Source organism: Astatotilapia calliptera, chromosome 9 (assembly GCF_900246225.1).
Source record: "Astatotilapia calliptera chromosome 9, fAstCal1.2, whole genome shotgun sequence".
In the NCBI taxonomy this organism is placed as follows: domain Eukaryota; kingdom Metazoa; phylum Chordata; class Actinopteri; order Cichliformes; family Cichlidae; genus Astatotilapia; species Astatotilapia calliptera.
Window position 1 is genome coordinate 17,930,984 of NC_039310.1, and position 135,627 is coordinate 18,066,610.

At 41.7% G+C, this 135,627-nt stretch overlaps 4 protein-coding genes across 11 annotated transcripts; 3 read left to right on the plus strand and 1 right to left on the minus strand.

The window, feature by feature from the left end:
• Nucleotides 1-1,274: 1,274 nt before the first annotated feature.
• On the plus strand, nucleotides 1,275-51,256 carry vipr1b (vasoactive intestinal peptide receptor 1b). Of its 2 annotated transcripts, XM_026179607.1 has the most exons (13): nucleotides 1,275-1,743; nucleotides 11,508-11,598; nucleotides 13,935-14,045; nucleotides 32,709-32,809; nucleotides 35,107-35,204; nucleotides 37,287-37,419; nucleotides 40,379-40,532; nucleotides 40,665-40,725; nucleotides 40,876-40,948; nucleotides 44,607-44,698; nucleotides 45,328-45,457; nucleotides 47,318-47,359; nucleotides 49,223-51,256. In XM_026179607.1, the coding sequence occupies exons 1-13, from the start codon at nucleotides 1,693-1,695 to the stop codon at nucleotides 49,412-49,414; spliced, it is 1,329 nt and encodes a 442-aa protein (XP_026035392.1). In that variant the 5' UTR covers nucleotides 1,275-1,692; the 3' UTR covers nucleotides 49,415-51,256. The 2 variants fall into 2 exon arrangements, with proteins under 2 accessions (XP_026035392.1, XP_026035393.1); XM_026179608.1 differs by lacking the exons at nucleotides 1,275-1,743; nucleotides 11,508-11,598; nucleotides 13,935-14,045 and adding an exon at nucleotides 23,388-23,472.
• A 30,734-nt stretch (nucleotides 51,257-81,990) lies between these two features.
• sec22c (SEC22 homolog C, vesicle trafficking protein) lies at nucleotides 81,991-88,282 on the minus strand. 2 transcript variants are annotated; one of them, XM_026179615.1, is made up of 7 exons: nucleotides 88,071-88,282; nucleotides 86,629-86,840; nucleotides 86,239-86,402; nucleotides 85,903-86,082; nucleotides 85,629-85,747; nucleotides 85,188-85,253; nucleotides 81,991-85,087 (listed from the first exon to the last, which is right to left on the minus strand). In XM_026179615.1, the coding sequence occupies exons 2-7, from the start codon at nucleotides 86,808-86,810 to the stop codon at nucleotides 84,887-84,889; spliced, it is 912 nt and encodes a 303-aa protein (XP_026035400.1). In that variant the 5' UTR covers nucleotides 86,811-86,840; nucleotides 88,071-88,282; the 3' UTR covers nucleotides 81,991-84,886. The 2 variants fall into 2 exon arrangements, with proteins under 2 accessions (XP_026035400.1, XP_026035401.1); XM_026179616.1 differs by lacking the exon at nucleotides 88,071-88,282 and adding an exon at nucleotides 87,393-87,518.
• Nucleotides 88,283-88,407: 125 nt separating this feature from the next.
• On the plus strand, nucleotides 88,408-105,241 carry nktr (natural killer cell triggering receptor). Of its 6 annotated transcripts, none has more exons than XM_026179609.1 (17): nucleotides 88,408-88,481; nucleotides 89,873-89,951; nucleotides 90,501-90,575; nucleotides 92,879-92,986; nucleotides 93,491-93,535; nucleotides 94,908-94,995; nucleotides 95,807-95,836; nucleotides 96,489-96,634; nucleotides 97,356-97,575; nucleotides 97,759-97,926; nucleotides 98,047-98,134; nucleotides 98,326-98,474; nucleotides 98,555-101,236; nucleotides 101,936-102,019; nucleotides 102,222-102,281; nucleotides 104,176-104,277; nucleotides 104,516-105,241. In XM_026179609.1, exons 2-17 carry the CDS (start codon nucleotides 89,894-89,896, stop codon nucleotides 104,583-104,585), a joined length of 4,173 nt encoding a protein of 1,390 aa, XP_026035394.1. In that variant the 5' UTR covers nucleotides 88,408-88,481; nucleotides 89,873-89,893; the 3' UTR covers nucleotides 104,586-105,241. The 6 variants fall into 6 exon arrangements, with proteins under 6 accessions (XP_026035394.1, XP_026035395.1, XP_026035397.1 ...); XM_026179610.1 differs by having other exon boundaries at nucleotides 98,579-101,236; XM_026179612.1 differs by lacking the exons at nucleotides 88,408-88,481; nucleotides 89,873-89,951; nucleotides 90,501-90,575; nucleotides 92,879-92,986; nucleotides 93,491-93,535 and adding an exon at nucleotides 93,546-93,837.
• Nucleotides 105,242-107,886: 2,645 nt separating this feature from the next.
• zbtb47b (zinc finger and BTB domain containing 47b) lies at nucleotides 107,887-134,834 on the plus strand. The gene is made up of 6 exons (XM_026179617.1): nucleotides 107,887-108,146; nucleotides 126,667-128,049; nucleotides 131,927-132,074; nucleotides 132,522-132,637; nucleotides 133,459-133,603; nucleotides 134,217-134,834. The coding sequence occupies exons 1-6, from the start codon at nucleotides 108,144-108,146 to the stop codon at nucleotides 134,663-134,665; spliced, it is 2,244 nt and encodes a 747-aa protein (XP_026035402.1). The 5' UTR covers nucleotides 107,887-108,143; the 3' UTR covers nucleotides 134,666-134,834.
• The last annotated feature ends 793 nt before the right edge of the window (nucleotides 134,835-135,627 follow it).

Sequence of the window (135,627 nt, forward strand, 5' to 3'; positions counted from 1 at the left end):
TTGTCTGAAAGCTTTACTTATTTATATCTTCTGTCTTTCCCCAGGCTGTCGGACTACTTTACTACGCCCCCTTACTTCGATCACTACTCGATTAATGTGTTACAATAAGGCACTTACCTATACAGGCTATAATAGCTTTGCACACTGGACTGAATATAAGCATTTTGCACATCATGATCCACCTACATATTGCATTTGCTCCCTTCTTGCTCATAACATTTACATATTTTTCAAATTCTGATTTGTATCCTAATAATATCTGTAGGCAGTTGGTATATATTCCTATTGTGTGCACTTATACTAATATTTATATGGCTATGTATGTATTGCATATACTATTCTATATTTTATTTCTGTGTCACTATTTTATTACACTGTGACACCGAAACAAATTCCTCCTGGTTTACATTTAAGCGCAGTATCCCGTAATTTTAGCAAAAGTTAGAAAAAGAACTAACAAGATGTGACCATTTTATGTTTCTCATAAAGTGAAGGACAAATTGATGCTCTTAATATTTCTTTACTGAGTTATAAAATAATTTCATAACTACCATGACAGGGACAGCAAACCATTCACACCAACAGACAGTTAATAGACAAGTAAGCACATGTTATTTCTATATTTAAAAGCTAAATGCTAATTACCTTAAAAATCAAACTCACAAACTTACCCAACATGCATAGCGGTTCCAGCCCAGGACCTTATTGCTGTAAATCAACAGTGCTAGCTACACAAAGTGAAAGTCTAGCAATATTTTATTTAAAAGTTAGCAGAGTTAGCAGGTGTTGTCTGAATGCTACAGCAATACAGATGGATGGGCTCTGATAACCAAGCTAGCTTTTCTTAGCTTATAACTCAACACTTCACTGCTCCTGTCCAAACATCCAGCTGCAAAAGATGAAAGTGCTTAAACCAGGCGTCAGAACCTCTAATCTACAAACCAATGGATGTCTTCGCAGTGACTTTCTCTGTGTCGTACTGTATACAAGCATCCATCCATCCATGCTTCCTTGCAGTTAGTTTCACAGCCCCCTCTTGATATACATTTGATGGTAGTGAAATGCAAAGTAGTGACGCACTCGAAGAAGAAAACACTAAGCACGAAAACAATACGCACGACAAATATTTAGTGAGTCAGCTTGGTAAATATTTCATGTTTCTGGGAGAAACATATAAAATTGTATGTCATGTTTATTTCGGATTGTAATATTCTCAGTCTCTCCATAATCAATGTTTTGACTCTTTGAATAATGCAATCATCTATGGTTCTAACACATGCAACACAATACTTCAGAAAATCTGCAGGAAAACACCAACCCACACTTGCAGGGTTTATTCCCCAGTGTGTGTTGCCACTAGCCCCGCTGTGGAGAATCGGCGTGTTTGTCTACAAAAGCATGCATTGTGTTCACAATTAACCAGCCTGACAGACTTGTCAGCAGTCTTCAGGGACGTGACAGGCGGCGTGGAGTTGTGAATGGGAGAGGGGGCGGGTACAGGGAAGCAGACGCAGCTCTCCTGCCGGAGGAGCGCACACAGAAAAGCGCAATCCGATGGAGCGTAGGCGGTTTACCTCACACACCTAAACACGCGTAAACATACGCACTCACTTCTCCTCAAACACCTAAACCAGTCTCCAAAGGAGGTTGTTTTTTTTACCCAAAGAGAATAAAAAAAAATCTAAGGACAGGATGGATTCTGCACAGCTGCTCCTTCTGGTGTTGTGCGGATACCTGCCAAAAGTAAGTCTCTGTCTCTCTTCATACTGAAACCATTAATTTATACTTTTACTACAGGCATATTAGATTAAATCCGCTGTTGGACTCTTAAAAAACATTTTCGAGTGTGTTTAATGTAATAAAACAAAAACCCTTTTACTTCTATTTTACTTTTCCTGCTCTATGATATTTCCTGTTCATCTCCTCGTAAGACATCTGGCTTTAGAAAGATAAACTAGGCTGCTTTCACCCAGCAATATATGTGTGGTTGGGTAATTTCAGTAGCTGGCAACGTGAACAGTTGGCTTTTTAAAAAAAACAAAAAACCGTGAGTGTAGTAAAATAAAAAGTCCTCTAAATTCTTAAAGATCGCACATGATAGTGGTTCAGATCAGAAACCTTTGTGTGTGAAATCCACCAGCCTGGCTGCTTTTTACTTTGTTCCTCCGCCTGTTTGATTTATTGTATACAAGTGGACACCTCATACAGGGCTCCCCACTATTTTCATCCATTCTCCCAGGTGGATGAGTGGAGTAATTTACCTAGGCTCTATTTTTACTACTCTAGTAAATAGTTGTAGTCTCTCTAGGTTTATATAATTACATAGAAAGCCTTTGAGCATTGCCACCTGGCAATAAGTCACCTTTTAGTGGCACTCAGTGTTTCTGCAGGGAGTTTTTCTAAGCCTGCACTGTGAGTGATGGATGCATAGGCTTTCCCGCATCTCCTTAAAATTACACTCACTGTAGACGTAAGCAGGAGTGAGGCATGAGTCTCTGCTGGTCTGCTCGGTTGTACCTTTCGGTCCTTTTGTGAGCAACAAACCGAAGCGCCGTCAGGTTTTGCCTCATTTTTCAGAAATGTTATGTCAATTTCACTTCAGTTTTATTTTTTTTACTACACAATAGCACCGGTTCACAACAGTCAATATTTGAGAATATTTGGAATGTGAAGAGGGCTCTCACTGCATTTCAGTAACTGAGGGCAGAGGTTTGCTCGTTATTCATCTAATCTCTGTCAGGAACCTGTAGTTTCAGCGAACTGAAGAGGCTTTTTGTTACAATTTTCAGACATGTGGGAGAGAAAAGAAATAGACAAATATCTACTAATAGTTATAATTTTGTGCTGATCTGAGTCATCTGTCCCTGAAGCACGGCTTCCTCAATGCTTTCCACAGAAGCTCTTATCAGGCAGACTACACTGTGAACATCTACTGTATTTGCCTGTGTGAGAATTTCTCCCCGCTCACCTCTCATGACTCTTTGATATCAGGCTCAGCCTGACGTTTTAGCTTAGCCAGATGTGTGATTAGTTGACATACTTTATTGGCTCATATGCCGTATATTTGTCTCTTTTTTTCCCCCTAAGTCCTTAGATGGCTGCTTTATAATAACACACCGTGACATGTTTCATCAATATGAATATGTCCAATAAGGAGTTGTGGTGCTGAGTGAAGTGAAGAAAGTGGTTAAAAAGGGTATGTTAGTGGCTGGATGTTGCTGTTATTGATTTAACCGAATGCAGATGGGAGAAGGAGAAGAGCAGGGACAGGGATGAGAGGTGGTGGTGGGAGGTGAGGATGGGGGCAATAATGATTTCTCTTCCTCGTCTCTCTCTGAATATGAAACCAGTCGAGAAAAACCTTAAGGAACTTTTCTTCCAAATAATCACAGAAACCCATTTACGCTGTGGGGTGGTGTGGGAGGTGCAGCACAAACGTATTTTATTTCTTCAAACAGTTTCCGTTCCGATGCGTGAAAATGACTTTTCTGTTTTGGTTCAAGTGTGTAAAAAAAAAGCAAATATATTCTCTGCCTTAATATCCTTATGTGTCTGTACCAGTGGCTGAATGTAACTAAGTACATTTACTCAGGTGCTGTTTTGAATTTTATGATAATTTAAATCTCTACTCCATCTCAGAGACAAATATTAATATTATGTATTTGTCCATAAGCTTTAGTGGCATATTAAAACTATCATATTCCTCCTCTCACGTCGAGGCAAACCGCAAATCGCCAAATTTGGAGATTTTAAAATTAAATCAGGCTGAAGGATATAGTGTTCCTTTGTTGGCTGACAATTCTTTTTAAATATTAGCAGGTTATAAATGTAAAATAAAGCTAGAAAATGCAGAAAACAGGACTTTGAGATGCATAGTTCTCACAGGGCTCTGATCCTACAAACACATGGTGCAGATTAAACCGTCCAACAGTTTATGAAGTTCAAAATAGCTCAACCTTAAATTTCTGCAGCAGTAAAATTCAGCAAACGCATTAATGAATCAGTTATATTACCCCTAAAACATCATGGAAGATAGTAAAACACTTTTACTCGTGGAGTATTTCAACAGTAGTATCATATTGCTTCTTAAAGTAAGCAAGTGAAGGCACTGAATACTTCTTCCACCACGGGCTCTTAAAGTTTAGAGGTGTTTCCACTCTCTCTGCAGTCACACAGTAAGTCAGCATTTCCAAACTTTGACTGCGTAAAAATAGAAATGAAAATATCTGTAGCATTATAGGATTACTTTCAAAGGATAAGCATAAAGAATGCTTCAGAAATAACGGTGTGCAAACAAAAACAGTTGTCTAAGGAAGCAGAAGGCCACAAGAATGCAGTTCAAAGCAGGCCTATATTTCTAAACGTGCATGTAATATGATCTTTTTTAAATACTAGCACGTGCAGATATTACGGTATTGTTTGGTCTCTTCATGCTGTTGGCAAACTGTAATACTTAATCACATTGAAAAAACAGGGGTTGTAAATCTTATTTATATAAATAAGTAAAAGATAAATATGAGGCCTATTGTATAAAAATTAATCCCTGCAACACTCAAAGCCTGCTCTATTATATAAATCTGGCTGTAGTCTACTATTGTGTTGTCCATTATGTAGCCTCTTATGGCAACACAGTGGCATCATAATATGTCATGTCATAGTTTTGTGCATATAAATTAGATGTTGCTGTGCTGGATGTAAAATAAAACAATGATTTTTCGGGATGTTATAGGTGCACGGACATTAAAAGTTATTCATTTGAGCCCATTGGTAGGTGGTTGCTAGGCAACAGGATTACATCATATATGTAATATTGATAAGAACCTTCTGTGGCCGGAGAGGTACCTGTGTGTCAAGTTTGGTTGTTCAGCTCCTGATTGTGTTGGAGGAGTTTGTGGACCAACAAACAAACAAACAGACAAACAGACGTTTGGCCCATTAGGATGTACATGGAGAAAACTGCGCTGTGAAAGACTGATGTGAAATATTCCAAAATTTTAGCTTTATTTATCAAAGATTGTATTTCACAAATACCGCACAATTGATGAAAGCTCACTCTGAACTGATCATAGAGCAACAAGTTGTGTTAAAGCAGAGCTGCTTTGGGTTATTGGTTACAGATATGTGGCAGCAGCTACTCCGTCAGCTAATTTTGGCACTTGTACTGGCAACTGGAAACGGCACTGCATAATTGGAACCACATAAATCCACAGCCTGATGTTTGATCATTCAGAAACAACATGATAATCACTCAAGCTCTTTGAAGACCATGCATAAGCACATTGTTCTCAGTAACTGAGAGCAATTCAAAATACTGCTCAAGTCGTGTCAGACGTGTCCTGTGCTTTTGTTTGTTTGGCTTGCACGGTGTTCAAGCCTTCGTTTTTTGTCAGATTTTTAACAACAGGCAACCATTATGTAGATGCTGCTCGTTTTTGTTTTGTTCAGTGAAGTGTAGAATTGGGAAAAACATATTAGTCCACAATGTCAGACACGAGTTTCACCTTTCATTCTTCTGTCAGCTCTTCCTCCTTTTTAGAATTTGATTGTTATCTCAAACAATGCCAGACTGGGAGCCACTTTGAATAACAACAATCACTAAATACTTCCTTGCACTGCTCACGATGAGGTCTACGCAACCAAAACTTTAAATCCTGCAGGTATTTATTCAACGTTTTCCACCCTGAGACAACGTGCATACGTGTTCTGTGTGTATATGTGCTTGTAGCTAAGTCTTTGATGAGGTCCACTTATCATCTGTACAATTTTGCGTAGTTTGGCGCTGACATTTTGATTCATTCCTCAATACAGTCATCTCCATAGGTGGCTGTCTAAGTGCTTGGTATTAGTAGGTTTCCAGTATCTCAAGCGGCAAGCACTTAGTTTTTGTCTCCTCCTTTTTGAGCCCAGTTATAGATCACTGTCGCATCTCCTCCCCTCCTGTATCACTCCAGCTGTATGAATCCCTTGCTGTGAACTCTGATGACTGTTTTATCATTGGTCTACCTCTTTGTGTGCTCTGGCTCTATTCACAATATACAGGATTATGTGAACTAATAAACTACCTCCATGCAATAGAGAAAGCTTGATCCCAGCAGCCTACAGTAGAAAGCCATGCTCACATTCCACTGCTATGTCTGTTTTCTTCCCTGATGAGGGACTTTGTTTCAGTTTTTCTTCTGTTTATGCAGCATTAGTGGCTTTTGGGAAACGTCACATTCAAAATGAGTTACATTTTGCAAAAGCTGCAAGACACGAAGCAACTTTAATTATCATTGACATTTTTAAAATTGTTGGCTGTTACCCAGATCTTTTTATTATTATTATTATTGTTTTTAGAAAATGCAATTTATTCAAATAAACATAAAAAAAAGAATTTAAATGCAGATTTGTCATTGTAAAGATAATGAGAGTGTTAATGAGATTCAGGATGGCCCTGTTATACTGTGGGGAGTCAGCATGCATAATCCCTAGAGTTGAAAACACAAACAGATAAAGTTTAATTATTTAAACTTATTGAGTCTCTTGCTTTAAGTCCTTTGGTTAAACCCTGCCAGTAGGGGGCAGCAGAACAAACGTGAAATACAAAATATAAGTACATTAATCTCTATAAGCAAATATTTGCATGTTAATAGAGTCTGTATGAAAGGGACACAATTTATTGTCCTGTTTTTTACATTTTATTTCGTAGTCTGATTTCTATTGACCAATCACAGTTGACAGACATCGACCCGAAGTCCTGAAACAGTGGCCATACAAAAGACACCAGACGCCAAGTAATCAGAAAACACCTGACAGTAGATTACAAGTCAAAGAAATTTAGATTTTCACACATAGTTAATTACTCGGAGGGATTTTTCTAAGACATTAGGACATAAAACTGCTTTTTGCTCTCTATTTTTGGTCCCCACGATGAAGTACCTGATAGGACAGCTGGGACTCCGGAGGTAGAGCTGGTCACTTTCTATACAGAAGGTTGGTGGCTTGATCTTCAGGTCCTCCAAAATTTCAAAGTGCCCTTGGGCAAGACACTGAATTTCACTTGACTCTTGATGGATCCATTAGACAGTGTGAGATCCATGTGACTGAAGTGCTTAAAGGCATAGAATACAGTGCTGTATGAATGGGTGAATGAATCTTTTGGTAAAAACATCTTCTGCAGACTCAGAGTAGAAAGGCACTCTATAAGTACCAGACAATTTACTATTTGTTTCGCTGCTAAATTCTGCAGTAGGTTAGCTGCTTAACACACTAAATAACCAATCACAAGGCAGCAACTCAAACCATTTAGGCTTGTAGGGATGCTCAGAATGACCTGCTGAGGTTCAAGCTGAGTATCAGAATGTGCAAGAAAGGTGATTTAAGTCACTTTGGCATGGTTGTTGGTGTCGGTCTGAGTATTGCAGAAACTGCTGATCTACTCGAATTCTCTCACACAACCATCTCTAGGGTTTACAGAGATCTGTACAACTATCAAACATCAAACACCCAGTTCTATGGGTGAAAATGCCAAGTTGAGGAGAATTTGAGCTGATAGGAAGGCAACAGTAACTTAAATTATCACATGTTAAAACTAAGGTATGCAGAAGAGCATATCTGAATGCACAACATGGTAAACCTTGAAGCAGATGGGCTCTGGGAACAGAAGACCACACCAAGGTCTACTCCTGTCAGCTACAAACTCAAAACAGTGGCTCAAACGGTTAGCTCGTGGTGCTAAAATTGCTCAAATCTGCAGCAACTGCATGACACTATCATGTCACTGTGAACCTAATCTCTGATGTTTCTGTCACATAGTTCAGTCAGCCATGAAGTAGCCCAACACAATACAAGTAAGGTATAACTAAAGTGGCCAGTGAGTGAATATTTGACGCTGGGTAATCAGACTGCTGTGGGGTTGTCCAACATTTGGCGACTACAGATGCAAATCAGCTTTAATCTGCATCTGCCAAAGTAAATATAATGTTTTTATCAGTACATTTAGTGCATTGGTGAACCCTATTACAGTGATATCATTACTACACCATTTTGCACACATTTAATAACACTATACTGATAGCAAACAAATATTCTCAATGGTGTAATGATTTTTTTTAAAGGAGCTTTTAGTGACTAATGTAACCGTCACTGTACTTGACATTATAATTGCAGTGGAGATGTTAAATCACTCGTGCACATAATAAAACTTTCTGTCACGGACTGGAGGAACTTGTAGTCTGCAATGTAAACTCACTATGAGGATAGCATTTTCCACTCAGAGAGGTTTCTGGACCCAGATCATCTCTAAAGTGCTTCATTTTTACATTGTCTTACAATCAACATCATTCTAATGAAAAACAGGGTTACTGAAAGGTCTGCCCAACATGAGAGTTAGCAGTTTTCTTTCTTTTCAAGCAGTGCTGCTACCATTTCCTGAGGATATGTTGGACTTTCTGCTGTAATCAGTCACAGGCAAAGACTCTCATCCCAAAGCTGTGTGGATTATGAGAGTGTCAGGATGACCTTCAAGAGAGCAAGCGAGGCAATGAGTAACACTCAGGGAAGGCAGTGCAGTGTAGACAGGCAAATTACAGCGAGATTTTACATGGTTCGTACCGTGCACTGAACTTCATCATTAAAATTGTTTATTTTGCTAACTTTTTAAAGGAAAGCCATCTTATTATACTTTACAATGTTTGAATTATCAATATCCAAGAAGGAAGGACTCAGTCTGGAACCATAGCCCTGGCAGAACAAAAAGCAATCCCAAGTAATTTTTTAAATGTCATTCTTCTGATTGCCGACCGTTAAACAGTTTGATCTTGGGGAATGACTGAAAGGGTAACTGGTGTACAAACTACCATGTCAAACAAAATCAAACCCACTGTGGTGATTCCACAGCATATGGGAGCAACCAGAAGTAGCTTCTTCTGACAGCTTTTCTTGTGTTTGATCAATCATTGTTTGCAGGTCAGTCACTGGGGGCATCTTTTAATTATCTTTATGTTAGGTTAGCAAAGCTGTGACAACAAAGGTGGGTTCTTAGATTCACAGACATCCTCATCAGTTATATATAGTTTTCATCAAAGTGTCAAAGGTGGGGCCGAAGGGAGGCCCCTGGAACAAAATGCAACAATGGGTGGAAGCTACACAGGGGATAAAGAGGTCTCGCTAGTCCTACCACTCTGTTAAAATTTAATATATTTACTGTTGAAAACAGATTATTTCTTATCCGGTTAAATCGCTGTTAGATCTTGTGCATCAGGGCACCTGCTATTAATTACTGCTCTCCTAATGTATGGAGGCAGGAGGTCTGTGCTCGTTACCATCATTGTAACTCAGCGAATGGCCAGCTGGTCAACATCTGGTAGAAACAACCCCCCACCCCCTTACTCATTGCTGGATCCCCCTGTGCCACCCGAATCTAAAAAAAAAAATCCTGTAAGTGCTCCTGTAAGCGTTATTTATGCATGAATAAAAACAGAGTTGTGAAGTAAAGCACTCCAGCCTTCCTGATCTCATTCAAGAATAATTTACTGCTCTTCATAATATTTTAATCTAAGTCTAATATAATGAGTGGGGAGTTGTTTTTGAACTAACTCTGTTGCTGCCAGAAGCATTGAGGCTGCACTAATTTGTTGTTCCCAAAGCTGGATCCCACTTGGATTCTACTATTTGAACTTTAACTAAAAGTAAAAGTAGGTGTCGCTTAAACGTTAAACTTGAATAGATTTTTACTACTAAAAAAGGCTGATGGGGTATTGTTGTTACCCTGTCGGGCAGCTGGACAACTCGATTTCATAGATATACCTGCTAAAAATCTCAGCCGAACTCGAATCTCAGTGACCTCGACCTCAAGGTCAAGGTGAGAGTGTCAGGTTTTCTGAACATTTTGTGAATGCAATAACTGTAGGCGTGTCTACTAGGACACAGGGGTAGCACTGGGGGGCTCCCTGTTGATGTTATGGTCCTGAGTGCATGTGATACTGCTTGTTTTTGATACTGCTTACTGAGTAACCTCAGTTTTAAACAGGAATATAACACTGGCAACCAGTTAGGTCAAGTCTCCTATCGCAAAGAAACATGTTGCAGACAAGTTGCACTGATCACAGCAGACACACTCAGACTGATTGTAATGTCATAGAAATCTATGTTTATAAATTAGATGGCAATTGTTTGCAAAGCTTCACTAATGAAGAGTGATTGCAGTCAGTCCAAGTCAGACGATGATTGTTTGGAGACAGGTTGCTTCCCACCAGGTGTCTTGAGCAATCACCTTGACATCGAAAGTGATCATCTAGAGGTTGAGGGTATTGCATGCTTAACCTATGAGCGACCAGTTAATCACCCCATCTCCTTGTAGTTCAATTAGGTCACTGGAAAGCCGTCAATTTTCACTAATCACGCGGGTTAGTGTTCTATTTTTAATCTAGTGTGACTGTGCTTTTGTGCTTCTGTTTTTGTTTTGTGTCTCCCACCTGCCTCTGTGTTCTGCTTGTAGGTCCTCTCATCACTGTTTTATGACAGCTGATAAAGCGGGACATTAATAGCATGTGTAAATGTCACCTCATTTGGTGTTTGACCTGTGGCAGTTAAGACGAATATTGGGCTCATATCAGCGTATGATAATGTAACACTGATATATCAGTGTTCGTGCTGCGAGAGGATCCCTTGTTTAACAGATGAACCTCTGACTATCCCATGCCTCATTAAACTACTAACATGAGACGTGTCCTTTTTCATTTGTGATGGTTTGAGGTGTTTCTCTCGCCCGGGGTGCGCATTGCATCGCTGACTGCTGTTTACAGCAGCGTAATATCATTTGGGAACTCAACCCTGCACTAAGTAGGACATTTCTGGATGATTGATGAGGATCATTTGATGTTTGACAGCTCAAAGGTGGCCGGGACTCATGAAGAACCACTTATAGAGAGGATGAGTCGAACAAGCGTAAATGCATCTTTGTGCTTTAGCCCTCCTCACTGTGACCTTTGCTGCTTTGAGCGTTGCCGCTTGGTTAGCAAGGTGCACACTGAAGCTCTTCACTAGGAGTTCATGAATACGCTCTGCTTCACGCCGACTTTTCTCTCCTCATCTCCAGTGACCTTCTCAAGCTCCTCACTGCTCGTCTTACACATTTTCATTGACCCACCGGCTCTCCACTAGCAGCCGTCATCCTGCATTTTTCAGCGTGTGTTGACACAGATGAACAGTCACAGCAGATTACTCAGTGGCTCCCTTCTCCTCTCCCTAATTTATTTGCACAAGAAAATCTATTTCCCTGGAAAAAAGGCTCAGTTTGAGAACATTTCTTTCTACTTAGCGTATTATTAGTCATTAGTTCAGTCTAATAAAATATAGCATGAAAAGCTGGTGACGGTGACGAGAAAATGTTTACTAATATAACTGCAAACTCATATTTTCTGGTGTTCTTGTGTGCGCCTTGCTAAATAGAAGTTCTTTCTGTCGCAGGACAATAGAGGCATTTTTTCACTCCTGAAACTTAAATGTGCTTTCTGTTTCATCCGTAGGTGCTGTCAGTGCAGATGTGCGACGTGGTGAACGAGATCCAGCTGGAGAAAGAGCGCTGTGAAAATAGCACCTCTGGGAACGTCACTTCAGGTCATTATGGAAAACATATGTAGTCTCTCCAGCTCTTTAGGGTGTGCAAAAGGCTACTTAAAGAAAAAGGGAGGCATAGTTGGTAAATATATAGTAAGGTGAGGTCAGACAGTGTGTGAATGTATATTTCAGAAATACATTTCTTCAGGACATAACAGCAAAATTCAGACACGAGAGGGAAAATAACTTTCAAAATAAAACAGGAAGAGACTGAAATAGAAACATGTAACACAATGACAGACAAACAGCAGGAGACACAAACAAGGAGGCACAGCAGTAAGCCACATGCATAACAGTAGTACACTTTTATCCTGTTAAAGTAGCTAAAACTACACCAATGCCTTTTAACTCAGACACCAATTTAGATTCAAAATGTAATGTATGCTTCTCTTTTTGGCCCACTGAGATATCTGCTTGGCCGTCCTTCCTGTGACTTTAGGAACGCAGTGAAATATTGATGTTAAACGTTGTTGGCACTATCTCCATTTCCTTTCATTTTAATAAAAAATCACTACACGTGCTGTACATACGGCATGCTGCGTTAAGGTAACAGTGGAAACAGCGTTCTTTATTGCTGTAATGGCCCTTATTTTTCTACTTTCTTATCTACTTCCTCAACCAGAACATAGTTGAAGTGGCAGTCAGGGGTCACATCCTGAGTAACTGAGTTAACATGAGTGTTTGTGGGGAACCATAAGCTTACAGACTATGGCGGTGCAACATAATACATCAAGGGATCCTTCAGCAGTTCCTTGGTTTTCTTATAATATTTTGGACATTAAAACATTTTGATCGAAAGTAGATTTTAGCTTGTAGCATTAATCAAGTATAAACATTTTATTAAAGGACAATATGGTGATTGCACAATATGTCATAATGAAGCTGTTTGTTTGCTTTGCATTGCTCACGTCATCATTTCCTGGGGTTAACTCGGGTGTTGTCAAGTAAGTCATGTATTTGAAAGGTGCAGCTGAATAACACTTTCAGACTGCTAGGTTTTCACTTTTGTTTTTCAAAATTATTATTTAGAAATATGTATTTTTTATTAGATTTTATTAGATTAATAAAAAAATAATAACTAATTATAAATAAAATAATAAAAATGAATTAAGAATTTAAAATACTTAAAATAAAAACAATTAAAAATATGTTCAAAATAATAATAGATCAAAGAAAAACAATGGTGTGCTTGGTTTCAACGTAACTTTATTCTTTCATGAGTTATTTACAAGTTTCTGACCACTTATAAAATGTGTTCAATGTGCTGCCCATTGTGTTGGATTGTCAATGCAACCCTCTTCTCTCACTCTTCACACACTGACAGCAACACCGCAGGAGAAATGCCAGCACAGGCATCCAGTATCCGTAGTTTCAGGTGCTGCACATCTCGTATCTTCACATCATAGACAATTGCCTTCAGATGACCCCAAAGATAAAAGTCTAAGGGGGTCACCATTGTTTTTCTTGTGACATTACCAATAAGTTTGGTGTGTCACATGGCCCTCTTCCTATTGAAAAAACAAAAGTTGTATCCAAGATGGCCGACTTCTAAATGGCCACCATGGTCACCACCCATCTTGAGGAGTTTGCCCCCTCACATATACTAATGTGCCACAAACAGGACTTTAATATCACCAACCATTCCCATTTTATTGCGGTGTATCCATATAAATGGCCCACCCTGTAGAGTCAGAATTTGATGTAAACAACATGAAAGCATGGGTCCATTTTACCACGTATCACCATCTCACAAAGCTCGAATCATCTTAAACTCAGTATCATTTCTTATATATGACAGTGAGTTCACTGGACTCAAACGGCATCCACAGTCACCAGATCTCAGCAAACCTGCAGCAACTGTGGATGAAAATCTCCATCTTTCCCCCCAAAATTGTTTCATCTGTAGAATAATTATTATTAAGGTAGGGGCCTAACTCCATATTAGTGTCTCTGATAAACTTTCCACTGAGACTCTCAGGCAGTCCATTATCTCAGATAAATGTCAAGCTGATTAAATATTGATTGTGACAAATCAATATGTTTAAAAATAAAAATTCATCTGTTGCTTGAAGACTGGAGGCATAGAAGATGAAACCACCATGAATGAGTTTTTCTTTAACCCATATTATGACATTTACAAAACTCTAAACCTGTAACTAAGTCCCTAAAGTGAAACTGAGTGATAACACGCAGCTGCTGCTTGCCATTAATTACTTATTCAATTTGGCTTTAGTGTTGGACATGATTTCATTTTGTCATCGTGGTGTTGGTGCTTGCACGTGTGTCTCTTACAATATGAGCGATGCCATGTTGATGTTATTATGTTCACCTGGCAGGGTGCCAAGGCATGTGGGACATCATCGCCTGCTGGCCTTCAGCTCGGGTCGGAGAGGTGGTTACAATAACCTGCCCGCCTTATTTCAGCTACTTCAGTGACCATCAGAAAGGTAAATCGATTACATTCAGTGCAAGTGCACAAAAGAAGGAATAACAGATGTTCTCTATGTGCTCTTCCGTAAAATAACAAGCTCAAGAAGAAGAAAACTAACCGTCATTTAAATGTATGTAATTTTCTTTATGAAGGAAATAACTGCTTTGTGGCCAAAAAGCCTAAAGATGCCATAGCAGGACTTCGCTCAGCAGTGCTGTCACGGGCTAACACATTTATTCATTCTTTTATAACTGTGAGTATTTTCATATTTAAAAGGTTATTTGCATACAGTTGAGCCTTTGGGTAGACACTGAAGATAAAATTTTCTCCTTGCATACAAATGGACTTTTAAAATATCAAGGACAGTCACTGGATGCCCAACAGAAAGCCTGCAGCAAACATCTCAGGGGAGATTGGATTGGATATTGATTCATGAGGCCCATAAAAAGCTTCATTTCATCATTTTTGACACGACAAATCCATAAAATATCAAAAGGTTTTGCATGTATCCATTTTATTAAAATGCAAAAAGAATTTAACCGTGTCAGCCTAAAATCAACCAAAGCACATGATTATCAACTTTAATGTTAAAACAGTCCTATTTATGTAATAGTGGAGCGGGGAACACAGACAGGATAGTGGGGAGAGAGAGAGAGAGAACGGGAGGACATGCAGGTTGAATCAAAGCCAGGCCTCTAGACATGCGGCATACTGTCGTCTGCTCACCCACTGAGCTAAACTGATGCCCACTAGCACAGATTTTAAAAGTTGACTACTGTTAGTGAAGCTTACCGATTAGCTGTAGAGGTTTGGTGCTTGGAAGTGTTCAGCTGACTCAAGCCTCTGATAAGCGGAATAAAACCATAAATATCAAACATCTCAGGGGCAAGCCGATGCAAGCAATTACAAGGGTTTTAAAATGAATCCTAAGCTGTACAGGTAGCCAGTTTAACGATACCAAGGTAAGTTTAATAGGTTCATCTTTTCATTTACGAGTATCAGCATTTTGGACTAACTGCAATCGTCATAAACGTGCCTGGCACGCTCTGGCATATAAAGAACTGCAGTAATCGAGTGTGGCTGTGGTAAAATCACGGATCACATTCTGAAAGTTATTAAAAAAATAAAAGGTCTCATTTTGGCTTTCACTGAGAAAAGCTTAAAAAAAATCTAATCTGCAAATCTCATTTCAGACTCTGTTCAAATTTGTCTTTTTCTACCACATTTTCCCTGATTCCTGATCACGTGCTGTGACGGTTTTCTGAAGGAATCGATTTTGCAACTTATTAAGTTGTGCTTAATACCTCAAAGGAAGTTGTGGAGTGAAGTTTTACTGTACAGAATTTACCTGCATTCAGTTGGTTATGCAGATGTATAAATGCATAAATTCTTTTACATTTGATTGTAATTTACCACCAAGTCTATTTTATGCTGCTGGAACTGCAGGTAAAAGAGTAAAGATGAGAAAACTAAATTAAAGAATAATTAAATTTAACTTGGATGTGACCACAAATTACATTGCTTTCAACATCTCTCTCTCTCACGAGGATATGCACTCATGTATAAATATAAATATGTTGTCAGAACTATAAGGCAGCAGCTGTCAAAGAGTGACGGTTAAGAAATAAATGTCAAGCACACGAGGGTTAAAATAAATATATTACATCTCTAAATATATTACCTCTCTTGACTCATTTGCAGGATCTGTGTTGCCTTTTGCGATTATATTTTCACATCCCATTCTTTATCTGTCCCTATCACCGGTTTTTCTGATAGTGTCTTTGACAAAAATAGGCAGCCTTCAATTGGTCCATTTTGTGCAGAAGGAGAGCCAAATGACACCTTTTATGTGAGCGTGCACACAGCCTGAAGCAGAGAGAGCTGATAAGCACTGTCATAATACCCGTCATGTCTGATTGAGGTTTTAAGCTGATGTGTTGTCAACCTAATGCACAGAAAGCCTATAGCTATGCTGAGCTTGCTGCACAGTGAACTGCACTGTTAAACAACTACGTCATCGTGCTGTGTGGAAGGACATTGTTCTGATTGAAGTGTCTCCACATAATACTAGTGTTCTGTGTTGAACCTGCAATGTGTATGTATGGTGCATATAGAATTTGAAAAAGCGCTTGATGTTAACGTTAAAACTTCACTGAGGTTACTGTAGATGTAATGAATGGACAAAGCCGAGGACTAGATGTAAAGTCTGGACAGACTCGATCACAGTCTGGAAGAAAACTGCTCAGACCCCTGCTTAACCTTTATTCTGGACGACGTACAGACACAAAGTGTTATGTGACAGCTGTGTGCAGACTCCGGAGACAGAAAGTAACTCAAAACAGCTTTAATGCTGAACTCAAAAGGGTAACAAAAACTAAGAATACAAACTACACCTACACAGACTAAACACACAGCAAGATAAAGGCAGATCGCAACAATGACAAACTGAAACACAGGGCTTAAATACACAGAGGGAGCAATCAGGGAATGGACAACAGGAGGGAAACACAGCTGGGGCAAATCAGGACTAACGAGACAAAGACGCGTAATCTGAACACACTGAGATAAGACAGAGACCTTCAAAGTAAAACAGGAAACACATAACACAGACTGAACAAAAGACACACACTCACATGCAGGCAGAGGGAACAGAGACGTGTGACCAGGGCAGACACAGACACTGACTGGACACGGGGATATAGCGGACAGGGGAGACAGCAACTAAGGATTTCACAGAGACAAACCATAAGACATGACTCTAACAAAAACCCAAAGACTAGAAATGATAAATAATATAATAAACTCAAAAACCCAGGCATCCTAACACAAAGGAGAGGAAGGGGCTGCTGCTGTTTCAATGAACTAAGACAAGAAAAATAAGCAATAAAACTTTTTTAATATCATCTACAAAGTCCAAAAAGGTTATATATAAATCACACTTTTGCAATTGAGCCAAGTTTCTTTCCACCCCAGCTCCCTTCTTACAGTAAATTAACACTTTTTACTTCACCAAGAATGTTTGATCTTGTCAATGGCTCTACATAAGAAAAAAAGCTGAACGGTCATTTATCTTTTTGCAATTACATATTGCCTGTCTTGGATTTTTTTTTTTTTTTTGTTAGCTTTACTTTCTTTTTAAACTCGTGTCCTTCAGATTTACTCTCAATGCCTTTACAGCCGAAGCTTCACATCTGTGACTAAACAAAGAAATCTCATTTCTTACTCTCTTTCTTCTTTCAGTTGAGGAAAAGAGAAAGAAGATAGATATTGTCACAGATGGTCTGCTTGAATGGACAGACTATAGTGAATCACTTCAGCGTCTGTGCTGCATTGATGTCTTTGTTTTCGAAAGAGAAACGGATGTTTTGTTTTGTGTGTTTTAGGGGTTAAAGTAGGATTTGACAGACCGGAGAAAAGAATTACGTCAAGGCCGGGTAAGGCTGTGATCAGCTGACCTGTGCTGCTCCTCACTATTCACTACTATTTTACTATTTACTGCTCTTTGTGGATTTAACTAAATTCAAAAAGATACACTCTGAAAAAAATAAATGAAATTTTCACTCTCAATATACAAAAAGCAATAATTCAGAGTAAAATGAAACAGAAATGTATAAAAGCAAAGGTTTATTTATTTGAATACCTAATCTGTAAGGAAAATGTGCTTGGTATAAACTGAACGTGTACAAATCAACATTTTACACTGTAGTTGTGTAACAAAATTAGGTGGAAATTTACATGTAACTAAACTAAATAAAGTCATCAGTTTGAGCAGAAATCTTTTCTTTTCACTCCTTATACGTTGTTGTTTTATGAGCTGTATTCTAACTCATAGACCATATAAAGCTAGTATAAAACATAAACAATGGCATAAACACCTTAAAGCTGCAATGTGTAAAATCTCAATACTAGATATAAGTAGATTGCAGATTGCAGTCGAGTGAGTTTTGTTTTGTAAGCCTCCCAGTTCAAGTGCATAATCCTAGCTAAGTTCACAGCTAAGTTCACATGAACTAAGTTCAAAGCTGTCAGTCAACGTCTGTTTACTCTGCAAGAGGCTGAAAACTTTGTGAAAGAAGTCATATATGAGTCAGTGAAGCTCTCTTCTGTTCGATAACAGCAAAACTGAAGTGAGTTGTTGAGCTGAACTTTTACTGTCAGTAAGTGCTGCTGTTAGCTGCTGTTAGCCTATGTTAGCTGCTGTTAGCCTATGTTAGCTGCTGTTAGTTAACATTAGTGAAACTGTTTTTGAAGTGGATCTAACGTCGTTGTACTGTGGAGGACCCTATTTAAGATGTATAAAAACACAAGTTCTCTTTTCCTCCGCCTTTGAGATGCTACATATTGAGCCGGTCTTTAGCTGCATACATAACTAGGTTAGGCAGAACTCAAGATAGCGGGGCAACATGGTGGCATCAAACTGGTACCTTATGCACTTTTAATGGCTTGATTAATTCAGTTCAATCCAGTTATATATATATATATAATACCAAATCACAACAGCAGTTGTCTCAAGGCAATTAATTAGAAGTTCATTTCAATGTGGCAGTTTGTTGGAAGACATAATTACACAGTGTTAATGTCCGCTACCTTGATGTACCCTAGTAACAATACCCTAGATGCAGCCAGTCTAACATAGTGCATTGCTGTAAACTTTGATGCAGTACTCCAAACTAACCCACCTTTGAATAACACTGATTCAGTTGGTTTCCCAAGATATTTCACAAAAATGTAATCCAGCAATACATCACGTAGATCCAATATCTGAGTTAAAAACTCTAAAATGATTAAGGATATTACTTGCAAATATCCTTAAATTTCCAGTTCATAACTTGCAGGGAAGTCCTTACCTTTGAAAATAATCTCTCATCTTCCTCTGTTTTCCTGTCTTTCTTACATCTTTCTCCATCTATCAATGCCGCACATTAACATTTTTCTTCTCCCTGTGAAATATAGCAGCTGTAATTTAGCTCATTTTGTAACAAGTAGCACACAAACAATTTGTGTGTTTGCTGGTATTTGTTGTGCTGTTTGAAAAGTTGCATTTGACATTTTCTGCCACTTAAAAAAAAACGTTATTCCGTTTATGCACGCTTCTCTTCAGTACCACTAGCTGTCCGCTAAAGTACCACCAGAAAATGGTGAAAGCAGCGACAACATTATTTTCTCATCACTGAGCAAACGTCTCCATGCTGTCACTGGATGTAACACCAGGCACATGAAAAATCAACTCGTTTAATAGTAATATGCATTAATCTGCCTACTGGATTTAATCACTCATCAATGGAAGTGCCAGTCCACTTTAACCCCTGGTTATATGCATGCTATTGCTAGATAATTGATAAACAGAAATCAGTATTTCACGTTAACAAACGTTGGATGGATGGACTGCCTCTGACGGTTTTCATTTTTGCTACACCAGTAACAAAAATGCTGGAAACATTTATGCTTTCCAGATGTTATTTCGAATAACAAAATACAAAAAATGTTTTTAATTAAAGTACCAGGAGTATATAAAATATTGTTGACAATGTTTTTATTTGTTTCCTATTTTTAAAAAAAAGGCATCTTGTATACTTTTTATTTGTATGTACTGCCAGGACTTGTGGGTAAATGTAGAGCAGTGACTTGGTAGTCAACATATGTGCAGTATTATAAACTATCATCTCTAATTAACCTTTTCAACCAATGCATTTGTTGGCTAAAGTTATCATCAAGGGTCTGGATGTGACCCTGGTTGAGCTTTACAAGCTCAGGTGTTGTACTAATTCACTAAATATTTTCTGGGGTGCCTGTAAGCTAGAAAGAATGGGCATTACAACAGGTTGGTAATACGTTTGAAGTTTAAACTAAGAGAATTGCCTGTTAAATTGTATACCTTTATGATATTAGTAAAATGACTCATTTTAATTACCATATGACTTGTGAGGAATGAACAAATGATCTTTGAGTTTCTGGGGGCCTTAGGTGCTGAGGTTGTAGTGGTGTGTCGTTACAGTATATCTACTATGCTGTAAATGTTACTGTAATACACAAAATCTGTGTGTGTGTGTGTGTGTGTGTGTGTGTGTGTGTGTGTGTGTGTGTGTGTGTGTGTGTGAACTCATACATTGTCAGTAGTATATCAGATATAATGATGTTTTCATGTTACCTAGCAAACACCTAGCAATGAATTAAAATGACCCAATTGACCTAACTGCACGATAGTCTCAAGGCTCATTTCTTTATCATTTGTTTCCAATGGGTCAGACTTTCTTGTAATTTTATAAAGTGGTTTAAAGTGGTTTCAAAGTTTTTCTTTGGCTGATTTTTCACTCATTTTCAGTCCAGTCCAGCTTTCCTGACAGACATGAGATTGTATTTCTGCATCATCAAAGCAATTCCCAAAGAGGTATTAACGAAGGAAAATGAAGGAACTAACACACTGACAAAAGGTGAAGAGGAGGAAAAAGATGAGACTTTTAACAACACAAGAAAGGAAATCAGTTAAATCCCAAAAAAGGAAATATTCAACAAGAAACCAGAACCATGGCACAGTACTCCTTATCCTGCTGATGCTCATATTGGTTCTCTTTTATTACTAAATAATGGTTTTAATATTATTATATGAAAAAATATAAAAGGATGTAGTTTCCCAACCATCAACAGTAATGACTACAGCAGTTATGAAGTCATGAAATTAACTCAGTATTTCATGGGAGTGTAAAATAAACTGTCAGTGAACAGGAAGTAATATTTCATGAAAATGGAGAGAGAAGTTTAAAAAAGGAGGAGAGTCGTCCTCCTTTCTCTGCTCCTGGCGAGTTGGGTGTCAGTCACTCAGACGTCATATAGTCTTCAAAAGCATGCTGTGATTAACAGGTAATGCAATAAATTAATCTTGCTGTGATTGTTTTGATTCGTTTTGCAGTAATGAGTGAAATCAAGCAAAGCATTATCTCTCACTTGAGTTTAAACCATTCATTTGTCTCACGTGCTGTGAGAGTCTTCGAATGTAGAGGGAACATGATGATTAATCAGGTGTTAGCACCAGCTTAAAGAGTAGTTATTAAGGTGATAGATGTGGATGCATGGTGCATGTAAATAAAATGATTTCTCTTGGTTTTTGTGGGTTAGGCAGAATGTGGTGGTTACAGGAAAATACGATTGAACGACACTGATCATCTTCCCAAAAGATGATTAACTTGAAACTTTACTGAAGTCTTCAGTGAAAATTTTCCGTGACTCCCACCTTTCTCAGATCAACATAGATTGTAAATATTAGGCGATATTATGTTGCGCAGCCTACTGACAGGGATCGGGGACCTGCTACTGTGAATTTGCTTGCGTTAATCTTGTGCTGTTGAAGGTTAGTGTCAGCGTGTTGGACTGATGCGTTTGACTGTGACCCTGGGCTGTATTGAGACGGATCGTTAAACTCTAGTTTGTCAATTCAAGCATTATTACTGGCATTCAAGCTGTTTAGGTTGTGAAAAACCTGCAGCAGGTGACTGCATTTTTCTGTTTTCATTGCATTTGCATGTACAGTAAACAAGCTAGAAACATGAATAGAAAAGTTGGGCAGCACTTTATAATAATCTGTGTGTTAGATATAGGTATCATTATTAGGTATAAGACTAGTAAGGTAATAGCAAGCACTTCATCATTTAGATATCATTACTCCTCCTTATCATGCCATTTATAAATACAGATATGCTTATCCATCTGTTACTATTATACCATACACAGCTGTCAATGTTGCTACATCACTGCTTGTAATAATCATAGTCCTAATAACATATCTGTATTTATAAATGGCCTACTAAGGAGGAGTAATGCTGTATAAATGATATATAATACCTTACTAATACCTTAATCTTGCTCAATAGTGTGCTATTATTATAAAGTTCTGCAAAAAATTGACTTGTGAGTAGGGCTGGGCCATATTATATTGTTAGGCAACGATAGGAAAATGAAATATCGCGATAGAATGGGAGTAAAACGCGCATGCGCAGTGCCTTTGTTTTCATACACACATGGCCGATTGTTGAGTGAAACAGATGAACCAGAATTGGTTTGTAAAAATGGTGCAACTTCAGTGGTGTGGAACTGGTTTGGTGTTTGTCCGTCAGATACACAACAAAGCACATTTTTTTGCAGAACATGCAAGCGGCCGTTGTTATTGTCATATTTGTCGGACTAAGATGCTCTTAAATCTGGGAGTAATCTGGGTCCTAAACTCTGTATGCTTCAGGTCAAACAACACTGCAGCATCACTTAGAGTTAAAAACTGTCTAAATTCTTTCATCTTTAATAAAACGATCAGCATTGCTGCTTTACCAGGTGTAACTATAAAGTTTAACTTCCAGGCATCCATGAAAACAAAAGTTATTACATTTAACGGAGTTAGAAGTTAGCAGGAAGCTAGCGGAAGTTAGCTCGCTAGTTTCGCTAGTTACCTAAGCATGATATAGCATGTTCTGACTGAGAGATTTCTGAAAAAAAATCACACGTACAGCTCTGCTATCACTTCCAACATAAATGAAGACAGGAAACTAAACAGCAGTGACGTTTGTAGGGTTACTGAAGTTGGGCTAGCTGGTATATAATGATGTGCTACGTGATCGCTAGCGACACAGCTATGTTAGCATAACATAAACAGTGAAGCTGGAGGACCAACACTAACACTTTTCCACTTATAAAAGTTAACGTGAAGGTTCCTCATGGTTAGAGACAAATGCAATCGCATGGCAGGATGCTGTAAACGGACCAAACTTCAGTCAGGAGAACAACTGAGATAATCCATCCACAATACCAGGTTAGTCATTAATATACTGCAACAACATGGGAATAGAGCAGCTGCCAGAGAATTCAACATTAATGAATCAATGGTACAGAAGTGGAGGAAGCAAGAAGAATGAGTTTAATAAAGTTTGATTTATCTGACTGCTTTGTTTCGCTTAATGTGCCTTATAATCCCGTGCACCTTATGGTCCGAAAAATACGTACTGCACACTGCAGTTTAATGTTGCAAAGCACCTCTTTTTAACTTCAGTGGATATTATACATGGTTATGCTCAGGATATGTCAGCCCATTTCTACTGGAAATGCCTTTTGGTTAAACTTTCAGCAAGGAATTTGCATTTGCACTGTTACATTTTTATAAAGCTTTAATGTACATAAAAACCAGCTTCTTGTTTAAGTGAAAATAAATGGAAGGTTGTCTTTTTGCGCTAGTAATGTTGTGGAGTTGTATTTTGTCTCGCATCAATTATATCGTCGGTTATATCGTTATCGCAAATTTTCAAATATATATCGTGATAAATATTTTTGGCCATATCGCCCTGCTCTACGTGTGAGTGCTAATAAATGTTTACCCCAACAGGAAACAGGAAGCCACACGATGGCTCTACAGCCTAACGGTGACGTTTCATCACCTGGGATGTCTAGCAGAGTCCCTGCACCACGTTTGTATCTACATCTTAAATAGATATGCAACTTTTATCACTCAGAAACAAACACAATGTGCAGCTTGAACACAGTCAGTTTCATGTGCTCGCGCATGCATTTGGCACAAAACATGAAGAAGGATCTTAGAGTAGTTTCGGTAAATGAAAAGAGTTTATTTAATTTATTTATTTTAATCAACTTTATTGTAGCACTAAAGGTGTAATATAATACTGTTTTGTCAAGCTGCGGGGACACACTGGTTCACTATAAAGATAGTTTTTGCTATAATCTTGTAACACATGGATTCATATTCCCAATTGCTTCTGATTACATTTAACTGTGCCCTTAAAATCTTTAGACCCATTTTTACCATCTCATATTCAGACGTGTTCCTTCTCTGTGTAACCTCTCTGGCTTCAGTTATTGGACATGCAGCTTTTAATAGTTTGAGAAGTATATTAATTCACTGACGTTCTTTACAGTTCTTTTTTATCTGCCTCTGATGAAATGTTTGGATATTAAATTAAGCATGGCATGTGAACAGTGAAGCACGGGATCAAATAACATTTCCTGACACAAACCTCTCAGTCGTTTCCATTCCTCGCTGAGAGCCATTTTTAAATTGGTGCTGATAGATAGCCATTACTTCTTTGCAACACCTGCAGGCTTTCTCCCTGCTCCTGGCTCTGTGACCCAGCAAGTTAATGTTACCCTGACTGATATGTGCTAATATCCAATCACTGTCAGCTCCACTGGAGCAAAATATGGCTGATGGGGCTTTTACTGTTACAAATCCATTTACACTAACTGATGTTCCTCACAGACAGACAGACAGAGAGATAGACAGATAGATTTGATTTAACCATTAACATAACATAGAGTCATAAACTGGTATGTATAAGGATGTAGCTTCTGGGTTTGAGGCCTTAAACCTACATCATCTGGTTATAAAATAATTGGTTAATTATTAGAGACAAAAAGGATGTAAAGCAGACTTTAAACAGTTTTTTAAAATTTTGTTTTTAGGATATAAATAGCGTGACAAAATAGCTCAGGGAAGACTGTAAACATCTCAAAATGTCACCGTTGTTCTTTGAGGGCTGCTTCTGTCTTATTAAGATGTTTTTAAACTCGCCTGTGGTTTGGCTTTAGGTTAAAACCTGGCCTGTTGTTCTGATTATTTGTATAATGTACACCTGTTTTATCTACACAAATGAATCAAAATATGGTAACAAATTATTAAAAACACGGGAATTATTTTATCTTCTCCACTTTTCTTGTCAGATTTTGCACTCTGTGTAGTAAAATGTGACCTCGAAATATCTTTATGTTTCATCTACACCCACTCCTGAGCGTCACAGCTAAGCAAAGAGAGACTTGAGCTTTGTGCAGTGGTTAAAAAATGTAATTTAAAACCTCTAAAGGTGAGTAATTAAAAGGTTAAAATTCCTTTATTTAACCTGTAGCAAAAGCAAAATGGAAAAACACCAGCTTCTGTTTGTCAGGGATTTAGAGACGCTTGTTTTTTTTGACTTAGCCCAACAGCTGATTTGTCTTTTCCAGTTTTAAGGCTAAGCTAAGTTGACAGGCTTTGTATTTAGCACCTAACTATTGGAAAGTGAATCAGCATCTTAAAAAAAATTTATCACTCCTTTAAATTGTGTTGAACTTGTGTGTTATTTATTTCTGGAAAACACTTCACTCCACAAACTGTGCCTTTTCTTACTTTTCTTACTCTTAAACTTTTTCACAAAGTTTCCAAACTTAGCACCTCTCTGTATATTTTCCCAGCTTGTATCCAAAAAGCAGATGTGGCTTTTTCAACGCTGCATATTTTTTGGGTGTGATGAAAGCCAATCCATCACCTTTTAAAAAGCCAGTCAAAATTCCCCTGAGCTTTTTCTGCAAGCTGATCTCTTCTTTTTTTTCCCCCCCTCTGGAAGTGAAGATGCACTCATACCTGCATTAGCCCCTCAGAGAGTCAAACAGCAAATTAGAGTCCTGGGGAAATTTAACACTTCATAGATGGTAGATGGATTTTCAGCACTACATGTACAGATGCCTACGTGAAAGAGGGTGAATTCAAAGCTAAAAATCTTGGATTGGTTTAAATGGACCTGTGAGTTTAAAATCACCACAGGCAGTATTGCATGTTGGCCAAATGTTGGCAAAAGAACAACCAGTAAAAAAATTCAGTTTATTCATTTTTTACCTTAATATATATGTATTCTTTTTTTTTGTTTTTTTTAATTTAAATAGTGTTTTCCTTAAATATGTAATATATTAGCTAGGGGTGGGCGATATATCGATAGAAACTATATAAATTTGGCCAACGATAGAGATTTTGACTATATCGCTAAAAAAACAAAAAAAAACAAAACTATATCGCTCTATCGCGATAGCGCATGTTGATGATGTTATCAAGCTGCGCCTGTTTTGGTCGAAAGCATTGCGGCGGCTAAAACCATTATCATCTGCAAATTATGGCGGGCGACAGTCATAGCAAAGAGATGAAGCACTTTTGAAATATGGGGAAAGCCAAAAACTGCGCTTCCTCCACTTCCGTAACATTGATTCATTAATGTTGAATTCTCTCGCAGCTGCTCTATTCCCATGTTGTTGCAGTATATTAATGACTAACCTTGTATTGTGGATGAATAATCTCAGTTGTTCTCCTGACTGAAGTTTGGCCCGTGTATAGCATCCTGCTATGCGATTGCATTTGTCCCTGACCACCATAATCCCTCACGTTAACTTTTATCAAGTGGAAAAAAGTTGGCGTTCATCCTCCAGCTTCACTGTGCTAATGTTATGCTAACATAGCTGTGTCGCAAGCAATCACGTAGCACAACATTATATACCAGGTAGTCCAACTTCAGTAACCCTACAAACGCCACTGCTGTTTAGTTTTCGGTCTTCATTTATGTTGGTAGTGGTAGCAGAGCTGTACGTTTTAATTAGTTTCAAAAATCTCTCAGTCAGAACATGGTATGAAATGTTTAGGTGTAAACTAGCGAGCTAACTTCCTGTTAACTTCTAACTCCGTTAAATTTAATAACTTCTGTTTTCACGGATGCATGGATGTTAAACTTAATTGTTACACCTGGTAAAGCAGCATCGCTGATGATTTAATTAAAGATGAAAGAATTTAGACAGTTTGTAACTCTTAGTGTTCGTTTGACTTTGGTACCTGAAGCGGACGGAGTTTTGGACCCAGATTACTCCGCGAAGCTCCTCACTACAGCAGCCGTGATGCTCTGACAATCCATCAAGCAGTGCGGCTTACCAAAGTAGTACTAAAACATTTTTTAACAGATTTCTGCATGCCCAAATCGGTTCAAGGTCAGTAAGCACAACCAGAATTCATACATAAGGTGCACTCTCGATTTTTGAGAAAATGAAAGGATTTTAAGTGTGCTTTATAGTGTGGAAAATACATTATACAGAAGAAAAGAATATATCGTGATATATATCGTTACCGCACATGCTTCAAATTATATCGCGATATGAATTTTAGGCCATATCGCCCAGCCCTAATATTAGCATCAGTAATAATATATATATATATATATATATATATATATATATATATATATATATATATATATATATATATATATATATATTTGTGCCGAGTATAATCTGGAAGTCCCGAGGTCAAAATGGGAGATGCCCCCAAGGGTGGTGGAGAATGACCGAGCTAAGATCCTGTGGGACTTCCAGATACAGACGGACAAAATGGTGGTGGCTAACCAACCGGACATAGTGGTGGTAGACAAACAGAAGAAGACGGCCGTAGTGATCGATGTAGCGGTTCCGAATGACAGCAATATCAGGAAGAAGGAACACGAGAAGCTGGAGAAATACCAAGGGCTCAGAGAAGAGCTCGAGAGGATGTGGAGGGTGAAGGTAACGGTGGTCCCCGTGGTAATCGGAGCACTAGGTGCGGTGACTCCCAAGCTAGGCGAGTGGCTCCAGCAGATCCCAGGAACAACATCGGAGATCTCTGTCCAGAAGAGCGCAGTCCTGAGAACAGCTAAGATACTGCGCAGGACCCTCAAGCTCCCAGGCCTCTGGTAGAGGACCCGAGCTTGAAGGATAAACCGCCCGCAGGGGCGTGCTGGGTGTTTGTAGTTTAGTACTTCTGAAAAATCTCAACCAGTTAATGGGGTAAACTTTACTTTAAAATCAGTTTTTCGTACTATACAATGTGTTGTGACAAATATAGTTTTCTTAATGGAAATCTTTGTTTCGTCCCTCAATTTTCTGTTATTCACTTGAATTCGCTCTTTTTGCTTGCCCACCGTCTTATCTGTCTCTCAGATTAAAACCACGATTGACTTTTAGCTACAGCCACTCTTTTGTGATTGCTTCACCTGTAATAAGAGGCATAAGTAAAGAGAAATGGCTTTTACCCGAATCCAACTCATCTCTCTCTCATTTTGTGTTAAAAAGCTGTCTTTTCTATTCTTTAATCTTCGGTCGGTGCATTAAGGAGCCATGTTTATCAAAAAGCCCACACTGACAAACGCAGCCGCTGTCCATATTTAGTAACAGACTTTTGTGTTTCAGTAAAATTTCTGGGAGCTTATTAAACCCAAAGCGTACTCCTCTTATCAGCCTTAAAACACAAGGATTCAGCATTACACTTATGTCATGTGTTACATTTAGAGATCTGGGTCTCTGCTGTTTTTGTTCCCACCACTCACCAACACACACTGGATTAAAGTGAGAATATTACCTATTAGTTTCTCATTCAAATAACATCATAAAACTGTAACTAAACTATTTTTTTTATTATTTTGATTTCATCAGTCTCTTATATTAGCAAGCCTCCCTGAGTTTTTGCAGTGAATTTTGCAGGATTTCCTTTTGGGATTTCAGGATTTCAGTCATCATTTTGGGAATAAATATCTTTCGAAGTGAAATCCATTGCAGTGCTAACACAGACAGGTCGACTTCAATTCACACTGTCATTCATATCTATGGCCGAGTCACCACCTAACCTAACAGGCATTTCTTTGGACAGTTGGAGGAAACTCATCTCACCTCTAGTACATTTTTGATACCACAACATCAAAAGTAGGAGGGAGACCCAAAAAAGACAATATTCTGCTGACAGTTTTTAAACGTTTCTTTCCCAAATCAGCTTTTCTGTATTGGAGTTCACTAATAAAAATTATCTAGCTTCAAGTAGAACAGATTGAAACTGCTCCCACCAGAAAAAGTGGGTTTTTTTTGTTGTTGTGGATTTAAACCCACCTCCTTCCTTCCAAAAAGCAAGTTTTTTTTCCAGTTCATGTTTTTTTGCTAAATTGTGTTGTGTTCTTTTGTGGCAGCGATACCAGGGACACAAACTAAAGGCAACCATGGAAAAATTACGTTACCTTTGCTGTCATGGTGGGGGGATTTCCCTGAGCGCTTGTGATAAAAAAGCTTGTTTACTGACATGCCTGGTGGAGAAATCACAAGCTTTGCTTGTTGTGAGCTTCTTGTGCTCTCACAGCTTTACACCTGAGCTGCAGCTGACATTTGAGTGGCAGCGTTAGCGCTTTGTCAGAAAAGCTGTGGAATTTATTTAAAGTCCGAAGTTCTGAGTTAGGTAAAAAGTATATATGTAACAGGCAGGGAGGTCGGTGGCTGCAGTCATTGAATATATGAATATCTGGAAACCTATTACAAAGACAAACAGCTAGAGAGAAAAAATGTGTACATGAAATAGAAAGCTTGATGGTATTACCCGCTGATAACAACGACAAAGAGTGAATGCAAATAGGCAAATAAAGAGAGAGGGAAATAGTTTGAGGTAAAGTCCTCTCGAGGGATACAAAGACCGCAACTGCATGTCTGGAATAAATCTCTTTAATCTTCAAACTCTAAGCGTATTGTAAATATTATTTACAATAGTCACATATTACATACGGTAAATATTATAGATGTTGCGCATGTCAGCATCTGGATGTGCTGCGTCATGCTGGGCATCATGATTAGCTAGCGTGACTTTAACCAAAAAAGACAACCAGGACTGAGCCGCATCATTTTCCATCTAAATATCAATCTGACGTCAAAAGCAACACCAAATGCCAAAATGCATCAATTAGTGCTGAGAAGCAGTCCGAAATATCCCAGCACTTAAATTTGTAACAATCTACTGGCTCGTCAAAAATTCGATTAGAGAAAATTGCGAGCTACTAGACTGTGGCTATTAGAGATCAAATGAGTAGGAGATTTCTTTGTGTCCCAGCGCTTATTGAGTTTGCAGTTTGGCAAAGACAAATACCCAATAAAGAAAAATCAATATCAAAGAGACGAAAATAATCGAATAAATCTTTGCCCTTACTTGAGTCATAATTGATTCGAGGGCATCTGTAGCCTATGTGTGAGCTTTATTAAATACGCTCATGTAAATGTACTCTTTTTTTTTTTTTATGGAAATGACAGAGGACAAAAAGGAAATTAAACAAATTAGCATCAGAAATGATGATAAATTCGATATTATCCTTCATACTTGAGGGACGAGTGAGATAAGTTCATTCATAAATGGCATTTGAAGATGCTCCTCATAGAGACATGACCATTGTGGTGACTATGCTCCAGCTCTCAGAGGGCTCTCCGTTTCTCTGCAAATGGCTCAACCATGTGACCAGACAGCAGATCTCCACTTATGCAGCCTGACAGCATCCTGACAAAACATTAGTCCTGCATGAGAATTCACAGATTAAGCTGTTAGTCAGCGTAATGGGACTCTCAGAGTCCGCCGGTATCGCCTCTTATTATTATTGTGAATTGTGTCCATGCAATGAAAAAACAAACAGCAATCATGGGTGACTTTACTGGTGTGTTTCTGCTGAAACTGTTAACATGCTAAATAAAGTGAAGAGTCCTTTGAAATCAATTTTCTAGCTTTTGTTTCTGTACTTGAAGGTGGTTGAATTAAAATTTTGCTTTTTCTCCCCCTCTTTTCTTTTAGAGTGGGATTTGTTTGGATTATTGTCAATTTCTTTTACCATATTTAGCACTTTTTGTTAAACCATATTCGAAAACATCTCTTATCAAGTAGTGGGTGCTGACAGACAGCCTATTTTCCAACTCTTTTGGGACATTGGTATATAGATTTCTTTCTGTAATCTAAGCGATCCATATAAACACAACATTTGTTCAACGGCTCTATGCTTCAAAGTTTTATTTGTGAAATGGTCTCGAGTATAGGTCAGGTCACGCTGCTTCTTGGCGATTTTCTGCTTTGCCGTTCAGCAATACCCTGGAGTAAATCTTGTGGAAAGACCGAATCCCTTCCACCCAGACTATAAATGAACATGAGTCCATGTGCCTATACGATTACTTCAAGTCAGCTTTAGTCAGTGTATTCATTCAGGATTCTCTGGAGGATTTAGCTCGTGCCGTTCGCTTCAAAAATTGTCTGAAAAGTTGTGTGGTGACAGATGAGGAATGTGGAAGATGTTGATTTAATGAGCCTGATGTTGTGTGTGTGTGTTTACTTACGCATCCATGAAGGTGTGTTTGGCAAATTGGGAAATTGATTTATGGTAAAATAAGACTCGAGCATCTGAGCATGATGCGTAAATGCAGTCACAGAAGAGGTATTCAGTCACATGACCGCTCTTATGCTGTAGAAACAACCTCCTGCTGCACATTCTTTCATTAGCAGCTCACTGCCTGATATCATTTGGTTATAAGCGGCTTTGTTTATATGCACAGAGCAGCTTGTCTGTCGGTCACATTAAAATTAAGGTCTTTTAGTGGTTAAGCTGTTTACATGAACAGTTGATGCCCCATGAATGAATAAACCATGAACAAATTTCACAAATAAACCAAATGACAGAGTTTCTGCTGCAGAGTGAGAGAAATAGTAACTAAACATCCTTAAAATAACGTGGCTCAATATTTTTTGTGACCATCTAAAGAAGTCTCTATAGGAAATCCACAAAAAAGAAGAAAAAATAAACTCAATCAGAAATATTAGAAGTGAAAGTTCAGTTCCATACAAATCAATAGAAATCAGGTTATGGAAAGCAGATAATATCGGTCACAGATTTGTGTGATTCTCTTTTATTGCATACTTCATTTCAAAGTCAGGAGGTTTAAAAAACAAAAGAAAAGCTATAATGAAAAAAAAAGAAATAGAAAAGAACAGAAAACTCAAAATATCACCCTGTGACAGACTGCGACCTGGCCAGTGTGTACCCTGCTTTTCGCTCTATGGTAGCTGGGATTTCTCAAGAAATTGTGTTTTTTCTAGGAGTGATTTATACCAGTTTTGAAAGAAAGTCTCACACCATCCAGTCAACGCTCTCTGTCAATATATTATGGAATTATGTTGTAATTAAATTAATCTGGTGAGGTGCAAAATGTTGAGACGTGCAGTATGAATCACTCAGAAGGTTCCAGCAGAATCATTCATTTATTGTTTTTTGCCTATGTATATCATCTTACAATAGAGCCAACCTGATATATCAGCATGGTCAATATCGGGCAATATATCAGTACCAGCATTTACAACAGAATTAAAAACATCAAGAAGAAATAGAAACATCCTTCAACCATATTATGAGTCCTGAGTGCTGTTTCATAGTTTACCCACCAGAGGGCACTCTGCAACCTTACTGTCACCAACACCAACAACCAGCTGATTTTAGCTGACAGATGGTACACAAGTAATATATACAATTTGTAACAATTTTTTGCAAAAAGATTATTATTATTATTAAAATGTAATCTGATATTATTATAACTCATAATTAACAAATCAGGAAAATCTGAAAGAAAACATAACCCTCAATCTATATATAATATCTATAGTAGACCTATCATGATTAACATTTTTAATTATTTTTATTCATATTATCATCAGATGTTAAACAATAGGCTGTTAGAGTAAATTTTAAGCAGTATGTTGTGGGCATGGTAGTATTATCTGGTGCATGCATTCTTGCCTGGATCATTATGTGGGGTTAGATGAATGGCAAGATACGGATCAGTCAATATCTGTAACAGCAGAGTGCCTTTCTGCAGGCTCAGGTAAAGTACAAGTCAATAGCGGCTCACATTAGCAGGAAAGACTTTTTGTGGCACTTTGCAGAGTTTGGTTTTTTTGCCGTTGTTTGCTGTTTGCAGTGACCTGTTGGGTCACTGACAATGTCACAACGTGTCCAATTTGAACCTAATGGGTGGCAGGCAGAGGAAATGTAACGCTTGGGTGGCTGTGACCTCTTTGGTTCTTCTCCGTCTCCAGGTAACCTTTCGAAAACCTGCACAGAAGATGGCTGGACCGAGATGCATCCTATTGACATTGCTGTGAGCTGTGGATACAATCTCAACAGCACTAGCGATGATGTGAGTAGACTGACACAGTCTCATAGTGAATGACCAGAGCTGCACAGCGGGAAATGGTGTCCAGAGCCAGCGGTCAGGAAGAATTGAATGAGAAGCTCTTTTCTTTGCTCTGTGGGTGGGTGTTATTGGCTGTATTGGGGAAATTACTGTATTGATTGGTTGCCACTGTGTACCTCATATACGCTTTTGTTCACTCCTATGTATTGAGTTGTCTCAAGTGACTGAGTCTACAGAATATATAGAATGAAGCTGTCAAAGAATACTGTTTATATTTTCATGTACAGGCTTTTTATTATTGTTGGACTAAATGTCAATATAATATAGAAATGTACAGAAATGTCAGGAAACAGCAAGATGAGGAAATTAATGAACAGCTGTTTGTTAGACTGCATTTTAAGAAATTTTCTTATAAAGCAAAAGTTAGCAGGAACACAGCAACATGCCCAACTAACTTAACAGCTTAATGCAGTATGTTCCTTAGTATACCGGTAGCTTGTCAATATACAGAGGAAGGTGCATTAAATTCACTGATTCATAACTGTGAAGTGCTGAGTTAGAACCCGAGATACTTTGACTAGTTCAATATAAAGTGTGGAAGTAGATAACCCGCTAGTCTTTACAACGCTAAAGATAGCATTACTTAGCATTACTGCATTGCTAAAGCGTACTTATTTCTACATACTGTATTTACATAGTCGCTAACTTAAAATTGTAATCTGATGCATGCAGGTTACGCAGTTCTGCAAAAAAAAGTTTTCCGGCTGCATGGGATAATTTTGGGTAAATTTGATGTTTTTTAGGTACTGAATCTAAAAATGATCTCCATTTCCCTCACAGTTTTTCTTTTTTACAAAACAGGAGGAGTTTACATTTTAAAAAAAAAAAGCACAACAGCAATGAAAAAATAAATATTTTATTACAATTAACTATGCATAATTTTTCTGAGATTCCTTACCTTTTGTTATGAATACAATTAACCTGTTGGGACATGATCATCAGAGCTCCTCACACCACCAAACCCACCGTACACTCCCCCTCCTACTGACCCCCTCAATCCCTCGCATTTTCTATTTGTATTTCTCTTGAGTCTCGCTCTTAGAAACATTCAATTCATGTGAGAAATCATTAGTGGATACGATTTTTTGACTCAAGTATAGGATACCAGATTTCAGTTTAAAAGGGGAAATGAAACTAAAAACATGAGTTTTGCAAGAAAACCTGATGTGATGGAATTTTTAAAACGTTTTTCCCGGTTTCAGTAAAAATCCTAAGCAGTTTTTTGGTTGCAGACCTGTGCTATTTAAGAGGAATACATGTTTGTGTACAGATTCAACAAAGAGTAACAATGTGTTCTGATAAATGTATATTTTAACTGTAAAGATAACCAGAGTAGCTGTACCCTGTGCTAGTCATACATTGGGAGAAAGATGGGATTAGAAAGTAAATCTATGGTTATAAGGTAATTTGGTTTGATGCTGTAACAAAAACATTCGTATTTTAATTAAAATACGAATGTCTTTGAAACACACTTGACATAATTGACACAGACAGGTCAGTAATAACTCCCGCCTCCGTTATCAGGCATTATGAGTCATTAGAAGTTATTCAGAATCCTTCCAGGAGTAGGACCAGAATAAATAAATCAAATGCTGCTCTTATTTAGTTCAGTTTTACTGCAGCCAGAGCTAATCTTGTCCGTGTTGACGAAGGTGGAGCAGAGTGAAGAGTGGATGTGCACTGCAGGGTGGTAAAAGCTTTCTTGGTGGGCACTTTGCTCTCTGAGTCAAAGAGGCGGCCTCATTAGTATGCCACATAGGAAGTCAGGAGGGACCTGGCCCGGTGAAGTACTCTAAAAGGAATTTGATGTCCATCTTACTGCAAACATGATATGTGTGAGTGTGCCAGAGGATGCAGGAGATCTTAATTTAATTTCCATCAAGCGCACAACATACAGTGGCATGGCAGTAACATAGCGAAGCTTCTCTGAAAGGATCCAGAAATTCAGGATGCTGTTACAGTATATCGCATGACTGGACTGATCCAGTATTTGGTAAGAGAGAGACACAAATCCGTGGTTCAAGAGCTCTTTAGTTACAACACTTAAAAATGACAGGAGTGGAGCCTAAATGCTTAACAACAATAATAAAAGACATCTCTAAGCCAAAAATTGAAACAAATCAATGTTTTGAATGGTTAAAGCAACTAACACAAGTGATGTCACTGTTTGAGTGTGTAAACACGCACCGGCTGTTTCCTTTTCTTTGATTTGTTCTCTGTTTTTATGTTTCTTTGTGCAGGGAAAGTTTTTTTGGCAAGTGAAGATCGGCTACACCATCGGCCACAGCGTCTCGCTCGTCTCGCTTTCTACCGCTATTGTGATCCTCTGCATCTTCAGGTATGTAGATGCACAATAGCTCAGCTGTTTTATATTAAGTACTTATGTGCTATTTAATTGCACTCACTGTGAATTTCATTCCATCTGGATTAACTTATTTTTATGTGGTCAGCTGTTTAGAAAAACGATGACCGGAACAAAAAGTGAGACTTTTGTGAAGAACATCAGTACGTGCTATTATCTACAAAGCACGCTGACAGTGGCATTATCCCTGCCGGCTGATGTGACATGAACATTGTGACAAATTGCACATTTCTGTGTCACGCGTCAAACACTTTTCACTGGAATTTGATCGTCTCTGATCACTGCAGCTTCACACCCGAGTATAATAGCAGGCTTAAACCAAGATGAAAGATACAAATAGCTTCCAAATGAAATAAACTGCCACTCAAACTCTGCTATCTTTTGATGGCGCATGCAGCACTTTGAAGGTTAGACGTTTGAAGTATTGCGGGATAAAAAAAGGACCGGCATTTTTGCTTGATAAGCCAGGGAACGATTGTAACCTCCTCAAGTGCAATTACAGTTCTGAGGAAGAATAAGAAGCCAGCTTTAAATTGCAACATCTTCACCCTAAAAGATAATGAATGGACATTTCAAGAGTGACTCGCATAATACCGCACATTACTTTTTTTGGAAAAACTGCTGTATGCAATTTGTCTGCCTGAGTAAGACGCAAAGTGAACTTTTCTCGCTGAATGCTGCAAAGAAATAACTTTTGTGTACAAAGACTGTATGTGTAAATGGGTGGGCCACATTCGAGCACTTCTTCTTCCTGTGTGCTACACCCCCTCCAAACACTGTAAAAACTCTATACTCTATATACTGTGCAGCTGCAAAAATTCACACCTAAGTGCATGAGCTGTGAAATGATGTGTGCTGATTTTCATTTCTTACATGGAAGCTGCTTTCTCTCAGTGTACTGCCATCCATTTCTCTTCATGGCCGCAGTGGTGGAGTAACATTTATTCTGAATTTTATTTTTGGTCACATTTTTCTTTTTGAGTCTTTTGCCGATCATGTCACCGGAAAGTGCCTTATTGAATTAGTTGCTGATAAGAGGCACTTTTCATGCTTTCTGCAAAGACAAGCAATAGGTGTCAAAGTGTGTCCACCTGAGAGTTTTGCTCACCGTCACGCACCCAAAGTCACAAGGCCGGCCATGGTCAGGGAGATAAAAGGTGTGAAGGTGTGAAATCAAAACAACCCACAGATTTGAGCCAGAAAGAGCGTTATGACCGTCGGGTATTATGAGCAGTATTAGTGCTATATGGTTCACTACACGCATTTCTAAAAGGCAACATATGGAGGAACCCCAACACATTAAAAGTAGATTGGATGAACAGTTGTTGAGCTCATACAGACATTAAAAGTCAGGTTTACAGTTTCTAGAGTCAGATGTGAGACCATCTGTCTGACACTAAAGGCTGACCGAAACTGAATAAAGAAGAACTAGAAGAAAGTAGAAGTAGAAGAAAAATAGGGATTTAAATGAAATAGCAGTTGCTGTTTGATGTGAGTATAAAATCTGGATAACATTGGTATCATGGCAATTTACTCTCCTGGGAATGAGGTACGGTTAAATGAAACTGTTATGATGTCCAAGGGAACATTAACTGACTGGGCACGTGCTGTACTCCAGGCGAATATTTACCTGCCCAGACAACAACCATTTCTGACTTAAAAAAGTGATCGAAGCTATTAGGAACCTGTTTTCCCCAATTACCTCTAAAGTATTGATAATGTAGTCAGCAGAAGAAGTGTTAAAAGAACTGATGTTTTAGGACTACTTGTTTCTACTACTGTAACTTCTTGGAAATCCACCTCTCCTGCCTATTTTCAAAGGTGTGTGAAGAACCATAAAAACCATTTATTGTGCTCTAAAACTGATCCACCCACACAGTGAAAGGGAACTAAGAAACTTAATTATGATTTAACTGTCTGTGAATTGCTGTCATTTTAAGCTATTAACTCTGAGGACATTGTGTAATTAGCATGCAGGGCCTCTTTATTGAATTCTCCGCGTGTCTTGTCGCTTTGTCTTGATCTGTTTTCTTGTATCTCTCATTCTGTGTGTCCTAGGAAACTCCACTGCACAAGGAACTACATCCACATGCATCTATTTGTTTCATTTATCCTGAAGGCCATCGCTGTCTTCATCAAAGATGTGGTTCTCTACGAGGTCGGGGAGGTGGACAACTGCTCCTCGGGCTCTGTGAGTTAATGCTGCTTGTTAATGACTGCTCTCCTAGAACTTCAGATAACTCAGCAAGACTTCAATACAGTCAGTATTACAGTACATTCAGTACAGTATTAGTACAGTATTGTAGCATCACTGATCATTATTGATAATTACTGACATTTTAAGTTCTCATATCATAGCTGATGAATAACTTAAAAGTTTTGAAAACGGCTTGTGTCAATTTTCAGTTTCAATCTCACAACAAAAGCCACATATTAGCCAAGTATGTTAATATTAAAATAGTAATAAAAACATGGACTTACAGCCCACAGTCTTTGATTGTTGTCCTTTGGCTTTCAACCATCACCCCTTCACAATGAGCCACAGTCCAAAGCCCCGTCAGGTGTGTGGCCAATAAACATGAGGTTCATGTTACAGAATTTAGCCACACAATGAGCAGAGGCTCACTCTATTTGTTAGTGAGCTTTGTGGTCGGCTGCACTACGTTAATGGACTCGCTGGGTTGACGGGAGCCAGCTGCTATCATGGCACATTTGAAAGAGACATTATAGAGACGGGTCTGGTGCTGCGGTGCTCATCGTGACCCCAACATTAGTTCCATTACAGCTGTTAGCATTGCTTCTGCTGTGTTTATCTGTATGTGTGCAGGTGTTCTGCATGCTCCATTCATTATCTCTTCTCATACAGCTGGATGTTTGCCATAGTTAAACACCCGATTAATTCAAAGCATATTTAAAAAATGCATTTTTTTAAGGTACGAGCATGGATCCGTGTCTGAGCTTCCTGTTATTCCCTGTTTTTCCAGTGGCATAATATCTCACAATTTATCCTCCTTTAGCGACTAACGGCAGGCTTTTTAAAACTCAGCTCCAGCAATCAATTTGTACTGATTTGCACATATTAAACTAAGCAGCAAGGCTTAGGCAGCCCATCTGGGTCCGTTTTCTTCCCCCTCAACATGCCAAGTGGGAATCAATTTATATGGGTTACAAAATTCCTGTCAGCCCAGTAACAGCTGCTTCAATGAGCTGTCCCAAACTTTAACTCCATGCACAAGGACTAAAACAGAACAAGACATTTCTGGATTATGTGAATATTTTCAATACAGCGCATGTTTTTGGAGAAGCTAGAAGCAAGACATTTCATACATAAAGACTTCTGTCTACTCAGACGGGTTGCTCGTTTTGTCTATATTCTGCCTGTGTAGAACATAGACTGCATACAAAAGATTGCCAAGGCCACTGAAAACAGAAAAAAAGAAATCACTCACCCATACTGGAGACTTTTTAGACAGGCTGCAACATATTTTTGGTATTAAAAGTGCTGCAAACAAAGTCAAGAGACCCAGTTCTTGGATTTAAATTAACTGAGTTGATGACTAGCAGAGAGCCACCAGCACAATGTCAGCCTCGAATGCTAGTTTCTTTAAGTCTCCTAGTCATTAAAAATCCTCACGTTCAAGCCAGATTCAGATATTATCAGATAGCCATAGATTATCATGTTTATTTAGCTTTCAAAACCTATTTCCCATCGAAAATTTTTTTTTTTTAAATTCAACATCTAAACAATATCTCCATCTAAAATGTACTACAGTAGAAAGTGGCTATAACAGAAAGCATGTCGTGATTGCATTTTGCATTTTAGATTTTTAAGAGGTAGGTTCTGTCCAACTACACATCATTATTTGTTTGTTCTTCTTTCAACTCTATTGTCGTGACAAAGACCTGACAGCTTTTTCTGATTTTCTTTTCTTTATTGTGACTTTATTGTCTTCTTTACTGTCCACTTTTCTCTACCCATAATGCCCTTCAGCCCAGCCCTTCCTATTGTGTTGCAGTACTCCAGCTGCTAAAGTGCTCAATGTATTCACTCTTACGGAGTCTTTTTAAAGGAGCACAGTTTATTGATTTTTCTTATCCGTGTGATGTCTTCTGCGTAGGATCTCCGCGTTGCTCACTCTAAAGCTGCTTGTACAGGCTTGTAGATCTGACCAGCAGAGTGAATTTAGAAACACTGCAGACAAAATCAGCCTTTTTATACATGTCATTGTGTAACAATGTCAATAGCAGCCTGCCTCCCCAGCATTCAGCATCGGCAAGCTCAATTTTGAATGAACTCATCCACCCTCACGCAAACGTTGTTCAGCCAACCAGAAGAGAGCTTATTGTGTTTTCCTGTGCTATGGAAATCTTGTGAATGCAGACTCAGATGTCTTACGCAGAAACATTTTATTCAGCTATCATAATATCAAGCAGAATGAGCACGCCCAAACAGGCTGTGAAGGTGTATTGTTTCCCAGCGAAGAAGCTTATTCCCTATCAGGGCATCTACTACTACTACTCATAAATCTACTAATTCAGCACACTTGCCACTTCAGTCACACTCAGCTTCGGCTAATCTCAGAAGCTATGGGTCATTTTGTTCTTTGGGAAAACATTCTTTAAATCCAATCTTTCGTAAATGCTTCATGAGTGCTTCAGTGTTAATCCTGCTCACTTCCTGCATTATATTTCGGAACATTTCTGCACTTTGGCAGCTTTTCTTTCACTGAATGAGGCAGAGAGCTTATAAAGTGCAGGCTGAATAGGACACAGATTTGCACTACCTTTAAAGCCATTATTTACAAAAGTTTCATAAGTAGTAACTCGCTTTTTTAGTGCAATATGTCCATGGAATTTATTGATAATAAAAGAAGCATTTGAGTGAATCTCTGCTTCCAAGTTATTAATAAGGGCACAAGAAAAACTAATTGTCATTCTACTGCAGTCATAGGATTCATATTGATATAAAAGAACACAGATATATACCTGCTTTCACCAACAGGAAACAAACAACTCCAATTTATTCTTTCATTTTCTAAATGCAGTTTTTGGCCACAACTGGGAATAAATTTCACCGTATCATCTTCAACATAAGGTTGTCCCTGTTAACTAGATCATTGTATGATTCATGCTTTTGTGTCCATTGCCAGGTTGGCTGCAAAGCAGTGATTGTGTTTTTCCAGTACTGTATAATGGCCAGTTTCTTCTGGCTGCTGGTGGAAGGCCTTTATCTGCATGCATTGTTGGCCGTTTCCTTCTTCTCCGAGAGGAAGTACTTCTGGGCTTATATTCTGATCGGCTGGGGTGAGAAAGTCTTGTTTCTTGTTCTATTAGCGAGACCTTATAGAGTGTCAGCAGTACATGAACTACATGTCGAGAACCTTACAGCTGGAATCCACAGTAACATTTGGTTGTATACTTTTTTTTTGCCCCCAGGCGGTCCAGCAATTTTCATCACAGCTTGGAGCATCGCTAAAGCCAACTATAATGATGTGGGGTGAGAGACTAGGGAACTGCTAGACCAGAATCGAGCAGAAAATACTCTTTTGTGTTGTTTTGTTTGTTTTTTTTTTTTTTGGGGGGGGGGGGGGGGGGTTGCTTTGTTTTGCTACATCTTATACATTAAAACTCTTTCACGTCTTACCAGGTGCTGGGATATAATAGAAAACACCGATGTGTTCTGGTGGATCATTAAAACTCCTATTTTGGCATCAATTCTGGTAAGTTCATGAGCTTTAAAAACATTTTCATGGTTTATATCAGCACTAGCCAGCTTGAGCTAGCTCTTTCAAAGTAAATGGCACTAAGAGTGGAAAAGTTGTCTTCATTCGTCTATTCTGAGTGACACAAAGACTGAAAAAAGCACTTGAAAACAACAAAAACCTATCTCTAGTTAAGCTGCACGCAATCCAAGATATATACAGATGTACTGGTAAAAGTATTCTCTTGCTATCCAAATCATTGAATTCAGATGTTCCAATCACTTCCATGGCCACAAGTGTATAAAAGATCTAGTCATGCAGACTGCTTGTACAAACATTTAGGAAAGAATGGGATGCTCTCAGGAGCTTTGTGAATTCCAGCATGGTACTGTAATAGGATGCCACCTGTGCAACAAGTCCAGTTGTGAAATCCCCTCATTACTAAATATTCCACAGTCAACTGTTAGTGGTACTATAACAAAGCCATGAAGTGGTAGGCCACGTACAAATCACAGAGCGGTGAACTGTGCACCTCAGTTCACAGAACTCGCCAACTACAGATATCCAAACTTCATGTGACCTTCCGATTATCTCAGGAACAGTGCATAAAGAGCTTGATGGAATGGGTTTCCATGACAGAGCTGCTGCATCCAAGCCTTACATCACACAGTGCAAAACAGTGTTGTATGCAGTAGTGTAAAGCACGCTGCCACTAAACTCTAGAGCAGTGGAGATGTGTTCTCTGGAGTGACAAATCAGGCTTCTCTGTTTGGGCAATCTGATAGATGAATATGGGTTTGGCAGTTGACAGGATAACGGTACTTGTCCTATACACTGTGCCAAGTGTAAAATTTGATGGAGGGGGGATTATGGTGTGGGATGTTTAATCAGGAGCTGGATCTGCCCCTTAGTTCCAATGAAAGGAACTCTTAATGTTTCAGCATACCAAGACATTTTGGACAATTTACAGCTCCCAACTTTGTGGGAACAGTATAGCAGTATGCCACTTCCTGTTCCAACATGACTGTGCACCAGTGCCCAAAGTAAGCTCCATAAAGACACGGATGAGAGAGTTTGGTGTGGAAGATCTTGACTGGCCTGCATAGAGTCCTGATAACAACCTAGCAGAACACTTTTGTGATGAATTAGACTGGAGACTACAAGCCAGGCCTTCTCGTCCAACATCAGTGTCTGACCTCACAGATGCACTTGTGGAAGAATGGTCAAAAATTCCCATCAACACATAAAGCCTTCCAAGAAGAGTGGAAGCTGTAATAGCTGAAAAGGGTGGGATGACATCATATTAAACCCAATGAATTAAGAATGGGATGTCACTTAAGTTCATGTCCTTGTGAAGGCAGACAAGCGAATATATTTGGCAGTATAGTGTAGAAACAAGTTATAGTATTATGCGACAAAAGGACTCCAGAAGGAAATAGTGTCCAGTCAAACCGATAATTTAATCCATCATACTCAGTAAAACCACAGATATGGACTTTTACACTGTGGTTCTGTGCTCGTATTCAAGTCTTTGATGAAATTCAGACAGAAATAAGCTGTTAAAAGCAGCTGCTTGCCTCATTTTTAAGTCACAGTTTCAAAGTCAAGATAACAGGCTGCTGGAAAAAAGTTTAATATTTAGCATGCAAATTTGATAGCAGAAAGGTAATTTAAAAAATGAGTTTTTCTCCAGTGCACGGATCAAAACCCCAAAAGATAAAAATGCTAAAGTGTGACAGCTCAGATGCAGATTGAACCGCATCTCTAGTAAGAAAAACAGACTCTAATCTCTGCGTGAGTGAGACTATTTCAGAGGAGTGCAAAGCGTTCAGCGGATCCCATTGAAATACTTCTTCCTTCCTTCTCTTAAATGTACTAATGTGCACCCTCATTGATGTTTTATTTTGCAGGTCTGTAATTTCCTAACCATTTTTTTGTTCAAATAAAAGTTTACAACAGTGCACAAGAGAGGTGAAGAAGAGAGTGCAGGCAGGGTGAAAAGACTTGTGTCAAGGGTGATTTGTGACAGAAGGATAGCAGCAACAGTGAAAGGGAAGCAGAGAGTGGGGAACAAGATGGTAGTGAGACCTGCTATGATGTATGGTTTGGAGATGTGGCAATGACAAAAAGACAGGAGGCTGAGCTGGAGGTGGCAGATCTTGAGATTTTTATTAGGAGTGACCAGGAGGGACAGGATTGGAAATGAGTACATCAGAGAGACAGCTTAGGTCTGGACATGTGCAGAGGAGGGATAGTGGATATACTGGACAAAGGATGTTGAATATGGAGCTGCCAGGCAGGAGGGAAATAGTAAGACCATAAAGAGTGTTGAGTGAAATAGAGACCGATGATCTGTGGCGATGAGCAGTTGCAGTTGCAGTAAAAATAAATGCTTAGAGACATATGCAATAGAGAAACGTTGCCAAGCTCATGTGTCCATTTGAACACAATAAAATTAAAGCTGCATGTTAGTGAACACTGGTAGCTTCACACAGTGTTAGTTAGCATTTACACAACCCAACACATGCTAGTACTCAGGTTTTTCTTTTTGCTAATACAAACTTTGTGCTTGAATTTCATTTAAATGGTTTAACTTTACTACTTGAACACTTGTTTTGGTCTATAGTATGCTAATACTCAAAAGTGGCCCACTTTTTAGAAGCCTGCCTATAGCTTTACTCGAGCATTAAGCTAATTTAACGATACCAGAAGCATTATAAAAGTTGAAAAGAAGAACAGACTCTGGCTAACAGCATGCAAAAACCAGGCCAAAGTCCAAAAATGTACATTTTTCACTTTTAAATTAAGAAAACAGATTTATTTTCTATGATTTTTTAACTTGAAGGTCGTCTAATCTTTAAGTTGTTGTTGTTTAGTAATGATGTTGTCGCCATGGTTATGAGATTTCTAGTAACTGGCATAACATATGTGTGTTGTCACATTACCTATTTGGTCACTCGTGAAGTGACCTGAAGTGAACTTAGCATCTTATCAGCTTTCTTAATGGAAGTAATCGCTATAGTAACAAACACTGGAAATATTGTCCGGTTGCTCCTGATTACGTCATTTCTTGGCCATTTTTGTGCAGCTGGGGTCCACAGCCTACGTCTTTTTGTGTTCTGCGTCACATTTATAGAAAATCTAGCGGATGCTTTTTGAACCTTTTGCAAAGAACCAGCTGTTTTCTGTGTTTAAATATTTGTGGTTAGCTAAATCATGAGTGGTACTGATCTTCTCATGGAAGGCGAAAAAAAAAAGAAGCTTTTAATATAATTTCCAGCTATTAAAAGCTTGCTCTGGACAAAGTGTCATAGCAGACGCCTACTAGTGTCCAAATGGGTCTGTTTAGTTATTTGCTAGCAGTTGTTCCCAGAGGAGGGTCAGCTTCATTATTTAACATGAGTGTCAGCGGCCTTACTGTTAGTACACTCTGTTTTTCTGTACTTAGCCAGTGACTGATAGCTGGGAGTGCATCATGATGACTGATGTGTTGCAAGTTCACACTCACAGCCCAAATCATCAGTTTAGAAATGCTCATTTTCCCACAGGCCAGCGCCACAATCCAACGCTTCTGTTTATGAGTTGAATCTCACAAACATCTCCCCATATGCATTAGATGCAGTGTGAAATGCCTCAGTGCTTTTCTCACATGACTTTTGTAATGTATTCTCCACAGATGAACTTTATTCTTTTCATCTGCATCATTCGGATACTTCGCCAGAAGATAAACTGCCCCGATATTGGAAGAAACGACTCCAACCAGTACTCGTGAGTGTAATTAAATTTCTTTTTCATGCTGGAAGTTTGTTTTGTGTATCAGCTAATAAAGGATGAAATGTCACTGATACGAACGAGGGTGTTTGGAAAGAGCTCCGCCACTTCTGTCTCGGTGGACATTCTGTGAACATTAGCTGCTTTTGTAAGGATAAACAAAGATTCGTTTGAATAAACTTGCAGAGCAGCAGAGTAGCACGCACTCCTGAGTATTCTTCCTGTAACTATTGCTGCAAATGTAACTTTTTTTACGCTCAGAGCGATGCAGGGATAACTAGTCCTTTTGGATTTCAGAAAAGAAAATCGTAGCATGCACAGCACACTGTGGTTTTCCACCATCCAGCAGCTGCTTTACACAGAGATGTAGTGCTATATGTATTTAAGTGGTTTTTCATATGATGGAGAGCATCTCATAAGCCAGTCATAATGCATGAGCTATTTTCCAACTGACACTTTTCATGGTGTTTTTTTCCCCCCCCCCTCCGTCTCTGGTCTGCTGAGCTGAAATTTAAAATGAAAAGTACTCCTGAGCTGCATTTCATTATTGGGGTATACAGAGACAGATTGGATGCTGGTTTGACTGGAGGGAGGGATTTGAATTTGTTTTTGCCTTATCATTTCAGGCGACTGGCAAAGTCAACGCTGCTTTTGATTCCGCTGTTTGGGATCAATTATATAGTGTTTGCATTTATCCCCGAGCAAGTGAAGACTGAGCTGCGGCTGGTTTTTGACTTGATTCTGGGATCATTTCAGGTATGAGATCAAATGTTTTTGAGGAAAAAGTGATTGTTAAAAAAATACCTGTAGATTCCTAAAATCCAGTGCCTTAAAATAAATGTAGTCTTCTAGAAGTGTGGTCACTTAAACTTTTAAAAAGTCCAAAAATAGTGATTTGGTATGCTTTCAGCCCTGAACTAGCGAGTGCTACTATTAAAGAAAACTGCATCAGGTCTCCAAGCACTTTGCTGGCTGGCTCAGTGGCACTGTCACTGTTTAAAGCTCTGATGTTATTTCAGTTCATCATTTAATGAGGAATGATGGAGAATGCAGCCAGACAGCACAGCTGCATTACAACAGCTTGGAAGATATGGAAACCTTTCCAACACAATCCTCTCCTTACTCCTTTTATTCCCCCTTCTTATTACAACTCGACTCCCATTTGTTTTGTCTGTGTAATACATTTATGACTGTCATGACTGCCACATGTTATTTTTTACAGCTTTTCCTCTGTTGCTTTGGCTTAATTAAGACAGTTAAAGCTGTAAGAAGGTATTTGGAAAACAAACACAAGTGTCTACAATCTTTATAACCAAGAGAGATTAAGTCTTCTTCATGAGTTAAATAGTTGTGCTCACCAACTACTTTGTTAGGTACTCGTTGCTAATACTGGACTGATCCCCCTTTTGCATTCGGAACTGACTTGATTCTCCGTGGCACAGAGTTCCTCAGAGATTTTGGGCAATATTGACATGACAGCATCAAACAGTTGCTGCAGATTTGTTGGCTGCACATCCATGATGTGAATCTCCAGTTCCACTACAACCCAAATTGAGATGGGGTGACTGTGGCGGCCATTTGGGTACAGTGAATTTGGCTAATAAAATATCCCCAAACACCATTACACCACCATCACCAGCAGTCTGGTCTCTCGATACAAGGTAATCCAGATTCATGCTTTCATTTTGGTAACACCAGCCTACCACGTTTTTCCAATCTTCTGTTGTCCAATTTCCCTGAGCCCGTGAGAATTGTTGCCTCCTTGTCTTAGCTGACACGAGTGGCACATAATGTGGTCTTGTGCTGTTGAAGCCCAGCTGTTACAAGGTTCAGTGTGTTGTACCTTTAAGCCCCTTTTCCATTAGTACCTACTACTAGTAGTCAGATCATCAAACCCATTTCCCATTAGGTCATAGTACCTGGTACAGGTACTTTCTTAGTACCTGCTTGCCCGGGTTTCCAAGCGATCCGAGCATGTGCTAAAATGTGACATTGTCAGACTGCATGCACATCACAAAGGAGTGTGGAATTTCTCGGGACTTGGATCAGCTAATGTCACATACTGTCCAGTTAGCTAACAGCTGAGGGCCATTAGTAGGAGTGTTGTAAAACACATTTACTGAGCTTTAGCGCACCAACGTGTCACCAGTTTGAAAACAAGGAAGAGCCCACTCAGATACACCGAGGAATCGGACTGGACATTGAAGAGAGAAAGGAGTAAGGAGGTGGGAGGGAAAGATGACGTAAAAAAAAAAGTGTAGTGAAAGTTTGTGGATTATACAGGGGTTTCTCGCTTCTTACACTGCAAGGGAGAGCATTAACCGTGAGGTGCATGAGAATAGGGAGAGCGAGGGAAGTCCAGTGAATCATACAAGTTAAAATCATGTCTTGTTGAATCTCTCAGATAATAATAACAGTTCCACAGAGTAGGTATTCAGATTTGCTAAAAACACGGGGAAACCATCCTTAGTGCTAAGATCTTAAAAAGGATGCCTCTGGAACTGAGAAAAACTGTAAAAATAACAAATAATTGATAAGACGAGATGATCAAAGAAGAAATTTAACCATTACATCCTCTGCTCCTGCTTTCTTATCAGTGTTTTTCTTTCCTTTTAGGGCTTTGTGGTCGCAGTCCTTTACTGCTTCCTGAACGGAGAGGTAGGTGATGTAAACACTGCTGATATAAACACACCACAGTACTTCCACACAGAGATAGCCTGCAGTCGTGCTCTCATTCTCAGAAAATGTAGTTTATCTGTAGTTTCTCCGTCGCTCCCTGTGCGCACCATTTACATTCACACACAGTCCTGACAGGTAGATGGAGCGGCGGGTATGAGTCACCGGCGCTTGTCGTTCCAGCTCCTCTCTTGGACCTCCCCACAGCATATTTTCTGCACTTTGCCTGCAGGGTGGGAGGGCTGTAAAAAGCACACAGTCTTTTTGGCAGGGAGCTATTCAGTGATGTCTGCACAGGCTCTCTGTGGGCAGATTATTTATGTTCTCAGTGCTGGGCCAGATTGAATCTGGGCTAGATGGCGAGGCTTCACACTATGCTGCCTGAATTTTAATCTCATGCAACTTCCAGGTGTCCTTTACTAAGTGTGGAAGATTTGTGCACTGCTGGTAAGATATGTTAGGTTTAGTTGTTGAATTCTCGGTGCTTAAGGAATGGCAGACATGTCGATAGCAAGAAAACAAATATTGACAAGGTAGAAGTGGAAGAAAATGACTGAAGAAAAAGCTATATTGATTTTCTTTTTGCCTAAATAATGCAAAACAGTTTTTAAAGTGTCATACTCTCGTAAAATTCATGCAAAAGAAAAAACTGCTGGACTCGATTGCGAGGCAGGACTGTCTTTAAAAAAGAAGATACGTGGGTCCAAATGAGGGGTTGAGGATTTTCTGGAGAAGCCGGTGGAGAGTGTGCAGCCAGGTTTACTTAACAAGGAGTTGGCCGAACAAAGAGACGCAAGCTGGTAGAGCACAAGGAAGGACCTAGACTCTAGGTCCTAGAGAAATAAATGTGAAGCCTAAGTGTTCTTATTGCTGCTGCCGATGAAAGCACATGATGGCGAGTGTGTGTGTGGATGACTGTGTGTGGGAGGGGCGGGTTGATTAGTCGATGAGTGTCAGGTGTGCCAGCCAGAGTCCAGTGGGAGCTGGAGCAGTGCCGCATAAACAGGGAAACATATGCACACGCACATACTCAGAGAGTGAAGGGAGACCTTGGAGATGCACGCACTATTTGGGGGAAAAAATGAATGTAGTCTAATCCAGTAATAGAAGTGTACAGTGTGCAGAATAACACAAACACCTGGCACAGCCCCTTAACCTGTAATACATGACACAAAAAAGCAACAAATTTCCAAAACCTGCAACTGACTGTAGATAATGTTCCAACATAAGCAAATATCTGCAAAAAAACAACAAAAAAGGCACATTTAAAAATATTCAATCCTCCAGCAGAAGGTTTGGTTCACTTTCCTCCCTCTGACATGGTCTAAATGAAAACTAATGTCAGTGTCGGGTACTGCTTTTAATGGCGCGCCACCTCAGCGCTGGCGGCGTTTAATTCTGTGGATTTTCTCTGGGTGCTTTTCATTTTTTCCCCTCCGTCCTTGAGCTTCGTCTGCTGCTGAAAATCACGCCAACCAATTTGTTTTTCTGTTTAATTAAAATGCAGGTCACCCGCTTTTAAGAGAGCTGCAGTTTTTATAGTCGATTATTCAAAATCTTCTAAATTGTCCAAATTTGTTGTATGAAATAAATTCAAGTAAAACACTTGGAGAATGACAGAGGTGTGTAGGGAGTAACAGCAGGGCCTGTCCACATGTACACGGGTATTTTGGAAAGCATTTGGCAGCATTTTGTCCTTTTGTTAACATATAAACTCTGTTTTTGGTCAGAGGTGTCAAAAACATTATCAGTGAATTCCCAGCAATGTTTTATGTTGGTAAAGAACATGTAGCTCTACTTACTGAATAAACATGTAATTGTCCCTTTTGCTCTAATCGGTTTCAGGTCCAAGGAGAGATCAAGAGGAAGTGGAGGAGGTGGCACCTGCAGAGATACATGGGCTCAGACACCAAATACCAGCACCCGTCTATTGGCAGCAGCAACAACTTCAACACCCAGATCACCATGTTGACACGGTGCAGCCCGAAAACTCGCCGGGCTTCATTATCCTGTCACGATGACTTGTCTAGCATCTGAGTCACAGTGACACAGACACACAAAATGCTGTACAAAATGCTCTCATGCCAAACATTAGGCAGAACATCGCAGCATATATAAGCTTTACCATAAGTACTCTTGGGTCATGTGTGTGGTGCAGAAGATGGAAAGTGATGAAAGGATTGGAAAAAGAGATATAAGGACACGACATGACCATAATCAGCTTTGAAGCAGTTTGTAACTGTTCCAAAAAATACATTTAAATGAGAAGGTAAGTTGCACATTGCTTAACAAACAAAGCGTTTGTGGAGAGAGTCATTTTTGCGCAGGTCACCTGTACAGGTGAATTCAAGTCATATCACTACAGCTCTTATTTTTTAAATATCCTGTGTGCTTAGGTGAGTGGGCTGGTGTAACTCTGAGCCTTGTGCACTCCTGCAGCTCCAAATAGTCAAGTTTTGTGCTAAAGCTTTGGAAGAAATTGAGGTGATGTATTTTTCTAACAGCAGCATCACAGGCTAACAAAGGTACTATACCAGAACTGGACTGTGAGGGTGTGTTTGAGTGCTGAATGTAAATAGTGCTGGAAAATTTGCTTTAAAACATACTTTAGAGTATCCAAAATAAGCATAATACTACACTTCCCCCCCCTTTGCTGTGTAGGAAGACAGAAAAAAAGACAGGCTTACAGAGCAGGAAACTTTATTTCCATAAATGCCAAACAGATTAGGCTTCAGACCAAGTGATGCTGATTCACAATGATGGGTTTGGAGCACAAATGCCCTTCTCTGCACTATCATGCTTATGAGAGACCGGTTGCCCTTTGCCTTCTTTTATCAACACAGCCTTCCCTCTTGGCGTGTGTGATTCTGAGCCTATGATTAGGTAGATATTTTTCATTATTTAGGGCACTGTGGCGGTTTTGTGTCGATCACTGACGAGTGCCTGGGTTTGGTGTGTTGAACCGACTTCTGCGGTCTAGTCTTTGCTGGCTGTTGGGCAGTACAGCAGCTCTGAAGAGGAGATGTCCATATGCAGCTCATTCCTTGAATGTTTACATTTACTTGGGAAGAGTTATAAAAAATGATGCACAGTCAAGTGTGCAGTGTAAATAAACTTGGAATGCTTGTACAATACACATCACATTGTGGTTATAATAATAGTAATGAATCACTAAGTGTCGTTTTTTCAAATTAAAGCATGACAGGATTCAGAATCTTCTGAATCTCCATTATGCATAATATTTTTTGAATTCTTCAGGTTCAGACTTACTTCTCCATCGGAGGAGTCTGAACTTGACAAGTCAGCAGAGAATATTAGATCCTGTATGCAAAGCAAAGTGACAAGGATGACTGGCGCTGTCACAACGATGCTGTCTTTGTGCTTTTGACCTCGCGTAGGTTTGAAAGTAAGGCTTGTTCATACTAGAGGGAACAACGGGGGGATCCAGCTTTACACGGGAGGAAGGAAATCATCTCAACCCACCAGTGATTTAAAGGTTTAGATCATCATTAAGTTTAAGAATAATAAAAAAATTCTAATGTGGTAATATGTGTCAAGGAAATATTGAATATCAATATATCGCCTTCAGATTGCTGAAAGTAATAATTAAACATTTAGAGAAAAGGAAAAAGATTGGAACCACTTTCATATTGTGGTCAGAAGTTTACATACACTCATCATGCAGGTGAATGACATGCTAATTTTGCAGCGACTTCTTTCTTGATCAGCACTTCACTGTGGACAGTGACACTTAATCCTTGGCGGTTCCTGCCTTGTTCCTGAACATCTAACCAATTTGCTCTCATCTAAGGGTGACATTTTCAGTCTTCTTCTAGACCAGGGGTGGGCAATCTCAGTCCATGAGGGCCGGTGTCTCTGCAGGTTTTAGATGTGTCCTCGAACCAACACAGCTGATTTAAATGGCTAAATTAGCTCCTCAACATTTCAGTGTAACAGTGTAATTTAGTTAGACTGCGTTTTTAGTTCTGAGTTACATGATGACCAGATCACATAATGCATGAACCCTAGGAATTCCAAATAGTTCACAAACATTACTGACTCTAGCTTCATATTTAGTGTGCACACATGAGTCAATTTAAGTCGCAGGATTAAGGCAAATAGACACATTTGCCAAAAAGCACCAAATCACAACAACAGTCACCTCAAGTTGCCTGATATTGCAACTTATAGACCATGCAGAGAAATCCCCAACAATCAAGCGACTGCCTACGAGTGACCATTTGGCGACAGTGGAAAGAAAAAAACCCTTTTAACAGGAAGAAACCTCCGACAGAACCACACTTGGGGAGGGCCAGCCAGGACAAAAGGCACATTGCGGAAGAGAATCAGAGATTAAAATGTCATTTTTCACGTTGCTTATAAGTGTGTGCTTAAATACTCCTACATTTTTTGCGCCTGTCTTTTGTCGTCAGTAATTTTAGTGTAATTTTGTGAATTTTCCAGTATACCTCTTAAAATGGTGAATGTAAATAGATGTGTACAAAGTGGGAAAGCAATTATATTAGACAGTGTTTCTCAAATTCAGTCACATATGTCTCTTGGGTTGATTGTTTTGGTTACCAAACATTAAAAAGGGATAATATATATATATAAGAGTGCACTTAGAGTAACTATGTGCAATGTAAATCTGATTTTTTGTTAACTGGATAATGTGTTATGCATATCTGGGTTTAAGATCATTTGTTTGGTTTGCTGTTGTGCGGTTTGTGTAAGACTGGTGTAAAGCATTACATTGTAAATCTGCAGTTGTACAATTTGGTCACATCTGTGTACACATAAAGCCATGCTTTCCTTTTAAAAACGGCTCAATGTGCTAATTAATTTTGCCATTTTAATGTGTAACTTTAAAGGTGTTATATTAGCAAAAAACTTACTTTACCAAAAAACCTTTCTCCTCGTGTATTGTATGAAATAAATTATTCAGAAACACACGAGAAAGTGGAAGTCTAGTATCCCTTTGTAAAGTTCCTCTGTGCTTCAGTATTGTTTTAAATTCCTATACCTTTAACGTAAAATGAGCTTTTTTTGTGAAAGATATCCTATACCATGCTTTTGTTACCAAAGTAAGGCTTATTTTCACAAGGGCTTTTGGCTACTCAACAAAGGCTCGGCTTTAACCTCCTAGGACCTGGCGTCCACATATGTGGACATCACATTTTGGGTTATTTAGACTAAAATACTCAATTTTGCTCTACATGGGCCTGATATCCACTTACGAGGACATTATACTGCTACTGTTCTATCAAAATTTTAAACCAATATCCTCATTTTTCTTAAAAACATAAATAATGTATAAAAAAAAAATTTGGTCATTCTTTTTTTTAACATTCATCGGGCCCAATATGCCCAAATATCAAAGAGAAATTAGGCGGTTAAGTCACTTATTTCTTTATATAACTCTGAGGAAGACTCACTTAAAGCAAATTTTTCATGCAAATATGCTAATGCCTGCAATAAGAACAAAAATCTGCCCTCCTTTCCTTGTATATTTAAATATTCACATTTTACACCCATTTCCTCTTTGACCAGCAATTCTGATCATGTTTAGCAAATAAAAATGTGTCTATTTCAGGACAAATTTCAGCTAATATGAGTGCGTAATATCATCACAAGGGAGTACATTCGATTCTTGTGGCAACAGCGTGTTTGTAGCAGACAACCCAATGGGTTGAAAACACTCCCTCTCTGCACCCCACACAAAAGTATTATCCCATTAAATGGCTGTAGTTTTTACCTTCATTATGTGCCGTTACAGGTCACAGTGCCCTGAGAAGAACAAAATATCTTAAAACTTACACAATACACTTTTTTCCCCTCCCGGGGCTTCAGCTATTCAGTTAAGCAAAGAAAGAATAATCAGATTTACATAAGTGGGCGACATATATTTATATATATATATTTAGAGAGTATCTTCCACCAAGGGCGGGCCAGTGGTTTACAATGGAAGAACTCACTGAAATCTCACAAATCTTGAACAATCCTGACAATATAAACTTCTTGACATAAAATAATCATTTATGCCAATAAGATTTGTAAAGACTTGAAGAGTTCAGTTGTTTGACATCTATGTCATCTTTCCACTGCCTTAAAGATGACAGTAATGGTCCCATGCGTTAGGAGCTAAGCAGAACAAACAGTTAATTATTGCTGGTGGGAAAATGGCTTTAAAATTCATTTTTAGCGTTTCATGTAGAAAATGTATTCATTATGTTTGTAAGATGTTGTTGCTCAATTTGGATACCCGGGTTAGTAGTACATTTCTGCACCTCACAAACATTTACACCTATTAAAGATGACAAAAACGTGAAAAATACAGGAATTTTGCAGAGGTTTGTCTTATGGATTTTGATTTTCTTAATCGAATTAAAACAGCTGATTGGCTACTGTGTCTGATTTTGTGTTTGTTACATTGTGTTGCAACATCAATGAAATAAAATGCTGCATTAAAAAAATCACTACAATTTGGCCCTCAGAGATATTTTTCTTTAAGTAAAAATATACAAATATGAATGAAAGTAAAGATTCATGCACCTCAAACTGATTTTCAGTATTTGATAGATATGACTGACTCTCAGAGTTTGCTTTTGTGTATAAAACTTCAGCTATTAAAGTTCATCCTTATGTTGTCCCTCATTTTAATTTCTACAATTCACTGACTTGAGTGTGGGGCACCTCGTGCGGAGTTCAGCAACATAAAGAAAAACAAATTCAACAAAGACAAGGCTCTGTGTGCCATAAAAGATTAACAACTACACTGCTTCATGCCCTGTTCCTCTGATCAGCTGCTTTTGGGTCTCATTTTTCATTAGCTCTGTCCATGAAGGCAAATTGAGCTTGCATATAATGTGATTACCAATGCACTGGAAAGGTAGCAAATGTAAATAAATGGATTAACCGGTTTGGAGGATTCCGCATGAAATTCAATGCAGAAAATAAAAAGAAGAACCTTGAGGCTTGTGTGTGATCATCTTTGTACGTTTATGTTTATGCTCTGCTGTTGAATATCGTGCAGTCAGATGAAATGTTTGGACTACTTTTGGTCTAGACTTCGAAATTTGTCAATGTAAGGTCACAGCTGTGAGATTTCATGAAGACAGCGTGGGATGCAGACAAGACAGAAGACGGATGAAGTTATTTTCAGATTCCCTGTGACTCTTAAAATGCGAGACAGGTGTCTTGCCTTTGAGCATCATTCAGTATTCATAGCACTGGTTAAATATTCATGTGACAAATAAGGAGAAGCTTGGAAAGGTGAACGACGGAGCAAACAAGTGAGCTCTGTGAGGCTGTTTTGATCACATCTGCTGATTAAAAGAGACATTGTCTGCCAAATCCAACCTGATCTGTGGCTGAGAGTCAGTAATAAATACTGAAGGTTTGCCTACTTTCCACAGGTAGTGCAAATCTAGGACTGAGTTATTGTACCCCGTGTATGGGATGGCTCCAGTAACTGGCTGTAATTCACAAAAATATACCCACTAACTGATGACAAATGTTAGACTTTCTATGTCATATGAGGAGCAATAGCAGTGATTTGCATATAACAGAGAGTGTTACAATAAACTTTGATTTCTCACCTTGAACTTTATGACCATTTCACACATTAGCATGCCAACCATGACTTCCAACCAATGCATGGTGATTTTAAAGAACACAGTGGCCCTGAACTGACCCGGCTCAATGACCCCCAAAGATATTCTGCCACGTAAACTCCCCAGTAGTTTCCCTCAAGCAGCCACCTCCACACACTTGAGGCAGGACTGAGAAGACTGCCATGTGCGCACACAGCAACAAAGCCACTGTGGACAAATCCATGAATTTGAATAGATTTATTTTTATTTACATGGTTGCGTGGAGTGTGGTCTGGGTCTCCGATGCAGAGGAGGGGTGGTGCAGTGGGTTCAGGGGCCAGTGCTGGGGAGGCTGGCTGGGGCTGATCTGGTAATCAGCCTCTCCCTATATCAGGAGGTCACTGATGAGAGAGAAATCACTGTAAATAAAATGTCACCAACCCTTCAATATTGTATACATGACAGGTCCTTTGGTCACAAACACGAAACTTTATTGTCATTTTTTTCAGGTAAATCGCCTAATAAATAACTGTATAGTATTACTTTTAAACAACTTTTTGACAGACATAAAAAAATAGTGTTTTCTTATTTTTATGACAGGTAGTCTAATAAATCAGTTACAGGTAAATTACTTATGTTGCACAACTGCCCTTACATCATAAATAAAGGCCATTAGGTCACTCTTTTGAAAACTCAATCAGTGCCACCGCCTGACCCCCTCACAACCAGCTGATTCACTATTTATTTATTTAATTAATGTAAAATAACTTTGGCATCTTTAAATAAACCATGAAAACTTACAGCACATATGGGTCAAAATTTTGCATTTTTTGAGTATCTTTGAGTCCTTGTCACTTTAGAAACACAGAAGATATCCACCTGAAATTCGTAAGGAGATGTTCAGTGCTAAAATATCTTATTTTTTTTCCAGCACTGTTGCACTAACATTATAATAATGGGATATATATTAGTTTAAAGCAGGGGTCTCGAACTCCAGGCCGGGCCGGTGTCCTGCAGATTTTAGATCTCACCCTGGGTCAACACACCTGATTCAAATGATTAGTTCATTAGCAGGCCTCTGGAGAACTTCAAGACATGTTGAGGAGGCAATTTAGCCTTTAAATCAGCTGTGTTGGATTAAGGACACATCTAAAACCTGCAGGACACCGGCCCTCGAGGCCTGGAGTTCGAGACCCCTGGTTTAAAGTAAACCTCCACCAGTGTGATGTCAAAATGCTGATTTAATGCTAAAAGTGCATTTTGTGTAAACTTATATCATCATGTGGGATACTAAGTGGTCGGTCAAAACAAGTTGCAGCACATGAAGGGACTCTTTTCATCTACATTTTGAAACCAGGCTCTATAACATAGAGTAACAGAAACAAGCAGATCGATCACTGAGGTCAAAGTTCAGTTTGCAACCTCTGACACCTGTAATGTGAGGTATAGGATGTCATTTTTCCTTTTGATCTCTATGGCTGCCGAGCTGCTCTTTCATCTTGCTTTTAAAAAAATAAATGCTCAGCTATGATTAAATCACACCCCAGTTAATTAGAATGAAACACATGTGCTCATATTCAGTATACATACAGTGATTTATCACCACCAGCACATTTGCCTGGTTGGGCATGAATCATGCCTAACCAGGCAGGGTGTAAACAAGCTTGGGAAATTACACCACACATTTATACAATCACGGGAAGCTTGATCTCACGTATGAAATGAATGCACAATTCATCAATGGAAATTATTACTCACATAGCATTTAAAGTCTTGTCTGGGTCAAGTATTTGTATTGTTTGAAAGTTCTTGTGCCTTCATGTGGAATTTCTTTGCAGCTAAATCAATTTAATTAACTCTTAACGCACAACTGTATCCAAAAATAGGTTTTTCTTGCATTATCAGATTTAGATTTAAAAGCCCTGCAGCAATGTCGTGAATCCACCAAACGTCCAACTTCAAATTAAAAAAAAGAAACTAAAGAAAAAACTAAAACACCTGTTTAAAAAGCAGACTGTGTTTTGAAATAATGACTTTTCATCTGATTGCTTTTCTAATGTTCATTTGCAGCAGCTTTGTAGATAGCTCACACAGGAGCGGTTAGTGTGGGACTGATAGAAGAGCCAATTTCTGTCTATCTCTGTGTTCTTATAAAAGGACAGGAGGTGGATGAAAGCAAAAAGAGTAAAGTAATGGGATTATGGGGGGTATTTTTTTAAAAGGCTTTACATCAACACCAGAAAAGGGCAAATGAAACACACAGAGCTCAACGCGTGCTCTTTACATGCATGAAAAGATGTTTAGAAAAGTGCAGACTTTCAGCTTTAATTCAAACGCTGTAGCAAAAGTATTGTAATAACCGTTTAGGCTTTACAGCCGTTTTTATTCGCAGCCCCCCGTTTTCAGAGGCTCAAAACCATCAGTATGCTGAGAAAAATGTGAATAAAATGGAACGCAACCCAAGTTTTATTCACAGCAGAACATAGAAATCATATCAAATGTTTAAACTGAGAAAATGCTGCATTTTAAGAAAAATATTACTTCATTTTGAATTTGATGGCAATAACACATCTCAAGAAAGTTGGGACAAGACTAAGTTTACCACTATGAAATATGCAGGGCCTTCTGCTTGTTAGGATGCCTGGGTCGTTGACCCAGGGTTTTGAGTTTATTATATTATTTATCATTTCTATTCTTTGGTGTCTTCGTTAGAGTTATGTCTTATGGTTTATGTCGCTGTGTAATCCTTAGTTGCTATATCCCCGTGTCCAGTCAGTGTCTGTCTACCCTGGTCTGTTCCCTCTGTTGCAGTGCCTGCATGTGAGTCTGTGTCTTTAGTTCAGTCTGTGTTATGTTTTCTGTTTTATTTTTAAGGTCCATGTCTGATGTTAATGTATCTGGTTTTGCTTCCCCTTGTCTCGTTAGGCCTGATTTGCCCCAGCTGTGTTTCCCTCCTGTTACCAATTCCCTGATTGCTCCCTCTGTGTATTTAAGCCCTGTGTTTCTCTGTGTCCGTGTTGCGATCTACCCTTATCTTGCTGTGTGGTCTGTCTGCGTAGGTGTATTTTGTAGGCTTAGTTTTGTTACCCTTTTGAGTTCAGCATTAAAGCTGTTTTGAGTTACTTTCTGTCTCCGGAGTCTGCACTTTGGGTCCTTCTCCTGCCTGCACACAGCCGTCACATAACACTGCTGGGTGGGAGCAATTGTTGCTCCAAAACTTGAGTATACCTTCAGCACTGATGGTGCCTTTCCAGATTTAGAAGCTGCCAGTTTGATGAAACGTACCCACACTATACATATCAGTCATGCAGGCTTTTGAATTGAGTGCTAATGACAAGTGATGGTCCTTCTCCTTACTACAAAGTGATTTCAATGACAGAATCATTCCTGCTTTTAATGCAGTGCTATCTCAGGGCCTCATAATAATGGGCTTCCAATATTATTTTCAACCTTGCGCACAGAGATTTCTCCAGATTTCTGAATCTTTCAAAGATGTTATGTGCTGTGGATAACGAGAGATTTTAAGTCTTCATAATTTTTTTTTTTTATTATTCTGAAATAGTTCCACAATTTGTAGACACTTTCATTGTTGTTTTTTGTGTGTTGCTTTTGTTCTTTTTGCAGATTGCTGAACCTCTGTTCATCTTGAACTTCCTCTGATCATCAACTCCCCACGCTGCCACCTACAGAAGTTCTCTGACGACTCTGCCATAGTCGGCCTCATCACAGGTGAGGACGACTCAGAGTACAGACAGTGGACTCTGGACTTTGTTGACTGGTGTCAGCAGAACCACCTGCTGATCAACGCCGGGAAAACCAAGGAGTTTGATTGACAAAATGGCGCCGGTGAGGTCGGCTGCCGTGCTGGATGCTCTGCCCTAACTTCTCCACTTTTTGCAGTTTTTCGTCACTTTTTGCTATATCTGCGATAATCTTGCATGGGCATCATGGAAAACACACAAATCCGCTACAGTAGAGACACTTTGGTTTCTATTGGTCTGCAGTACACGAACATTTCATCATGTTTAACTCCGGACCCAACCTGGCCAAAGGAGATCCTGAGAGAGAACAAAGGACGCGACCCTAAGCGACGGCCTCGAGGTAAAAGAGCCGGCATCAGGAACAGGCTACGGGCTCGCGCACACCGCGCACCCATGCCCAGTATCCTGCTAGCCAATGTTCAATCCATCGAGAACAAGCTTGATGACCTCAGAGCCAGAATCAAGTTCCAGAGAGACATTCGGGACTGCAACCTCCTCTGCTTCACCGAGATTTGGCTGAACCCAGCGATACCAGACCACGCCGTGCAGCCGACGGGGTTCTTTTCGGTTTACCGCATGGACAGGACAATGGAGTCGGGGAAGAAAAGAGGTGGTGGAGTGTGTTTGATGGTGAACAACAGATGGTGCGACAGCACAAACATCTCCCCACTCACACGCTCTTGCTCGCCCAATCTGGAGCTTTTGATCGTTAAGTGTCGCCCTTTCTATCTCCCTCGGGAATTCACTGCGGTCATTGCCTGCACTGTTTACATTCCGCCTCACGCGGACTCGGACACTGCCTTATGTGAGCTACATGAGGCTCTCACACATCAACAAACACTTCACCGAGATGCCGCACTCATTGTTATGGGAGATTTTAACAGAGTGAATCTCAAACGGACATTTCACAACCTTCACCAGCACATCAACTGCCCCACCCGGGGCGCGAGGACATTAGACCACTGCTACACCCCGTTCAAGAACTGTTACAAGGCTCAACCCCTGCCGGCATTTGGAAAATCGGACCATTCCGCCATCTTCCTCATACCTGCTTACAAACAAAGGCTAAAGCAGCATCCACCAATCAGGAGGGAGGTCGCTCGCTGGACGGACCAATCGGTGGCCGCGCTGCAGGACGCACTGGATGACGCAGACTGGGACATGTTTCGGCGCAGCTCTGATGACATCAACATGTTTACGGAAGCGGTTGTGGGATTTATCGGGAAACTAGCGGACGACACAGCCGAAAGAAGTATCATCCGAACGTTTCCCAACCAGAAGCCGTGGGTGGATAAAAACATCCGCGACTCTCTGAGATCACGCACCGCTGCCTACAATGAAGGGCTTGTCTCCGGTAATATGGACCTATACAAGGCTACGTCCTACAACGTGCGCAGCGCGGTCCGAAAGGCAAAGCGGAGCTACGGGGAAAAACTAGAGTCACAGCTACGACAGTGCGACTCTAGGAGCCTGTGGAAAGGACTGCGGACTATAACGGACTATAAACGACCAGCTTCTTCAATGATGAATGCCGATGCTTCACTGGCTGATGAGCTGAACACGTTTTATGCTCGCTTCGACGCCGCAGCAATTAAAACAACAAACGGCTGCGCACGCTTGGAGTGCACCAGTGAAGAAAATGCATTCGTCATCACAGAGCATGCCGTGAGGAACACCTTCAGGAGGGTGAACACCAGGAAGGCAGCAGGACCAGCTGCAATCCCTGGCCGGGTCCTTAGAGCCTGCGCTGATCAACTAGCACCGGTGTTCACGGAGATCTTCAACCTCTCCCTGGCCCAAGCTGTGGTTCCCACGTGCTTCAAACAGTCCATTATTGTCCCTGTTCCAAAGAAACAACAGCCCGCTTGCCACAATGACTACCGTCCAGTAGCACTGACTTCAATTGTGATGAAGTGTTTTGAAAGACTGATGAGAGATCACATCACTTCTTCACTTCCTCCCACCATCGACTCACTTCAGTTTGCTTACCGGACTAATCGTTCCACAGACGATGCCATATCTCACCTGCTCCACACATCCCTGAGTCACCTGGACACTGGCAGAGGGAATTATGTTAGGATGCTGTTCGTGGACTACAGTTCAGCATTCAACACAATAATTCCCTCTAAGCTTTTCACCAAGTTGACGGATCTAGGACTCAGCTCATCACTGTGTCAGTGGATCCTCAACTTCCTCACAGACAGACCCCAATCAGTGAGGGTAGGAAAACAAGTCTCCCCCTCCATCTCACTCAGCACTGGAGTGCCTCAGGGCTGTGTTTTAAGCCCCCTGCTGTACTCACTGTACACTTATGACTGTGTAGCCACATCCGACACCACCTCCATTGTCAAGTTTGCTGACGACACTGCTGTTGTGGGCCTGATCTCCGACAACATCAAGACGGCCTACCTGGAGGAGATTAGGAACCTGGAGACCTGGTGCCAGGAGAATAACCTCCTCCTAAACATCAGCAAGACTAAGGAGCTGATTGTGGACTTCACTACAAAGCAGGCGAGGAATTACAAACCCCTCATCATCAGTGACACGCCAGTGGAGAGAGTGGACAGTTTCCGATACCTGGGTGTCCACATCACTCAGGACCTGTCATGGTCCTGTCACATCAACACCCTGGTTAAGAAAGCCCGTCAGCGTCTCTTCTTCCTCAGAAGACTTAGAGACTTCCATCTGCCACTGAAGGTGCTCAAGAACTTCTACTCCTGCACCATCGAGAGCGTCCTGACGTCAAACATCTGCACCTGGTTTGGGAACAGCACCAAGCAGGACAGACGAGATCTGCAAAGGGTGGTGCGCTCGGCAGAACGCATCATTCAATCAGAGCTCCCTGACCTGCTGTCCATCTACACCAAGCGGTGCAAGTCCAAAGCTAGGAAGATTATGATGGACCTCTCCCGTCCCAACAATGGACTCTTCTCACTGTTGAGGTCTGGGAAGCGCTTCCGCTCCCTTAAGGCCAAAACAGAGAGAATGAGGAGGAGCTTCTTCCCCCAGGCTATTTGGGCCCTGAACCAGGTGTAGGACTGAACTCTCCCAAACACGTCACTATAAGACTGGACTCTCACACACGTCACCACACGCACCACCACACATTTCCTATAATCCTATAATTTATAATCCTTATCTTTATAATCTCTTCTGCTATTTGCACATTCTTTACTGTAAATTCCTAAGTTAATTTGTAAATTTTTGTAGTAAATTGTAAATATTGTAAAACTTTTCTTCTGTCATTTAATGGTCGGGCATTGTACAGCTACAAGCATTTCACCCCCATGTCATACTGTGTATGGTTGTGTGTGTGTGTGACAAATAAAATTTGAATTTGAATTTGAATTTGAGTTGGTGGTGGACTTCCGGAGACGCAGACCCACCACACTGACACCGGTGAACATCCAGGGAGTGGACATTGAGATAGTGGACTCTTATAAGTACCTGGGTGTTCACCTGAATAATAAACTGGACTGGAGCCACAACACTGATGATCTTTACAGGAAGGGTCAGAGCAGACTCTACCTGCTGAGGCGGCTGAGGTCATTTGGAGTACAGGGAGCGCTTTTAAAGACCTTCTATGACTCTGTGGTGGCATCTGTCATTTTTTACAGTGTGGTATGTTGGAGCAGCAGTTTATCGACAGCTGAGAGGAAGAAGTTGGATAAACTCATCAGGAAGGCCAGCTCTGTTCTGGGATGCACCCTGCACCCAGTGCAGGTGGTGGGAGATAGAAGGACTCTGGCCAAAATAACATCTCTGATGGACAGAGTCTCCCACCCCATGTATGTAAATGTTGCTGAACTGCAGAGCTCCTTCAGTGACAGACTGCTGCATCCTCGATGCATGAAGGAGCGTTTCCGCAGGTCCTTCCTCCCTGCAGCTGTCAGACTGTACAATCAGAACTGCTCCCAACAAACATAGATGTTTACATCAATGCTGTAACTGCAATAAGTTAATTAACCAATTCGCACCACAACCTGGTTTGCCTCTTACCTGTAGTTATTTTTATTTAATTTAATAACTGTACAGTACTCTATAGTAACCATTGTCCTTAATGTAAATGTGTAAGAAATTTTGTATGTTTCTGTTCTGTGTCCTGTGTACTGTTTGTTTGTATATGTGTCTTTTTGGCTGCTGTTACAACCAAATTTCCCCTTGTGGGACAATTAAAAGATTATTCTATTCTATCTTTACTTCTGAGAAACCCTCTGGCTGTTTCATTTTAGCACCACTTAGTTTTTCAGCCTTTTGTAGCCCCTGTCCCAAAAATTCACAAATTCATCAGGGAACAATTAATTGAACAAGCAAATTACGATTTCAATTCACTAAACTCTATCACCATTCTGATTGCTCCAGCAACAGATAACTTGACTTTGTGGTGAAACTGGTTCTCATCCGCTGTTTCTAAAAAGTCAAGAATGAACTTTGAGGCTCAGCTTTACAGAGAACATCTTAAAGTCCTTAAAAAAACTGAATATTTGTCAGCTTCATGAGTTATAATATCAATCCATGGCAGACATGGATCCTTAGTCAACTCTGTCTGATAGGCTTCAAATCCAAGTGGCATAAAAATAAACTTGTATGTCTATATTATTCTGTGTAGAAATGGCCAAGCTGGATCCCTGAGCAAGGAACATCAAAGACTCAGGGCTTCTGAATTGTTGAACGTATGATAAGCATGAGGAAAATGTGGTTTTGCCTTAAGGTTTGGAGTCCCAGACTTAGATTCACCACATCACAGCTGGAACATGATGAGAATGTAAAACCTTAGCCATTATTTTTTGCAACAGTAGACATCTAAAGAGTGCAGACTGCAAAACTGAAAAGGTGTCTGGATGAAAATAATAAGTGCTTCCTTACAGAGACTCCAAAATCTAAAGACATAGGGTTTGAATTCGACAGTGTATCATGGAGGATTTAGATGATTTTGTGTGTTGATATGCCCCTAAGCAACCAAGAAATCTGTTAATTTAAAAACCTGCACTGTAGTCACAAATACAATAAGGAAAATGTAAGCTTTAAAGGTGAAGTTCATTGCTGCCCACAGCTAATAAAATAAAGAGAGAAGGAGAAAAGTTCATCATATTTTTTTACACTTTTGATATTGAAGGCCTCCACAGGGAGACTGTAACACTCATGGCACCTGGAATGAAAGATGAATGATGCGTCTGAAATTAATGGGAAAGGCCAAAGTGTAGGCTGTCAGCTGAGCAGTGAACCTGAGACAAAGATTAAAAGGATAGAAATGGCTGCCAGGGTGACTCACCTTGATTAAATCTGAGAGTAATTTCATATAGTCCTACTTCAGAAGACCGGACCCTGCAACCGCATTAAACAGGACACTTCTGAATAACGTTTTTTTTTTGGTGAGTTTCTGCGGTCACAGTCATGTTAACCCTCTCGGACTGAAAAACTAAATTTAACCAAATCATGTCAATAATACACCTTTAAATGTATTTAAATGGACGTCATTATAAAAGTGTAAATCACAATCAGAACCTCTCTAAGTAATGTTTCCAATCCCACTGCTGATGTTAAGGTGGGTTTGGCCAGGTTTTAGGGGAAGTCAGATTTTACTTACTTATGTTTTACTTGTATGTTTAGAATTTATCAGTTTCAACTAGAGATGGACCGATCCGATATTACGTATCGGTATCGGTCCGATACTGACCTAAATTACTGGATCGGATATCGGAGAAAAATAAAAAATGTAATCCGATCCATTAAATATCACGAAAGCACCTGGCAAAACTTGCAACACGCCGTAACTCACCTCAGAACGTTAGCAGTCGGAGCAGTATGCATCACGTGATAGAGCAGCTGTGGCATGCCCGACCTGTCGGTGGTCTGGATAGCATGTGGAGCTTCGCTAGCAACCTGGCATTTCATCTCCGACAAAGTTATCCCCGAGAGAAGTAAAGCAAGTGTGTAAGTCCATCTCTGAATGTTTGTAAAGCATTCCCACGTTAAGCTTAACAAGCGACTGCCTCTCGCTCTCCAGCTGCTACTTCAATCGTGAAACTGCTTAAATGATCAGCTGATCGGCTTTTCTGTTGCGAGTCCGTGTCTCTTGTTTGTTCCCTTTCAGTCGATTCACTCGGTACAACACATAAGTATGGGATATCACGCCCTCGCGTGTCCTGGCTGAAGAAACCTTTATTCACGCCTTTACGGCAGATGACGTGTGATGACACGCGCAAGGCCCCGCCCGCACATATAGCCGCTGCCATCACCGTCATCCCTCAGTTCTTACGCTCTTCACCTCGCTGAGAACACCTCTGCTGAGTTGGGCTAGCTAGCTACTGCTAGTTAGCTCCGTTGTCTGCCAACTTGAACCTAGCTTAACTGCCCCTGTTGGTGTTAGCCTCCACCGCCCAGCTGGTGCGTAGGCTGCCCGCGGAGCGCTATTTTCAAGTTTTTCTTGTGCAGCGTTTCCCTTTGCGTTTTGGGAATGGACTCCAAACCGAAGCGAGCAAAGCAGAAATCTTCTGTTCGCCCCTGTCCTCAGGGATGTGGTTTCTCTTTGCACGACAGCGACCAGCACGATGCCTGCCCTGTCTGCCTGGGGATCGTCCACGCTAGGAGAGCGTTGACGGAGCCCGAAGCTTGTGCGTTTTGTCGCCAGCTCCGACGCTCGACCCTGGAAAGACGGGTGACGTTTGTGGAAAGAGTGCTGGGACGCTCGGCTGTCGCACGGCATGACCCTCTTCTTTCCGAGTCTGGAGCCCCGGCTTCGTCCGAGTCCGAAGACGAAAATTTTCAGGTCGATGTCCCCGCGATTAGCTGGGCTGACCACATGGAATACGTTGACGGGTTAGCCGATGACGGACCGGAACCATGCAGGAGCGCTGACGGGCTTCAGCCTGGGTTGAAGCCCGCCAGCGCTCCCCAGGAAGACGATGACGTGCTGGACATCGGCCTGGACATCCATGGTTTGTCGGAGGATGAGCAGGAGAGCTCATTGTCGACCCAATATGCCGCCGCTGCTGCGCCGGTCGGCCACGATGACACCTCTCTTTTCTCCCTGTTTCGCCGTGCCGCTGAGAAGCTGCAGGTGGACTGGCCCTCTCCTCCACCAGCTCGGAAGCCGTCGCGGTTTGCGGGTTTTTTCCTTCCACCGGAGCCCGCAACGGCCAAAAACTGCCTCCCCATGTTCCCAGACTTTCTCTGCGAGCTAACAGCGTCATGGGACAAACCTCTGTCTACCCGCGTCACTGTGCCCGGCTATGGACAGTACATGGAATTGGACGGCGCCGAGGGAGCTGGTTTAGCTAACCCACCCCCTATGGAGCCGTCTCTGGCTGCTTATCTGGCCCCGTCCCATAACCATGGTGTCGGTGGCCCCGCAACTCTGCCGTCCAAGCACTGCAGATTCTCGGCCTCGCAGCTGGAGAAGATTTATCGGGCTCAGGCCGGCACCGCTCGAGCCATGAGCTCCGTCACCATGCTTCAGACGTACCAAGCAATGTGCCTGGCGGAGCTTGGATCGCTGGTTCCGGAGGACAGCCCGCTGTCACCTCTTCTTAACGAGGTTAGAGTCACCACGGATTACATCCTCCGTGCGTCTCGCTGTGCAGCGCTCTCCCTGGGCAGAGGGATGGCTTCGACAGTGGTGGCGCAGAGGCACCTGTGGCTGACCCTCTCCGACGTCCCTGATAGAGACAGAGCTGTGTATCTGGACGCACCAGCGTCTGCGGCTGGGTTATTCGGACATTCACTTGAAGCCATTCAGGCTAGATTCGATCTGAGGAAGAAGCAGACGGAAGCTCTGCGCGACATCATCCCCAGACGCCAGCCCAAGCCCACTGCTAGCTCTCACAGGCCCGCCGCTCCTCTGACAGCTGGCAAGAGACCGGCGCCCACTGCTGGAGTGGGAGGGCCGCCGGCGAGAGCACGTACTCCGGCCCGAGCTCCACGCCAGTCGGCCTGGGGCAAAGGCCGGGAGACGCAGGGAGACGCTGCTCTTACCCCTCTGTTGCCGCACAAGAGGTGCCGCTTAAGTTCTGTTCAGGTTGTCAGCCCCAGAAGGCGCTGCACTTCCCTATCGCGGTCTCCCAAGCACATAACCCCTGCACACGGTTCAGATGTGTTGAATGTTCAAGCGACCACATCGAGTGTTCCCGCTGTTTTTCATTGTTATGCCCCGGAAAAGGTGCACCCAACAAAATGTATAAATGTACATGTTCCCATGTTGCAATCAATAAAGAGTGTTGTTTACTCTCAAACAATCTCAAATGCTCAACCTGCAGGCGAAATGAGCCAGGTCAGGCAGGGGATGCAGTCCCCTGCAGACACACTGGGGGGCGACGGCGCCCCGCCGTCAGTGCTGCAGGCCAGCCGGCTGGCTGCTCACTTCCCTCAGTGGCGCGCTTGCGCCCCCTCTCCGTGGGTGCTGCAAACCGTTGCCATGGGTTACCGGTTGCAGTTCCGGGTCAAGCCGCCTCGTTTCCAAAGAGTCGTGAACACGATTGTCAACCCCGAGGCAGCCTTGGTACTCAGAGAGGAAATACAGGCGCTATTACAGAAGAGAGCAATGCGGGTGGTCCCCGCTTCGGAGACGGACAAAGGTTGGTACAGCCGTTATTTTGTCATTCCGAAGAAAGGGGGAGGGCTTCATCCCATCCTCGACCTGCGAGTCTTGAACACGTACCTGCGAACGTACAGGTTCAGGATGCTAACACTCAGACAGCTCCTGAGTGCAGTCGGCCCGGGAGATTGGTTTGCGACAATCGATCTAACAGATGCTTATTTTCATGTCGCTATACACCCGAAACACAGGCAGTTTCTGAGGTTTGCGTTCGAGGGCGTAGCCTACGAATACCTAGTGCTGCCGTTCGGGCTGTCGCTCGCTCCCCGCACCTTTACGAAATGTGCCGAGGCAGCGCTAGCGCCCCTCAGGAAGAGGGGCATCCGCATCTTGGCCTACCTGGACGACTGGGCTCTCGTGGCTTGCTCCAGAGAACAGGCGGAGACGCAGCTGTCGCGGGTTCTGTCACACATTCAGACACTGGGGTTCTCTGTGAACTTTCAGAAGAGCTCGCTAATCCCAGGTCAACAGATCGCTTTTCTCGGTCTGGAAATATGCTCTCTTTCCAGCCGCGCACGGTTGTCAGAGCACAGAGTGGCCGCGTTTCATCGCTGCCTCGCTCAATTTCAGCTGGGACGCAGACTGCGTTTCCAGACGATATTGCGCTTGTTGGGCATGATGGCATCTATGATCGCCGTAGTGCCGCTTGGGCTGTTGAAAATGAGAGCGTTTCAACGCTGGACTCTCTCTCACCGTTTGTGTGCTTCGCGTCACCTCCGGAGGAGGCTGCCGGTAACTGCGTCTTGCATGCTAGCTCTCCGTCCTTGGAGGGAGCCCGGGCTACTGCACCAGGGCTCTCGGATTGGGAGGGTGTTGTTTCGCAAGGTGGTGTCCACAGATGCTTCCCTAAGTGGGTGGGGAGCGCTGTGCGAGGGTGCGTCAGTGAGAGGGATCTGGTCCGCGGCTCAGCGCCAGCTGCACATCAACCACTTAGAGCTGTTGGCAGTGTTCTTAGCTCTAAAGCGTTTCCGTCCAGTCCTGCAGGGCCAGCATGTCTTAGTCAGGACGGACAATTCAACAGTGGTGTCTTATATAAACAGGCAGGGAGGAACACGCTCTCTTCCCCTGTTGCAGCTGTCTCGCTCTCTGCTGTTATGGTGCAGTGTTCATTTTCTGACTCTAAGAGCCACCCATGTCCCGGGCCACCTGAACCTGGGGCCGGACCGTCTCTCCAGGGGGGGTCCTCTGGTGAGAGAATGGAGGTTACACCCTTCAATAGTGGCTCAGATTTGGGATCTATTTGGCGAGGCGCAAATAGATCTTTTTGCTTCCAGGGTGAATGCTCACTGCCCCCTGTACTTCTCCATAATCGACCACGATGCACCCTTGGGCTTGGACGCGCTAGCGCACCAATGGCCAGACGTGCTCCTGTATGCATTTCCCCCAGTGGAAATGATATCTCCAATTCTGGAGAGGGTGCGTCGGCATTCCCTCTCTCTGATCCTGGTGGCCCCTTGGTGGCCCGCGAAGTCGTGGTATGCAGAAATAATCAGCCTGCTTGCAGCAAGTCCTTGGCAGCTTCCTCTCCACAGGGATCTCCTCTCTCAGGCGGGGGGGGAAGTGTTTCATCCGCGCCCGGATCTGTGGCACCTTCATGCTTACCTGCTGAGAGGTTAAACTTGGTTGCTAAGGGTCTGCCACCTAGTGTGGTAGCGACGATTCAGAGCGCCAGGGCCTCGTCTACTAGAGGCTTGTACGCTTACAAATGGCGAGCCTTCGAGCGATGGTGCCAGGACCGCCACACTCTCCCATTTCAGTGCTCTATTGTGGATGTTTTGACATTCCTGCAGGAGCTGTTGGATAAAGGCCTTTCGTTTTCAACGATCGAGGTTTATTTAGCGGCTATATCTGCTTGTCATATCGGTTTTGACGGGGTGACACCAGGTGCGCATCCCCTCGCCGTGCGTTTTCTGAAAGGGGTTCGCCGGCTGAGGCCCGTGCTTAAGTCCAGTGTCCCGGCTTGGGACTTGTCTTTGGTGCTGGAGGCCCTTTGTGGCCCTCCGTTTGAACCCGTTGAGTCGGTAGATATGAAACTTCTTTCGTATAAGACCGCATTACTTCTCGCTTTGGCCTCGGCGAAGCGAGTGGGGGACCTTCATGCGCTGTCTGTGCATCCTGCCTGCACACAGTTTTCTCCTGATGGCCGCAAGGTCGTATTGCGTCCGAATGCCGCCTATCTTCCCAAGGTCATGCCTGCATCTTATAGTTCAATGGAGTTTGAGTTGCTGAGCTTTTGCTCCCCTCCTTTTGAATCTGAGGAGCAGAGGAGGGTGCATTCTCTTTGTCCGGTGCGTGCGCTACGCACCTACATTGAGCGCACTCGGGATGTGCGTTTGTGTGACCAGTTGTTTGTCTGCTTCGCTAATCCGAATAGAGGTAGAGCTCTGTCCAGACAGAGGCTGTCCCACTGGATTGTGGAAGCTATCTCGCTGGCATACAGCACCGGAGGTTTTGCGTTGCCCCACGGGGTGGGAGCTCATTCCACCAGGGGGATGGCGACCTCATGGGCTCTTTTTAGAGGGGTGCCTGTGGCTGATATTTGTGCAGCGGCTAATTGGGCGTCGCCGCACACTTTTGTGCGGTTTTATCGGTTGGACGTTACAGCCCCTTCGGTGGCTCATGCTGTCCTTTCTGCTGGGTCTACCACTCACTAAGGATGTGGTGGTCCCGTTCCGGTTCGGTGGCTGCTCTGCGGGGCGTGTATATAGGTCCCATACTTATGTGTTGTACCGAGTGAATCGACTGAAAGGGAACGATTAGTTATGTCTATAACTTCTGTTCCCTGAAGGAGAGGAACGAGGTACAACACAGGGTGGCCCCACTGAGCAGTTGGCTCGGTGAAGAGCGGCTATCGAACTGAGGGATGACGGTGATGGCAGCGGCTATATGTGCGGGCGGGGCCTTGCGCGTGTCATCACACGTCATCTGCCGTAAAGGCGTGAATAAAGGTTTCTTCAGCCAGGACACGCGAGGGCGTGATATCCCATACTTATGTGTTGTACCTCGTTCCTCTCCTTCAGGGAACAGAAGTTATAGACATAACTAATCGTTTTTGGCCCACTTTGCACCAGAAAGAGGAAACCAGCGGCTGAACAACAGCAGAACGTTTAAGCTTGATAAGCTGTTGTTACAATTTATTTAATATTACTTTCTACACCAGGATCTTTTTCTACGTAGCTGACGCTGGTAACTGTGCAGGGGCGGATCTAGCAAAGTTTAGCCAGGGGGGCCGATAGGGCATGAACAGGGAAAAGGGGGCACAAAGACACACTTTTCTTTCTTATTCTCATTTAAAATGTCGAGCTTTTAATAAATAATTATCTGACACCCAAAGTTTTAATTTGATGTAAAATGAATAGAAGTCAATTACTGTATATAGTGACTATTAAGTCTAATATACCCTAGTAAGCTATAGTACTTTTTACTTTGGGAAGGTACCATCTGTGCAGTCTGCAATTTTGTTGAAGAAAGATGTTGAATCTATTTAATATTTCTTGAAAAATAATTGATTTCTGTGCATTTTTTTTCACACTGCATCAAATTAAGGTTGATTACGTCGATTAAGCATCATGAGGTGGAGTGTGAGGGGTGGTTCCCTATTTTTTATTTATTTCTTTTTGTTGTTGCTGGGAGTTGGAACCCTATTAGTTAGGTTGCTTAATATTTACGCTAAGTACTCTTTAAAATACCAGAATAGGGAGGATGGTGTAGGTCTAAGTTTATTAGATTGATCAGTATTGCTGAACTATGAAATATTTTTTTTGTATACAGGTATAACAGAATAGCTTTAGTGTAGTTGTTGTTTTAAACTTGAGTATGAACTTGCAGACTTGCAAAATGCAGCAAGATATTTTAAAAAACAGTTTTGTTGATTAAAAAACACTATATCGGATTCATATCGGTATCGGCAGATATCCAAATTTATGATATCGGTATCGGTATCGGACATAAAAAAGTGGTATCGTGCCATCTCTAGTTTCAACTTATGATTCACCTATTTTCAGCAGTTTGATCAATACTTGGTACTCAAACCTTTTTTTTTTATCTATACCTAAGAACACATACATTTTTTCAGCTTAAATAATTTAGTCAATAATTTATTTCAAATAATTATCTATAAGGGGAAAACAATTATCCATTATGTACCTTCTTCCTTTCTCTGCTTGCGATTTCTGACACTTAAGTACTCCCACAGTTCAAAGAAATGGAGTTAGTGGGGTTAGGTTAAATGATAATTCCAGATTGCCCATAGGTATGAATGGTGATCTGTCTCTCTGTGACAAACAGGTGACCCGTCCGCAGTAGCCTGCATTTCCCTCCATGACAGCTGGGATAGATTCCAGCCCCCTACGACTCTGAAATGGATACGAGGATAGATGAATGTATCTACTACTTTTGGGTTTTCTGTGTGAGCTATTTCATTGCTCTATCATTATTCTTCCTATTTTAAAATACACTCAACAAAAATATAAACGCAACACCTTTGTTACTGCTCCCATTCCCCATGGGATGGACGTAGAGACCTAAAATTCATTCCAGATACACAATATAACCATCCCTCCCAAACAGTGGTCACAAATCAGTCCAAATGTGTGGTAGTGGGCACATCTGCTATATTGAGATAATCCATCCCACCTCACAGGTGTGCCACATCAGGATGCTGATCTGACATCATGAGTAGTGCACAGGTGTACCTCAGACTGCCCACAACAAAAGGCCACCCTGGAATGTGCAGTTTTGTCTCACAGCAAAATGCCACAGATGCCACAAGCAATGAGGGAGCGTGCAATTGGCATGCTGACAGCAGGAATGTCAACCAGATCTGTCGCCCGTGCATTGAATGTTCATTTCTTAACCATAAGCCGTCTCCACAGGCGTTTCAGAGAATATGGCAGAACATCCAACCGGCCTCACAACCGCAGACCTCGTGTAACCACACCAGCCCAGGACCTCCACATCCAGCAGGTTCACCTCCAAGATCGTCTGAGACCAGCCACCCAGACAGCTGCTGGAACAATTGGTTTGCACAACCAAACAATTTCTGCACAAACTGTCAGAAACCGTCTCAGGGACGCTTGACTGCATGCCCGTCGTCCTCATCGGGGTCTTGACCTGACTCCAGCTCGTCGCCGTAACAGACTTGTGTGGGCAAATGCTCACATTCGATGGCGTCTGGCACGTTGGAGAGGTGTGCGCTTCACGGAGGAATCATGGTTCACATTGTTCAGGGCAGATGGCAGCTGAGAATGTCCCAGTTCTTGCATGGCCAGCATACTCACCGGACATGTCACCCATTGAGCATGTTCGGGATGTGCTTGACCGGCGTATACGACAGCGTGTACCAGTTCCCACAAATATCCAACAACCTCGCACAGCCATTGAAGTGGAGTGGACCAACATTCCACAGGCCACAATTGACAATATGATAGACTCCATGCGACGATGTGTTGCACTGCATGAGGCAAATGGTGGTCACACCAGATACTGACCGGTTCTGGGTCCCCAGACCCCCAATAGCGCAAAAAACTGCACATTCCAGGGTGGCCTTTTGTTGTGGGCAGTCTGAGGTACACCTGTGCACTACTCATGATGTCAGATCAGCATCCTGATGTGGCACACCTGTGAGGTGGGATGGATTATCTCAATATGGCAGATGTGCCCACTACCACACATTTGGACTGATTTGTGACCACTGTTTGGGAGGGATGGTTATATTGTGTATCTGGAATGAATTTTAGGTCTCTACGTCCATCCCATGGGGAATGGGAGCAGTAACAAAGGTGTTGCGTTTATATTTTTGTTGAGTGTATATACATTACCTTCACAATACTGAGACAGCTTACTTCAACACTGTATCCACATTGTCCTGAAAAGTTATGCGTTTTTACTAATCTTCTATTATTTATTTGAATTTTGGGTTTTCAAACTTGTATCTATTGCCCTTTACTTATACTTGTTCAGTATATGCGATTATGGTTTGAATCCTGGACAAGCCCCCATTTGTTATGCCTGGCTTATTTAGGATGTAACAACAAAAGTAGAGTTACAGAGCAAAAATGTATTGATCATAATTCAAAAATGGTGAACAAAAGAAAACTGTCATGGTCCTGGGTCGGTGACCCAGCGCTTTTAGTTTATTATCATTTTCTAGTTTATTAGATTGATGATTATTATTGTTTGAGTTCTATGTGGTATATTCGGTCTGCCTCTGAGTCTGCGTCTGTGTCTCTGTCTGTCTATGGTGTCACCCCGTCTGTTTGTGAATCTGTCTGTTTAGTTCTGTGTCTTGTTTGGTTCCCCGTGTCTGAGTTTCCTGTTTTATTATGAAGGCCTCTGTCTGATGTGAGTGTGTTCAGTTTACGTTTCCCCTGTCCCGTCAGCTCTGATTCCTCCCAGCTGTGTTGCCCTCCTGTCTCTCATCCCCTGATTACTGGTGTGTGTATTTAAGCCCTGTGTGTTCTCCTGCCTGTTGCCGGTTTGTCTGTGTTACTCTGTGGTCCACGGTGTCCTGTCCCTCGTCTGTGGCGCGCTGCCTCTCACCCCATTCTGGTACCCTCTTGGGTTTGTCATTTAGCTTTTCCAGTTTAGATCTTTAGTTTTGTCTTCCCTCTTGCCTGTTTTGCCTTCTCACCACTGTGTAAATAAAACATCACCAGCATTATCATCTACTGCCTGCGTTTTGGGTCCTTTCTCCCTTCAATACCACACGGCTCGCCTCGGCAGCCGTGACAAAAACGAATCTAAAGCTACATGTGGCTTAAACTTGGAATAACTACAACACAGTCAAGCCAAAGCAAATAAAAAACAAGTGTTCCAGGAAGAGAGAGACACATTTCTGAAGGAAATCAGCTTGCATATGCTCCCAATCAGGTGAAGTCATTTCCTTTATTAGATGGGAGAGCTGCTAATTAGAACCTGCAGGAGAAAACAAAGGGCAGGCCTACTACTGAAGGCATAGGACAGTCAAAATACAGAAAAGCACGTAGCATGATTACCCCTGTCATTTGCAATGGAGCCTAAATGAGGCCAAGAGATAGCTTCTGATATACCCATCTTTCACACAGTGGGGAAAAAACATTTTTCTTGGTGTATATATATTTCTAATGGAGCTACTGACATGAAATTTTCAGTAGAAGCTGGTGAACCTAATTGATGACATAGAAAAAGGCAGTTATTAATTTGCACTGATAGAGGGCAGGATTGCTTTCTAAACATAGAAAGATTTCAGCTGGTTTCTTGAATTGCCCTTTTGCACATGCTTTTCTTCACATGTTCAATACTAATTCACTGTATCACTCCACTTTATCGCACATAACTTAATTTATAGAATTATTTGTTTTGATTTCTTTGCATGTGTGGATTACTCTTGTTACCAACATCTGGTGAAAAAAACAACTCAATAGCTTCCTTAGAGATACATTTACTGAAAAAATGTTTATATGTTTTGTACTTATTTTCCCCACTGTATGTGGGAAACAGGACAAGTGGGAAACCTACCAAACACTAGACATGCAAATAAAGAATAGAAAACATTAGTTTAATATTTACTTACCGTATTTTTCAGATAATAAGGTGCACTGTCGATGAACGGGTCTGTTTTCATACATAAGGCACACTGGATTATAAGGCGCATTAAGCAAAAGAAAACAGTCAGATAAGTCAAACAACTCAACTCATTCTTCTTGCTTCCTCCACTCCCGTAACATTGATTCATTAATGTTGAATTCTCTCGCAGCTGCTCTATTCCCATATTGTTGCAGTATATTAATGACTAACCTCATATTGTGAATGGATTATCTCAGTTGTTCTCCTGACTGAAGTTTGGTCCGTTTACAGCATCCTGCCATGCGATTGCATTTGTCTCTAACCATCGGGAATCCTCATGCTAACTTTTATAGAGTGAAAAAAAGTTAGCGTTCATCCTTCAGCTTCACTGTGCTAATGTTATGCTAACATAGCTGTGTCTCTAGCATAGATGGGCAGTAACGCGTTACTTGTAACGCGTTACTGTAATCTGATTACTTTTTTCAAGTAACGAGCAAAGTAAGGGATTACTATTGCAAAATCGGTAATTAGATTACCGTTACTTTCCCGTAGGAACGCTGCGTTACTGCGTTACTAAAACCGTGATTTTTTTTGCGAGAATGTCTCATGACAGTGACGTAAGCAAGTGCGACGTTGGTGACAGCAGCTGTGTGCAGATCAACAATGGATAATATATCGAGTACAGGAGAGAGTATGAGCGTGCAGCGTTTAAAGTGTGGAAGTACTGACCTTACTTTGAGTTTGATTCCATAAAAAGTGACAAAAACATTAGCGTCCATCGTGCGTGGGAAGAAAACTTCTTTTTACAGCGAAAAAAACCCCTAAACTTCCGAGCAAGCACCGAGTAGCTACGACGTGATGGGAAACTCACAGAGACACTCGTGCAGATTCTTCAACTGACCGCAGCACACCTACACCAGGGTAACCCTCCGCCTGCCCTGCTCCTGCTTTACAGGTGAAAATAGAGCAAAAGGACCACTGAGTCTTTGACTTTATTTATTTTCTGCTGTGTTTTACTTGCATCTGTTTGAAAGAGTGAGTGAAAACACAAAAAATATTTTATTTTATGTGCTGGAATGTGTAGAAAATAGGTTTAAATGTTAAACTAATTTATTCAAGTCAGAGAATGTTACATATAATTAAATGTTTTGCTTGATGCATAAAGTTAAAAGATTAAAACTGATAAAACAAGTTAAAAAAAGAGACTTTTCCATTTGATTACATTTTGTATGATGGATTATGTAGAAAAAGTAGAATTGGGCTGCAAGATCTATCACTTTATCACCTCTTCAGGTTGTAAATTGTGTTTTTAAAAAGTAACTAAGTAACTAAGTAACTAAGTAATTAATTACTTTTGAAAATAAGTAATCAGTAAAGTAACGGGATTACATTTTGGGGGGAGTAATCAGTAATTAATTACTGATTACTTTTTTCAAGTAACTTGACCAACACTGGTCTCTAGCGATCACATAGCACATCATTATATACCAGCTAGTCCAACTTCAGTAACCCTATAAAAGTCACTGCTGTGCAGTTTTCTGTCTTCATTTATATTGGAAGTGATAGCAGAGCTGTACGTTTGATTTTTTTCAGAAATCTCTCAGTCAGAACATGCTATATCATGTTTAGGTGGAAACTAGCGAGCTAACTTTCTGTTAACTTCTAACTCCGTTAAATTTAATAAATTCTGTTTTCATGGATGCCTGGATGTTAAACTTAATTGTTACACCTGGTAAAGCAGCAACGCTGATCATTTTATTAAAGACAAAATAATTTAGACAGTTTGTAACTCTCAGTGATGCCGCAGTGCTCGTTTGACTTTGGGACCTGAAGAGGACAGAGTTTTGGACCCAGATTACTCCGTGAGGCTCCTGACTACAGTGGCCATAATGCTACAACAATCCATCGAGCGGTGCGGCTCCGTAGCTTACCAAAGTCGTACTAAAACATTTTTTGACAGATTTTTGAGCACCGTGTACCACATAAAATCGGTTCGAGGTCAGTAAGCACAACCAGAATTCGTACATAAGGCGCACTGTCGATAAGTGTGCCTTATAATCCCAAAAATATGGTAGGCCTACTGAATAAACTGAAACGAGTCTATTGTCGATCAAACCACTAACAACCACCCAAACTTACCTGTCTTTTATCCAAAAAACTAACCTAATAATGGAACTAACACACACATCAGAAGGAATGTTTTTAGTGAATACTTCTGCGCTTTAGGTACCTGTGCAAAGGTTTCACAAGCCATGGTTGTTCCAACTTATTTGGAACGCTCCACTTGTGGCTCACATTTTACATGCACTCTCTCAACACATGTGTTAAACCAATTAACATTCAGATTTTTAAAATGTAATTCCATTTATATAACAATAAGGATTTTTAAGTACCCTGTGAACAAGTGCTCCTGGGATATGCAAACATACACCGTGCAGCAGCAGTACCTTCTTCAAACCACAGCTTGCCTTTTTTACTCTGTAAACTTGTTTATCACCCAAAGCGGATAAGGCAAACAGTGCTGCTGTTCTGTAAACATGTAGGAGGAGAAGTGCAAAAGAAATGTGAGCCATAAACACTTCAACAAGACCACCCAGCTGTTACGTCTATTTGTTAGGGGAAAGAGAGCTTCTCGACAGCAGTAGCCCCCGCCAATTAGGATAAAAGGGGTTAATCTCTGCTAATGAGGATAACATCTGACACTCATTGTTTAATTTAGATGCAATGTGGCACTGCAGGATTATATGTGAGCTCCTTTCTAGGTTGCAACTTCAAATATTTCTTTCTTTATTTGATGCGAGAACACTGATAAACACTTAAAAGACTGTGCTTTACAGAGATAACACAAATATGTCAGTGCTTTTGAATTAGTGGAAACAGAGACAATCTGTCAGAGTTGTAGGATACTTTTATGGGTTCAACTCTCAGATATTAAATAGACACTTGATATAGTTTTAGGCTAAAGATCTTTAAAGACCAATGCACATTTCAATGAAACTACTTTAGCATCATTCCCATCTCTGCAGAGCCTGGCATCAAAGGCTGAATATGTTCTGGACCAAATGTTAAGATTCAGACACCAACAACAAGAGAAGAACAGATACAAGACACTTTATTTTTATTTAATAAAAGACTGACAGCTTTTCTCATTACTCTCAAGGCTGGTCCTGTATCTTCAGCTGCATAAAGATTTAAACCCCTGAAAAGCACATCAATGACTCTGAACACTGACCCTAATGTGGAATGCTTAATTTTCCCAGACACAGCAATTTACTGTAAACAGCTTCTTTTTAAAAATCAATTTACATTTAGTCAAAGAAGCCTGATTTTTTTGTAATATTCTAAAATATTCATTAGAAACAAAGACTCTGAGGATTTAATATAAACATCCTATACAGTGCGTTTACACCCTAATCTTCTAAGGCTTCTTTTATGGCATAAAAAGCATATTGTTTGTTCGAGTCAGCACCAGCTAATCTGAATCGACACATTCATAAGGTCAGGCTGGAGATCCTTCTGCATTCTGAATGGCCTTTATTCCTCACTAACACGTCATTGGAAACATTCATCACATAGGTTTAGTCCATGCTGACATAATAGCATCCCAGTTTCTGCAGATTTGTTGGCTGCGCATCCATCCGTGACACAAAACACCCAAACCCAAAGGTGCTCTTTTGGATTGAGATGTGGTGATTGTGGAGGCCATTTGAGTATAGTGGATTCAGTCATGTCATGTTCAAGTAACCAGTCTGAGATTATTTGAGTTTTATGACATGTTGTGTTATCCTGCTGGAAGCAAGCATTACAAGATGGGTACACCGCAGTCATAAAGGGATGGACATGGTGAGGAAGGATACTTATTTATGCTGCGGTGTTTAAATGATGCTCATATTGTACTGAAGGGCCAAAGTGTGCCAAGAAAAACCTCCTACACCAGTACACCACCATCAGCCTGAACAGTTTATACAAGGCAGGATGGATCCGTGCTTTCATGTTGGGGGCACGCCAAATTTAGACTGTACCATCCAACTATCACAGCAGAGATCAAAACTCATCAGAAGTTTTTCCAGTCTTCTGTTGTCCAATTTTGGTGACCTCGTGTGAACGGTATCCTCCGTTTCCTGTTCTTTGCTGACAGGAGTGACACCCAATGTCATCTTCTGCTTCTTCTTCAAGGTTTAAAGTAATATGTGCATATCTTGGCTGTAATGATCGGTTATTTGAGCTAGTGCTGCCTTCCTATCAACTTGGTCATTCTCCTCTGACCTCTGGCATCAACAGATAACTGTTGCTCACTGGATATTTTCAGACCATTTTCTGTAAACCCTAGAGATGGTAATGTGGGAAAATCCCAGTAAATCAGCAGTTTCTGAAATAACCAGACCAGCCCGTCTGACCCCAACAACCATCCCACATTCAAACTCATATAAATCACCTTTCTTCTCTATTCTGACTCTCAGTTGGAACTTCAGCAGATCATCTCCAATACTAAATGCACTCATTTGCTGCAATGTGATTGGCTGATTAGATATTTGAATGAACAACAATATCATAAAGTGGTTGGTAAGGATATATGTGGACTTTATTTACTCCATGTTTAACCCTTGTGTGGTGTTCATATTTTTGTTACTCAGCCAGTGTTCATGGGTCTGGTGGACCCGCTAGAGTTTTGGCTTTCCAAATCAACACTATCAAACAATTTTATGTTAAATTACTCAACAGATGTTTACTTCATCCCAATAACAAGCCATATGAACAGCAAACATGGTTAATTTTTTCCCTTTACCTTTGTTAGATCACATTTATGAATTAATGTGCTTCTCGTTTTTTTTTGTTTTTGTTTTTTTATAAAATGTTATAAAAAAATAAATCAGTTATAATCAAGTGGAGTGAGTGGAACACATTTACACGTGAAGCAATATGTTTCACAACTAAATGGGATCAGCTGCTCATCAATGGTGACATTAGGCCCAGGTTTGTAAAACAGGGGGAGGTGGTGCACACACTTATCCCACACTGTCCTGATGGCAGCTAGCTTGTCTCACTGCCGTCGAGCTGGTCTGTCGTCTCGGTTATCATAACGGATAATCCTGGAAATTTTGTGGAAGTTTTCCAGAGACACTGATGAACGGAAAGGTTCTTGCCGGTTTCTGCATCCCACAGGGATTCTGTGGATTCCCCTTTGGACCTGAAAACTCCTGCAAGGATAAGAACCCCAAAGTAGGCCTTTGAATTGAATTTGGTCCATCTCCTTCCACCTCTCTCCAAAAACACACCTTCCTTCTAGATTACTGCAATCCAGAATAATTTTCTGGATGGAATCTGGGATGAAAAGCTCAAATGAAGACTTGATGTCCTGCACATGAGTAACTGTCAGCCATGTTGGCCCTGGCTTATCACAGTAACAGCTCTGCAGGGTGGCTCATTTCTTGGGCAAGAAGACCATTCAGTTTCACCAGTTATTGACATCCATATTTCTTCACTTGCTGTCTGGTGGGCTTGTTCTGGTCCTGGAGCTGGCAGCAGATGGGGTGCTCGTCTTCGTTTTGTTACTAAATGATGCTCAACCTCATCCTCTTCTTCAAAGTCACTGTCAGACTGAATTTTCAGAAATGTGAAATATTCTGAAACCTCTTTGTCAACATCGTCATCCGAAGCCCCTCTCTCTTCCAAAATCAATTGGATGGCCCTCACAGCAGATAATCTTTTGCCATCTTGATCAGTTGTGATAAAGAACCACACTGGCAAAGTCTTATTTATAGTATTATGCCCCTAATTTGCAGGTGGGACAGGGTATGAGAAAATAAAATTTGGATCCCTCAAGAAAGAGGGTAAAATGTGCGGGAATGTAAGAGCAGACGGTGTTGATAGTTGAATTTTCAACAATGTTGCAACTTTGTGCGGGAGCAGGAGGGGAAGAAAACACTATCAGCAGCACCAGAAAGGAGGAAGACAGAGTGTGGGAACACAGGACCTGCACTTTCAACACTTTTATTAGACCTGGGTCCAGTGGACCCGAACACCTTGTATGTAATGTAAATGCGTGGGGGGAGGTACAGTATGAGGTCATTGAAAATTAGTTCGGATTTATGTTCTTCACAGAAAATAAGCCAAAGCCAATGAATTTCAGGTTGAAAAAATAATTAATTGTTTAATTTTTCTTTTGAGAAAAACTGAAAACGGGTCTCACAGACCCGAACACCATACAAGGGTTAATGTCATAACTTTAAAGCTTCTCTATCAAGTGTGTTGTGTAACCTGTTGCAACACTAGTAGTTTTATGCACATTTTCTCCCTTCCCAACAGGCTTTATTCTATCTTTGATGTTAAATACATAAATAAAACTATATTTACTATATTATCTAGTGTCACAGGGCTGTTCCACAATATTCTCCATGTGTTTAAAAGCTTCAAAACATTTTTGAGTTTCATTTGTTTCTGTCAGTGACTGCAAGTCTCTTTGACACTGTAAGAGCTCCATCTGGTGTAATATTTGGAAAGTACACTCAGTGTGGTCAGTGTTTCAGGTGTGCTGTGGCATATTATTGGCATATTATTTCTAATTTGGTTACTTGGCCAAAATCTTTTTTGATTTGTTTTGCATGCAATTTCAGATTTAAAATTCTGCATATAGACATATATAAAAGTTAAATGGGCCCATTAGTCAAAGTAATTAACATTTTTCATGTTGGTACTGTTCAATCACTGCTGCAGGTTTTCCTGCCATGAACTCACAAAGCAAAAATAAGGAAATGGAAAAAAAGACACTATTTATTAATGAAATGTCAGTTTTACCAGATGGGGAAAATGCCCTGTAATCAAAAGCGTTTTTGGCAGTTACAATAAATGACACAGTTCCATCATTTTCAATCATTATAAATAGAGTCACAAAACAGTAAACCCACAATTTATACAAATAACTGTTCTTCATTTTAAAAGAGAAACCGTCCAAGGATTAGAGACTCAGGCTGGTCTCGCGAACATAAAGGGTTTTCTAACCTGCAAACTTGAAAACTGTCACATTTCAGTTACAGGCTGCATTTGTACTGTATGTTTTCTTCTAAAAACAAACTTTATCCTTCGTTTTCATTTCAAGAGGAAAAAAAAAAAATGCTCCAAATGGTTTGGTTCAACATCTTAAAAACATTTTGTTACAAATCATTTGGTCAGCAGTGTATTTAAATACAGTTTCTCTACTGGAAAATGCTGAATCAGTAAAACCTCCTACATATCAAAAATATTAGCATCACCAAAATCCTACGCACAAAATATCCAGTAGCGGCTGACAGGCATAGGATTTTTAAAACCAATACCGAACAATATTTTTTCTTCTGGCTTCACAAAACATAAAGTTCCTGAACATTTGTTTTCTGTAATTTCTTTATGAGTCCTTACTGAGATATCATGACAGCGTACTTTAAAAATAATCTTGCTTTATTGTCACAACAAGTTGCAGATTACTCGTTTATGCTCAGCCAGACTCTACTCAGATCAGCTGGTTGTGTTTGTGGCGTTCACACTAATGCTGCCCACAGAGATGTTGCAGAGGGTCCTCTGGTTCACACACTACACCAACATTCATACCATGGATGAAGGGCGTGTTCTCCATCTCTCCTTTACTTTTTAATTTTTATTTAGGATGGTTATACATAGATGCCGATATCAACAGCGAACATACCCGCCGCGCCAATATAACAGTTGGACTCAATTAATCAGTAGCATAACAATTAAAAACAAAATTATGTTGTTTGAACAGTTCACTATTCCCTAATCTACTTGAAACCTCGCAGCCCCAGTGAACTTCAGTGAATCTAAAGGCTTTTCATCAAGCAAATGCCAGGAGTTCAGGATAAAACAACCTTTTTAAGAAAAAAGTAAAGTCTAGCATTACTAAAGGGCACACATGTGTAAACTGAAGCTACATTACAATAAAACTAATGAGCTTTTTTGTCCCTCTCTAACAGTGCAATAAAGTTAAAGACCTTCGGATTGATGTAAGAAATGCAGCCTTTAAAAGTCCTCGAACAAGGGATCAAACATTAAAAAAGAAAGGATGGATTTTACATAATTCCTGATGCTACATGTTTAACTAACTCTATAAAACTAACGATCTACTTCCTCTGATATTGAGTGCAACTTTTAGCCATTAAAAACGGAGTGCGTAAGAAAAACAAAAACTGACAGTAAAATTATTCTTAGTCTACTTCTTCAGCAGCACAGCAGTGGTATTTATCTAGATTTCTATGTTTACATCAATGTGAGAAACAAATATTGGATCTACTCCACTCCCTAGGAAATAGAGGCTTTTGAAACAAACCAACAGGTAAACAGAAAACAGGAACATATTCAAAGGATAATTTCCATAACTGTCTCCATAAATAGTGCAGTTTTTCTAACAAACTGCAATATAATCAGTGCTTTTACACGTTCACATACTTTCTCATATGTGGAAACATGAAATAGGAATTACACTGGAGAAGAAGGATTACTTATTGTTGGAAATGCGTACATTCAATACAAAATATGCTGTTTAATATCCTGTTATAGGTAGTTAAAAAAAAAAAAACCTTTCATGTTCTTGTCTATGAATTTTAATAATACCTTTATAAGAAGGGCTTGCTTCTTCTTTTTGCATCTTTGTGAATGCATACCAGACTCCCAAGGCCCGTACTATGAAGCTGGATTTGGCAGACACTCATCTTGCTCCTTTGTCTGCAGTGGGTGTGTTGCTTTCAGTCTCTTTTATGTGTTTAACCTTTTCATGTTTCCCCCATTGTATTATTTTATCTTCCTTTGTAAAATCAGCTGCTATACTGCCAGCAGTTGTCCACGTTTGTGATTGGTCAGATACTGCCAACACCACCCCTTTCAATTGAAGGTCCAAAGGAGACCCTGGGTTAACTTCAGGGAGTCAATAATTAGCTTCACGTGACTGCTGAATGCCAGCGTTAGCAAAAGTGAACAGGTAGCATAAAGACACCCTGGTATGTTGAACTTTCTTCATAGTACAGGCCTCAGGAAGAACAGCTAAGGCCGACCTTAGCAATAGCTTAATAAAACAAGCATATTGATATCATCACAATTTAGAGATCAACAGCAAGCTTATTTTGGAGATGAGGTGAAACAACTTTCTTCTAACGAGGGGTCTAAAATGAGTCGTTGTTAAAAAAACAAACAAACCTCAAAATCAAACCACAGCTGAACATATGATTAACACATTCCCTTTCAGAACAGACTGTGAAGTTGCTAAATAACGAAGCCCTTAAATGCGAACCTTTGCAACGAGAAGCTGAGCACTGGCTATAAAATATATAACAAAATAAACCAAACCCATCAACCATATTTGCACTGCCACACAGAAAGAAGTAGAGCAACCATAGCTTTATATTTACACATTTGATTTTTTTTTTTTCCTTTTTAGGCTATAGAGTAATTCAGTTAAGCTACATTAAATAATTTAGTTATCATACGCCTACCAGCGCAGGACGGACTATCTTATTTTCTGGGAAAAGTACAACTGAAATCAATTTTAACTTGATGTCACTGAGTGTAAAATGATTATGAAAAGCTAATCAGTGCTCTGTGACAACAGAAATACTGAGCTGGGTGTGAGAACAAATGCATTCAATTATAAACCCACCAACATAACGGGAAAAACTTTGACTGAAAAAAAGCTCTTCCATCTTCTTTCAAAACTTTTCCCAAAAGTTGGGCTTGACTGGGATTCATCAGTGTTGTTCTTCATATGCATTTTTTCCTGGTTTGAGGTTAATCGGAGCATTTTAAGAATCCAAAAATCACTGCATTTTCCGATATTCTTGTTGTACACAAATGTACAGAAAGTTGGAGTACATACTGCACATGAGAAAATACGAGCCTGTTATTGTACTTTTTCAATCTTTTGTTAAAAATCCACAAGACATCTTCGTTATCGTGGATCGAGCCGATTACGTCCTCGCTCTTTCTCGCCTGCACTGAAAACTGCAGCGGTGCAACAAATTTCGCTGTCCTGCGCTCCTCAGACGCCACAGTCGCTGGTTCTGTCTTGGACTTTGCGAGTCAGGATGAGCACGGTAGACAAGGAGGCAACGGAAACGTGGAAGAGGAGCTGCCACGCGTTTCTCAAGCCGAGCAGGTGCAAGTTGCATAGGACGATCACACTTAACAGAGTGAAGCACTTCAGTTTCTTCACAGATGAGTGGAAAAGGTAGAGGTGGCACTACGGAGCGATTCACACGGAGAAGCGTCAGAGAAAGATGGACGGCAGCATATTTCTGTTTGCAATCAAGAGTCAAGCTACTATGTGAACTACTATTTACCTGAAAAACACAGCAAGCAAATGCCAGGAGAAATGCCACAACATTCCAAATGCTTTCATAATCATCCTGCGAAAACAAAAATAATACATAAACTTTTAAAAAAGTTGATTTGTTTTCCGGTCTCAGTCGGCTTGCTGCGTTTATTTCTGATTAATTCACCCAATTTGTGCACACCTCATGATAACAACTCAGCTTTCACCGTAAAATGCTAATGCACAGCGGTCAGTTCAGCCAGCTTACCTTATCTGTAATTAAAATTAGCTTACGCAAGCCTATTTCCAAATATCCCGACTTAAACAAACAAACAAACAAACTGGTTTGCTATGCAAGAGAGAAAGTTACAACTTATGATTGTTTTTCACATCATTTAGACTCCCCAAATAAACAGCACCATTAATAATATTTGAAATGACAGTAATCAGATGCCAGCACTAATTGTACCTGGAACGTGTACTCCATGAGGTGAACCCCACGGATAACATTCAAAGACGCACACATGATATTGAGGATGAGAGAGAGGATGCCCGGGGCCGTCACTGGTTCCAGTCTTTGATTTTGACCTGTTAAACACAAGAAAGCGACAATATAAACACTTCAAAACAAGAAAACACAATGAGAAACAAGAAAATATCCTCATTCCTGCATTACAAAGAATTCATCCTGGCTGTCAAAGGCAGGAAGCAGAGTGCTCTGTTTCAAGTGCTTTTAGCCTTACCAGATCCAGGACCCTGCTCCATGTGCCCATTTGCAGTGCCATTGGTTAGCTCCACCTCATCCAGGTTTATTACTTGAGGTGGATGGATCCTCAGCTCCTCCTGGACTTCTGCCAAAGTCACCTCTAGGGCCGGGCCACCACTGTGGTTGTACTGCTGCTTCAGCTTCTGAATAATGCTGTCTGTCAGTTGGCAGCAAGATTCAGAGGTAAATTCAAAGATTTAATTTATTTAATTGTGTGTTAACACATCTTAAATTTAAAGCAAAAGAAAGAAAAAACTTTTGCAATCCCAAAAGACACTATCAAATCTATATGAGGCAATTTCGCTCCCCTCACCAAATTCCAAAAATGGATATGGCCTGGCTGCCAAGGCAACAACAGTGCTTTTGAAGCATGCTGTGAACTCCCAGCGCAGATCTTCCAGGAAGCAGAAGGCTTTAGCAACAGGGAGGCTGCAGTGACACACAGTCATGTAGGATACACCCTCTGAAGAGACGAAGCTGAACAGGTGAGAGGAGAAAAGGTGTTTAGTAAACAAACAGCCTGAAGCAGCGTGACGTGGATGCCCCTCTGTTCACATGGACAACACTGCGTATGTCGACCGTACCACAAAACCAAATACGTGCCGATTTGCTTTAAGGCTGTGTGTTGTGCATTTTTGCAGTTAGACAGGTTCTTATGAATCTGTGTGCTGCTGCTGCTGCTTTTCGTTTGTTGCGTGCTTACTATATATTGAGCTCCTGGCCCTTAATGGTCCCTCTGTCGGGGAAGCGGGCCAGCGCCTTGCTGATGGTCTTAATCTGCTGCTTCCTCTGCTGGAGCTCTCGGTTGTGTTCAAAGTCTGTGGAGGCTGACAGGGGGAGTCCATCCCTGACCCGAACCACAAAGGCAAACAGGATCACAGACATTATCCACTCGGTCCATGAAGCACACACTGCCTACGCAGAGCACAAAGCAAGATCAGATTACTGTTATCATATTGATTGGAATAGCACATTTAAGTTGGGGATATAGTGCTGATGATAGCTGTTATATAAACTGTCAGTAGTATAAATAAATACAGCTAGTATCATGCTAATAACACATAAAATAAACTGAGCTGTTAGTCTTACACTCAAATTTAGTATTCTATATTTTTTACACTACATTTTCCTTTCTTATCAAATTGTGTGTTATTATTCTATTATAATAAAATACTTCATGTAGAATATTTTGGTCACAATATTTCTTCTTCTTCTTCTTTCAGCTGCTTCTGCCCCCATCGGACCCTATCCTCAGAATTGTCCTCTGGCACACCAACTCTCCGCATGTCCTCTTTCACTATACATCAACAAAGCTCCTCTATGGTCTTCCTCTTTTCCTACTGCCTGGCAGCTCTGTATCCATCCACTACTCCTGCTTTCCACATATCCAAAGCATTTCAGCCTTGCCTCTCTAACTCTCTAGCTCTAAAATAAACCTAAACCTAAATAAAATCTTAACATTCTCACCTCTGGCACCTCCAGCTGTGCCTCCTGTTTTTTTGTTTGTTTTTTTGTCAGTGCCACCGTCTCCAAACCATAAATGAAAGGAGGTCTAACTTGCAAACCATCTAGTAAAACTTCCCTTTCACTCTTGCTGGTATCCTTCTGCCACTAATCGCCCCTGACATTCGTAACACTCCCACCCTACCTGCCTTGTTTTGGATGGTTGAATCCAGGTATGTAGCCCATCGACATTCATTACCTTTCCTCTCCCTCTTAGTTTACTAACTTTCATTCCTCTTTTCTCCGGACAATACCTGCACCTTTTCAGGTTCTCTCCCACTTGCTCTTTCCTCTAAGTACAAATCCCAACGTTGTCTGCAAACATCATATACCAGCGAGACTCCTGTCTGACCTCACCTGTCAATTTGTCCATCACCATTGGTAACGATATTTGTCTACGTGAAATGTGATATTGTTTTCATTAATTCTCCTTACATTAACTAACTAAATAAATAACTTTCCGAAAAAAACTAAACACTGCATTTCAGACTGCATTAGGTTTAGTTGGTGTGAATAGATGGTAACTGAACAGGGAAACTGCGTAGGTTTAAAATCTCTGTAGTCTCTGTAGTTAAACACCACTTAGAAATCTTTGAGCTAAGACAATTTAAACACTCGTAACAACATCTCGTTGCAGCTTACCTCATTATCATGGGTTTCATGCTGCACCTTGTCCCTAAGCTATTGTAGTTGAGCTGACTAATGCATCTTATCACAAACAAAAACACGCCATAAGCAGGCAGGAAACCCGCCCCAGCTTCGCGATGCAAAAGCAATCAATGATCGATAAAGAGAGCCGTCCTTAATAACGACTTATAATAGCGAAGTAAGACCTTAAATCAAAATTAGTCCAGCGAGCTAACTTCAAATGTGCTTCCTGATACAACAAAACCACAACAAATCTTCTACGGCAAGCCGAAAGGGACAAAACTACTAAACTGCCCACCCACCAGTCGGCTTTCTAACCAGCACTCGTCACTCAAAAAAGGGAACTCAAATGCTAAGTGGCGACCGTCAGTGACTAGCTGATTCTTGGCTAGCTACTGTACAGAGGTAAGTTACATAGATCAAAGCTTTTAATAACCTTTGGTAGGATTTTCAGCGTTGAAATAAATGCTAACAGTCTCTGCAAACGAGTGATTTTTTTTTACGTAAGCTGCTTAGCTAACTTTAGCCAGCTCCTAGCTGTTAGCTCCGCCGCTTTGGAAAAGCGCCTAACATTTGTGTGAACAGTGTTCTCGTTGTAGCCTGGGGAGATTTCACACCGTTTTAATACTCGCAGCATGGCTTAAACCCTCAGTAACCTTAGGTCGTTTTCAGATAAACCCGAGCTACAAGGTGTGCCGTGCTGGCTGCTAACGTTGTACAAGAAATGCAAAAGGACATTCTCGGTTTCTGGGTTTACAGCATTGTTTTAAGGTTTTGTGTTTTGTTTTTTGTTTTGTTTAGTTTTGTTTTGGGGGGGGAGTGCGCTTTAGTGGTTACTGTAGTCTGCATGACATGCAAGGTAAATATCTAAAGAGCTCAGTGGAGGAGGGACTTCTCCAGAAGTTGGTTATTGTTTTCTATTCGTAGCAGCCACGATCTAACTGTTCATGCAGATGCCATTCCTCGTTAACCAAACATAGTCAAGGCTAGTAATATGACACGAGTTCTGCTGTAAATGCAATGCAGCTCTGCTTATCTGAAAAGACAGGCCGTGTTGCACTTTCATTACTCGTAAAGCTCTTTGGCAGTTCAGTCTGCTCACCCACACAAATTCCAGATAGACCAAACATTTCCTTGTACTGTAGCTGTCATTAAAACTGCATTGCTCAGACTAAAAACATTGTGGTTTTCCAACTCATGGCTCAGCAGTAAAGCTCTTCAACAAGTTGGTGCATGGTTTTGAGGAGATTTCTTTTGTGTGTGTGTGTGTGTGTGTGTGTGTGTGTGTGTGTGTATGTATGTATGTATGTTGTATATATATTATATATTGTCACATGATGAAGGTAAACATTGGGATCTATTGATGGTGCTTGCTTTAATTGTCTGCTGGGTGCTTGTCCATATATAAATCAAACATGCTCAAACTAAAAGCTGTAAATACACTTCCAGGTTATTGTTAATGTTACAAAGCAGGCTCAGCCAGAGTGGTGACATTTCAGTGTTTGTCACAGAGCAATAAATATACAGTAAGGAGTCTGTGGTGCGCTCTGCTCGGATTTGCATAGCCTCTGTATGTCCCCACAGACTTCTCTCTCTGTCTCTCCCCTACCATTGCTCTCTCCTCCCCTTTCTGTTTCTTCCTCCTTTGCTGTCATTTAGTCTCTCCGTTGTATACAGCCTCTTTCCAATGTGCTGTGTCTCTGTTGGCTTAAACATACGTATAAAAAAAGGGGGGGGGGGGGAGCATTGTTTTTTGTTTTTTTTTATGCTTAGCTTCTTTTGTTTTTGCATTTTAGGTCATCTGGACTTTGATCGCAATGGGGGTGAAAGACCGCCCTCAGTGTTACTTTGATGTGGAGCTCAACCGGGAGCCAAGTAAGGGAAATCCTTATCAGTTTACAGGTGGAGGGAATAGTTAGTTAGAGCCTACCTTAACTTCCATACTTTGAACTGATATGTAAAAAAAGGATTTTTAAATTAATGTTATGTATAGATTTTGTTTTTGGTGTTCAAGCTTTTCATTGATATTCATTTACAAAATGAAAGTGGCTCACTCAGTGGTGAATAAACTTGATAGACTGGTTTAGCGTCAGCTGTATCTGTGCTGAGAGGTTATATTTCTATATAACCCCTGATAGCTGCTCAGAATGGAAATATTGACCAGACTGTTTTAGTGACTTTATCCTGAAAGATGTAGCTGATGCCCTTCTTCCACAGCTGTCCCTCACATAGTATCAGACTTGCCATTAGCTACAGAGAGGTTTCTGTAATAGAAACTTGTAGCTTGTAATAGAAAATGTAGCTGTGAACTATTAAAGATTGTTTCCGGTTGTTTACATGTTGTTGTTTATATGTGATTTATTTTGACTTTGTTTAAAGATGATACTTTTAGTGACTCTTCTTTCCCCCTTATGTGTCTTGTAGTTGGGCGTATAGTCTTTCAGCTTTTTTCGGATATTTGTCCCAAGACCAGCAAAAACTTCCTCTGTTTGTGCACTGGTGAGTAATCCTCATTCAGAGATATCTTCCAGTCAAATGTCATGACCTTACAGCATTTCGTTAATCGCATATTTGAATAATTCTGCTTAAAAATGTGATTCAACATGGCAAAACCCAGACTAAAGTGCAAGATTTTCACTACTTTAACTCTAAAATTTCAAAACTACTTGATTAACATGGAAAAACACATTTCATTTATGTAGCTTTCTTTTCTGTGTATTTGTTTAAATTCATTTTTATCAAATGTCAAATTGTCCCCAGTGGTTTCATAACGATGCAGGTAAATAGTGAATTGTAGCAGGTTTTTAAATCGCCAAATAAATAATCCACCAGATAAATAATCCACTTTGTTGACAAAAGGCTGTTTATCGATCAAAGTCTGCACAGCATTATCACCACAGGCTAAAGACTGAAGAGTCGGCAGGATCGCTGATGTGGGAATTATTGTCCAGCGGTAGTAGTGCGTCAGCACTCGTTGGTAGTCCGTTGAGCCACCTGCACAGATTGTCCGTTGTCAGATAGGGGCAGTGTCAAAAATCTCTGGGGTACTCCGAAGCTGCAGAGAAGAGTGATGGCACTATTGCCATTGCCATTCATGGCAGATTGCACAGTGTTTTAGTTTCATTTAGTTTTGTTTCTGCAACACTGAGTTGAAGACACGTATGAAGTGTATGATAGTCAGTTTTTAATTGCCATTTTAATGATATATCCATACACAAGCTCATAGTTTGACACACTACACATGGAGGGAAGCTACAGCAGTTTGAAAAGATTAGACTTTCTTGAATAAACACACACGGCAATGTCTTTGCTTCCAGTTTTGACTTCTTTCCTTTATCAGCACTGACGTGGCGACACCTAACCTTCAGGAGAATACTGCACACACTACCTGCGCTTTAACAGTGAGCGTAAACAGAAGTGGTTCTGTGACAGTGATAACATCAGCGTGCAAAGCGACTAACTAAAAGCTGAAGTGAGGGGAAAACAAAGTTAAAAACAACAAAATTCATTTACTGCACCACACCAGTCCGTAGTTTTCACGCTGTATCTTTTCATCTGTGATGGATTTTTTGGGGGGTGCTTAACTTCCTGTTGAACTTTGAAGGAATTTACAGAAACATATTTGCAGTGGTTTAAACCTCTTTCCAAAGGCTCGTCTGCTTGTACAAATGACCATAAATAAAGTGTTAAAGGGGCAAATTTCACTCGCTGACTGATCGAGTCACAGCTTTAGAGACGAGTTTTTCTCTCACAGTCGAGAAGTTTGCTGAAGTTTAAGCGTCAGAAACTGTTCAATAAAATAAAATTTCTGACATAATTTTGAGAGATAACGTCCTGTGATGTGCTGCATCACAGATGTTGTCAACCTCATCTGTTTGGCCTTACAGAAGTGCAACTTAACAAGGTTTATCCAAGCACTGCAATACAATAGCAATGAGAACGTTATTAAATAAGTGAAATAAAATGACAATAACGTAATAAAAAACATACACCATTTTATGACTTATGTTGTGGCTGCTCTGTTTTCTAGATATTTCATCCCACAGAGCAGTGTAGTGTACTGTAGAGGCAGTGGTTTGCCTAGAGAAAGTCATAAATCTGCAGACACATAGCCGAGCAATCCCCCCGTCTCATTTTTCACCCTACCTGGCCAACGGGAATGCGATGGCAGCAAAGGCAGACATGGGAAAAGGCTCGTTAGTCTGTTCCTGAACCAACACATGCACAGACAGCACACCAGTGAAGCAGTAATACACACCCGCATTCAGCTGGTGCAGTTTGCTGACTTTCTCAAAGTTTCTAATGTGTCCTTTTAGAATTGGATCAGCTCACTCCAAAGGAAACCAAACCCCTGGAACAGTGCCGAAGCCAAAGAAGTAAAATACTAAACCCTTAGCTTAGCTTTTCAATAGGACACACAGCCTCTTTCTGCTGAAAGCCACCTTCAACACATCACCGCATCTAATTAAATCCTGCCTTCACGTCATTTCACCCCAGGAGTAAGGGGACTCTGGAGGGTAATAGCTTTGGGCCAGTATTGTGTCCCCGGTTAGTATTGGTCCAGTGGAAGATTTATTAATGAATTTGGCAGTCCTCCAAGGGAGTACCAGCAGGATGCCAGACCAAAGGCATATAGCTTACTGAAAGCCACCACCCAAATGTGGTTTTCATTCCTTTGTGGCAATATTAAAAGCCTTTTGTTTCTTAAAACCATCTAGTAAACACAGAAGCACTTTGTGTATTAGCAGGTTGAGTGTTTTTGTTTTTTGGTGAGAGCTCAGTTAACATGAATGTCATTGCAGGTGAAAGGGGAACTGGGAAAGTCACAAGGAAAAAGCTGTGCTACAAAGGCTCCACGTTTCACCGAGTTGTAAAAAACTTTATGATTCAGGGAGGCGACTTTACTGAAGGTAATGTTATAATCCCCCGTTTACCTAAGAACGTGTTCACAGTGCTCCACCTTTTTCTAATTTGCTAGTTTGTTCGTTTCAGTCCAAAATCTAATGAAAGCCAACAGAGCGTAACACAGCTTATGTGAGCGGGGCGAAAAAACCTCTCATTTGGGTTGTTTTAAAGATGGATTAAATGCTCTCCAGGTGGGAAATGTTTTTCAATAATAACATTAATTAGAGGCCAAATTAAAATGGGTAAAAACTGATCAAAGCTGTTAATCTCATCAAAGTGCCAACATACCGTAAACATGCTCTGCGGCTTTGTTGTGGGTGTTCATGGCAGGAATCCAGGAGACTACAGTTTCCTGAACATGGCAGCCACTTCAAAAATGAGCCCAATAAACATGAATCACTGCTGCCTTTGCTGATGAGGCAGCATCTTTTTCAGCGGCTACACACAATTACACTGCTGCAATATAAAGAAGCTGCTGTGAATTTATTTGACTTTATTAATCTTTGCAGGAAATGGAAGAGGAGGGGAATCCATATATGGAGGCTACTTTGAAGGTATTTGGAATATCAAGTTATCTAATAATCTAATAATAGTGATGCATATCTATACTAAAAAAACAAAGCATGCATATAAAGTTGCATAGATGGTTAATGGGTTTTGTGTGCGAATTGTTCTATGTTTGACTGCGCTGACCTTCACTTTTCCATTGTGTAGTTCTTCTATGTAGTAACAGCAGTAGGCTTTATCAAATCAAGATGGAGAGTAGGCATTCTCTTTACTGAAAGCTACAATCTTCCTGCCTAAAATTTTCAACATATTCTCTTATTTATAGAGTGGTCTTTTGCAAAATGAAAAGGTAAGAGATGTACACAGCTCCGTAACACCATGCCAACATCGTCCCCACCACCTTCCTCAGTCAGTGAAAGCAGTGCAAATGCTCGCAGCGTCACAGATTCACATTTGTACTGAAAGGTCCCCCCCCCCGCTCAGATTAGGGTTTTTATGTTAAATAGGTGGAACTAGCAGGACATGGAGCCAGAACCAGACGGGTGGTTTTGCTCATCAGTAAGAAGATATTCCACTTTTAACTTTTATATTGTATATCATCTCTTTGTTAAAACTGTACATTACGGGGACTATTTTGTTTTTGCAAAGCACTCATTAATCTCCAGCTTTGAAAAACCCCTTGAAACTTGAAGTGATCCAACAGCGTCGCACCGCCTTATGTTACTGTTACAGCCGTAACTGCTTTTTCTAAGCAGGGCCCTCAAAGTAAGCACTGTCAGTGATGGTGCTTACTTTTGAGATGGACCAGACCCTCGTTGAGAATCTCCTAAATCAGTGGTTTGGACATTTTTCTCTAACTTTTTAAAGCTTTTAGAAACAAAGCTTATGTCACCCTGCTAAACCCAAGGGTGAACTCCAGAGCAATATGTAAACCAGACTTCTAAACACAACTTGCAAAGTTCATTCCTGGTAGCTGTGCAAGCAAAAGCTAATGGTTCCTTTTATAAATTCGACTGAGTGTGTTTTCTGGAACTCCTACAGCGGATTAACCCTCGAATATATCAGAATGCAGCTCTGACTTGAAGACTGTGATGTAAGGTTGACTTTGAGAAATGCACGTAATATATTGCACACATCAGCAAGCAGATCTGCTTGTAGCTATGATGTGAACAGAAACCAGTGTGGTACCTTTTCATCTGAAAAGTGCAAGTTGTTGAAAGTCATTACTGGTTTGGTACTTTATAAACAGACTGCAGTAATATTTGGCCCAACAGAAACCTTTTGTTAGAGCTGACTTTATGGAAGGATAGGTTGGTGAGACAGCGAAAAGCTTTAATGAATTAATAAACCTTTTTGTTTTGTTTTTTTTAAATGATTATTTTTATTAACACTTGAATCCTCTGCATCTGCCCCCGACAGATGAGAACTTCACTCTCAAACACGACAGAGCCTTCCTGCTGTCGATGGCCAATCGTGGGAAGGACACCAACGGCTCACAGTTTTTTATGTGAGTAACTTTTAAATTAAAACATTGCTTTTAAGAACTTACCCCCCAACCACCATTATTTTACTGTCATTCTTAAGAAAGTTTCTTATTAGTTTTTGCTTTCTATCCCTTTTTTTTTTTCCTGTTTTGAGATTTTAGAGTAGAATTTGTCATTAAGTGTGACCATCAGCAGTCCCTTCTTCTGTGTGCAGTTAGTTTCAAAGTGCAGAGAAACATTGGATTCATTCTTTTTCACCTACAATTGTTACATTTTTTCTCTTGCCGTTTTTGTGTAAAATTTACAGAAACTCTAGCATCCTGCTCTTCCAAGGTAATGTGTCTCAAAGGCTGTGTTTCTCTCTCTCCTGACTGTATTTATCATTGAGTAGTTTGTCTTTGCAATTGTTGGACTTGCTTAAATATTTCACAAATGGCTTGAGGTGACTCAAAATGTTATTTTGGCTTCCGTTGTCACAAAAGCAGGTTCTGAACATACGATTGACATTTTCCTCCATGATTACAAATTCTCGAAGGAGGAAATGTAGATATGTAGTCTTTGTGCAAATTGATTTTTATAACAGAAAAAATGATAATGTAATTTACCACACTCTGCTGTTGAGTGTTTTCCTAATTGAGTTGCAATCAGATGTCATTAAAGAAAGGTTTGTTGCACAATTCCTTTTGAGATTTTCCCTGTGGTACAGTAGCATCCCCGCTTTGATCGAGGTATTTGTTTATTGTTATTCTTTTCTCTTTTTTCCCACTTTCATGGCCCGGCTTCCACCTTTGGTTGACTCCCCACCTCACTTACTGCTGGATTATCCATAATCAGCACAACTAAGATGGCGCCTCATCTTGATGGGTAGGTACATCTGATATTATTATTTCACATTCTAATTCTATATAGAAATCTGAAAATGAGACTTTCAGTGTATTGATATGAAACTTTTTGGGGAAAAAGAATCCCAACATCCCAACAACTATTGTTAGGTTTCTATGTTACTAAACTGATTATAGCATGTTTGGCGTTAGTCACACAGGCTGGCAATCACTCAGCAAGCACCTGTTGCTTAGGAAAGATGTGTATTCCTTGACCGGTTGCTGAATATTTGCTGGCTGTCACTAAGTGAAATGGGTTGCAAATAGGTTGGTTCACCAAAAACCCTCCTGGTGGTTCCTTTGGTCTTTAGCAGATTGCCTCGGTCACTCGTAGTTTGCATGGAAGACGCTGTGCAAACAACGTAAACGGACAATTTTACCGAGCATCAGGAAGCAACCTCTAGCAACCACTCGCAGTTGCTAGCTGTTAAGCAGGCCTGTGTGAGTGGGATTTTAATAGATTAGAACCCTTTTGGTAGTTTTCAAACTTTAGCTCAATGTACTGTGCTAATGTAGGATATTCTGTCATAGGAAGTTGATTGAGGCAAAACCTAAATGCTCTCCAGGGCTTAAAACTAACATAATAGTACATTTAATGTTGCTTTTAGTTTCAAGTCTGTCTCGCGTCTATGCAGAGTCCACGTCGTCTTTGGTCTGGTCATCTCCGGATTTGAAGTGATAAAGAAGATTGAGGGGCTGAAGACTGATTCTGCCAGCAGACCGTACGCTGACGTGAGAGTGATCGACTGTGGTCAGCTGATCACCAAGTCTGCAAACGATGGTACGTTCAGTAACCTTCTTAATTGGAAGGATTAGCTTTGTTGTATTTATTCATTTATTTTTGATAAGTAAATCTGATGAAAAGGTCCCATGCATCCTGGGTACTGTAGTTTTTGGAGAATTGTATCCAAATTTTTTCTTTGATCTTTTAGAAGATACTATTAGACAATACCCTTAGACCCACTGTATGAAATCTTTGGGTTTGTTTAGATTAGATGTGTTGCCACTCAGCCAGTGTAGTGTGACTGTAAGTTTTGTTATAATACAAAAGCTTTAATAGAATATCTGTAGTGAAAGTTACATATTTTATGCTCATTTGTTTTTGTTTCCAGTGAGGGATAACGTGTGTTGCCTGTGATTATAACTGGCTCGTATTTCATGCTCATGTTCATTTTGTTGGCGTTTGGATGCCAGCGTCTCCCCCCGCCACTGGCATTAACACGGGGCGTGTAACTGGATCTTCTGTTTAATGAGGATCAGCGAGGTGATCTCTGTGGAGTTCAGTTGGCTTCAGCCCACCTGACTCTGCCAGGGCTGCTTTCATTGCCTTGAACATACCAGGAAAGAACAGACAAAGCTTTTCTTGTACTTGTACCATCATGAAAATGACTCCTGGCGTCTGAGCTTTCCCTCTTCTTTTACTAACTATACGAGTCAAGTATTCTTCAGAATTAGCACATTTTAATTTATTTCCACACGTTCTGTTGTATTTCTTCCTGCAGTGCTAGAAGGCAAGCGGAAAAGAACTTCCCATTCTGCTGACTCGTCCCTGAGCTCCCATGACTCGTTCTCCCAGTTCTCCTCAGTGGAGTCTGAAAGTGAACTTGATGAAAAGCACAGGCGTTACAAGCAAAAGAGACATTCGAAAAGTAAACGGCCTAAAAAGAAAAGGAGACTGTCAAGGAAGGACAAAGATGCAGATAGTCTGCCTTCCAAGCAAAGGTGATTTTTATTTATTTTATTATGTAAGTTCTTGTTCATGATCACATTATAACGTTTTTTAATAAATACTTACACATATCTTGTGTGTTGTCAGTTTTCACCAATTGACTGTATAGACTTCAGTACTGACATCTGTAGGAGCTTTTTGTTGTTTTCTTAATAAAAATATAACTGCTGTCACAGCCCTGTGGGAAGAGAGCTACGAGAGGGAGAGAACGAGGTGGAAGAAGAGAGGGAGCTGGGTGGGAAGAGAGAGAAGCCCGTTGTTCGGCCAGAGGAAATACCACCTGTGCCAGAAAACCGCTTCCTGCTGCGACGGGACATGCCATCTCAGGAAGATAAAGCAGATATGTCAGTTCAAAGTTGTGCTTCATGTATATACTTTTTTTTTATTAATGAGCAACCAAAACACTAATCTAAGTAAACACAGCAAGTGCTGCAATTTGATTTCAATTTCAAATTAATTTTCAGAGTTGAAAAAGAAGAAGCAACTCTTCCAGCTCACCCGAAACCAGCTGTGTCCAAGTCTGGACGGAAGATCAGAGGCAGAGGAACGATAGTAAGCTCACCTCAACTAAGATCAGAGATTGCTAACATAATGTATATGTAAATATTCAAATTTTTGGATTTCTTTTTGAGTCACAGGAGTGAATTTTGTAAAACGTGTTTATCTAGTCTAACTCTTATGCAGAATTAGTTTTAATGAATTGTTTGCAAATGCACAGTTTTTACTTTTTTTGTCTTTCGCAGCGGTATCACACTCCTACGAGGTCTAAATCACGCTCTGCATCTGTAGAGGAGCGTGGAAGCAGTGAAACTCCACCGCACTGGAAAGAAGAAATGAAGAGAACCAAAATTTATCAACCCCCAAGCATCGAGCGGTGGAGCAAAGGAGACAAGTATGACCAAGTGTTTTCCTTCCTAACTTTAAACACTAGTTTTCCTTCTATTTGCTTTCATGCGTCTTTTGGCTTAACAGATTGAATGACCATTCCTCAAGCAGATGGGACAACAGAAGCGACTCTGCGTGGTCCCAGTCTGCAGAGCACTCCTCAGACCACAGCTCGGAGAGGTCCAGCCAGCGCTGCCAACAGAAGAAGGCGAAGAAGAAATCTAAACACAAGAAAAAGGCCAAAAAGCGGAAACATAACAAGAAGAAGAGTTCCAAGAGCAAACATCAAAACCAGTCAGATGGAGAAAGGTCTGTGTCTTCAGAGAAAGGGTGCAGAAAATCTCATTCGCTAACTCGTTCTTCTTCGAGTCAACACCACTCTTCAAACAGAAGGAGACGCCGATCCTCGGGGTCATACGGAGATTCCCGATCCTACTCTAAGTCATACACATCCAGTCGATCCAGATCTCAAGGAAGGTCCCTGTCTTACTCAAGATCTAGAAGCCGGTCTGGATCTAGAGGGCGATCTTTCTCTAGATCTAGGTCTTGGTCCCATTCTCACTCCCGGTCTAAATCAAGGTACAGATCCAGATCTTTGACGCCACCCAGAAAAAGGAGTTTTTCCAGATCTCCGAGAAAGAAAAAAACAAGCAAACCAGCCACCATGATCCCTGTGAGTGAGAAGCTTCAAGAGAGCAAAGTCGCACCTGTCCCCAGACTGCCAGCTGTCCCGGCTCCTGAAAGTGTCCCTGTGATCCCATTGAGCGACAGTCCACCTCCCTCTCGCTGGAAACCGGGTCAGAAACCATGGAAACCCTCCTACATCCATATTCAGGAAATTAAAGCTAAAGTAGCTCCCAGCAACATTTCCTCCACTGGGCAAGCAGTCGATAGCGCAGCAGATAAAGCTCAGACTTCAGCTACGCCAAAGTCTCTGCCAGGTGACTCTGAAGACAACACAGCACAAAAACCTTCACGGCGCTCACGCAGCAGGTCATCCAAGAGTAGATCTTACAGCCGTTCTTATAGTCGCTCACGGAGTCGGAGTTACAGTAGGTCCAGGTCCAGGTCCACTCATCGGCACAAGAGCAGGTCATCGTCCTACAGCAGATCAGAGTCTGAAAAGTCCCCAAAAACAAGTAACGCAAAGAAGGAGTCACTAGACAAGGAGTGGAAGGAGTACTACAGTTCTCTGAGCAGAGTAAAGAATTTGGATAAGTTAATTTCAGTAAGCCTTAGTCAAGATGGTCACTCAGGATCGGAGAACAGGACAGACAGTGAGCGCAGCCCTGGTGTCATTGGCTCTGTGGAGCAAATAAAAGACAAGGGAAGCTCAGAGGATCTGGAGACGAAGCATTGCAGTTCAGTGCCAGCAGAGACTTTTAATAACAAGTCTGAATGGGACAGTGACAGTGATAAGGTGAGCCAGAGCAACAGCGCTATCCCATTGAAAATGCAGATAAGGGTGGCTCAGTATGCCGAGTCTCTGGAAAAGAAGTTATCTTCGATCTCTGGATGGAATTCAGAAAGTGACTCTGAAAATTTAACAGCCAGGACATTAGCTATTTCTGAGAAAGAGGAAGGGGAAGCTAGTTCAGAATCGGATTATGAGATTTCCAGAAAAACATCTGATGGAGGGAATGCTCCGGCAGCTTCTGGTCAGTCAGAGGAAAGCCCAGAGAAAGCGGCAGAGCCAGAGAAGCACAAGAGCAAGAAGAAAGCTAAACGTAAGCATAAACATAAGAGGAGAAGTGAGAATAAAGGCAGTTCCCACCACAGTAAGGACAAGGCCAAGAAAACTAAGCGAAAACATCAGAAGCTGAAAGAGACTTTTCACTGGCAACCACCTTTAGAGTTTGAAGAGGAGGAAGAAGAAGACGAATCCAAAAGGGAAAGACATAGTCCTGGAAGAGTTGTTAAAAAAAGTGCTGATGTTAATAACCTCAATGCAAAGGACCAAACTGCAAGCTGTAATCCTACTAAAGAAGAAGAAAGGGGGCAACAGAGGACAAAAGAAAGTATCAACAAAAATGCAAAACACACTGAACCTCATCTAGAGTCATCCAACAGGAATAGCGCCAGCGATTCTCACTGGCCAAGTGTCCAGGAGCCGGAGACATTAGATGACATGGACATTTGTACTCCAGAGCATGATGCTGAAATTGTTGAACCTTCAGTCTCATGTCATCCTCACAACAGCGTTCCTAAAATAACCCTAAAATCTACCTCAAACTCTTCTGAGATGGAAAACAATGACACTGCTTTATCTCATAGCAAAGAACAGTTTGCCGTTAGTTCCACAACAACAGCTGGCGGATCGCAAGACAAAGGAACCGCTGGCAAGCCTGCTGCCACTGTAATCAATTTAAAATGGAGGCCACTGAAAGGAACGTCAGCTGTACAGACTGTGAATGCTCCCCCTGTCACTGTGAAAAATGTCCAGGCTCAAGAGAACCAGACCGGCAACATGCAGGGAGTGAGAATGGAGATAAAAAGCAAAAGCCGGGTCCGACCGGGATCTCTGTTCGATGAGGTCCGTAAGACCGCGCGGCTCAACCAGAGGCCGAGAAACCAGGAGAGCTCCAGTGAAGAGAGATCCCCCTCTGTGGGAAATGCAAAGGGAACGTCACGCACACGGTCTCCAAAGATGTCCAGGTCCTTGTCTAGAAAGTCCCGCTCTGTTTCCAGTCACCGGTCACGCTCCCGGGGGTGGTCCCACTCCTACAGCAGGTCCAGGAGCAGATCCCGCAGCTCCAGCTCCTCCTCCAGGTAAGTGAGAATAAAGCACTGCGATGATTTACAGACGCCACCTTTGAATCTTAATAAATTGTTTGATGTGAGTAGGAATGGTAATCAAGGACCGTTTTTTGTAGAAAACCGATTCCCAGTAGTCCAATTCCTTGGGACTATTAGTCTGGCTGCTTATCGATCAATCTTGCACTCACGCTACAATCAGCTGACTTTAATTCACGTGACAGAGGAAAATACCAACTTAGTCTAGAGCGTGGTTATGTACGAGATCAATGGTAAAGTGGAAAACTGCATCCAGGACAGAAACAACCGCATTATGCTGCTAACACAACTTCAGTTCTTTGCAAACAGCATAGTATAACAAATTACTTGTCCCAGTAGTAATTAAGTAACGTGCTGCATGACTTTTAAGAAAAGTGTTGTGTGTAACAATGACTTTTTGAGTAACGACTCTAACACTGATCACAACAAAGAGGGGAAATCTCAACACGCACAAACATTTGACCCACAGCATGCATTTCATTTAGATGAATGTAATTTCTTTACTGCTGTTTAACAATGGCATTGACTCTCAAAACTGAGCCAGTGAGAACCCAATAACAATTGATAAGAGAATCGAATGGATAAGTGATGCTGATAATGGAATCGCTAAATTCTTTTCAATTTCCATCCCTGAATGTGAGTGAGATGTAAGTTACAGCATCGTTGCTGTTTTAGGAGCCGTAGCCGGAGTTGGAGGAGACGTGGGAGAGGACGATCTCGCTCTCGCAGCACCACGTACCGCAGTTACAGGAGTCACAGGTACACTATGAAACACTCATGGGACAAGTGCAAGATCTGATAGGGAATATTCTGTAGTTGGCATTTTAGATTTCTGTGTTGATTCCTAAGAAGAAAACTCAAAAATGTCTTTATAAATGTGCCCACAATGTTTTAACAGTTACTAATCTATGATGTTGAAGTTAAACGTCTGATTTTTGGTGTTTTCTTTTGTTCCCGTCAGCCGGACGTACAATAGAAGTCATTCCAGAAGCCGCTCATATATTCGCCGGAGAAGATCCAGGTGTGTGAGGACACTTAAGTCACATTTAGAAATGTGGAATTGTTCATAGAAACGCAATGAAGTATGTTGAGCTTAAAAAATGGCAATATAATTGTAACTGAGAACACGTATAAGTTTGTAAGAGATCAGTTGATTTTTTTACAGCCCTCATAATTTTGGCCAAATATCGCTGAGGTTGTGAATATTTTCTGCTTCGTCTTATTAAGCAGCAGGTTTACCAGCAGGACTGTTGGTCAGACAAAGAAACGTTTAGACTTTTGATAAATAGTATAGATATTTCAAAACCTAAAAGCATGTGCAGATCCATCAGTATTTTCAATAACATTTAATGTGGCACCACAGAAGATGAATGCTTGAAACTGGAAAAACAAAACTCGGTACAGTCAGATTGATGGGATTGTTGTAATGATCGGACTTTAGACCAAAAACAGGATCCATATGTCTTAAGATGGACACAAAACTTTGAGCTGAAGGTCTTTAAACAGGGCTTGAAAGGTTTTACAGTAGGGCTGTGCGATATGACCAAAATCTCATATCCCGATATAAGACATCTATCGTCCCGATAACGATAAAAATCACAAAATCTTCTGTAAATTCTGTGAACCTCTGGCAGCTCGACTTGCGTGAAGTGTTTCCAGCTGGGCGTCGTGTACCTGGAGTCGAGTGTTTTAACTGACGCGTGAAACTATATATTTTTAGACATAAGTTGTAACGGCCGCCGTTTCTTTGTGAGTATTTATTACACGGCGTGCTGCGGGGAAAAGCCTGTTCTAACGTTTGAGTCTAAGGTTTATTTTTTAGCACCTGACGGCTCTTTTTTGCTTCTCATCCCTAAATACTCTACATACTATTTCACGTGATTCAGTTTATTTTGAAAAGGCTAAACAGGATCTTGAGCTTTATTGTGAAAGGTTTATGTGGAAAATAAACAAGCGGACACGCGATGCTGTTACCGTTGTTGTTGCTAACGACAACGCATAAAAACAGGCGCTTGTCCGTTCGTCGTGTGGTTATATTAAATATAAGAGAAAGAGAGAACTTTAAGAAATTAATATAGCCACTACAGTGACCATCAAAACCATGAAAAAATATTGCTGTAAACAGTTTATTTTGCGACACCACGAAACAAACGATAGCGTAAACTGAAACGATAGACGTTTTTATATCGTCATCCGATCTATATCGTTATATCGAACAGCCATATTTTACAGGGTAGTAAAATTAATACTGAAAAGTCTGCTGTTGGCACTAAATGTCACCTTTTAAAATACAGTGTGTCAAAGAGAATCATCAGAATTAAAAATATATTATATTTTATAGTAATGGACATAAAATCTTGAAGTAAATGGCTTAATATAAAATTTTACACACAAAATTGAAAATATCCACAAGTGCTCAATGTTAACACACGGCATCCATACGATAGTCAAACTAGTCCAGTACTTTTGCAAGCACATCTGGAGCCACAGCTGTTGTTACGTATCAGAAACCACATGAAACTCACCAATCCGCTCTTTCTAACAGTACATTCTAACAGCCGATTCCCTGACACATTGTGTTCCCTTATACAGTGATCTGTTTACCATTGTTGAGCTTGTTTTTCACCGATTACAACTATTAAAATATTTAAATTCTCAGTGATGTTGTTCTTGTTTGCTCATATCTATTATTGTTGGACTGCATGTCCTTTTAAAATGATAAGTAACCCACTTTTTGCTGCTTAAAAATAGTTAAAGTTAAGCTTATGAAGCCCTGATAATTACTTTTGAGCTGTATTTGTAACCATGTCAGAAATGGGTCTTAAAGCTCTACATGTCATGACTGAATTCGGTGTCATTCTGTTGCTATTCCCAAAATAATATCTGTGTTGTCACCTGGCTGGATGTTAATGCAGGTCAGACTCCTATGACAGCTATTCCAGTCGGAGTCGGAGTGTGAGCAGGAGACGAGGGCGCAGGCGAAGTGACAGCTACAGGAGCTCAGACCGCCGATCGCGGTAAGACTGAGTTCCCAGGTGAACTCTGACAGACACTAACGATGTGGCCGGTCTCACTTCAACCTTTTCGCCCTCTCAAATCTTTCTGTCCTGTTGAAAATCCTTGTTTTTTCACATGTGTTTTGGTGTATTTAAGATAAAAGAAGCCAAAACACCCCACTAAATGTTCTCCACACGTCTGTGCATTGTAAACACCTCTGCAGTGCCTCAAAGGTGAAACGTTTTCTTTTGTCTGCAGGTCGTATGGCTCGTCCAGTCGCAGTTCTTCTAGGCGCAGGAGCCACAGTCGCAGCAGTCGGTACAGCTGAGCTGCGCCTTAAGGCAGCCTGCTGGTTTGCACCCGATGAAAAGGATCAGAACCACAAAGTCTGGACAATGTCATATATTCAAAGATCAGCTCCTAAAGCTCTAAGAGGAAGAATTAAATCCAGTCTTATGGTCAGTTTAACATGGTTGTGTATGTCCACCTGGCACAAGCTGGCATTATAATTACTGAGGAAATGAATGTAAATTTATAAACCACTTTACAAGCTGATACAAAGGCCTCCTTTTTGGGGCTGTCACAACAAGTGGCTGAAAATCTGCCAACACAGTCCATCAAACAGAAAGTTTGAAAGTGAAAGTATACTCTATACTTAATACTAATATTATGACAAATATGCTCTAAATAATTTTATATTCATGGATTGTGTTTTCTACTTCTTTTATACACTGAAGTTGTTACAGTTTAAGAGTCCAATCGTCTCAGTCTTGATGTGTTTTTGAGGTTTTGCATTAAGCTTTGAAAGTTTTCCTAAAGTCATCACTGAATGGAATAATTTGTTTTTATTACCTTTTTTTTTTTTTCAGTGCTTTTATTTTATTGTATCATGAATGTTCAAACTAAACTCAAAGTATGGTACCACAGATGTAGGTTTATTCAGTTCTAAATGTTTACATTTAATAAATACCAACACATCTTGAACTCTGGTCTGGTATTTTGTGTTTTTCTTTGCTTTCTCAGGATCTCTGAATTATTTGTACCTCAGCAATGGTGCCATCTACCTTCAGTTTATATCTGTAGTGTGTTTAACTATGTGTGCTTAAGAGAACAAAACAGTAAGCCCCACCATGAAGTGCTAACTGTGCCATATTCAGTCAAACGGATGATGTGGATTCCAGTTTTCTTTCATTACAAATAGAGCAATGATTCCAATCATGTGTTACTTGTTCTAAGAACTGTCCATGAGCTACATGTTATGCTCAATAACCACTGTATTAGGTAGTGCTACAGTTTGCCTTTAGGACTGCTAAATTCCTGTAAACATTCCTCAGAGATTTGTCCATATTGACATGACATCATCACACAGTTGTCGGCTGCACATCCGGGATGAATCTCCCGTTTCACCACATCCCAAAGGTGCTCTATTGGATTGAGATCTGGTGACTGTGGAGGTCATTTGAGTACAGTGAACCCACTGTCATGTTCAAGATTGTGCTCAAAACAGCCTGGAGAATGTAGCTACACTATGGTCATAAAGGGAAGGATGTGGCGTTTAAACTATGTACAGTCGGTTGGTACTAATGAGCTCAAAGTGTGCCAAAAAAATATCCATCACACATCACAGCACCACCACCAGTAGCTTGAACTGTTATTATGATGCAGGATGGATCCATGTTGTTTATGACAAATTCTGACTCAATCATTTAAAAAAAAAAAAAAAAAATCAATCTTGTCCAATTTTGGTGAGTCTGTGTCAACTGTAGCTTCAGTTTCCTGTTCTTTGAGTGGTGCTGGGCGTGGTCCTCTGCTGCTTCAAGGTTCAGTGTATTTTCAGAGATGCTCTTCTGCATACTTTGGTTGCGATGAGGGGTTATTTGAGTCACTGTTGCCTTTGCCTTTACATAAAAAACGGTCATTTTTCAATGTTATAGAAAAGCTAAGACATCTCCCAGATTAAAAGGCGTTAAAGAACAAAAGGAAAATAATATATTAAGCTATATCGCTTGTTCTTTTCTCTTGGTTTGTCTAAAACGTTGAATTCCTGGTTTACCTGAGCAACCTAAACAGCATAATGTGTTTGTTTATGCCTCCTGAACATGAATTAATACAGGTATGGGACTTTCTCCATGTTGTAATTCTTCCCACCTTGCTATGATTCTACAGACAGGATATTCAAAGGAGGTGCTGTGGTGCAGGAATCTCACAGGGGGCCTCGAGACAAGCATGATTTACCAGAGGAAACCTAGCCTCAGCCCAGGACTCCAGGGATGTCAGGAAGTTCCAGTGAGTCGAACATGAGAAAATACAACTTTTGTTGGACAAAACATGAAAGGTGAAATCTTGTCTTGTATAAGAAAATGTGTTTAGTCACTCCTTTCTGACCACTCAGTGTGGTAAAGTCGCCCTGTACCCTTAGCAAAAACACAGCCCAAAGCATGTTTCCACCTCCGTGCTGGACTGTGTGGATAGTGTTCTTTGGATCATACTCAACATTTCTCTTCCTCCAAACATCAGGTTGAGTTTGTGCCAAAGAGCTCAATTTTGGTTTCATCTGACCATAACGTTTTCTCCTAAACCTTCTCTTATTCATTTAGATGTTTACTGGCAAACTTCAGATGGGGCTTCTTGAGCAAGGGGAGCTGCAGGATTTCAATATATAGTCTGTTACTAATGGTGTTCTTGGGACCACAGGAGGAGCTTGTGGGTGGCTGTGGCTCAGGTGGTAAAGCAGATCAGCTACTGCTTGGAAGGTTGGTGGTTTGATCCTTGGCTTCTCTAGTCAAATATCCTTGGGCAAGGATACTAATCCCAAGTTAGCCTCTGATGTGTTCATCGGAGTGTGAATGTTGGTTAGTTTGCACTTGAGTTTATCCATGTTGTATACAGCGCTTTGAGTACTCTGGGAGATTAGAAAAGTGCTATATAAGAATCAGTCTGGTCCATTTTGGTCCGATCCGCCACCTTTCTCATGAAAGATCTTGCATGGAGCTCCAGAGTGAGGGTTTGGAGCCCATTCCAGCCTTGTGCAGGTCCACAGTCGTGCCTGGATGGAATTGAAACTAGCATGAAAATGAGAGACTGTTTATTTCCTTTGAAGGGAGCAGACCACTGGGTTCTTCTTGTATATAAAAGATGGGCGATGTGGTTCCGTTAAGTGTTTCAAAGCCATTCTTGGCCCCCAGTAGCAGGTAATGGGGCCCTTATGTAAAGAGGGAATTGCAGTGCGGATTTTTACTTGAAATTTTGCACATTTTGTGGATTATCTCTTAGTTACCATTTTGCACAATGTGCATAACATAACCATATTTCTGCGCTCTTAGCACGCACTCAAAAAAAAGAAAGTTACGATAGCGCACATGTGTGGCGCCAAATGAAGTTAGGATGACTTCTGTAATATGGGAAACCGGTGAACTCGCTGACCTCCGCATCTGTCTGCCCGCCCTGACGTCACACCGTTACAGGAGCGCACAGTGAGAGAAAGCGCACCCGGGGCTTTGCGCCATCTACGCCTGCGTCTGTATTCCTCCTCCTAGCTTTAAAACGCTCACGTGCAGTACAAAAGGAGGAGAGAGAGAGAGAGAAGCGCCTGTCTCGCAACTCCAGCGTTAAACAGTACCGTGTCCCTTTAAAAACGTCTGACAAAAAAGCCCATATGATCCCTGAGCTCCAATCACCAATTCCTTCTGCAAAAGCAGCCTCTGCATTTTTGTCTGTCTGAATGCTACAGCAGCACGGGGGGGAAAAAAGATTCAGGATAAGGCAAAAAAAAAAAAAAAAAACTGGAGAAATGTGACAATCCAACGGTCATTTTCATGGCGAGGGGGAAACTGGTGCGAAAGGAGTTATTCTGGGACTCCTTTGAGCCTCGAAACGCTGGATCAAAATGGTAGGCTACAGAGCAGAGCTGCATTTTTGTTTATTTTTTTCCCTCTCCCTCTCTCTCTGTCCCTTCTTGATCTCTTGCAAATTTGAGCTACTTAGCAGGCCGATCAAACTTGCCACACTTGCGCGTCGTCGCGATCCCCTACAGCTGGCTGTCACACGCGTGTTTCGTGCTTTGTATCGTTTGCGGTGAAGTTTGTAACTTGCCGACATGGCACAAGTTGAGGGGGCTGGTGGTGGCGGTGTGGGGGGTGGATCGAAGCAGACCCCCTCTGAAAGAATGCGATGGCTACAATAGCCACATTGATGCGGAGAAGGAGTTAAATTCCTTCATATCGGACGCTTCTGCAAAGCACTCAGGTCGTGACTGGTGCGAGTGAAAGTGCCACCTTTCCCTTCCTTCTCCAAGCGAGCCAGACAGCCGGTGCAGGACAAGTTAGCGAGGCTTTCATGAGAGATGCCGCTCTTCTCGTCTCCATAACTTTATTTTGATTGCGGCTGACACTCAAGTAGAGGTGAAAAGAGGTGGAGATGGAAAACATCACCAGTGAGATCTGATAGAAGAAGCTGCCTGGTTATAAATAAATAAATAACGCAAACAAAGTCCAGCTGAAGCAGAAAATGTGCAATATTTTATTGGCTTGTGACGAGTTTTCTAGGCTGCTGCATGAGGTCAGTCGCTTTAGGGAGACGACTGATTCGTATTTGTACTGACTAATGCTCTCCTCGTCCTCTTGTCAGCGTGGATAAGTTGTGTTTTCCTCCACGCGTTAGCAGATCGGAGGGTGATTGTGACGGAGAGGCTGAGTTGTGGGAATAGAGGCCGACAGTACAGAGGCAGACAGTCCGCTCTGTCTCCAGGGTCATTTTAGGATGCCTCATTAGGAAAGCATGTGGAGCTTGATGCAGCGGTGGAGTAATCCCAGTACGCGTTCACATCTGGAGGCTTGGGTTAATATCTGGGTCAGGTCAGCGGGGTTAGCCCTGGTGCTCGCTGGGTGGCTTCTGGTGGGAGCAAAGAGGGTGAGGGAGGTCTGATTGATGTTGTATTTATGTTCTACTTATTTATTTTATTTTTTTCTCGTTTTTTTTCTTTGCAAGTGCAGAAGAATAAACTGAGGTCAAGTGCACAGTGTGCATGGCGAATGCAATGCACCAGAGATCAGACAGAGTGAATCTTTTAATTGTTTTGGTGATTATTTCATAAATTAGATTGTTGATATATCCAAGGTGGGTTAATCTGGGCTTATGTTGATTTTAATCAATACCGAATGGCTGGATTACACAAAGGGTTTAGCAGCAAAGACAACAGGTGCCCACGGTATCATGGGGCCCATGCACCAGATCCTCACTATGCAAGTGTCTCTTAACATTATTATAAAGTCGTTCAGATGACCAGAAATAGAAAAATAACTCAGTGGAAGGGGCAAAAAGTGAAAACGACAATAACAAAAGCTACACCTATGGGACAAAATGTGTAAGGTGACACACGACAGATGGAAACAATCAACAGGGACTTTCAAAATTAGTACAGAGACACAGTAATAAATAAAAAGATTGAAAGTGGCCACAAAGATTAGTTGAAAGGGGAAAAAAAGAGACAGAAATCAACCACAGAGGGACATAAAACATCCTAAAAAAAAGATGCAAAATACAAATATGAATGGGCGCAAGAGGTGCAAAGCTACCGCAAAGTGATCTTTAACCTGTTGAGGTGCAGTGGTTAGTGCTGTCACCTCACAGCAAGAGGCTTCTGGGTACTATCCTGCTCGTTTGGCTTGGCTGCGATGCTTCTGAGTGCAGCTTGCGTGCTCTCCTTGTGCCTGCGCTGAGTTTAGTTTGGTTCTGCTTCTTTTTCTCCCACAGTTCAAAGGTGTGCATGTCAGACTAGCTGCTGATTGTTAATTTGCGTGTCCAGCGTGCACTCTTGCTCTCTTCCCATCTCAGCCTAGTTAGACTTCAGCTCCACCCCGACAGGTTTACTGTTGAAAATGAATGGTTGGAGTCTTTTTTTTTTCCCCATATACTTTGCACTGAAGAGGGCGTTTGCATGGAGATCCTCCTATTCAAATGAAAAGACTTTATTTGGCTTTTTTGTCTTCATTTATTGTGAAAATGTAAATCTGCCTTAGTTTCGCACACACTAAAGACACTTATACTGTACGTTTCTGGCCCCGTGATACAGTTTGGCCTCAGTCAGCATTGTGAGGTCCTAAGCAGCTCCTTCTCTATCCTCCCAGGGTGCTGTGAGTTTTTACGTAACTGCCTATTCAGGGCATTCTTGCCCACCCTTGACTTTGAGGCTTCACTGTCTCTGGGTGCTGAGTGAGAGAGCTGTCTTTAGTCTTTGTGACAAGTGCAGTCATTCCCCGAGACCCAGCAACAAACTCCCGCAGACTTCTCCGCTCTCTTGGAAACTCGGAGCATGCTGTAGGTGCTGCTAATTTATGCCCCTGAGATTAAGAACAGTGGACAAGGCTGTGCAGACAGCAAGGTCAAACTCACTGGGCTTATGTAAGGTTTCCTTTGTTCTCGTTGGTTCAAGTGGCACCAGCTTGCTTGAAGTACACTCAGGTTGTTGTTTTATTTTTTTACGTTTTCAAATAAAGACGTGGATTTATTCATTCTCAGCAGTGCCACCCAGTATTGTTGTCTTTGTATCCAAGGGGGGAAAGTTACTCTAATTTAACACTATGGCATTAAAAAAAAAGAAAAAGACATTGAACTCCATTATCAAAGAAGCCAGACAGCTTTTTATTTTCCTAATGCTCGATATGAGGATTTCTATTAGCCTTTCATTGTCAGGCATTTAAAGATATTAAGAGAGTTTAAAACGGAGCGGGCTTCTAAAGTGTTCTTATAGCTTTTAGCAAAATTCAGGTCAGCGAGAGAGACTTAGGAGAAGCTTTAGTGCAGATGAGTTTTTGTGCTGTTTTCAGACACTTGCCAAGCAGAGAAGAAGGGATCCTTGATCTAGCAGTCATAAAAATGTGTCATAGACATAGATTAATGTTTGGATTTTGAATGGGAATGACATCATTATCCGTTTTAGCTGCTTATCTGTATTAAGAGTAGTATAAATAATGAAAATAATGCACAGAACTGATTTGAAACGAAAAAGGTCAAGTTAAATTAAAAACCTTGTGCCGCCTTAATATAATATTTACTTATTCAGGATTAAGCCTTAAAGGAACAATTTGATGCATAAATGCATCTAGAAAAAGATAGAACTTGATTAAAGTATGAGCCATGAGATGGTGAGCTGAAGCTGGGCCAAAAGTATGAACTTTTACCGGCATCATCAGGGAATCGCACCATTGTTCTCACCGGTGGCCTCACAAATCCATGTTTGAGACCCTGAACTAACTTCATGCTAGATGTAGCTTTATATAAAAACAAGCGTATGTTTTCTTATCTCATAAAGCAAATGTGTACATTTGCAAAATGCGTTAACTGTACTGCTGCTGGTGTTCCTTTAAGATTGCATTCATTATTTCCCTGCTGTCCACTTATTGGTTGCAGCTATAGAAAGCTGATGCTCCTACTCTACCTTTTTCCCCCCCTCCTTCTCTGTCCTCTCTGACCTTCTCATCAAACACATCAACGCCCAATGCGAACACACACACACACACGCACACGCACGCACGCGCATTTTGCCACAGCAGAGAGATTCCTGTGATAAGGAGCTCTTTAGAGGCTTGTGTTTGCCTCCTCTCTTTTTGTGTCATGCTATGAAAGGGATAATGAAGATATCAGAGTCTCAGCCTGTGTAATAACCCTCGGGTATGTCTGCACCTGCTCTCTGCTGCACATCAGAGTTATCTGTTGTCTCTAATAGATCACTTCAAAGGTGCATCTTTCAGCCAGTGTATCATTCACATGGACAAATTTAAATGTAGTCTCTTCGGACCTGATTTTCTTTTTTTCTTTTTTAGAAATTAAAATATCTCTGCAGTTTTTTGGGGTTATTTGGTGCCACAGGTATTTGGCGTCACATCCCTGCGTGTATACACGCATGTGCACCCGTGTCGTGCACATGTTATGACTCCAGTGGGGCGGTGGTGTGCGAACCATTGTAACGTGTGTGCGAGGAGGAGATGCCAGCACCACAGGCCCCTCTCTTGGCCGGGGTTCCTGACTCAGCGCTTCCTCTCCCAGCTCATTGGCCCAGACACAAACTTCCTGGCAGAGCTTCAGTGCGGACACTCTAACCTCATCACCCCCCCCCCCCCCCCCCTTTCACCCAGCTCCTTTGATTATCCCAACCGCTCGTCATCTCAGTTCCAAGCCACCGGCGGTTGATGTCTTCTTTCAGCGTCGCTTCTGATTGGGCAATGCAAGCACTGTCTCCAGCCTCCCCCAAACCGATAAAACCCGTCATCGACCAGTTCTCAAAGGACTGGACGCTAAAAGGACTTTGCAAATCGTGCGGCCGAGGCAATCCCGCCCACGCTGTCAAATTTTAATGTACTGTACGTCGCCAAGATGCTGCTCATGCCGTGTTCTCATCCTTATTTTTGTTTGTGCTCCCCAATTTCATGCTCGGGTAAACGCATATCAGTTGTAGATTGGCTTGTCACCTGTGGTTGCATTAACATATAGATGGAAATGTATTTAAATCCAATCAAGGAAGCTAGTGGAGATCCACCAGGGCAAAGCTGGGGCAAGTCCAAACTGCTAGATTAGGATGAGGGAGGGAGGGTTGGGGGGGCAACAGTGTGAAGGGGAGATTGGATGTCTAGGATTAGAGCAGCGTTAATGCTGATAATATTGTCTTTATTAATTGCAGCCAGCAGTGAATGCTGTGGTTAAGAAAGTTAAATGTTTTAATAGGCTAAAGGGAATAAAATAATTAGCTAAAGTGGTGGAAAGAGAAACTGAATAACCAGCAGCAAACTGTAAAGTAATTTGGAATTTACCTCATCCTATATCTGGAATCGTCTCGCTGTACATTTTACCTGAAACCTCATTTAGCTTTCAGGTTGTTGATGAAAGTTGTATAGAGTTCATTTGACTTTTTCCTCTTTGGATTTGAGGCTTCGTGCCTGCAACTAACAGTGATTCTAATTACTGAGCTTTGCACTTGGACTTTTCCAACAGAAGATCTGCTGTTCCCGCATCAGTTTGACAGAAGACATTATCCTAAAGCCAGAAATGTAAAAATACAATCATTTGTGTCTTTAATGACAAGTAAGTGAACCACTGGATAATCCATCCATCCACTTTCTGTTGCTTATGCAGGGCCATGTCACGGGGGCAACAGCCTAAGCAGAGAAGCCCAGTCCTCTCCCTCCTCCAGCTCATCCGGGGAATACCAAAGCGTTCCTTGGCCTGCCGAAAAATTTAATCCCTCCGGCCTACCCCTGGGCGCCTTTCTCATACTAAAACATGCCCAGCACACCTCACCAAGAAGGCATCCTCGTCAGACCCACGGTTATTAAAGTGAACTAAAACTAAACGAAAAACTACAACTAGATGTGAAAAACCTAAAATAAACTAAAATTAAAACCAGGTTTTTGAATAAAAACTGAAATGATTTTGTGAACTTGTAAAACTATCTAAACTAATTATTTAAAATATAGAGAAAAATAGATTTAGTTTTGTTACAGCTTGCCTGTTGAGGCATTGATGAACATGTTTATTGAGACTGGAAGTCTCCAAGACTGTGATTCATCTGCTTTCAACAAGTTTTTCTTGTAATACCTGTGGCTGAGACACATGCAAAAACAATTAAAAGACTAAAACTAACGCTGAGACTAATAAAGACTAAACTAAAAACTAAACTGAATTACAACATGCACAGATGCAAGCAAATATTTAATAAAAGGTAAGCCGAGGAGCTGGCTGAGGAAGGCTGTTCCACAGGTTGGTCGCAACAACCTCAGGAGAACGATCATGTGGTTTTAAAATCAGAGCGAGGGGAAGTCAGGAGACCCTGGTTAGATCGGAGAGACTGTCTGTAATGATAAGGTCTTAAAGGCCTGTCTATGTAGAGCTTTATCTTTAGTAACAGGATTTTAAAGTGGATTTTGAATTTCACTGGAAGTCAGTGAAGGGATGCAGGAGTAGGTATAAGTTCCAGATGACTGAATGACAGAAAAGGTTTGTTTTTTTTGCAATATTTCTTAAGTGAAGGAAACAAAAGTGGGCGAGCCAACGGCGTAGGCCCTGCCGGTCCAATCCCCGGCTATTTAGTTTGACTCCTCCACCCATGGATGAATATTCTAATAACCTCAAATCACTGCAGGATCTGCTGATGAGACCTACCACACAGTTCAGGTGAATGTTGAGCCATTCATCTGCCTCAGCTCAGACGTGTTATTTGGATGTCTGGTGTGAATAACTCTCCTGGGGTCATTCCACAGTATCTCTATTAGGTTAAAGTCTTGGCTCTGACTGGGCCTCTCCAAAAGGTAGATTTTTAATTTGGTATATTAACTCGTGCGCCTCATCCATCTTCTGTTGAGCTTCAGTGGGCAGGCAGCCACCCTGATATTATTATGCAAGATACCTTGATAGACTTGGCAGCCCTGAAAACCTCTATGCTCCCTCCATCGTAGTTCACTCTGGGACTGTGTTCATGTTTGTAATTAAGCTGTATCCGGCGCTGGATGTTCTTCACGAACAGCTCGTTTCATTAGCCCTCAAAACATTTTCTCAGCAGAGTTTAGGAAAGAGCTGCAGCTTTCTCTGTGGTGTCCTGCCACGGACAGCGTGCCTGTTCGGTGATTTTCTCATGACATATTTACAAACAGTGTTAACTACCTCCAGTGGTTCATTTAAGTTGTTAGCTGCTTCTCTGGTCTTCTAATTCACCTCAATGAGCAATCTGCAGTATGTGTCAGTCATCTCAGCGGAGTGCCTGCTCTTAGGGAAGCTCACCCTAGAACTAAACTGAAAGGATTTCTAGACACTTTGGCTGTGGTTCTGTCAATAGTTAAACTGTTCATGTGTGACCTTTACCAGCTGTATGCAAATGAGGAGTTTTTGATTGGAGCTCTTCTCGTTCAACGTTCACAGATGCTTCTTATGAGAGCTTTACCTCACACCTCCGCTATCGTCTTGATTGTACTCCAGGTTGCTCACTCCTGACTCCAATTAGCTTGAGTTGATGTCGTTAACCTCAATGATCGCATGTTTTTCAAACCCGCGCTGTGTGTCTTTTTCGGTGTGGGCGAGAAAGTTGAAACATACTAGGGTTTGCTTTTGTTTTTTTTAAGTACTGTAACTTTATAAAAATCTGAACATGTTTTTAAAAAAGCCCCAAATTATATGTCACTGGTGTTGTTTACAACTGATGTACTCACCTTTTCTTGCCATTGCCTAGTGCGGTAACTAATGGCATCATCCAGAAGTCATAATATGCTGACTGAGGAAAGTGTTCCAGAAATTACATGCGTACTGAACAATTTTGCACCATGCAATTACCTTGAAACACCAACCATCAGTGCCAGTACAGCCTTGCATATCAAAGCAAGAAGCAACACTTCCAAAAAAATAAGCATGTCTTAATTTATGATCCTTATAAACCATAGAAAAAAATAAGCTTATACATAGGTTCAATAAGGAGATCTGTAATCACTCATCTTCCTGCTTTCCTGGGTTTTAAGCTTCTGTTCTTTACATCAATACCTCAATGCTGACATCATTACTCTTGTTATTACTCTGGAAATTTGGTTCTGCCATGATGGGTCATCAGAGTCTAATTACCAAATACACTGTTTAATTTCTCCATACCAACAAATCATATATAATCAGATATTCACTGGCAAGCAAGTCTTCTGTCCAGACCCTACACCCCTGCTGGACTATATATATAAAACTCTTGTGTTATTGCCCGTCTAGTCTGGACAGATGTGGGCAGATACTTTTGCACTTATTCTGTTTTAGCTGCACAGTGAGTCAGTAGCTCTCCATTGATAAATTCCGACATTATGGCCCTCATCTTCTATGTTGAAGCCTCTGGGCTTAACATTTCTTCTGGTGGACACCCTGCACTGTGAGTAATCTTACACATTTGGATGTCTTTGTAAGCTGTTGCTACATTTGGAGCTTTGGTCCTACCAGAAGAAACTTTGCAAGTTAAACATCATGCTCACCCTTCATTCACCCTTCACCCTTCATTCATAAATCTCCAAGAGTTGTCTTCAGCAGTGGAGCGCTACTCCAATGCTTTCTCTTGCTTTCTTTTCTACGAGTTAATGCTGATGTTTTTATCTTCCTGTCATGTTGGACTTGGGGCCAGCTCGATGCTACGTTGACTTTGCGCACCGTCTTGTGTTGCACAAAAGTATGGCTGGGCCCCATTTTAACTTCCACTGATATCTCAGTGCCCAGCTTGGTATCTTAGTGTTTTGGAGACAAAGTCATAGTGGTTTGTTCTTCTTCTTTTGAAAGCTTTACTTAAGTTAGAAAAGTTGTAGCTATTTTTAGTTTCCAGTAAGTTCTCTTAAGGCCCTTCCATAACCAGGTTTCATAAGCAGCCTGTGGTTCATAGTTGTAGTGTTACCATTAACTGTCAGAGTTTTCATTGGAGGACAATTATATTTGTATTTTTTAAGGATTGCCCTGCAGTTTGGTGGAATGGTTGGAATCGTTTTTGGCTTTGAGTTTGTAAAATCGCAATTTAACACCATCATCTTCTATTGTTCTTTAAATGTGGTTGGAAAATAGCTTATAGGTGGATTACTAACACTACCAGTCTTTCCTTAGATTTGACATTTTCTGTAGTTTCCATGCGCAGGTATCATAAAAAGCTTTAAAAAAAAGTTTGCATTGCATCTTAATTAGTATGTTGTCTAAAGATTATTTTTTGTTTTTGTTTTATATATTGTGTACCGAGAGTAGTTTTTAATATTCTGATATTTCTGACCACACAGCTGTTTGATTGTTTATGATGGCTGATTTTGACTTTTTCCCAATCTGCCTACACTCACAACTAGTTTTCTGCATTATATACATAATCCCTTAGTCTACTATCACAAGGTGTAACTGTCAGCCTTAATACCATTATTATCCGATAAACAGCGCCTGCCTGGAGAGTATTAAACTCCACTTTAATGTGGCTGTGCATGTGACCGTGCCGTATGTGTGACCTTAGCAATGAGCTACCCGCTGCTGTGGCTTCCCCTTTAGTCATTGAACACTGATTTTTATTTGCATTTTTTATCATAGTACTGTAACGATCACCACAGGGCTTGTTAAACGCAAGACCTTGTCACTTGTGCTATTATCAGTCTGGCTCATTTGTGCAAGAGCAACACGTCTGATGAAGGGATAGCGGGAGTCCGGTTATAGTCGAGCCTCACCTTTATTTCTGCAGTGTCGTCACCTATGCCAAATTTCTTTACTTCCTGTTTACTGAGGTAGGAGCAAATGCATGTTTACAATGAAGGAATGCATGCAGAGTTGCGGGCTCATGGTTGGATGTGCTCATGCATCCGCTACTGTATATTCTTCTGTCTCAAGGTCAGCGGCAGGTCGCTGTGCTGATTGGATTTAGAGAGCAGAGGAGGGAGTGCAGACTGCAGACAGACATGATATCTTCTACTCGACACAAGGATGAATTGCAAGACAGCAGGCCCACGGCACAGACATGTAAAAGGCCCAAACCACTCTCAAAGAGCCGTACACCAGAGAATAACATTCATTTTTGTGCGTCTTTGTGATTCATTGGTGGTTTGCAGCTATTTTGTTGGGTGATCATTTTAATCATTTGGCTTCCCATATGGTTATTTTGCATCAGTAGTTGTTCTGTGCCCCTTTGTTGTTATTTGAAGTGTATTTATTAACAAAAAGACACAGCTTTAAAGTTTTTGGCTTCAGATAAGGTCCACAACTTCAGGTCTTAGGGGGCCTAACGGTGGACTGCGCCTTGGGGTCTGAAAAAAAAAGCTAATACTAAAATGCCGTAAACCTGAATTCTTTCTCGTGGTCAGTAGGGGGCATTCTCTGTTGAAGCTTGTTTTCTGCCACTGAGACAAAATAAGGAAAGCGCAATCAATAACTCGAAGTTTCAAGTTGGGTATCTCAAACTTTTGAGTTAATAAGCTCTGCCAATCAGAGCTTCCTGATTGGCAGAGCTTATTATCCTTGCTAACAAGTAAAGCTTCCAGGAAAGCTTCCAGCCAACTAGGATTTCCTTGTTGGCTGGAAGCAGAAGGCGCAGATGCAGGCACACTCAAAATCAGGTAGTGGCAGCACCAGTGAGCTACCAGTGTAGTGCAAACATGAACAAATTGGCGCCAGATTCTCCAGCTTTGAATGCCTTCTAGCAAAGGATAACTTCACAAAAGATGTGAAATCATTGTGGTCATGTCGAACTATTGGACTGCTAAAGTCTTCTGCCTTCTGCTTCAGAGTAACAGCAAAATGTGTAACTTCACAGAGTTTCCTGATTGATAGAGTTAAAGGCGCTAACTTGATTGTAAAAATCTGATTACAAACATAAGCGTTGTATTGAAATCTCTGGGAAAATTACTCTCACCTAAGTTGGTACACATCCACATTAAAAAGTCTCCCAGTAAATTGGCTCACTTGCTTGTTTTAAGTCTTATTGATTACAATGCGATATTTTTTTTGTTAAATCGTGGTTCTTGGTGGCAGTCATAAGACAATAAAGCAGGGTTTGCTATAGGGTGGGGCAACTTATAAATAAAAAGCAACTGTACGAGCGAGCGGTTTCTCTCGGTTTTATCGACCCCACGCTTGTGCAGAAACAGGAACTCATAAATGAATGGGTGATACAGTGGCTACTTCCATCTTTTTTATACAGTTTGTGTTGGTAGACCTATTCAATAATCTATCCACAAGCTGACAGTTTTGCGGCAACTTTCTGTCCGTACTTTCCACGTATCACGAGCAGATTTCACCAGAGGATTAAGCCCTGCCAGGATATTCGCCCAGAGAGTCAGAATTCACCTCTCCTGATCAGCATCTCTGGGACTAAACCTGTTGTTTGGCGTCAGCAGCAGGGACCGGTCTGGTGAGCACACAGAGGACACAGTGTCAGTCATTACCCTGATGACTTTTTAATGGCTGTCTGATTGGACTCTGCCAGAAATGACATGCCCTTGTCCCGTTCTGTTTGGTTTTGTTTACTCGTGAGCTGATTATTTTCCCGCCACGTACAAGCGTCTGACGTTACTGGGAGACTGAACTTGCTGCTAAAAAGTGGGTGATCCGTCTGTGGGGACTTTATAATCAGGCCTGTCATGCTATGCTCCCAACTGACGATGACTCAGGGATAAGAGTGTAGGGGGTGGGCACTGCTCTCCTGCCATCTCCGTGCCAGTGAGTGAGATCTGCCCTGACACTGTGCCCACTCTCCTTCCTCTGGGTGTCAGTCACGTCGAGTCGTGCGCCGGACCCCTCAGCAGGAAGCCTGGCTGTGAAGAGGGCTGCTGAGTGTGCTTTTTAGTGCAGGTTGATGTGCTCTGCGGGTGGAAGTGGCATGTCAGACCCCACAGCCGTCTATCGTCCTAGTGGGCGACAAAGGAGCCGGGAATGAGCTCATGGGATTGCTGTCGTCATGCACGCGGATGGCTGGCAGATCTCCTGCATCCCTGATGCTCATGTACAAATGGAGAGACTTCACCGTGCATATGGAGAGTTTAGCATGCACTTATTTGTAGATCCCTTCAATGAGCTTTTTGTGAGATTTGTAGTGAAATCCTGCTGAGATTAGCAGAAACACTCTAAATCATTGTCATTGGCAGCAGCTTTGTGATCTGATGAATTATATCTCTGTTATTTGAATTAGGGCCACGTTAAAATGTCAAAAACATCAAAAACACAATCACATTTCACATTGTTTTTTTGATTTGTTTGTTTTTTGTTCTTTTAGGTCAAGATAAAATCCAAAACTGATATATTCAGGTGGCCAGGATCACATTTTGCGTATGGACGCTTGTGTTTTTGTAGCAGTAATTTCTGTTGTTCAACAGTTGTTTGTGGCCCGGCTCACACTTGATCTGTTTGTCTCAGTCACTGTTATTTGAAGTACATGAATCATGCAATACAGTGTCAAAGAGATGCCAGATAGCTTTGTCGAGGCGTTACTGCAGAGTGAGACAAAGTGAGAGTGCAGTTAACTTTGATTTTGGATTTTATTTCTACAAAGAAGGTATGTGCCGCAACCTGGAGCTCTCTATTTTGTGTGTGAGTCGGACTGGAAAAACGTCCTCTGGCACTTTCTCCAAGTCTGCAGATTAAAGTTATTTAGCATTTTAATATGAATATGATTTTAATGTTGTACTGGGACAAAAACCGCAAGTAATCATGTATTGTGTCAATTATGGTTCTTAAAAAGAGACAAATTGCACAAAAAATTGCGATCCAGCATCCAGCTGCACATGAGATGATGTAGTATCATCACATTTAAAATGCTGGAACATCAAGTTTTTCCCTTTTTTATGCTGTGAAAATTCTCAAACAGTCAGTTATTATTTCTTTGCTGTTGATCAATTTTCTGTTGATCTCTTTTCTTCCAATTCGTGTCTGAAACACTGACAAAAAGTAATGACCATCTACAAATAGATTGTCTAAGGCAACAGTAATATTCCCATTGAAAATAAATGCTCAATAATATCCTTTGCTAATACAGTCACCAGCCACTTCAGCTCCTTGTAAACACAAATATCTAATCTGCCAGGGACATGGCAGCATCCTTGTGTCTTTAGGCGTGCAGACATGGTCAGGACGACCTGCTGACGTTCAAACTGAGCATGAGAATCAGGAGGAAAGGTGATTAAAGTGACTCTGAATGTGACACAGCTGTTGTTGGTCTGAGTATTTCAGAAACTGCTAATTGGCTGGGATTTTCCCACACGGCCATCTCTATTGTTTGCAGAGAATTGCCTAAAAAAGACAAAATATCCAGTGAGGCACAGCTAACTGCTAATATCTAATCAGCCAATCACATGGCAGCAGCCCAGCATATTTAGGCATGCAGACATGGACAACATGAGCTTTAAACTAAGAAGTTTGGACAGAAAAATTCCAAAAATTAGGAAACATTCTGGGAGCGGCGGCTTTCTTGGAGAAAACGCCTTGTTGAGACAGAGGTCAGAGGAGACTCCTTCGAGCTGATAGGGAGGCAACAGTAACTCAAATAACCGCTTGTTACAAACAAGGTACACAGAAGAGCATCTCTGAACACACAACCTTGAAGCTGCAGCACACTGGAGCACTCCTGTCAGCTGAGAACGGGAAACTAGAATTTGCAAGGGTTTCACTAAAATTGGTGATTGATCGGCCCAAACCAGTACCAGTAAGGTGTACCTAATAAAGAGTCCAGAGACTACATGTATTGAATTGTATGTAATTTTGCAAAGCTAGCTTTACATGCTTATTACTAATGTGAGCCACAGCGCTCAGACATGGTTGTGATTTAACTGGTGAAACAGGTATTCAGTAAGATAGTACAATAACAGATACACAGTAGTGGTCATTTTTGCTCTAGCCAGACTAGTCCCTTTTGAAACGATGAAGAAGCTGATGTAAGAGGACACTGAGTTCAGTCGAAGCAGTCTGTGGGCAGACTGAGAGAAAGCTTTAACCCCCTGCAGTGTTTTCCCCCTGGGACTCCCTCCTGCCTGAATACAACCTGCCCTCCCTCGCACTATTGATGCATCCGTGACTCGGTGCTATGCTCTGACATTGGCCCCTGCTAATGGCTCACCGGTCAGCAAGCAAACAAGACAGCCAGGGTAGATGTTGTTTGCCTCTCTCCTCGTAATTCAAGGTGTGTGTGCAAAACACTGACTGAATTATGTAGATTTCTGGAGGAAAGCACACGTCTCTGCTTTGTTTTAACACAACCAAAAATGTTAAAAGGGGTGAACAACACTGAGTTTTACTGTGGATACGGATTAAGACATGCATGCGCTCCCCCTGCTAGTGGCCTCGCGATTGTTTTTAACAGATAAACATCATCTGCGTTGCCTGAATCGGACTGGGGAACCTTTAAAATGGCAGCTCTGCAGAGGTCACGGAGCAGTCGCAGCCTGTAGTCAGACCGCGCAGTGATCGAGACTTTATAGAGCAGTAAATCCACCCAGACTATCCGTGAAAAGGTGTGGGAGAGAAGGAGCATTCTCACCAGAGAAAGTCAGATTAGAAAGAAGGGTTTCATCCTCACGCTCAGCTCTGTCTGGCTCAGGTCCAGCTGCCGAGGCGCTGCCAAGAGCAGACCATTGGCTCTGACGTGGCTGAGCCGGGTGAGGATTCAACACTTCTGATTTTTTTTAATCACTTTGACTGACATATTAACTGTGGGCTTGACTTGCACCTTAGAGTTTGACTTCTGTATGAAGATAAATAATTAAAGCAACACTAATTTGACAACAATAATTGGTTTTTAAAACAATGCTCTCATGAAAGATGCAGGCACCTTTTGGTCCAACGTGACCCAGTTCCTATTCCATCACCTCTTTATCAAAATAAAATTAATAATAAAGACGTTTAAAACCACCAGTTTCTATTAAAGTATTGCTACTGGCAGTTTGACACATGCACACATACTTGGGTGAATTATGTTTTCTTTAATACAACATCCCATTATGACCATTAAACAGTAGCTGGCTGTGGATTTGTATAATCTGTTGCCTTTCAGATTTTGACATTTACAGTCATTCTAAATCCTCCATCAGGTCAATTAGTGTAATCTTTAAATGGGAAGTACTGTGAAATAATAGGTGTACAATAACAGTACAGCTGTGGTTGAGTTAAATATCCCAAGTAAGTCTTCAGTGGATGGAGTGTTACCTTATTAACCTATGCCAACAACAAAAAACATGCTTTATTGCTTCTATGGGGCTAAAATGCATCAGCCCTGAGAGCAACCTTGCAAAAGACAGACCTGCTAAGCCATGGGTGGGATAATAATTTTTCCAAGGGGCCACATGAGAAACTAGGAATGTTGTGGAGGTGTGCATCAATGAGCTAAACTCATTATTAATACTATCTTTATAAGCTTATTGATGCGGCCCTCCACAACAGTGCCAGTTTCTCATGTGGCCCCCGGGGAACATGAAAAGTCCACCCCTGTGCAAAGACCTCTACAGTGCAAAAGGATCCTCTCAGATTGTTGTGTTTGGCAGAAGATGAAATAAGCTGCGTGTAAAGGGTGCGCAGAGCTTTGATTGAAGCCGGTTTAAATGACGCCTCGTGTTGGGCGCGTCAGTAAATCCCCCTGGCGGTGTGTTTTTCGCAGGTCAGGCCACATATGAATAATGTATTGGGAGACATCTGACTGAGAGGCTGGTTAAAGGTGGCTCTCTCTCTAATGACAGCAAACAAGCTCTCTCGCTGACATTTCCAAGGAAAGGAGTGAGACGGAGAGAAAAGGGGGGTGAGCGAGGGAGCTAATGGCAGACAGGGATCAGGGGAGTCAGATGAGTCTTTCAATTCAAAGCACTCAGTGAATTTGTTTGGATACAGTGTGTTGAAATGTGACAGATAACTTTGTCTTTGACACACGGTGTGACATCCACGGCAGCCGTGTCGTAACTACAGCTATTGGCAGATAGATTAAATAATTTAAAAGCATCTGTCAAGATGAAAATAATGGATTTGTTCGCTGATTTAAACCTCTCTGTCATCTAGGAACTTTTAATAAAACATGTAGACATCCACCTGCAGAATGATGAAGTTATGCACAACCAGTTACTACAGATGAAAGACTTTATCACTAGTAGCTAGCTAGGTAAATTATACCAACTCCTTGAGTTGGCTAGGATCTCTTTTTGACTTTCTAGTGTTTTGTTTTGGGATTAACGGTTATGAAAGCGGTGAAACAAATCTCCATGGTGCTTTGTTACCTCCCACCTGGGCTGACCTGCTGCCATAATTACTGCTGTTAAGGTTTCCTTTTATTACTAATAGAAGTATGATAGGAAGTTAAGGAGGTGTTGTAAACGTAGAGCGGCTCAGTGCTTAAAGAAAACAGAGATGGTGAATCAACATTTGGTCAGACCGCCTTTATTCTTCAACACAGCCTGAACTCTGTTAGGGAATCTTTGTTGTCATTTCTTTAAGGAGTTCCAGGAATGAACTCAGATTTTTACTGACAGCTTTCTAAGCTCTTCTTCTTCTGTTGGCTGCCTTTTCTCCTGATTCCTGTCAAAATGATCCTACACTGCTTCAATAATGTTGAGATCAGAGCTCTGGGGAGGTCAATCCATGCCTGATCATGTTGCATTGTGTGTTTTTTATTGCACTGGCAGTACAATCAAACCTTAAATGTACATTTGGAGGCTACTTAAAGATGGACCACAGACCTTAAAAGAGTAGCTTGGTCTTCTGCTATACTGACGGCCACATTTTTAGCCAGATGAGTGTAAGTATAAATAAAATCCACACATTAGTCCATAATATCTCATTCAACATTTTAAAGCAAGTTCACATCCTAGGTAACAAACCTAAGCGGTCGTACGCTCACTTTTTGTGAGTCAATGTGGAAAATGGTATGTTCTGCCTTATAATTCAAAATATAGTTATAGAGAATAAACGCAATCTTTAAATTAAAAGATGCTGTTGGTTCTTTTATTTTCAGTCGTGGATGTATTTGAATGTATTGGTGCTCCTCTTCTAGAATTTAATCTTTGACCACATTGTAATGTTTGAATCCCAGAAGAAGAAGCCGATCGTTATCACCATAGGAACATAACTTCCAGTCTGCAACTTATACTTGATCTGATTAAGGCTGCTGCGTTTTGCCCTTGGGCGATGTCTGTAGCCTTGCATGGAGAGAGATAACCCGATCTCCTCTCCTCTAGCTCAGAGTCCAATTTAGCAGCTCAAAACTATGAATAAATCTAACACTCCATAATTGAATTCTTCAAACAGAGCAGATTTTCAAGGTTAGGCCCCAATGCAAATCCATTTTTCAGGCTGCACAATGAAAAGTCATTTTCAATGATCTTAGGAATAAAATATGTCGTGAAGCAAGGAAAACAAAGTACTTTTACAATAAAGGAGACGCACAAACATTGTAGGAGACATGAAGTGTGATTCATGCCCATTAAAAGTCTGTCTGTTACTTAAATACCATAGTTGTTATTGTCTGACAATGAAATGCATTATGAATAAAATGTATTTCCTTCTTTTCTTTGTTACATGTTTCGCTCTGCACATGCAGCTGAAAATACTCAAAAATGAAAGGTGTAGAAGTGTAATTGGGGCTTGCTGCTGTATCGTCTCTGGCAGTGTGTTAACCAAAACAAGGCTTGTATCAATACTTATCCTATTCTACCTTCAAAAGGTGCCCTGAATTATAATTTCCATTAATTGTTTGGAGGGTTAGTTAGTATTTATTCAGCATGGTTTCCCTAATTATTTCTCCGGACGTGTTTTGTCGTGTGCATAATTCGTCATTCCTCTGGGACAGTGTTGTGAGTGGGTGTGCTGAGAGAGCCGGCTAATAGGGGGGAAATGGCATTGAATACCAATGCACAGAGCAGTCAGTCCTTGCAGAAGAGGCCAGACACTCTGTTTGTGTTTGTTGTGTTCGGCTGTGTGTGCGCGCGCATTTCTGCTGTCTTTGCATGGATGCACATCACATATCCGTGTGTGTTAGAGTGTGTGCGCGGTGTTTGCTGTTCTGTCCCCACTCACATCCCGTCTGGATCGAAACCCTGCCCTTCCTGTGCTAAAATAAACCCACCTTGGGAAGTTGAGGACCTTGCACAGAGCGCTGAGTGTTACACCTTTTGATTTTTCACTGACTTGTGTCTTGCTTCTTAGATGTGGCGGGTGAATTTGTGCCATACGTCACAGTAAAAACATAAAAGTTTATTTCAGCATAATTGTAGCTCTTGTTACATTTCTTCTTATTTTGAGAGAGATCATTTGGCCAAAAACGTCCATTTATTATGGTTTATCTACATTTAAAACATCTACCAGTACCAAATACAAGAGCATTTATCTGCTCAGATCATTTGCCCTCTGTGTTTGTATATGTTTTTACAACTCAATAAGAAAATACACCCAATGAACTGATGAAGTGACCTATAGCTACATTTCAAAAACTGTCTCAACCTTGAGTTTTAAACGATCCCATTAATGATTGACTTTGAGTTCTGCGGGTGAGGAGATGCTCGTATTGATCCTCTAAAAGGAGAAACCGTCTTTCAAAGGAGGTTTTATGAAAACACAAATCCCTATTGAGCCAGCCTAAGTTACAGAGGCCTCACGGGGTTTCTCCACACCACTGAGCAATCCAGCAGCCTTTCTAAAGTTACCTTAGTGAACACAACTCAGCATATTTGCATAAGGAAACCTGGGCACTTAAAGGACTTGTCCTTCTTGGCTTAAATCCACAATTGTATGTTAACTGAGCAGACTCACTCAGATTAAGGTAATGTATTATGATGAAAAGCTCCAGAACAGTAACTGAAGGGGACACTGTCGTGGTAGTTTTGATGGTGAAGTTTAAAGAGCTTCTTTACTATAATATTTATTGGCTTTTGAATGATTATGACACATTTTTCTGTCTCACTTCTTCCTTTCACTTTCTCTTACAGCTCATAGTGGAGAAAACAACAGACTTCCCCTCTGCTGAGTTCTCTCTAGTGGAGGATGTGGCTCTGCACTTTACCTGTTTGATGGACAGGCTGAATGAGCAGCGCCTCTTCCAGCCTGACCTGTGTGACGTTGACATTGTTCTTGTGCGTCAGCACAGCACCTTTCCGGCCCACAAGGGTGTGCTGGCAGCTTACAGCCCTTTCTTCCACTCGCTTTTTGCCCAAAGCAAACAGCTGCGGCGGGTGGACCTGTCGCTGGATGCCCTGACCTCTCAGGGCCTTCAGCAAATCCTCAACTTCATTTACACCTCCAAACTGCTGGTGAGCAGCCGCACTGTTCGCGACGTGCTCAACGCCGCTACCCTGCTTCAGATGAGCGACATCGCAGCCTCCTGTCACGACCTTATCAGCAGCCACTCGCTGAGAACCACCTGCACAGATATGGCCAATCAAGAAGGGCATGCCAGCAGTGAGCCGGCTTCTGTAGCGATGCCCCCTAGCCAGATGTACCGTGAGATCAAACAGGAGTCAGAGCTCGGCAGGGTGTACACGAGAGAAGGAAACAGCCCTTTTTCTGTCAGAGTAGAAGAGACAGGCAAGACGGCTTCTCAGGCAAAGCAGTACTACCAGAAGGAAGAAGGCTCGGGAAGCGGGGCCAGCACAGGTGTGGCTAGTTTGTGTAAAGTGGAAGGAAATGGAGAGGAGTCAAAGACAGCAGATGGCCACGCCTCCTTCAACAGAGATCAGATCATCGTCGAAGTCAACCTTAATAACCAGACTCTTAACGTCTCAAAGGGATCAGAGGGCAAATCGGCCACTTCTACAGAGACTTCCACCATGTTTGGCCGCTGCCGTAACAACCAGCAAGATTCAGAGGGCGATGAGGATAATGAAGTGGAGAACGATGATACAGATGGAGAAGAGGATGTGGAAGATTTGAAGAGGGGTGACATATTGGGGCAAAGTAGTGAAGAGGAAGATGAGGAGGAGGATGAAGAAGAAGAGGAAAACACCCTCAACATTCCAGGCTTGGAGCAGCCAGCTATGATGGATCGACCTCGTCGGGGCACCAGAGCCTTGGCTATGGCTGGTACCACTGCCTCTCTGCGGCAGACGCTTGCAGAGGCCACGCTGGCCAACCAGCGGCAGGGTGGGAAGAGGGCGTTGGACCTGGAGGGCCTGGGCCAAAAAGTGAGGCTGGAGGAGAAGCAACATTACCCATGTAAAAAGTGTCCTCGCATCTTCAACAATCGCTGGTATCTAGAAAAACACATGAACGTCACTCACAACCGCATGCAAATCTGCAATAACTGTGGAAAACGCTTCCTGCTAGAGAGCGAGCTGCTGCTGCATCAACAGACTGACTGTGAGAAAAGCATCCAGGTACGATTAAACCATAATCATTGTATAACTTATATGCTTGGGGACTATGTCTTTCAGCTAACATAATATAGATCTATGAGAATTGTTTTGGGCAGTCCAGATGTCCGATCCCGGACAAGCCCCCATTATTATGCTAGGTCTAGCTCAAATACATTAAAGTTAATTGAAAAGATAAGTCAATAGGATGAATGTGGCGTGAATAAGGCACGGCGGGACCACGGAGCAACGTTCAGAGCCATCTTTATTTAATTCACGTCACACCACAACACACCCAAACCCCTGAGTCCCCGTGTTTTTAACTAGGCGGGCGTGATTAAGGATGCCATGCAGGTGCGTCCGCCCTCCCTGCACGGCACCGCAGGCCACGCCCCACTACATACCCCCATCGCCCGATTGAGGCCGGGGAGCCATCCGGTCGAACCTACTCCCCCACCGGGAGAGGGAATCAGCCCGGACAGCTGGCGCCCCCAGGCCCCGGCCAAGCGACGGGGAGGTGCGAGTTCAGGTGGCCGCCCGCGAATCCAGCGGCGCAGGCCAAGCTGGTTAGGAGGTCGGACGCGTGGCAGGTGCACCCTGCGTGGCCGGCACAGTAGTGAGCCCCAGCTCACAGGTGGCTGGGCAGAGGTGTGGCGTGTACTGGCCTCTGGTGGTGGTGGTGGTGAGGCCGGTCTGGCGAGCACGGCGATCTCAAGCGTGGCGCACGCCTCGGTCGCCCGTTCCACTTGAGCAGGCTCCCTTGGCACGGGGACCTCCAGCTCCTTGCGCGGCCCCTCCGTCACCGCCGTCGCTCCCCGCCGGAGCAGCCCATCGCGCGACTCCTCCATCACTGCTACTCCCCCCGCCGCCACTCCCGGCTCGAGCAGCCCCTCGCACAGCTCCGCTGCTGCTGCTGCTGCTGCTGCTGCTCCTGCTTCCGGCTCGAGCAGCCCCTCGCGCAGCTCCTCCTCCCCCAGCCGGCGCAGACCCTTGTGCGCCTCGTCTGCCGTCTCCGGTTGGAGCAGCTCATCCACCGCTCCCGGCAGGAGCAGCCCTTCACCCGGCTGTTCCCCCTTCTCCGGCAGGCGCAGATCCCCGCGCGCCTCGTCTGCCACTTCCGGCTGCTGAGGTGCCTCACGCGGCTCCTCCACCGCTTCACTGTCCTCGGGACACACCTGTGGGGGTGGCGCCCAGGCCCAGAGCAGCGCCGCCAGCTCCCCAATCCTTTCCTGGTGGCGCTCGGACTGGTCCTGCAGCTCTTCCTGCTGGCGACGCACCTCCGCCGCCTGCTTCCGCTGGGTGGCCGCTATTTCGGCCACCATCTCGGCCAGCTCTTCCCTTCCCTGGCTCTGGTCAGTACCCACCATGCCGCCTCCTGGGTTTCGGCACCAATGCAAACATACACGGCAGACCCAGTGGCATTTTGATGCTTTTTATTAAAGCTTTGACGGTTGCTGTCCACAATACTCACAGAGATGCAGCTCTCCCGCTGCCCGCTCAACACTATCACAACAACCCAACCACAGGACCCAGTACAATATTTAATTCGGCGGGGCGTGATTGCGGACACCGTGCAGGTGCGTCCGCCTCCTCTGCACGGCACCGCAGGCCACGCCCCGCCACATACCCCCATCGCCCGACTGAGGCCGGGGAACCATCCGGCCAAACGTACTCCCCCCACTGCGAGCGGGAGAGGGGATCACCCCGGACCGTCGGCGCCCCCGGGCCCTGGCCAAGCGACGGGGAGTTGTGAGTTCAGGTGGCCGCCCACGAACCCAGCAGCGTCGGCGAAGCTGGTCCGGAGGTCGGCCGCGTGGCAGGTGGACGCGGCGCGGTCGGTACGGTCGTGCGTCCCAGCTCGCAGGCGGCTGGGCAGATGTCCGGCAGGCACCAGCCTCTGGTGGAGGTGAGGCCGCTCTGCTCACCCCGCTAACCTCTGGCTTCGGTGGCGCGGACTCCCTTAGCACGGGCACCACCGACTTATCCCGCGGCTTCTCCGCCCCTCCCGGTGGGAGCAGCTCACGCTGCACCTCTGCCGCTGCCGGCTGGAGCGGCTCCCCTCGCTGCGCCTCCGGCGCTGCCTCTACCGGCTGGAGCAGCTCCTCGGGCGCCGCCTCCGCTGCTGTCTCTCCCGGCTGGAGCGGCTCCTCGGGCGCCGCCATCGCCGCTGTCTCTCCCGGCTCGAGCAGCCCCTCGCGCAGCTCCTCCTCTGCCGCTGCTGCTGCTCCTGCTGCTGCTGCTCCTGCTGCTGCTGCTCCTGCTGCTGCTTCCGGCTCGAGCAGCCCCTCGCGCAGCTCCTCCGCCTCCAGCAGGCACAGCCCCTTTTGCCCCTCGTCCACCTCTGGGTGGAGCGGCTCCTCTTCCTCCGGCAGGTGTAGACCCTCGCCCGCCTCGTCCTCCGCCTCCGATTGGAACAGCTCCTCCACCGCTCCCGGCAGGAGCAGCCCTTTACCCGGCTGTTCCTCCTCTTCCGGCAGGCTCGGACCCCCGCGTGACTCGTCCACCACCTCCGGCTGCTGAGGTGCCTCACGCGGCTCCTCCACCGCTTCACTGTCCTTGGGACACACCTGTGGGGGTGGCACCCAGGCCCAGAGCAGCGCCGCCAGCTCCCCAATCCTTTCCTGGTGGCGCTCGGACTGGTCCTGCAGCTCTTCCTGCTGGCGACGCACCTCCGCCGCCTGCTTCCGCTGGGTGGCCGCTATTTCGGCCACCATCTCGGCCAGCTCTTCCCTTCCCTGGCTCTGGTCAGTACCCACCATGCCGCCTCCTGGGTTTCGGCACCAATGCAAACATACACGGCAGACCCAGTGGCATTTTGATGCTTTTTATTAAAGCTTTGACGGTTGCTGTCCACAATACTCACAGAGCTGCAGCTCTCCCGCTGCCCGCTCAACACTATCACAACAACCCAACCACAGGACCCAGTACAATATTTAATTCGGCGGGGCGTGATTGCGGACGCCGTGCAGGTGCGTCCGCCTCCTCTGCATGGCACCGCAGGCCACGCCCCGCCACGATGAAAAAGTGGTACAAGTGACCTCAAAGGTGCTGCAGAGTGGACTGAGAAAAAGGCAGGGAAGGACACATAAACAAGGAAGGAACCCATATAAGCTCAGCCAACAAGCTAGCAAAGGTGCTTGCCCATCAGATTGGAGCTTGGAAAACTAAACACGTAAATAAAGCAGGATGTAACACCAATAACTAACCTTAAAACTTGTTACTTCCTGGCAGTGCTAGCTACAGTTGTCAAGTTATATGTTTTGCAAACACTACATGGGTAAAAAAACAAAACCCTAAAAAACACTATTTTTGATAAATTAAGGTTTAGCTAAAGGTGTGAAGCCAAACCTATGTGTTGTTTGAATCAGTTAAACTAAACAGGAATTTTGTTTGTGGTTATTATACCTGATTTTTGTCAGTCTTTTTTGTAAGACAGCCCTCACTACACACCAGAACTGTTCCTTTAAGTCCTAGCAGTGCTACCTGTTCTGACATCAGTTTTATTTTAGGAAGTTGTTTTATAGAAAATAAAATAAAATGTTTTTTTAATGCATAATTGTTATTTTGTTTCTAATTAATATATGCATAATTGCAATCACTAAAACCAGTTGGAGTCAGTAACTCAGTCAAATGGCAGTCAGTAATAATCAGTTCTGATATGTCTCACTACCTCCACTATTACCCCTCGGCACCGAGCAGCTGGACTCCTGCTGTGGTTTTGAAGATCATTTGCTTCTTTAATCTAGTGACTCTAATTGCTTTTTTGCTACAGTGCATGCTCAAGTGTCTGTATAAACACACACACACCTGGATTGTATTTGTAAAGACTGTTCCAGATCACAATCTGTTTAATATCTCATCCCCAGTAATCATTCCATGCTCGCTCTCTTGTTTCTTCAAGTGTGTGACCTGTGGCAAAGCCTTCAAGAAGCTGTGGTCGTTGCACGAGCACAACAAGATCGTCCATGGCTACGCCGAGAAGAAGTTCTCCTGCGAGATCTGTGAGAAGAAGTTTTACACGATGGCCCATGTCAGGAAGCACATGGTCGGTGAGTGACAGTAAAATCAACTATCCTGGTTGATCACTTTGTTCCCGTGTGTTTCTTTAGGCTTCCTTTTTCCACATCCTACTGATTGTTTGGCAGGATTTGTTTTGGGTGTTGCTTTCCTTTTCCATTTTCTGGAGAGATAAGCATCTTACTTCCCAGATGGGCTTACCTCACTCTATGCTACTGCAATTTAAGGAGTTCCTATTATCGAAGGACTATTAATAATATGGTCCTAATTAGCCACTTTCTAGTATGGGAGAGATTGGATAGTCATATTCAGACTTAAGATGGAAGAAAAAGATGAAATGGACCCTTTGCCCTCAGCATTTATTTAGTGAAAAATAACCTCAGTGTTGTTCCTTAAATGCTTAGTTTAATTTCAGTCATGAGTGGCTCAGTATTGAATCACACAAACTAAGCATGCTCTGTGTTTGTGCCTTTGTGTAGCCCATACGAAGGACATGCCATTCACCTGTGAAACGTGTGGGAAATCATTCAAGCGCAGCATGTCCCTGAAGGTTCACTCTCTACAGCACTCAGGAGAGAAACCCTTCAAGTGTGAGGTTTGAGCTCCTTTTATACACTGCAGCTCTCCACTTTACTTGAGTGATGAGGTAGATTTAAAGATATTTAAAATTATTGGCGCTGGGAGTGTCATTTAAATCTGAGAAATTCACAGGTTGAGATCAAGTAAACCAGAGTCAGATGTCCAGATGTGCCGGTCTCGATTAAAAAACACTGATCGTTTTAAAAAAAACCCACATAGATCTAGTCAAAGCCTCTCTTAAGAAATGAGAAGTATAGATGAAATTATTTCAGTGAAAGAATGTCTGTTCAAGTTCAATTTGGGAGTTTTTTTTTTTAAACAAGACTGTGACAAAAGACCACCAGCAGGTAGTTATTCAATACTGAAGCGTTTCGCTGGGTGCTTATAGTGACATCATAAATTAGTTTAGGTTGGCTGAGCATAAAGACAGAAAATGGGGAAAATGCTACTCGATTAGATCAGTCCTTGATGATAGAGGTCCCAGCTGGCTGCTGATTATGTCTAAGGTTCACCATACAGGCATGAGAGTGGTATTAAAATCTACTTGTTTAACCCTTTGCAAGAAAGCCTATTTTTAAAAAATATCCACTTTTTTTATGAATGAAAACTGAGCGCCATGTCTAATAGGTTCACAGGAAGGTAAAAAAAAGGGCAGTTTTGATTTAGTAGTACATTTTACAGCCTTGCTCAAGTCAGTCCCAGTGTGCTTTGTTGAAAACACCATACACGACTTCTGCTTTTTCTCCACAATGACTGAAGTACAACCTGTCGAGTCCATCTTTGACAACCAGCTGTAAAACGACTTTGCGTAAAACTGTTTCCTGTGCGCCTTTTCAGAACTGCAGCGAGCGCTTCCAGTACAAATACCAGCTCCGCTCCCATATGAGCATCCACATCGGACACAAGCAGTTCATGTGCCAGTGGTGCGGAAAGGACTTCAACATGAAACAGTACTTCGATGAACACATGAAAACACACACTGGTGAGTCCCTTTCTTTTGGTTGTGTTCATGTTGCTTCAGGGCAGAGCAACATTTATTTTAAAGGAGCATTTAAAAAAGAAAATATTGCAGATCTGCAAACACTGACACCTTTGTGTCTTTGCAAAGCTTATTTGCACACCCAGCAGATGTGAAGCACTATTATCGTTCATGTTGGAGTTTTTGTGGCCTCCGTGTATTCTTTTGATTTAACTCAGCTTTGCTCTTTAACAAAACTGCTGAGAGAAACACGTGACTCTTTAGCTGCTTGATTGTTTTTATCTTTTATCCGTTTGTTGCCGTGCAGGTAACACCAATTGGACTGTTAGAGTTCTTTTACTGGAAACAGCTGCCTGCCACAGCTGGAAGAGATTCTGGTGGAGAGCATTCAGAGTGAATTAAAACAGTCAAGTCACAGGCCACAAATCAAAACTCTGTTCTGAAAGATACTGAAAAGGTCAGAGGAGAACTGCAGAGTTACTGCAACCAGCCGCCCTCCACGTCAGAATCATTTGATGTATGGCGAATATAAAAACACTGATTCTGTGGCATTAAACTTAACGATGCATGTTGAAAACGTATCGAGCAGGCGTCTTTTGTGTCTCCCGTTTTGCAGGAGAAAAGCCGTACATCTGTGAAATCTGTGGGAAGAGCTTCACGAGCCGGCCCAACATGAAGCGCCACCGCCGCACCCACACCGGAGAAAAGCCATACCCGTGTGAGGTGTGCGGCCAGCGTTTCCGCTTCTCAAACATGCTCAAGGCCCACAGGGAGAAGTGCTTCCGCGTCACCAACCCCATGGTTCCCGACGGCAATGGTGACCCCCTGGGCCTCGACCGGCCCTTGGCGCCACCCGCTGCGGACTCTTCCGGTCAGGCCCAGCTGGGCACGGCACTCCCTGCCACGTCCGTGACTACACCCGCTGCTGCCTCTAGCCCCCACCCCCTCCACAGCACCCAGCTGTCCCTCCCCCTGCTGCACTCCATGGGGGGGCTGCCTCCTACCCCGCATTTACCCCCGCCGCCTCCACTGTTTTCTGCTGGTAGGATGAACTCCAACAACTAACAAATCTCTGTAGCATTGAAAGCACTTTGTTACTTTTTGTTTTATTGTTTTTCTTTGAGCTTTTAAGAGGACTCCTGCAGAGGGAGAGTGATGCGCCTCAGTGACATTTACACAGAGGAGAAGAACAGAAAAAAATGCTACATGGAGGCCTCGTCAAAAAAAGGAAAAAAAAGGAGAAAAAAAAGAACAAAGAACACACACACATAGTAATAAATAATAATTTTTTACTCTGTTGAATACAATAGATAACCTCAGAGTCCAGTAGGACGTTTCACCGTTACTTTTCGACTCATAAATTTCACAGATGTGTCCTGCTTTCATTTGGGATTTTTTTTCTGACAACTCGCCTCTCTCCTGAGCCTTGCACAATGTATTGATTGTAGCATCTTTTACGAAATGGTAGGAAGCGCTTCCTAAATCTCCACTCATACTGGGATCATGAGTAGAGGGAGAACCACGTGGTAACGAGAAGAAATGATTTATTTTTTGTTCTCGGCCAAGATGTAGCGAGCGGTTCTGGTCAGACCCAGCAATAACCAAATGCTGATTTGTCTTTGAGCGTATACATGTATATGGCGTTGCCAATAACCAAATCCTGTTAGCTCACCTGCTATAGTTAAGTAATGTAATTCAGCATTTATAATCGATCCTGCACCTTACATTTAACTCCAGTGATATTTAAAGTGTACTCCTAACCGTCTTCGTTTTTATTATTGTGAATAGTGTGTAATTCGTGGCACGTTACGTCATTTCTTTTCATTTTTTTCTAAGGACTTAAGGAGAAGTCGGCCGTGCAATGCAGCGTGTGGCGTTCGTGATGGTGTGTGTGCGTGTTTGAGATGTGAGGCAGAGACTTGAGATAACAATCGTCAGATCAACATTTAGCTAATCAACATGCGAGCTTTCCCGAGTCAGGAGATGGAGTAATTTGTCGACTCTAATCTTTTTTTTGTTTTTTGCTT

Bases quoted from the DNA above. Each gene is read 5' to 3' on its own strand.
- nktr (XM_026179609.1), top strand. From the start codon at position 89,894: ATGGGGGTGAAAGACCGCCCTCAGTGTTACTTTGATGTGGAGCTCAAC. The intron at 90,576-92,878 runs GTGAGTAATCCT...ATGTCATTGCAG, and splicing joins CTTCCTCTGTTTGTGCACTG to GTGAAAGGGGAACTGGGAAA. The intron at 101,237-101,935 runs GTAAGTGAGAAT...TTGCTGTTTTAG, and splicing joins AGCTCCAGCTCCTCCTCCAG to GAGCCGTAGCCGGAGTTGGA.
- zbtb47b (XM_026179617.1), top strand. The intron at 128,050-131,926 runs GTACGATTAAAC...TGTTTCTTCAAG, and splicing joins ACTGTGAGAAAAGCATCCAG to TGTGTGACCTGTGGCAAAGC. The intron at 133,604-134,216 runs GTGAGTCCCTTT...CCCGTTTTGCAG, and splicing joins ACACATGAAAACACACACTG to GAGAAAAGCCGTACATCTGT.
- vipr1b (XM_026179607.1), top strand. From the start codon at position 1,693: ATGGATTCTGCACAGCTGCTCCTTCTGGTGTTGTGCGGATACCTGCCA. The intron at 35,205-37,286 runs GTATGTAGATGC...TGTGTGTCCTAG, and splicing joins GTGATCCTCTGCATCTTCAG to GAAACTCCACTGCACAAGGA. The intron at 47,360-49,222 runs GTAGGTGATGTA...AATCGGTTTCAG, and splicing joins ACTGCTTCCTGAACGGAGAG to GTCCAAGGAGAGATCAAGAG.
- sec22c (XM_026179615.1), bottom strand. From the start codon at position 86,810: ATGTCTGTGATCCTGTTTGCCTTTGTGGTTCGGGTCAGGGATGGACTC. The intron at 86,403-86,628 runs GTAAGCACGCAA...TCACCTGTTCAG, and splicing joins GGCCAGGAGCTCAATATATA to CTTCGTCTCTTCAGAGGGTG. The intron at 85,254-85,628 runs GTACAATTAGTG...TTGTTTTCGCAG, and splicing joins TCATGGAGTACACGTTCCAG to GATGATTATGAAAGCATTTG.